The sequence below is a fragment of the Oppia nitens genome, unplaced genomic scaffold, assembly GCF_028296485.1.
Source record: "Oppia nitens isolate AA-2021 unplaced genomic scaffold, nextdenovo-longstitch-racon4-pilon3 scaffold31_pilon_pilon_pilon, whole genome shotgun sequence".
Classification (NCBI taxonomy): domain Eukaryota; kingdom Metazoa; phylum Arthropoda; class Arachnida; order Sarcoptiformes; family Oppiidae; genus Oppia; species Oppia nitens.
In genome coordinates this window covers 847,565-991,743 of record NW_026533212.1, presented here as the reverse complement: position 1 = coordinate 991,743, position 144,179 = coordinate 847,565, and the positions used below count along the sequence as shown (strand labels likewise).

At 25.7% G+C, this 144,179-nt stretch overlaps 25 protein-coding genes, 1 non-coding gene and 2 pseudogenes across 27 annotated transcripts; 15 read left to right on the top strand and 13 right to left on the bottom strand.

Moving 5' to 3' along the window:
• Positions 1 to 16,140: 16,140 nt before the first annotated feature.
• LOC128956620 (ATP-binding cassette subfamily C member 4-like) lies at positions 16,141 to 20,952 on the bottom strand. The gene is made up of 14 exons (XM_054302338.1): positions 20,773 to 20,952; positions 20,608 to 20,697; positions 20,215 to 20,504; positions 19,851 to 20,100; positions 19,564 to 19,752; positions 19,380 to 19,469; positions 18,916 to 19,289; positions 18,341 to 18,832; positions 18,045 to 18,259; positions 17,882 to 17,961; positions 17,651 to 17,801; positions 17,287 to 17,556; positions 16,433 to 17,217; positions 16,141 to 16,350 (listed from the first exon to the last, which is right to left on the bottom strand). Exons 1-14 carry the CDS (start codon positions 20,824 to 20,826, stop codon positions 16,141 to 16,143), a joined length of 3,540 nt encoding a protein of 1,179 aa, XP_054158313.1. The 5' UTR covers positions 20,827 to 20,952.
• A 4,839-nt stretch (positions 20,953 to 25,791) lies between these two features.
• LOC128956619 (nitric oxide synthase, inducible-like) lies at positions 25,792 to 31,143 on the bottom strand. Its single transcript, XM_054302337.1, has 13 exons — positions 30,788 to 31,143; positions 30,309 to 30,451; positions 29,975 to 30,229; positions 29,494 to 29,576; positions 29,291 to 29,349; positions 28,844 to 29,161; positions 28,483 to 28,779; positions 28,127 to 28,200; positions 27,769 to 28,021; positions 26,836 to 27,672; positions 26,556 to 26,766; positions 26,124 to 26,476; positions 25,792 to 26,031 (listed from the first exon to the last, which is right to left on the bottom strand). The coding sequence occupies exons 1-13, from the start codon at positions 31,076 to 31,078 to the stop codon at positions 25,792 to 25,794; spliced, it is 3,414 nt and encodes a 1,137-aa protein (XP_054158312.1). The 5' UTR covers positions 31,079 to 31,143.
• Positions 31,144 to 40,456: 9,313 nt separating this feature from the next.
• On the bottom strand, positions 40,457 to 42,298 carry LOC128956618 (uncharacterized). Its single transcript, XM_054302336.1, has 4 exons — positions 42,267 to 42,298; positions 41,473 to 41,842; positions 40,909 to 41,002; positions 40,457 to 40,501 (listed from the first exon to the last, which is right to left on the bottom strand). Exons 2-4 carry the CDS (start codon positions 41,712 to 41,714, stop codon positions 40,457 to 40,459), a joined length of 381 nt encoding a protein of 126 aa, XP_054158311.1. The 5' UTR covers positions 41,715 to 41,842; positions 42,267 to 42,298.
• Positions 42,299 to 42,570: 272 nt separating this feature from the next.
• LOC128956653 (uncharacterized) lies at positions 42,571 to 44,347 on the bottom strand. Its single transcript, XM_054302370.1, has 3 exons — positions 43,951 to 44,347; positions 42,949 to 43,045; positions 42,571 to 42,635 (listed from the first exon to the last, which is right to left on the bottom strand). Exons 1-3 carry the CDS (start codon positions 44,304 to 44,306, stop codon positions 42,594 to 42,596), a joined length of 495 nt encoding a protein of 164 aa, XP_054158345.1. The 5' UTR covers positions 44,307 to 44,347; the 3' UTR covers positions 42,571 to 42,593.
• Positions 44,348 to 44,991: 644 nt separating this feature from the next.
• LOC128956651 (uncharacterized) lies at positions 44,992 to 46,902 on the bottom strand. Its single transcript, XM_054302369.1, has 4 exons — positions 46,799 to 46,902; positions 46,302 to 46,713; positions 45,770 to 45,863; positions 44,992 to 45,090 (listed from the first exon to the last, which is right to left on the bottom strand). The coding sequence occupies exons 1-4, from the start codon at positions 46,836 to 46,838 to the stop codon at positions 45,049 to 45,051; spliced, it is 588 nt and encodes a 195-aa protein (XP_054158344.1). The 5' UTR covers positions 46,839 to 46,902; the 3' UTR covers positions 44,992 to 45,048.
• Positions 46,903 to 47,259: 357 nt separating this feature from the next.
• LOC128956617 (uncharacterized) lies at positions 47,260 to 49,620 on the bottom strand. The gene is made up of 4 exons (XM_054302335.1): positions 49,507 to 49,620; positions 48,981 to 49,383; positions 47,770 to 47,866; positions 47,260 to 47,307 (listed from the first exon to the last, which is right to left on the bottom strand). Exons 1-4 carry the CDS (start codon positions 49,544 to 49,546, stop codon positions 47,260 to 47,262), a joined length of 588 nt encoding a protein of 195 aa, XP_054158310.1. The 5' UTR covers positions 49,547 to 49,620.
• Positions 49,621 to 50,651: 1,031 nt separating this feature from the next.
• On the top strand, positions 50,652 to 52,187 carry LOC128956616 (astacin-like metalloprotease toxin 4). Its single transcript, XM_054302334.1, has 4 exons — positions 50,652 to 50,684; positions 50,767 to 50,943; positions 51,192 to 51,306; positions 51,785 to 52,187. The coding sequence occupies exons 2-4, from the start codon at positions 50,832 to 50,834 to the stop codon at positions 52,185 to 52,187; spliced, it is 630 nt and encodes a 209-aa protein (XP_054158309.1). The 5' UTR covers positions 50,652 to 50,684; positions 50,767 to 50,831.
• Positions 52,188 to 52,408: 221 nt separating this feature from the next.
• On the top strand, positions 52,409 to 52,480 carry Trnaq-uug (transfer RNA glutamine (anticodon UUG)). The gene has a single exon. It is a non-coding gene; the product is annotated as a tRNA-Gln (tRNA).
• A 1,157-nt stretch (positions 52,481 to 53,637) lies between these two features.
• Positions 53,638 to 54,410, top strand: LOC128956639 (zinc finger matrin-type protein 5-like). The gene has a single exon (XM_054302358.1). The coding sequence runs from the start codon at positions 53,762 to 53,764 to the stop codon at positions 54,206 to 54,208; it is 447 nt and encodes a 148-aa protein (XP_054158333.1). The 5' UTR covers positions 53,638 to 53,761; the 3' UTR covers positions 54,209 to 54,410.
• On the top strand, positions 54,208 to 58,294 carry LOC128956615 (RCC1 and BTB domain-containing protein 2-like; annotated as a pseudogene).
• Positions 58,295 to 63,540: 5,246 nt separating this feature from the next.
• Positions 63,541 to 65,063, top strand: LOC128956614 (uncharacterized). The gene is made up of 2 exons (XM_054302333.1): positions 63,541 to 63,926; positions 64,057 to 65,063. Exons 1-2 carry the CDS (start codon positions 63,542 to 63,544, stop codon positions 65,061 to 65,063), a joined length of 1,392 nt encoding a protein of 463 aa, XP_054158308.1. The 5' UTR covers position 63,541.
• A 382-nt stretch (positions 65,064 to 65,445) lies between these two features.
• Positions 65,446 to 66,291, bottom strand: LOC128956613 (elongation of very long chain fatty acids protein AAEL008004-like). Its single transcript, XM_054302331.1, has one exon. It carries the CDS (start codon positions 66,289 to 66,291, stop codon positions 65,446 to 65,448), a length of 846 nt encoding a protein of 281 aa, XP_054158306.1.
• A 2,855-nt stretch (positions 66,292 to 69,146) lies between these two features.
• Positions 69,147 to 71,178, top strand: LOC128956612 (stearoyl-CoA desaturase 5-like). The gene is made up of 4 exons (XM_054302330.1): positions 69,147 to 69,686; positions 69,757 to 69,911; positions 70,151 to 70,237; positions 70,905 to 71,178. The coding sequence occupies exons 1-4, from the start codon at positions 69,147 to 69,149 to the stop codon at positions 71,176 to 71,178; spliced, it is 1,056 nt and encodes a 351-aa protein (XP_054158305.1).
• An 826-nt stretch (positions 71,179 to 72,004) lies between these two features.
• Positions 72,005 to 76,028, top strand: LOC128956643 (ras-related protein Rac2-like). The gene is made up of 8 exons (XM_054302361.1): positions 72,005 to 72,058; positions 72,149 to 72,220; positions 72,386 to 72,503; positions 72,653 to 72,715; positions 72,865 to 73,136; positions 74,511 to 74,517; positions 75,339 to 75,401; positions 75,738 to 76,028. Exons 1-8 carry the CDS (start codon positions 72,024 to 72,026, stop codon positions 76,026 to 76,028), a joined length of 921 nt encoding a protein of 306 aa, XP_054158336.1. The 5' UTR covers positions 72,005 to 72,023.
• A 1,972-nt stretch (positions 76,029 to 78,000) lies between these two features.
• On the top strand, positions 78,001 to 80,873 carry LOC128956642 (sulfide:quinone oxidoreductase, mitochondrial-like). The gene is made up of 4 exons (XM_054302360.1): positions 78,001 to 78,678; positions 78,771 to 79,199; positions 79,637 to 80,277; positions 80,791 to 80,873. The coding sequence occupies exons 1-4, from the start codon at positions 78,430 to 78,432 to the stop codon at positions 80,849 to 80,851; spliced, it is 1,380 nt and encodes a 459-aa protein (XP_054158335.1). The 5' UTR covers positions 78,001 to 78,429; the 3' UTR covers positions 80,852 to 80,873.
• Positions 80,874 to 81,712: 839 nt separating this feature from the next.
• On the top strand, positions 81,713 to 82,443 carry LOC128956611 (uncharacterized). The gene is made up of 2 exons (XM_054302329.1): positions 81,713 to 82,058; positions 82,165 to 82,443. Exons 1-2 carry the CDS (start codon positions 81,840 to 81,842, stop codon positions 82,441 to 82,443), a joined length of 498 nt encoding a protein of 165 aa, XP_054158304.1. The 5' UTR covers positions 81,713 to 81,839.
• A 2,107-nt stretch (positions 82,444 to 84,550) lies between these two features.
• LOC128956644 (uncharacterized) lies at positions 84,551 to 85,257 on the top strand. Its single transcript, XM_054302362.1, has one exon. The coding sequence runs from the start codon at positions 84,624 to 84,626 to the stop codon at positions 85,209 to 85,211; it is 588 nt and encodes a 195-aa protein (XP_054158337.1). The 5' UTR covers positions 84,551 to 84,623; the 3' UTR covers positions 85,212 to 85,257.
• A 3,043-nt stretch (positions 85,258 to 88,300) lies between these two features.
• LOC128956638 (uncharacterized) lies at positions 88,301 to 89,156 on the bottom strand. Its single transcript, XM_054302357.1, has 2 exons — positions 88,991 to 89,156; positions 88,301 to 88,866 (listed from the first exon to the last, which is right to left on the bottom strand). Exon 2 carries the CDS (start codon positions 88,860 to 88,862, stop codon positions 88,422 to 88,424), a length of 441 nt encoding a protein of 146 aa, XP_054158332.1. The 5' UTR covers positions 88,863 to 88,866; positions 88,991 to 89,156; the 3' UTR covers positions 88,301 to 88,421.
• Positions 89,157 to 95,357: 6,201 nt separating this feature from the next.
• LOC128956556 (glycerol-3-phosphate phosphatase-like) lies at positions 95,358 to 96,859 on the top strand. Its single transcript, XM_054302278.1, has one exon. The coding sequence runs from the start codon at positions 95,761 to 95,763 to the stop codon at positions 96,802 to 96,804; it is 1,044 nt and encodes a 347-aa protein (XP_054158253.1). The 5' UTR covers positions 95,358 to 95,760; the 3' UTR covers positions 96,805 to 96,859.
• Positions 96,860 to 97,935: 1,076 nt separating this feature from the next.
• On the top strand, positions 97,936 to 100,284 carry LOC128956632 (uncharacterized). Of its 2 annotated transcripts, none has more exons than XM_054302349.1 (3): positions 97,936 to 98,265; positions 98,417 to 99,317; positions 99,397 to 100,284. In XM_054302349.1, coding segments are annotated over exons 1-3 (1,590 nt in total). In that variant the 5' UTR covers positions 97,936 to 98,263; the 3' UTR covers positions 100,084 to 100,284. The 2 variants fall into 2 exon arrangements, with proteins under 2 accessions (XP_054158324.1, XP_054158325.1); XM_054302350.1 differs by having other exon boundaries at positions 98,339 to 99,317.
• A 517-nt stretch (positions 100,285 to 100,801) lies between these two features.
• LOC128956633 (prolyl 3-hydroxylase OGFOD1-like) lies at positions 100,802 to 102,903 on the top strand. Its single transcript, XM_054302351.1, has 4 exons — positions 100,802 to 101,508; positions 101,590 to 101,718; positions 101,804 to 102,460; positions 102,564 to 102,903. The coding sequence occupies exons 1-4, from the start codon at positions 100,881 to 100,883 to the stop codon at positions 102,899 to 102,901; spliced, it is 1,752 nt and encodes a 583-aa protein (XP_054158326.1). The 5' UTR covers positions 100,802 to 100,880; the 3' UTR covers positions 102,902 to 102,903.
• Positions 102,904 to 103,382: 479 nt separating this feature from the next.
• On the bottom strand, positions 103,383 to 109,179 carry LOC128956609 (pancreatic triacylglycerol lipase-like). The gene is made up of 5 exons (XM_054302328.1): positions 109,142 to 109,179; positions 107,512 to 107,897; positions 106,242 to 106,347; positions 105,556 to 106,131; positions 103,383 to 103,807 (listed from the first exon to the last, which is right to left on the bottom strand). The coding sequence occupies exons 1-5, from the start codon at positions 109,173 to 109,175 to the stop codon at positions 103,383 to 103,385; spliced, it is 1,527 nt and encodes a 508-aa protein (XP_054158303.1). The 5' UTR covers positions 109,176 to 109,179.
• Positions 109,180 to 111,177: 1,998 nt separating this feature from the next.
• Positions 111,178 to 112,285, bottom strand: LOC128956640 (uncharacterized). Its single transcript, XM_054302359.1, has 3 exons — positions 111,767 to 112,285; positions 111,588 to 111,698; positions 111,178 to 111,522 (listed from the first exon to the last, which is right to left on the bottom strand). Exons 1-3 carry the CDS (start codon positions 112,264 to 112,266, stop codon positions 111,219 to 111,221), a joined length of 915 nt encoding a protein of 304 aa, XP_054158334.1. The 5' UTR covers positions 112,267 to 112,285; the 3' UTR covers positions 111,178 to 111,218.
• Positions 112,286 to 112,803: 518 nt separating this feature from the next.
• Positions 112,804 to 113,502, top strand: LOC128956608 (basic salivary proline-rich protein 2-like). Its single transcript, XM_054302327.1, has one exon. The coding sequence runs from the start codon at positions 112,804 to 112,806 to the stop codon at positions 113,500 to 113,502; it is 699 nt and encodes a 232-aa protein (XP_054158302.1).
• Positions 113,503 to 116,769: 3,267 nt separating this feature from the next.
• On the bottom strand, positions 116,770 to 119,564 carry LOC128956630 (probable serine/threonine-protein kinase MARK-A; the record flags this gene model as incomplete). The annotated part of the gene is made up of 2 exons (XM_054302348.1): positions 119,519 to 119,564; positions 116,770 to 118,969 (listed from the first exon to the last, which is right to left on the bottom strand). A coding segment is annotated over exon 2 (2,061 nt), but the record flags the coding sequence as incomplete, so codon positions are not given.
• Positions 119,565 to 129,806: 10,242 nt separating this feature from the next.
• LOC128956607 (low-density lipoprotein receptor-related protein 1-like) lies at positions 129,807 to 133,436 on the bottom strand. The gene is made up of 5 exons (XM_054302326.1): positions 133,139 to 133,436; positions 132,698 to 132,749; positions 132,480 to 132,574; positions 131,077 to 132,389; positions 129,807 to 129,860 (listed from the first exon to the last, which is right to left on the bottom strand). The coding sequence occupies exons 4-5, from the start codon at positions 132,274 to 132,276 to the stop codon at positions 129,807 to 129,809; spliced, it is 1,254 nt and encodes a 417-aa protein (XP_054158301.1). The 5' UTR covers positions 132,277 to 132,389; positions 132,480 to 132,574; positions 132,698 to 132,749; positions 133,139 to 133,436.
• Positions 133,437 to 137,142: 3,706 nt separating this feature from the next.
• On the top strand, positions 137,143 to 143,120 carry LOC128956606 (acid-sensing ion channel 4-A-like). The gene is made up of 10 exons (XM_054302325.1): positions 137,143 to 137,499; positions 138,119 to 138,195; positions 138,349 to 138,643; positions 138,800 to 138,886; positions 139,346 to 139,748; positions 140,475 to 140,885; positions 141,414 to 141,585; positions 141,921 to 141,996; positions 142,129 to 142,284; positions 143,100 to 143,120. The coding sequence occupies exons 1-10, from the start codon at positions 137,143 to 137,145 to the stop codon at positions 143,118 to 143,120; spliced, it is 2,055 nt and encodes a 684-aa protein (XP_054158300.1).
• Positions 143,107 to 144,179, bottom strand: part of LOC128956605 (ATP-binding cassette sub-family C member 4-like) — a 9,478-nt pseudogene continuing 8,405 nt past the window's right edge.

The window sequence follows — 144,179 nt, the reverse complement described above, 5'->3', positions numbered from 1 at the left end:
TAACCTAACCTAACCTAACCTAACCTAACCTAACCTAACCTAACCTAACCTAACCTAACCTAACCTAACCTAACCTAACCTAACCTAACCTAACCTAACCTAACCTAACCTAACCTAACCTAACCTAACCTAACCTAACCTAACCTAACCTAACCTAACCTAACCTAACCTAACCTAACCTAACCTAACCTAACCTAACCTAACCTAACCTAACCTAACCTAACCTAACCTAACCTAACCTAACCTAACCTAACCTAACCTAACCTAACCTAACCTAACCTAACCTAACCTAACCTAACCTAACCTAACCTAACCTAACCTAACCTAACCTAACCTAACCTAACCTAACCTAACCTAACCTAACCTAACCTAACCTAACCTAACCTAACCTAACCTAACCTAACCTAACCTAACCTAACCTAACCTAACCTAACCTAACCTAACCTAACCTAACCTAACCTAACCTAACCTAACCTAACCTAACCTAACCTAACCTAACCTAACCTAACCTAACCTAACCTAACCTAACCTAACCTAACCTAACCTAACCTAACCTAACCTAACCTAACCTAACCTAACCTAACCTAACCTAACCTAACCTAACCTAACCTAACCTAACCTAACCTAACCTAACCTAACCTAACCTAACCTAACCTAACCTAACCTAACCTAACCTAACCTAACCTAACCTAACCTAACCTAACCTAACCTAACCTAACCTAACCTAACCTAACCTAACCTAACCTAACCTAACCTAACCTAACCTAACCTAACCTAACCTAACCTAACCTAACCTAACCTAACCTAACCTAACCTAACCTAACCTAACCTAACCTAACCTAACCTAACCTAACCTAACCTAACCTAACCTAACCTAACCTAACCTAACCTAACCTAACCTAACCTAACCTAACCTAACCTAACCTAACCTAACCTAACCTAACCTAACCTAACCTAACCTAACCTAACCTAACCTAACCTAACCTAACCTAACCTAACCTAACCTAACCTAACCTAACCTAACCTAACCTAACCTAACCTAACCTAACCTAACCTAACCTAACCTAACCTAACCTAACCTAACCTAACCTAACCTAACCTAACCTAACCTAACCTAACCTAACCTAACCTAACCTAACCTAACCTAACCTAACCTAACCTAACCTAACCTAACCTAACCTAACCTAACCTAACCTAACCTAACCTAACCTAACCTAACCTAACCTAACCTAACCTAACCTAACCTAACCTAACCTAACCTAACCTAACCTAACCTAACCTAACCTAACCTAACCTAACCTAACCTAACCTAACCTAACCTAACCTAACCTAACCTAACCTAACCTAACCTAACCTAACCTAACCTAACCTAACCTAACCTAACCTAACCTAACCTAACCTAACCTAACCTAACCTAACCTAACCTAACCTAACCTAACCTAACCTAACCTAACCTAACCTAACCTAACCTAACCTAACCTAACCTAACCTAACCTAACCTAACCTAACCTAACCTAACCTAACCTAACCTAACCTAACCTAACCTAACCTAACCTAACCTAACCTAACCTAACCTAACCTAACCTAACCTAACCTAACCTAACCTAACCTAACCTAACCTAACCTAACCTAACCTAACCTAACCTAACCTAACCTAACCTAACCTAACCTAACCTAACCTAACCTAACCTAACCTAACCTAACCTAACCTAACCTAACCTAACCTAACCTAACCTAACCTAACCTAACCTAACCTAACCTAACCTAACCTAACCTAACCTAACCTAACCTAACCTAACCTAACCTAACCTAACCTAACCTAACCTAACCTAACCTAACCTAACCTAACCTAACCTAACCTAACCTAACCTAACCTAACCTAACCTAACCTAACCTAACCTAACCTAACCTAACCTAACCTAACCTAACCTAACCTAACCTAACCTAACCTAACCTAACCTAACCTAACCTAACCTAACCTAACCTAACCTAACCTAACCTAACCTAACCTAACCTAACCTAACCTAACCTAACCTAACCTAACCTAACCTAACCTAACCTAACCTAACCTAACCTAACCTAACCTAACCTAACCTAACCTAACCTAACCTAACCTAACCTAACCTAACCTAACCTAACCTAACCTAACCTAACCTAACCTAACCTAACCTAACCTAACCTAACCTAACCTAACCTAACCTAACCTAACCTAACCTAACCTAACCTAACCTAACCTAACCTAACCTAACCTAACCTAACCTAACCTAACCTAACCTAACCTAACCTAACCTAACCTAACCTAACCTAACCTAACCTAACCTAACCTAACCTAACCTAACCTAACCTAACCTAACCTAACCTAACCTAACCTAACCTAACCTAACCTAACCTAACCTAACCTAACCTAACCTAACCTAACCTAACCTAACCTAACCTAACCTAACCTAACCTAACCTAACCTAACCTAACCTAACCTAACCTAACCTAACCTAACCTAACCTAACCTAACCTAACCTAACCTAACCTAACCTAACCTAACCTAACCTAACCTAACCTAACCTAACCTAACCTAACCTAACCTAACCTAACCTAACCTAACCTAACCTAACCTAACCTAACCTAACCTAACCTAACCTAACCTAACCTAACCTAACCTAACCTAACCTAACCTAACCTAACCTAACCTAACCTAACCTAACCTAACCTAACCTAACCTAACCTAACCTAACCTAACCTAACCTAACCTAACCTAACCTAACCTAACCTAACCTAACCTAACCTAACCCACTCGCAGTTCAACTGCCATGACAGTGAGTCGCAAATTTTGTGCTCCGTTTAGTATTGTTCTTTTAAACCAGTTATCTTCACCCGTTCATCACCATATTTGTCATCAACATTCATCATCATATATTCTAAGTTTTTAATAGAAAAAGCAAATACCTTTTGGCCACTGTTACCGGAAAAACGGGTCTTTAAGACCACGTGTCCAAAATGGATAAATATTTGATTTCCACAAAAAACAGCGCTACTAAAAGTAATACTAATAAGCCGATTGAGACTCACAAACTGAAAGTACCAACTGATAATGTCAACAAATCTATTGTTGAGGCATTCAACACCACAGCCACATCTAAGGATAAGACTGAACCACAACCAGCCACTTCGGAGCAAATTATTGAAAACCTAAAAACTCCTAAAAAGACCTCAACTAAAACAACTACAGTAACAGCGATAGCGGAAAACAATGAAGCGGAAGTCATCAACACTCTACAGGACCGCATAATTAAATCACTGGACTCCATAAGAAACATTGTTAACATAGTACGGAAAACAACGGAAGCAAAAGAAAATGAAAAAATAACTATTAGTGATCAAACAAATTACCCGAAAGTTTTGATCAAAGAACTACTTATACCTAAATTAATTGAGAAAATAGCCGTGATTGAAACAACCACTAAAGACTTCAACCTAATCTCAAACCTACTAACAAGTAGGACTAGAAGAGATGAGGATATGCAAAAGGACCTAAGACGGCTAGTACAAAGCCATATTGACATCAATAGTAAAGTAGAAGAGGTCCAATTGGCCACCAAAACTTATGCTGGAGTCACGGCAGGACGACCACAATATGACCCGAGAATACATACTAAAGAGAACATTATTGGAAACAAAGCCAAACCCAACACAACAACATTCCCAGTAATTGTAAAGTCAACACTTAAAGAAGACAAACATAAGGAGATCATAGGAAAAATTAGGCAAAATATAAAAAACTCCAAACTTACTGCAGGAATGTCACACATCTCAAGACTCGGAAACAACACAATTCGTATGGACTTCGAACATGAAAAGGACCGCGATGAGGTCATGAACAACATCAAAAAAAGCAAAGAGCTCACAACCGAACTCCCACGGAGAAAATTCCCGCGAATCATACTTAAAAATATTATGCAAGATATCACAAAAGAAGACATATCGCGTGAAATCTACAGCAATCACCCGGAAATACATAATGAGTTCACTGCAGATGAATACGCAAAACTTCATAGGATTCTATATTCATTGGACTCAAAGGACCAATTAACTAAAGACGTTATCATCGAAGTGAATCCAAATTTATTTTCAAAAATAAAATTCCTAAGGAGTTTTAAGGTGACAGTACAATCAATACCTTTCGAGTTATACTCCTCATTCGTGCAGTGCTACAAGTGTCTAGGCTTCGGTCATACGGCCAAAGTATGTACAAGCAGTGAAATATGCAAATATTGCTCTGGTGAACACGTCAGCAAAGCATGCAAAAACAAATATGACACTAATATATGTTTTAACTGCGAAGAGGCCAACCATAAATACAACTTATCTCACAACTCTGCACACATAGGAACGTCAATGGAGTGTCCACAAATCAAACGGGTAATGCTCAGACTTCAAGAATCCATCGATTATGGGGACTAACAACCCACGTAAAATAAGGGTAATCCAAATCAATTTAGCAAGATGCGAAAGTGCAATGAAACAATTGGTATCCAACGGCCAAAATAAATTTGACATAGCCCTCATATCTGAACCTTATATTAAAGCAAATGGAAAAGTGAATTGTCCTCGACACCTAAGAGTAATACAGCATAAGAGTGGTGGCAATATTAAAGCTGCAATCATTATCTTTAATAAAAACATTAAGTGTATACTCCTGACTCAATATAGCAACTCAAACATAGTGACAATCGAGATAACAAATACAAAGAAATCAATTAGAATGTGCTCCGTATACAATGAACCGAGGAAAGACATAACACCCTTAATACACCTAATTTCTACTATAGCGCATAACAATGAGATAATTATAGGAGGAGATCTAAATGCTAAACACTTCTTGTGGTCTGGTGACCACACTTACAATATAAACGGCGATAAGATATGCAACATGTGTATTGCTAATAATCTAGAAATAATTAATAATGATAGCGACACACCTACTTTTCAAACCATCCGAGGCGGTAAATTATTGTGCTCCAACATCGATGTCACCATTGGGAGTGTTGGGATTAGCGACAAAATAAAAGAGTGGAAAATAAATCTTAAAGAGACCATTCAAGATAGCGACCACAACGAAATAACATTTAATATAGAAATGGATGTCGAGGATAAACAACATTCTGACTCGACATTCAAATACAAAACAAAACTTGCCAATTGGGAAAAATTTTTAGACATCTGTGGCCGGAAATTAATCTCATCTAACATTGATGAGTATATGATTAATAATATTAACAATAAGGATGATCTCGAATTAGCCGTTAATACAATTACTAAAATCATTCAAAAGGCGAGCGACAAATCAATTCCTATTAGATCCCTTGGTAAACCTCACTGCCCGTGGAGGTGTCCAAATACTGAAAAAACAAGACATAAACTGATGAGTGTATATAGAAGAATAAATCGGCTGAGAAAGGCAAACAAATGGCGAGAAATAAGGGGTATACCTACAGTAGATATCAATCCCGATATTATCAATGAACTACAAAACTGTAAAAAAGCCAATAATGAGGCTATTAAAGAAGCTAGCCTCTTAAGTTGGAAAGACTATCTCACCCGTCAAGGGAAAGAAGATTTTTGGGGGAACATATACCGAGTAATACAAGAAGCTCAACAGCTCAATATAAAGAAAACAATAAAAATAGACGAACTTTTTACGGGTAACAACAAACAAACAGCGGAAAAAATATTAAACCATTTTTATCCTGATAATGACATTATTGATAAAGAAAATCTAAAATCGAAAAAAGAAAACACTCACAGTCATAACTCCTTAAAAGACCTAAATTACTCAAACCAAAATGTTAACAATCACAACAATTTTGACCCGAATTATACAATAAATGAGCTATACGAAATATTGGATAACATGTCAGGGAAAAAAGCACCGGGAATGGACGGTCTTACAGCAGACATTATAACCACATTTTCTAGAGCTTTTCCGGAAATTATTATTAACATATATAACAAATGCTTGGAAATGGGCCACTTCCCGTCTAGATGGAAGGTCGCTACAGTAAAAATACTACCCAAACCGGGTAAAACAAAAGATGACTTAAGCTCTTATCGACCAATAGGGCTACTTGAGGTTATGGGTAAATGCTTAGAAGCACTTTTTACAAAAAGGATGGTATGGGATCTGCGCAAACGTGGTCAGCTATCAGAAAAACAATTTGGATTCACACCTCAAATGTCAACAGTGGACGCTGTTCTTAACATAACTGAACGTATCAAACGAGAAAAAGAAAGACATAAGAAAATAATAATTGTTTCACTCGATATCAAAGCCGCCTTTGATAACGCCCAATGGCATATAATATTAAGGGAAATAAAAAAGAAAGGGATAGGGAATAACACCTATAATCTCCTTAGGTCGTTTCTCAGCGATAGAGAAGTGATATTGAATTTTGAAGGCATAACTGTTACGAAAAAGATAACCCAAGGATGTATCCAAGGCTCAGTATCGGGCCCTACACTGTGGAACATCCTTATAAACAGCTTATTGGAAACAAAGATGCCATCAGGCTGCCACATTCAAGCCTTCGCGGACGACATCATTTTAATGGTAAGCGATAAACTGGAGGGGAATATAAGACTTAAGGCGGAAGAAGCTCTATTCCGAATCTCTGAGTGGGGTAGAACAAATCATTTATCATTCGGGGTGGAAAAAACACAGACTATGTCCATCAGCAGATATTTTCCTAAATATAAAATTAAAATGAATGACACCTGTTTGGAATGGACAAAGGAAATTAAATACTTAGGTATTATCATAGACAATGACCTCAGGTTTACACCCCACGCCAGATATGCCGTAGAAAAAGCGGTGAAAATGTATAAATTAATCTGCCGAGTAGCGAAACCATCGTTCGGCCTATCATCAGAAATTATAGAAATAATATACAAAAGAGCGATAGAGCCTATAATCACCTATGGATGTGTTATATGGGAAAAAGCACTCAAAAGACAATACGTAGTTAAAAGCCTACTGAGTATACAACGAGCATTTGCCATCAAAGCTATTAGAGGTTTTCATACAATATCTACAACGGCCGCATTAGCACTGGCCAATTTCATCCCGTTAGACATAAGAATAAATGAATTGGCAACAATTGAAAGAACCAAACGCACGGGCATTTATGAACACAATACAGAACTAATTGAAATTCAAAGAAGGACACGATTCACTGACCTCCCACATCCTAGCGTAAGGGCGGAAACAATTATCCAAAATGAAAATAATAATGACCACAATAATAGGGATGAGCTATATACCAAGCTATTCACCGATGCAAGTAAAACACCTATAGGAGTCGGAGCTGCCTTCACTCACCTAAAAACGCCTAATATTATAAAAAAATTCAAAATAAATAACTCTGCAACGGCCTTTCAGGCGGAACTAATCGCAATAAATAAAGCAATAGAGTATGCATTCAACATTAATACACCAGTAACAATAATATATACCGACTCTGAGACCTCAATAAGTGCGATAAAGCAGAGATCATCCACAAATAAATTGGTAAATGATATTAAACACAACATTAAAATAATGGAGGATAGGAATAGAGAAGTGCGATTTCAATGGGTTAAAGCTCACGAAGGAAACATAGGCAACGAGATGGCGGACAGAGCCGCAAGGGATATGGCCAACGATATTAACGCGGAAGTAACTGAATATACCCCTACAACTCTAAACAATATAAAACATATAATAAGAGAAGAAAATATAAACAAATGGAACGAAAGATACATAAAATGTAATAACGGATCGACAACTAAAATATTTTTTCCAAATATATATAGTATTAGAAAAACTAAAAAATACTTTAACCATACTTTCGAAACAACACAAGCCTTCACTGGTCATAGTTTTTCACGACAATATATGGATAGATTTAAATTAAGGGTGGGCCCAACATGTGATTGCGGAGAAAATACTCAACAAACCACAATACACGCCATAACTGAATGTAATAAATATCGAGGAAAAAGAGAGGAGTTTAAAGGAGAATTAAGGGTCGGCAACATAGATCTGACAAATGTTGAATCAATAGTTACAAGTACAACGAGATCCAAGTGTTATATCGAATTTATAACACATATAATAAAAACAATGAAAACCTCAAACGACGTACCAACATAAATTATATGAATGTAATTAACACTAGAAGAGTGGAAGGAAGATAGTATTAGACAGTATTAAAACAAAACAACCTAAAAACTCCTTACAATGTATAAACTAGGAAAAACCTTAAAGAACCTAATACTTCCTAGAATACACGAAACTCTCTATACTACAACAGGTGTAACAACGAATAAAATATCATATACACCACGTCTTGGGTGCGTTGACCACCCAGACAAGACATTATTATATAATACTCATCAGACATAAATTCAGACACTAAATGGATTGGATTTCATACAACAGATAAACGTTATAAATAACTTTGCTATAAAACTGCAAAGTTTCCTACCCCCAACCTTACCCCGTATTTTACTCATTTCAATATATAAGATAAATACCTATAATCACAAATACACACATTAATGATAAATAAGTGGATCTACTAGGTCATAACAGTGGAAATGTACAAAAAACAAACGAATAACCATAAGCAACACAAACTAAACTGCATGAAAAAACGATGCATAATAGCGGAAGCATTGTGCGGTGAAGTTAATCGCTACTGTGTAATTAAAGATCACCCGAAGACATGTATTGATTGCGCCCAAGAATGGAAGGAAATCATTGATAAGATTAAGATCAATAATTGTGCAAATAATAAAACTTAAGGTTATATAATACTTAGGCGCCCTTAATAATCATATACTCCTATAACAACCTAATAATACCTTCTCATACTAATAATAGTAATAACTAATTAGTTAAACAACTGTAACACAACCACAAAAGTGGGGCGCTATATAACCAATATATACTGCATTATTACGTTATGCTTTAATACTTAAGTTACATACATAACATGTGTTTCAAAAGTTTATTATAATAAGTGTTAACAATCAATTGTCAACTCATATACTTGTGGATATATATTACATTACTAACGCGACACCTAATAAACCACTGTATTGACAATTAATATGACAGATAGTGGTAATAAGGGAAGGACATCAACACCTAAATACCCCCTGAAAACCCCTAATATATGTGAAACAAGAGAGGGCTTCTCATTAATTGCCATAGATATGACATCAACTCCTAAAAAATCATCACAAGAGGAAACGTCATCATCAGAGTCACCGAAAAACTTCTCACCAGAAATTTCAGAGGACAATACCGAAAGTGCGGCATTCGGAGGACAATTGGAAAAACTACTAAAGGAGGCTAAAGCCAAATCAAACACTACACCGATGAAAGAGGCCGTGACCAACACAACTACAACAAATACGGACACAACGGGACGTCCCGATATGATCAATCAAGTAACCGAACCCCAAAATGACAGCCCGCCACCGAATCAAACAACGTCGGGAAACAACATACAGAAAGCCAGTCCAGACATCTCAACGCCTACAAACAGCTCAAAAAGCCTAAACTCTCCTCTTACCGATCGCGTTTTGGGAAGAGGAAGGAGGGGCGCCCGTAAACACTGGCCAACAAACTATCACAACTATAACAGAGGAAGAGGTCACAGCTTGTACTCCTGGATGAGAGGAGGTTTCAGTCCAATAACCCCACCTAATATCCGCAATATACGTACCCGTAAACATTTAACTAACAAAGGAACCGTTACTGACAACAAAGGGGAACATCAGCAACAATATAAAGAGTTGGCAGAAAAATTAGCTAAAGAGTTAGATACAGCTCATGGGTTAATCACCCAATACGACTCATTGGTAACTATTTATTCGGCGGCTTTGGCCTCAAACATGAAATACGGAGAACTAGCCAACAAAAGAATCAATATTATCGATAAACTTAAAACAAATCTTTCAAAACAAGTCGAAGATCGAGCACTAGCATCGGCCAACGCAGGTATTGGCTATGTATCGGATACCACTAACCACATGAGAGTTGACACCGACAAGCTGAAGGTATCGCTTAAAAACCTATATGAAAAACAGACGCACGGCATTATGGACATCATCAACGGCACCGGTATAAACATCGAAACTCATATAAGACAGGAGATGATAGCAAATATGTCAAACATTTTTACACCGCCGGCAATGGACTCCAGTCAAATAAACATAAACACAGACCGGGAATTGGAGAGAACATTCTATAAGTCTTCAACATCGGCCAGCGAAGGAACGGACAGTAAAAGATCGGGTAAAACCCCTCAGGAATATACCAGAGAGGTTAATGGCAACATATTTAAAAAGTGCGGCCAATGTACAGGCCAAATACTATATAAAGGATCAATCATACCGTGTCCGTATGTCCGTTTTGATAAGGGCCACAACATAGGCGCCCATTGGAGAGACATACACGCAGATAATGAGGCCAGCGTGAAGGCCGGAAAACACTGGAAATACGTGTGGCTGACCGACGACGAACTTTTCAACAAAAACATCGACCACGAGACTATGAAGTTCGAGGCTAAAGAAAATAAATTTAAACTACTAAAACAACTGGCCATTCAATCAACAGCCTCAAAGCCCAAAGCGCCTAAAAACGCCTCCGAGAAGACATCATCAACTATGAGAGTCAGCACCCGTATAGCCGAAAATTTGAACTTAAATTCAAAAGACAAACAAGACAAAAGCACGAAGAAAAGGAGACACAACCCGTCGGATGATGAGGACACCCATAACAACGCAACAAATTTCCCGAAAGAGAAGAAGAAAAGGAAGAAATAGGGATCTGTAGGCGGCCTTAGGAATTTTTAGGAGGCCTCAGTATATAACAGTAGGCCTTAGGAGAAAAGTATAAGATATACAACTATTTTTAATATGTAATCATTTTCGTATATTCTCATAAAAGCACCTAAGGCCACTTTTGAAACTATTAAAACCTTATTATAATCCTATTAATTGAATACAATTATATAAACAGTAACATTATTATAAGTATTATAATCAGTATTATTAGAATTACCTTAATCTTTTAAAATAAATATTAAAAATCAACTTATTATTAATTAATTATCATGTAATTTTATACTTTTATAACTGATAATCATATGTTTTAACTATATCACAATTTTAAATATCGCTTTTAAACTGCTTTTAAATATCGCTTTTAAATATTGTTTTTATATACATGAATATTATCACTATTATAATTAATACTACTTTATATAACGCCTCAATAACAAATAGGCATCACTTTTATTATTAAATAATTAATTACTAATAATTATACTTTGCTATAATTATATATAAATGTAATAATCTCTCCTAAAGAATGAATAAAATACACTTTAAATTCAAAAAATTCAATTCAACCTAACCTAACCTAACCTAACCTAACCTAACCTAACCTAACCTAACCTAACCTAACCTAACCTAACCTAACCTAACCTAACCTAACCTAACCTAACCTAACCTAACCTAACCTAACCTAACCTAACCTAACCTAACCTAACCTAACCTAACCTAACCTAACCTACCTAACCTAACCTAACCTAACCTAACCTAACCTAACCTAACCTAACCTAACCTAACCTAACCTAACCTAACCTAACCTAACCTAACCTAACCTAACCTAACCTAACCTAACCTGTGTCAGATGTGACTCCGGTGTCAGATGTGACTAAGGTGTCAGATGTGACTCCGGTGTCAGATGTGACTCCGGTGTCAGATGTGACTCCGGTGTCAGATGTGACTAAGGTGTCAGATGTGACTAAGGTGTCAGATGTGACTCCGGTGTCAGATGTGACTGTAGTGTCAGATATGACTGCAATGTCAGATGTGACTCCGGTGTCAGATGCGACTCCGGTGTCAGATGTGACTCCGGTGTCAGATGTGACTCCGGTGTCAGATGTGACTAAGGTGTCAGATGTGACTCCGGTGTCAGATGTGACTCCAGTGTCAGATGTGACTAAGGTGTCAGATGTGACTCCGGTGTTAGATGTGACTCCGGTGTCAGATGTGACTCCGGTGTCAGATGTGACTCCGGTGTCAGATGTGACTAAGGTGTCAGATGTGACTTCGGTGTCAGATGTGACTCCGGTGTCAGATGTGACATCGGTGTCAGATGTGACTGTAGTGTCAGATGTGACTAAGGTGTCAGATGTGACTCCGGTGTCAGATGTGACTCCGGTGTCAGATGTGACTAAGGTGTCAGATGTGACTCCGGTGTCAGATGTGACTCCGGTGTCAAATGTGACTCCGGTGTCAGATGTGACTCCGGTGTCATGTGACTCCGGTGTCAGATGTGACTCCGGTGTCAGATGTGACTCCGGTGTCAGATGTGACTAAGGTGTCAGATGTGACTCCGGTGTCAGATATGACTGCAATGTCAGATGTGACTCCGGTGTCAGATGCGACTCCGGTGTCAGATGTGACTAAGGTGTCAGATGTGACTCCGGTGTCAGATGTGACTCCGGTGTCAGATGTGACTCCGGTGTCAGATGTGACTCCGGTGTCAGATGTGACTCCGGTGTCAGATGTGACTCCGGTGTCAGATGTGACTCCGGTGTCAGATGTGACTAAGGTGTCAGATGTGACTCCGGTGTCAGATGTGACTCCGGTGTCAGATGTGACTCCGGTGTCAGATGTGATTAAGGTGCCAGATGTGACTAAGGTGTCAGATATGACTCCGGTGTCAGATGTGACTAAGGTGTCAGATGTGACTCCGGTGTCAGATGTGACTCCGGTGTCAGATGTGACTTCGGTGTCAGATGTGACTAAGGTGTCAGATGTGACTCCGGTGTCAGATCTGAATGCGAGTCATATATAAATGCGATATCAGATATGTATGTCAGCAGATCTGAATGCGGTATCAGATCTGAATCCGATGTCAAAGATTTTATTTTATTATTTTTTTAAATAAGATTTTTAATATATTAAATAATATTTTAAAAATTTATTTATATTAATGACAAAAATAATAGTTTTATAGGATTATTCAAATATTAATCTTGTTCAATTATAATTTAATTATTTTATAAACAAATTGTAATATTCTATATTTATAAAAAAAATCGCTATTTTAAAATTTGTTTATTTCCTAAATAAATATTTTTACAAATTTGCAAATGTGTTATTTTTATATTTAGACTAAAATACAAATTATATGCTATTTATAATATATTTTTGAAAACATACGTATTTATATTAATTTGATATTTTAAATTTAAGATTTATGTTTTTAAAATTATTAAATAGACAAAGTAGTAGTTGTGTAAATTTAAATTATCAAACAAAAAACAAATTAATATTTGTTTATTTCATTCTTTAATATCATGATGATAAAAATATTTTCAACTTTCTTAATAATGATACTTTTGATTAATATTTTCTTAATAGAAATAGAAAAAGTGTTTACTAATGAAAATGAAACTCCAGATCAACAAGGTAATAATGTAAATAATGTTATTAATAAATATAATTTGTTTTTATCTCTCCGAAATACTACTAGTTGCCAATAATAATGATAATTCTGCTAATGAACAAGGTAACTTTATTATTTTTTATTAAATTAGTATTGAGATTGAATTTGTAAATAAAGTATTGTATTAAATAATAATTATAATTAATTTATAAAAGTAATATAATAATTAATGATTTATTTATAGAGACAGCTAGTGTAGCAGATAATGATAATACTAAACCTGAAAAATCATATCTATATGGTATGAAGTTTAGAAAATTATTTATTTATATTTTATTTCTATCAAAATTCATTTATCTCTCTCTCTCTCTCTCTCTCTCTCTCTTTCGCTATTTCACTCGGTAACACGTTTTCTCACTTTTCTGTATTTTTAATTATATAATACTATTAAGAAAATATTGAACTAATAATTAATTAATTTTTAATTTATAATTGTTGATTGTAGGACAAACTATAAAGCCTTTTTATACAGATCCCCGTGGTAAATTCATAATTTTTTCAAAAATATAGTTCTTAATAATAAAAATATTAAATTTAACAATATTTTTTTTAATATATAATGATTTTCCTACTAGATTATACTCATGAAGAATTTGTTGCTACCTATAATAAAAATCGTGAGTAAATTTTATGTTATTTGATAATTGTCTCTGGTTACTAATAATTATAATTATCTTAATTGTAATGATTTTTAAATATAATAATGTTAATGAATATATATCTAGATCCCGATCATCCTTATGTAGATCCTGATACGATAAATGGTAATTTTTACTTTTTAATTAATATAATTTAAGGAGTTTATAGATATATTGTTGTATTTTCTGCTAAATTTAAATTTATTTATTTTACAATTTATTTAGGTCAAACAAAGGATTACAAAATTCGTATACACATTGATGAACATGGAAATAAACATGTTGATATAAGTATGTTAAATAAATAGTGATAGATAGATAGATAGATAGATAGAAAGATAGAGACAGAGACAGACAGACAGAGAGAAAGAGAGAGAGAGAGAGTTAGAGAATAATACAATGAGATAAAACTTACAAATATAATACTTATAGCAATAAAGTCTATTTATTTGTAATTTCTTTTTCTCATTCTGTCTCTCTGTATGTCTCTCTCTCTCTCTCTCTCTCTCTCTCTCTCTCTCTCTATCTTTCTTTGTTTCTTTAATTCTATTCATCTTTCTCTCTCTCTCTTTCTGTCTGTCTTTTTAATTCTCTTTTTGTTTTTCTGTCATTTTTTATATTTTATATTTTTTAATAATATAGACTGCATTAAACATATGGGTGAATGTGGACATTCTGAATATGTATGTTGTGAAGGATATTTGTGTAATGAAGCTTTCCATCAATGTTTCTAAAATTAATGTTTAAACAAAACAATAAAATTTAATTTAAAGAAGTAATTTTATATTTTATATATATATATTATATATATTAAAATTATTATAAATATGTTATTTTTATATATATATTTGAATATTCAATTAGAGTTATGTTTGATACTATAAGTTTTCAATAATTAGACATATTTTTATTATTTATATAATATAATATATATATATTTTAATAATTTTTTTTTTAATAATCTTACAAAAACCAATGATGACAATCATTGTAAACAAGACAATAAACGTTTTCATTATTTTTGTTTCATTATTTTATAACTTTAAAGTATATTTTATTAATACAATTCAATTAATAATGTCTTATATATAAGACAGTAATATAATTGTATAGAAAAATGTTTGTGCCATATGCATATTTTAATATAAATATTTAGATATAATATTTATAAAATTTAATTTATTGTAATATATAATTTATAAATGTTACTAAAAATAATTTTCTATAATCTGATACTTTCGTTATATATTTAAAATAAATCAATTTTTTCTGTAACTATTGATTACTAAAAATATATTTTTTGCATAATTATTAATTTTTTGCCGGAAATAAAAATGTAATTTGATTAATGTTATAATAATTTTTAATATTTTTTAAAAACATTTGGTTCAATAGTAAACACAGAAAACCGATTAAAACTAACGCCACTATTTCTATAGCTTTTAATTAAATTTAATAATATTTTTATAACAATTTATTTTTACACTTAGAAATATAAAAATATTTAGTAATTTTTAAATAATCTATATTAATTATTGTATATAAATCTTAGTTTTACATTTATATTTGATGTAACTTTTTATTTGTTTTTTTTAGTTTTCGTTAAATATTATAAGAATTTTTATAATAACAAACAGATACTACTTCTAATAAATAAAATAAATCTATAGTTGAGATATTAAAAATTTTAATAAATTTTAAATATTATTTTTTATACAAAAATTAGTTTTAAGTTATTAAATATTTTTGTTTTTAAGTCCACAAGTTATGATAAATTATTTATTTATAATTATTTTTTAGAATTTATTATTTTAAACATTATTTACATTATTTATATATGATTTTGTAATAAAATATAAATTATATCAAAATTAAATAAATATAATAAATATTAATAATATTTGTATTTTTAAACATAATTTTTATACTAAATTACATTCAATCAGTTTCGGTATCTTTTTCTTGTAAACTATCGTTATCTTTGATTTGATTATTAAATTTATGATTATAGTGTTGTTTTGCTAATTGTTTTAATCGGATAGTCATATGTTTTCCCGTTTGTTTGACTAGTTTGCTGAACAAACCATCATTTGATTCCAATAGTTTATGAGGTATACCAAACTCACTGACCTCTCCCGCATCCAATACCTGTGCATCCAATATATAATATACAATATAAATAAGTAATTAATAAAATTATACAAAAATATATGATTTCTGAAATTCATACCAATATCTTATCGGAATCAATGATTGTGTTGAGTCTGTGAGCAATCGTAATGACAGTACAGTAACGAAACTTTTGGCGAATTGTTCGTTGAATTAATGCATCGGTTCTGTGATCGACATTAGCTGTCGCCTCATCTAAGACTAGGATACGATTGTCCCGTAGTATAGCTCTGGCCAGACATACCAATTGTCTTTGACCAACACTGAAATTACTGCCCCCTTCGGTAACTGCACCGTCCAACTGTCCGGGCAATTGCATTACCTGTTCTTTCAGTTGTATTTCATCCAATGCTGCCCACAGTTCATCGTCGTTGTGATCGTCAAATGGATCCAAATTCTTACGAACCGAACCAGTGAACAGTACTGGTTCTTGAGGTATAATTGATATCTTTCTCCTCAAGTCATGCAAACCAATAGTTAATATATCGATGTCGTCGATGAGTATCTGACCGGTCGGTTCATTCATACGAAACAGTGCCGATATGACCGATGACTTTCCGGCTCCAGTTCGGCCAACGACTCCTATTTTTTCGCCGCCTTTAAAACTAACGTTAATATTCTTGAGAACCGGTTTCGGCGATTCGTTATATTGAAGACTCATATCTTTGAAAACAATTTCTCCACTCTGTGGCCAATCAATGGATGGTTTCTTATCGGCTGACGATTTAAGTTCGGCTTCGGGTTTGATATGCGAATACTCTAACATACGTTCAACGGCTGTCATATATGATTCGAGATCTGCCGAACATTTGACACCGTATTGAGTCATTCCGGTCAGTGTTAGGGCTGTGTTAGGACAACAAAACAAAATTAATTAATTAAATAAATGTCAGTTTTTGTTGTTGAATGAAATACCTGACGAAAGTGCGAGACCAGCGTTACCTCCGGGCATACCATCCGGATAGGCCATTATGAAGGCCACGACTGCACTGATATAGAAGACACAAATCATATCCATTAGTATACCGAATGCCCGGGAAGTGCAGATAAACAGGAAGAATGTGGCCGTATTGTCGTTCTGGTGACGACAGAACTGGGACTCAAACATCGATTCAGCACCGAATGCCCGAACCGTTGTCAGACCAGACAGTGTAGTGTTTACGTGTGAATAGACTGGACTACGGGCTTATTATATATAACACCAATTCAAATAATATGCAAATAAATATAAAAAGTTAATATTTTTTTTGGTTTAGTTTAGTCTTTATCTATCACTTACACAATCCCTCCAAACGTTTGATATCTCTGGCGGATCTGATATAGAAATAGCGACACATAAACACTACAATACATAGAAATATGGCCGGAAATACCAGAAACCAACTGACTATTGCATTGACTATCAAATTGCCGATAACTAGTGACAGTGTCTATACATTATTGATATAATGTTATTATCAAATCAATTATTGTAAATGCATTTTAATATAATTAAAACTTTAATACAAACCATTTGCAAATCAAAAGCAGTTGACGGCAACAATTCATCCACAATACCGGTGTCTTTGGTAAACCTGTTTAAGATGCGACCTATAATAAACAATTAAAAAATAATACAATTTATTGATTAATTACACTTAAAATATCAGTCATGTAGTGTTATCGATACATACCAATTGGTGAACTATCAAATATATGTATGGGTGCTCTCAATAATGAATAAAATATACGATTATGTAAAGTGATTGACGACTTCATACACATGACAAAGAAGGAAGTCGTCCGGATTAGTGCCGACACAAACAGACCGGCTATCAGTGCCGAGTATATGATTATATTGAAGTTGCGATTGGATTCGTYAATATCATCGTTATCTTCTTCATTAGTCCTATTAGTTTATAAGAAAAAATATAAATAAAAATTAATGACAAATATTGACAAAAATATATATCAATTGTATATACAGTACCATAAAGTTAGCCAGAAATCGCTTCCTTGATATAATGCTTGCGATATGATTATCGATAGGAATGTTATTATAATAAGTACCGGTCCGGCACCGGCTTTCATATAATCCATATAAATACTTGAATCAATTGATCCAATCATTTTGGTTTCAGTTTTCAGTTTTGGTTCATCATCTTCGGCAACAATATTACCGATCTCTTCGTGATCTACTTCCGAACCGGCAATACTGCTGGCAATTGACGGCGAAAACGATACACCTCTCGGTCTAAATGAGAAGTTGTTTTGGTCCAACATTTTATTGGTCTCAGTGCGCGGTTTATTATCGCTCAGATATGATAGAAAATTAATACCCGATTCAATTAGCTCCGAATAGGAGCCCAATGCCACACATTTGCCATCGTTTAGTACCATTATCTTATGGGCGTCTCTGAGAAACTGTATTTGATGGGTAACTAATATGCGGGCCTTATCTTTCAGATATTCAACAGCACATCTAAACAAGTTTTTTAGGGATCAAAGGGTGGGAAGAAAAGGCAAAATTGTGGTCAACAATCACTTATCAATTATTAGTATTACTTTTGAAATAAATGTTTGGCCACATGTGCGTCAACTGCCGATAATGGGTCGTCCAATAGATAGATGTCTGCCTCCCGATACAGTGATCGGGCTAATGTTATTCTAGCTTTTTGGCCGCCACTCAATGAGACACCTCTTTCGCCGACAAGTGTTTTGTCGCCAAACGGAAATAGTTTGAAATCCCTGTCCAATGCACAGACGTGAACCACTTTATTATATTTTGTTTCATTATATTCCGATCCAAACAATATGTTATCCCTAACACTGGATATGAAAGCCCACGACTCCTGGGGTGCGTACGACACGATGCCATTGACTTTGAGTGATCCGTTAATTATTGATAATTCGTTGAGTATTGCCATCAATAATGAACTCTATTTTTTATTTATAAATTTAAGATTTATTAGTTTAAACTATAATTTTTAGTTATCATAATTAAAAATTTATTTATTTTTTTAAAATACCTTTCCACTGCCAACCGGTCCTATGACAGCTAATAGTTCCCCTCGTTTAACACAACCAGTTATATCACTTAATGTTGGTTCAGGTATTTGCTAATAATAATTAACATATAATATGTTATTAATTTTTTTTTGTTAAATTAAATTGTATTAATATTAATGACAAACAAAAGCATTCAATTCATACATCATTCCAACGGACACTCATATTATCAATGAATACACCCTTTTCTATCGACAATTCTGTCTCATATTTATCATCTTTAACTTCATTACTATTATTCTTATTGTATTCAATCATATCTTTAGATGATATCATCTCTTTATCTTTGATTTGTTTATCTTTGATATCAATCTCTTCAAGTAATAAGAATTCCTATTTAGAAATAAAAATTATTTTTAAAAAAATTGTTAATAACTTCAAAATAATAATATTTAAATTAAATTGTTTAAATCAATGGTAGGATAGTATACCTGAATCCGATGACAGGCGACAATTAGTTCAGCGGTGGCAGCGATTCCCTGCGGAAAGTGTTTTGTCAAAGTGTTGCGCAATGTATTAAAGAAAGCCATTGTAACGAATACTGCTTCGGCCGATAACTTTCTGCCCATTAATACATAAGTTAGGAAACAAGCAAATAGTATAATACGTGAGGCGACAAAATAAAAGGACAAATTAATGGCTTTTAATAGACTTGATTGACGTATTTTTGATACTTCTTGACTGATGATGATGGCCAGTGGATCAATGGTTAGCAAACAAACAAACAAATAATAATAATAATTAGTTATTTAGTTGTTTAATAATTTTTTTTTTTAAAATATATATATTACTAACAGTCTAGAGTTGGCAACTAAATCCTGAAACGGTTTTTCCCAGGTATACATCTTAATGACTCTCATTCCCGATATTATTTCATTCATAATACGTATGCGTGTGTCAGTCAATATGGCTGTCTTTCGTCGGACACTTTGAAATAGTCGGCCCATAAGTCCCTGAAACGGTATGAATAAGATAATAACGGCCAGACCAGCGAAACACGCCCACTCCAAGTGCTCCCACAATAGAAACATAATGACTACCGATTGAAGGGGTGCCACAAATATCGAGTGTATAGAAAATGCAAACTATATTTTACGATTACCATAAAACATGTATTAATTTTATTGTATTTATTTTTTTGAAAAAAATAATTAAACAAAACTAATAAAAGTTATTTTTGATAAAAACCTCATCAAATCTATTGACATCGTTGGACATCATATTCAATATTTGGCCGACTGTTGTCTTACCCAATGCTGACCGATTCAATTTCATAGACTATAAGTAATAGTAAAAAAAAWTTTTGTTATTAATTGATAGCTAAACTACTAGTAAAACAAAGTTGTATAATACCTTTTTATACATGAGCGCACAGGCAGCCACTCTCATTCGCATACCTGTTTTCATTAGATGTGTAAAATTCAAATGATTTAATGAAACACAACCGGCCGAACATAGGACTACACCCGCAGCAGACCAGGCGGCGGCTTCAAAGGTTATGTGTTGTTTCTTTTGGAAATATCGGACGACATAACCGAGTAATACGGGTTGTGCTACACGTATACCCACTTCCTGTATTGTATACATAATTTTTTTTTGTTAAATTAATTATATTTTAAGTAATTAAAAATAAAAATAAAACAATAAAAATTATACCTGAATTATAAACAGTGTTATCCATGGTATGAATTCAAACGAAAAACCCCAAAACAATGCCCATAAAAGACTAGGTTTTGATTTCTTATTTTTCAATTGTTTTAGCCATTGTCTGAATTATAATATATTTATTTTTTWTAAAAAAAACAATAAATAAAATTAACAAAAAATCAATAATAATTTTTTATTAAAAAACAAATTTTATACTAACTTTTCAAGTTTATGACARACTCTATCAGTGGTGTCTGTCTTTGAACACTTGTATAGGTCATCAAAGTCGAGATCTTTTTTGTGTCCCTTAACAAAGATACTCCAAACCCAACTAATAATAATAATAATAATAATTTTATAAAAATAAATAAATTAATATATTTCATTAATAATTATAGTTTATTTTATATATTATATTTAATTATCTTTTCAAACAGTCTTTAATTATAAAATAATAAATTTATTTACTGTACTTGTAGTAAATATAAAAATAGGTTTATAGACTTTTTTATTATCAATAAAAATTAATTAGCAAATGTGTACTTTTAACTAAGTGTATAGTAATACAGTTGTAATGTAAAAATTAATAATTATTTTAAATTAAAATCATAAAATTTAAAAAATCATTATTCAAAATAATAATAATAATATTTACCTGAATGTAACCTTTGAAAATATACTGATACTATCCCAGGGCGAGGGTTTAGTTATGAGTTCCGCACTTTCCATTAAGTTTCACCAAAAAAAATAAAATAAAAATTATAAAAAAGCAAACAAAAATTGTCTGTCAATTAGTTAATTTTATTGTTGAAAACAATTACTTTAATGATGTATTGAAGGACTAGACGTCTAGTTTATAAAGTAATTTTTTAGCTAAAAATTTTGTTACACATTTTTTAATCAACTGATAAGATTGTAATTCAATAAAAAAAGATCGGAATTATTTGATGGACAAACAATATAGTCATATAAAAAAAATTGGGATTATTTTTCATTGTTTATTGATTATATATGTCATAAAATTTATTAAGTGTCCATAAATATTAAGATAAGATTCATTTAATATAATCTAAATTAATAAATTAGATAACTTACTATTGAATGAGATTAGATTAATATCATAAAAAATCATTTAATTGGTTTAACTGTTAATTAATTAAATATATGTTGTAAACTAAATTATGGGTTAATAAATTGTCATTTGATAACAATCACCTGTTTATCACATGTTTAATGCAACAAAAATTAAATATAAAGTGCCCAAAATTTTAAAAAATAATTTTACATATATCTATCATAATAACAATTTAATCAATAAATAAATAATTAGAATAACAATAATACAAATTAATTAATGTTTTAATTAACTAATTAAAATAAAAAACTTTTTTATTTCTTAGTTTAATGACTTTTTTAATTTGTTTAAAACTTTTTAAAATACCTTATTAAATATTTTAGTTATAAAAATTAATAATATACTCAATTATTTTTAATAAAATATTAAATTTAAAATACCATTGAATTAAGTTTATTAATTATTGATAGTTATACAAATTATTATTATTTAAAAAATAGTTAACAAACAGTTAAATTAAATTATTTTACATAATATCTAGTATTAGGTACAGTACTACACAACAGTTAGTAATAAAAATAGTCGGTATAATTATATTGATTACAGTATATTATGATAAATGATAATTGCTTAACTTTTATTTAGTTATCACAGATAAGCTATTTTTATTAATTAATTAATTAATGTAATAATAAAATTAGTTAACTGGAAAAACAATATCATAAAACTAATACAGTAAAACTACAATTAGTTTTAGATTTAATATAAACGCTAAAAATAGCTTAATTTAAATTATAAAAAATTGTCATTAATTTAAAAAATATATTTTATTTAAATAATTTAATAAACATTTGCAATACAAAACTATTTAATTTTATCATCTAAAATGTCATAAAAAATAATTATTAAATTTATTTAAAAAATTATTATATTAATTCAATTATAGTAAATTTATGAAATAGTCATTATAACAGTTATTATTATCACATTTAGTCAATTATATATTCATTAACAAATAATATATTTATTTATTTAAAATAATTATTAATAAAATCAATTAATTTTCGAAAAAATGACTACTTTTTGTTAAATTAAGGCCAAAGACAATGATAATCAAATTGTATATTAAATACCTTACTTTTTCTTAGTTTATATACCGATACCTATATATATATTTACTCATATGTTATAATATCAATTGTCTAATAATTATACAGTAAAATCATGTACATGTAATTAATTGTTTTTTTTATATTTTGGACACAATTGTTGTCAATCAATAGATTTCTATTGTAAAAGTTTAACAAAACTAATCGGATTTATTATATTATATTTGTTGAATAAAAGTTATAGTTATTCATATTAAACGTATATTTATTACTACATATTGATTACCGGTAGTAATAATCTATATAACGGTAAAAAACTATATACAGTATGACTTTTTTTTAAACAAATAATGAGGTAATTAATTGATTAAATCATATCAAATCAAAATTACTGTAATGACTGAAAAAAATATGATAAGTTATAAAGAAATTAAAGTACAAGTAATAATAATAATAATTTTTTTTTCTGATAATAATAATAATAGTAGTGATATTAACAACAAAAATATTGTATATTTATATCAAGTTTTTAGAAAAAAATTTAATTAATAATATATGAAACTAAAAAAATATATATAATTTAATTAATTTTGTTGAATAAACTGTTTGTTGGGTTAGTATTACTTGTATTTAATGATCCAAAAGAGTAATATATAGACATCAATGGTATTCAATGGATCACTGGTTGTCCATAGATATCGGACATTGATTTTAATGGCATAAAGTGTCATCAAATTTAGGACAAATGTGACCGTAAGTGCCGTATAATTGATTATTTGAATACTATAYTGTCGGTAGTGGTCATCCATATCAACCACAATAAAAACGGCCGTAAATCTGTCCAATAGGTCATCGATGACAAGTGACAGTAGCGGCGAAAAGTAATAGTAATTGATATATGAGGCAAACCAGAGGACAATTACCGCMGACAATAAACCAGWGGACAGTTGTATGGCTGACAGATATGTGTCGATCGTAAGCATTGCCAACACTTGGATCAGATAGTTGTTGACCAACGATCTCAACACCCGGTCTTCGCTTTCTAGTAAATGATTCACTTCTTGGCCGATAATTGCCAACACATTGTCGGCCAATAGTCTTAACTGTGGATCCATTTGTTTTGTAATTGTTTTTTGTATTGTTTGATGTCGTCGTCATCATCGCAATAATGGCCACCAATTGATCACCGATTCATTAGAAGTCATCACTTGTTTTGGTTATAATAAATAACAACTAATTAAATACAATAACAATAACAACAACAACTACTACTGTATTGTTAGGGTTGGAACACATTCTATCCCTCGTATGTTATAATCTCATAATTTTATTATATATTCCCTGAGCTATCTGTAAGGATATTCCCAGGGAATCTATTTAATACCATTTAATAMCATTTAATAATTAAATTATTCAATGGTATTAAATAGATRGAAATAGATGTATTAAATTTTAATTAAWCTCTACATTTTAGTATAATGTTTTTTTTAAAAAAAACAAATATTTAATTAATTTTTTTAAAAGATATATTGATAGATAGTGTATCAAGAAATATATATTTTTTAAATATTTCTATATTATATTTTATTTAATATACAGTATTTAAATTTGTTTTAGTACTTTTACTTTTTTACTTAGAAGCAATATAATATAATTAATTACTATAAAATATATTATCCTGGTTCTAACAAGTGAGGGATAATAAAATATATATTACCGTATTTTCCGGAAAAATAATAGGGATTTTTTWGTATGGAACTTCCCTTATTGAAAATTTTGTTCGAACTCTAACTGTATTGCATAAGTGATTTTTAAACGTAATTTAACTTTTCAATCAATAGATGGCAAAAGCAGTTATGTTATCAAAACAATTAACAAAATAAAAGTTAATATAATTAACAATTTAATTGACTTAAATTACAGGTAAATAAAGTAAAAAAAAACATATTTATTTAGTAACCAAATCAAAAACTAATTGTTAAAATTATAACAAAATATTTTTTATTTTAATTAATTCAAGTAATTATTTCTGATAATAAAAATTATTACTTAAAATATTAATTTATTTTATGAGGAATATTCTGTAAAATAGTTTAATAGATATTTACCGCTAAGTTATTTTTTTATTTTTTTCTTAATTATTGTATAAAATACAGTATATATTTTGTATTATAAACATTATATAATTAAAAAAATATTTTCAATAAATATTTTATATTTATTATATAAAATACAGTATTTATTTTGTTTAAGTAACTATTTAGTACTATAAATACTACTTATTTTTTATTTTTTTTATTGTAATAATATTATTAAATAAATCAKTAAARATAATTTACAATTATTGATTGTAATAAAAAAAAGTAATAAAATAAATTAAAAATTACAATAATTGTATTATAAGGAGAGTAACTAAAAAGTTACATAATATAATAAAATATAACAAACAATAAATTTGTAAATTTATTTATCAAAAAATAATTTTTGAAGACTTAATTATTTTTAAATAAATGATAAACAAATTAAAAAATTTACATAAACTTATGTATGAGTTAAGCCAAAGACATCTTCATGATATCGGCCCTCATTGATGAGCATCGATAGCTGTTGTTGGGCATCAGTTTCGCCGATATTGGCCTCACTTTCAAACACTTTAACAAAACACTTTTTGACGCCGTCGGCCATCGGTGAGTGRCCGCACACATAGATGTGTGCATTTTCATTGGTTATCAACCAATAGATCATTGCTCTCTGTTTGAACACCAGATCCTGGATGTAGTGCTGAATGGGTTTCATTTTTGTTTAAAAAACACATTAATAATTTATTTTCAATTGTATGGGTGAGTGGGTGTATGTATAGATAGTGGACATACCTTTTTCTGTGTTTTTTCCCGAGAGTAGGCAACAAACAGATCGTGGAGAACGCCTTTTCTCAACAAAATCTTTAGGTCCGAGTCGTAAATATTGTCAAACTGAGAACTACGACAACCGAAAAACAGTAGCATTTTGCCACACGATTCACCATTTTGTAGGTCTGCCTGTCGATCGATCCAGAAGCTCCTGTACGGTGCTATTCCGCTACCGGCGCCTATCATTATCACTGGTAGGCTCTTGTTTTCGGGTAATCTAAACGACGGCGCGCTTCGCAAAAAGCAGGCAATGTCTGTCTCCGGGAATTTGTCGATATAATTGCTGCAAACGCCCAACCGTTTTGGTCCCATTCCATCTAATAGTTATAATAATTATCATTTAATATTTATTATAATTTCTTTAAAACTTTTTTTTAAAAAAAAAGAAAGTCTAACCATAGATATGATACGATACGACATCCATTGTCAGATGAACTTCATCGGGAGTCGACTTTTGTGAACTACTAATCGAGTAGTAYCGGGGCTGGAGAAGAGGCAGTTCGGTCAATAGAAACTCGGGATCGACGTGTATCGATGGAAACTCGTTGAGTACGTCGGCCAGTGTCGGACAGTTATGTGTATACCATTTTTGGTAGTCATCAATGTCCTATTTTTAAAAAAWAATAATAATCAGTTAAATATGCAATTATATAAGTCATCATATTTTTTGACATACATTTGCCAATTTGTTTAGTCTAAATGAATCCCAATTATCGTTAGCCATATCGACCAAATAGCTCAAGAACTTTTGATTGGGCGGCGAACTAATGTCCAAATACTGTGTTAGTGCCGATCGCAGTGTCAGACACTGAGGCAATCGGGTATCGGCCAGCCATTTGCCATCGACCAGACGCTGCAGTTGGATGCCGGCATCGGGATCAGTGTAGCCGCTGCGACTCAGATGACCCAACAGTGCRTTTACCGGCTCTTTTGGATTGCACGGAAATATTGCCAAATGATCCCCTGGTTTGTAGTTGAGTTGACTTTTGGCCATCGGGTTAGATGGTGTGAGYCTAACCAATAGTGTCTGCCGTTCAGATTGTTTTGCTTGTAGTCGGACTCTTGTAATTATTTTACACGAAATGATACGTTTGCGATGCAGTCGTGCCAACTCATTGTGCACGTTGTGATTCTCGGTAGTGGTGTCATTGGTGGCCAACATTTCGGCAATTCTCACCTTTTGGTGATCGTAGACATTGTCGTTAGTGTCAAATGAGCTCAAAGTAAGGTCAGTGTCAGCAATATTGATGTCAAATGMTTGACAGGCCTGACTATAGCAATCGTGGCACCAATTTTTGAATGTCTTGTCCTGACCCCGCATGTCRTCTCCCAAACCGATTGGTAGTACAGATGTGGCGCCCAAACACTTGAGTGTTTTATCCAAGTTTTTGCCAAATGYACAAAAACTRGGATATTGTGTCGATCCCAATGCAAACACACTATAGCTTAGGTGTTTGAGCATATCTGAGGCACCAGTAGTTTGCGATAATTTACTTAACTGTTTCCAAAAGTCCTGTTTTTTTATTGTAGAAAATAATTTTTAATATAAATTAATTATAATATTATATWTATATATATATATATATATTTATGATAAAAATCATCATACCTTTCCATTATCGGGTGCGTCTCCATTACCAAAAGTTGAGGTCACTATTAGGACAAGTGTTTCGGCAAACAGATCATCAAATAAGTACTCATCCATACAGACAACCCGTTTGACACAAAACGATGTTTGCATTAGTTTTGCCAATTTATGTGCAAATGTTTCCGATTTTCCCGTTTCTGTTGCATAAAGTATTGTCACTTTGATTCGTGTCGAYAGTATTTTGCTCATCAATCTAACTGTCCATAGAGTGCCCCTATTTTTATATTRKTTGTTGTTGTTGTTGTTGTTAATGATTAAAATTATCAATTAATTAACTATTATTTAGTTTTWAAAAATAAAAATTAATTTTAATAAATACTTGGCAATTGATGCAAATTTATATTTCAATTTTATTACTGAAGTCATCCATTTATGTGTTTTCCACGCTTTKTCCTAATAAAACATTATTGTTTATAACAATAGTATTAATAAGTTATGTATTTATTAGCAAATAATTATTGTAATTATAAATATTATATAACTTTATCTATTTTTATATACTTTATTATTATTATTATTATTTAAGTCTATTTAAGTTATATCTAACATAATCTYAATAARTAWAATACATTATTAAATTATCAATATTTCCTAATTTAATTATTTTTTAATTTTAATAAATAGTTTTATAATTATAATGATAAAAAAACATTTATAAATATTAATATACTGTACTTGATATTCAAAACTGGGTCTCAGTGTATAGTTAATCATTTCCTGATGAAACACTGGGGTAACACTGGCACTGATTGGCGGTACAATCCATACCCAATCAGCCGGACAGCCGCCTCTTTGCTTATATTCGGAGTTCATGTGTTTGATAAACTGATCGCTGGCCGAGTGATGGTCGACAATAGTGACACCCATTTTCTGATAACTGTGCAAAACTGCTACATTCATTTCGACCAGTGCCCTATCTTTCCATAGTGTCGACACGTTTGATGTGTCCAAACCCATCAGTGTTGCAATTTTCTGTATAAAAAATATTATAATAATAATAATAACTAWTTTTTTTGTTTGTCTTCAAAAAACAAACCTCTGATAGATTATAACGTTGAACGTCACAGAAATCTCGGGCACCGATTTCCGTTCCCATATACCATCCGTTGAACGGACAGCCCGTATACTGAAGTCCGCCGCAATCAAACATCATCTCCGAAACGGCCGGCAAAGCATACCATTCAAGTTTGAGCTTATCTTCAAACCATTCATACATTGGATGTTTGATTTTGACTCTCAAAACTATATCGTCCGGTATTTCGTAAAATCGGACACCTTCTCCCGGCGCTGACAACACTATAGGTAATACATCGAATCGGCCATTATTTCCTTTCCAACCTAATCGCTGGCATATCTTTATATAAAAAAAAATATTTTATTTTAATTATTTTTTATTTGTTTATATAATTATAAATATAGATATATAAAGTAGTATAAAATGTGTGAAAAAAATTATATATAATTATAATAAATTTTTATGTACTCGTGTGAACTCTGCCCTCCCCGGGTCACCAATGATAGTGCCATCAGGTTGTATGTAACCTTTAGATTTAGTTATATTCAAGTTATTCAGTTTTAAATAAAGTTAAGTAAATATATTGGAAAAAAAACAAATAATTTAAAAGCACAGTCATATTTTGTGGACAGTCATATAACAGTCTGTTTAGATAAATAGTCTATAAATACCTGCATAACTGATTAGTTGAGAGTTCCAGACCCTGTAGTCATCTCTACCGGGAATTCGTTGCGGAAATACAGTTATGAATGATCTAAATAAACAATTTATTTATTTATTATTATTAGTTTTTATTACTGATATAAAATGTATAATTTAGTTTAGTTTAGTTTATTTACAGTATATATATATTTTTTTGTTTTGATTAAATGTTAGAAATATACAGTACAGTTAACATGTGTTCAATAGTATGCTGATAATGATTATTGTGTGCAATTTAGCAATAATAACAATTTTTTTTATAAAAGTAATATTATTAAATTCAAAAAATTAGGGTTAATTAGATTTGTYTATTAATGTAATTAATAATTAGCCAACACTAGAGCTCATATAACTAATATTTTTCTCAGTTTTTTTTTTGAATACAAATATTATATATAAATTATTATTTATTTTTTAATTTTTAAAATATGATTATTTTCAATACATTACCTTAGATTGCCATCATTGGTGGCCAACTGGATGTGCTTACAAAGGGCGTCAAACATTTCCTGAGTGGTCCGTACGTGTCGGGCATCGTTGAGTTGAAGTTTATGCCATTGGATACGTCCGATGCACCTGGATGCATTGCGCCAGGCCGTTTTGGCACCAAAATGTAGTTCATCGGTGGTCATTGTATAGGTACCGGTGCGCTCCACTTCGGTAGCTATTTCGGCCAATCGTTGAGCCAGATCAGATGAACTTAGCCTAATAGATATTAACAACAATAAAATTGTTTTATTATAAATTATTTTTTATATATATATATAATATAATAATACATTACTTTTTTAAATATATAAAATATTGTTCAAGAAACTCGACGGCCTGATCCAGTATCTCCTCATTGTTTCTATTGTTGACTATATGTGCCGGTACGGGCTGTGACATAATTGAGCCGAGACAGGCATGATTGGTGCATGAAATCGACTAATTATTTTGTTTTTTAATTAAACATCAGGATAAAAAATATTTTAATAAATATTTAATTTTTATTAATTATTAAATATTAATTAAATAATAAATTAATTAATGTAATTTTAAATATTTTGATTAATCACACATAAATCGTGTAATAATAAATGTAATAATTATTTTAATAAAAATTATTKATTATGAGTTATATATTATAATTATTATCATTATTAATAATTTATTACTCATCTGAAACAATCYTTATWTATGATAAATATATTTATTTATTTAATTTAGTTTAAATAATTATTATTATTATTGTTTGGACATAAAAMTTATTTATAGACAAACCTTTGATTTATTATACAATGTATCGACCAATTGGTGTTGTGTGGCTATATTAGTCACTTTGATGGGCAACTTGACGGGTCCGTGATGTAGATATTGGGCGGACGACGATGAACTACCGGCACTACTTGACGAAGCAGCAGCGGCCGCSGCATCCAATCGGAACTTGACATTATTGGGCAGTGCTGTCAACTCGGCTGCCGGTGCTGCCGGTAGACCACCATTGCTGCCGGCAATTGATTTGAGCTCTTCATCGGCCGGCAAAAGTGCATTTAGTTCGGCGTCGAGTCTCATAATAATAATAATTAATAATTATAAGTTAAAAGTTTTTTAATAAGTAATTAACACTTTATATCAATTAAAAGTATAACTAAAATATATAACTAAAAACTTTTTTTGTACACTATTTTTATACAATAGATTAATCTATGATTAAAAGGGATCCCGCCTTTTAAGGGATGTGTTTGAAATAAACGGAAAAAACAATTTTTAAGACAAATATTGTGCAATAAAAACATATATATAAACCAATACATTGTAAATGTTTTCTTCTAAAAGTCCACTTTAGTTTTGATTTGTTTAATTTGATTATAATTTATGTTTTTTATTTGCTTTAGTACTGTACTATAGATTGGGATCTGGCAACGTTTAAAAAGGGAGGGAAGTTTCCCAATAATATTTCTCCAATTTTACCGGAAAATAAGAAAGATATTTTATTTTCCCTGCCTTYATCATTAAAAAAAAWAATATTTTTTATATTTTTAAAATTAATACTACCAAAAAAAGAGTGAAAAATTTTGCATAAAATTTCATTGAAATATTTAAAAATCAATTTGAATTCACAATAAATTTTTAGTAACATTATTTGACAGTTTAATACAACATTTGTTATTTAAATCAAAATATTAAAATTTGTTGTTTAGAGTTCAATAGGTTGTGTATCACAAGGAAATAGATTTCCAAGGAATTCCCAGACAACAGGGAAAATAGGGAACTTTTGGAAAATAAAACAATGGACAGAACTTACCCGAACCCTAACTATAGTAAAATTGTTTTTTTTAAAGAAATATCTGATAAGAAGTTTATATCTGATTTAATTATAAAAAAAATAAATATATTTTGTGAATGAAATTAATAATAGGATATATATAATACAAATACAGTACAAACATATTGACTGACACTTCATCTATCAATAAAAATTAAAATCATTTCAAGGTTTTTTGTTTACTCTCTGTTATTAAAATTTTTATGATCATAATTAAAAAAAACATAAAAATTGTATGATGATAAAGTATCAATAGGTTTTATCAATAATTTTCTTTTAATCAATAAGTTTGATATCAATATTTTTTTTATTGGTTTTTATTTTAAATAAATTATTTGATAACAATTTTAAATTGTAAGTGCATTGCAGTTAAGTAAGAATGAGGGCTGAAATCAATGTACAGTTAAAATGGAAAAAAATGTTTTAAACAAATAGTTTTTAATAGATTAAAGTGAGTAAAGAGAGACTACTAATAAATAACTATAAATTATTAATAGTATATAATAATCAAAATGGAGATTTACAGATTACATACACTCTAATGATAACAATATAAACATAAATATTATCTATATATATGTCACAAAAATTAAAGGAATAGAGACAAGAGGAGCATATATCAACAACAACCTAATAGGTAATGGCAGAAAATTCAAATTTAAGGAGGGGATTAGTATATTCCAATCTGAACTTCTAATAATATATGAGGCAATTAATGACATCAAAGCTGAAATGAATAGAAGAGTACAAATCAATACAACGAATAAAGCGATTAAGAATGCTATATACCAAAGAAACTCGACTAATCCATTGGTTTTCAATATACATGAGGTCTCGCTGAATAAAAAATTAAAAATTCAAATAAAACTACTCGATAACACATATCATCAAAGAGAACTAACATCAATCAAAGAATTCACACTAGAGGAAGCGGAGACTGAAAATATTCAAAGATTAGACACAAAGTTACCGCTAAACTACGCAAAAAATCTATTGAGGAGAACCACAATAAAGGAATGGAACCAAAGATATATCTCATCTATTACAGGAAAACTTACGAGAATGTTTATTCCAAATATAATGATGTTAATCAAGCATAAAAAAGTAATGACTAAATATAAAACCTTCCAGATTACTCAAATGTTAACTGGACACGCCAGGACATTCCAATATTTTAATAGATTCAGAATTACCAGAGGAAGATCCTGTCCTTGTAATATACTAGAAGAACAAAGCATTGAACATATACTAAGCTATTGCGATAAATTCTCGGATATAAGAGAGGAAATGCTCACTCTATTGTTACCAATGGGACTAGAAATAATGGAATTCAACAAAATAATCGAAAAAAATGAAATTATAGGAAAATATTTCGAAAATATCACGAAATTCATAGACAGACTCACTGAAGTCAATGATCTGTAAAATGATATTGATATTGAAAATGAAATTATTTAAAAACGAAAACTGATTGTTTACTTAACGGACAGCAACGTAGTATCTGCTTACCACTGCAGATAATAGTAATATTCAAAAATTAAGAGTTATGTCATACCCCCCAGCAACTACCCCTCTTACCTAAGAAATAGACAATTTTTAGGAAAAATCATGAGATTTAAACTCATCAGTCACGTAATACTGCCAGTATGGACAACAACAAAATTAATGATAATAATAAGTGTATTAATTGTAATAAAACAAACTGTAATGTTGTTGAGGCAAAGTGTGGATTTGTGAGTAAAAGGTGCATAATTGTAAAACACCTCAATAAGTGCTATGAATGTAATAATAATTTGTGCAACAATTGTCAAAAGTGTCAAAAAATTAAATACCAATAAACATAAAGTACGCAACTATTAGATCAAATAATTAGTAAACATTTATGTAAGCCATTACACTCTACTATAATTAACTACACTAATATTTAGGCGCCAACTCATGTAATGATTACATTACGATAACACTTAAGCAACAATAACTAAACTCAATACTGTCATTGTTGTGTCGCCATAATTGTCTTAAATAGTATTCAACTAATCACTAAAGTGTCCAAATTGTGATCACAATGGGTCCAAAAAGAGCAAAAAGCTCTAGTAGTGCAATACCGCCACCAATGAAGAGGACTACAAGAAGCATCGGAGCGATCAGCACCACAGAGATAACAAGTAATCAAAATGAGGTAATGGCCGCAATGGAGATCAATCGGAGACCAGTTCCCATATGGACAGCAGGGATGAGGAAATGCACAACAAACAGTCCATCATTTAGTGAGTACTTGGAATCATTCGATCGCACGGCTCGTGAGGCGAAAGCATTCAACGACTATAATGTCAACACAAGGGAGATATGGTTGGGAATCAATGAACAAACTCCGACTAAAATGTACCAACAATTGGAAGACAATAATCAAAACACGAAGACATATGGAATCTACTCACAGCCCAACACCGCGAGACAAATGGTTAGCAAAGACAACCCAAAATTATTTGAGGAAAATAACTCACCTGACATAAGAGGACCGGTACCCTACAATGTTCTGGTAAATAACAAGGCAAACCCGGCTTACATCTACCAACTCCTGAAGAAATATGATGACATAATCACACACTTCACAAAGACGTATGATTTAATGAAAGAACACATTGAGGAAATGGATAAGGACTTGAAGAACGTCACAGACCTTAAGAAAATACTATATGATAATAGAGTCATTGAGGAAAGGGATATTTAAATGAGGGACCAGAACCATAGAGATATCAAAGATAACGCGGAGGACATCTTGCCTGAGGTTAAAGAAAAAGGAAATACAGAGAAAATGGAGGATATACTAATGAAAGGGGAATCTGCACGCTGCAGAGGAAAAATATTGGACGAGGATATGACTCCCCGCAAGTGTACGTTTTTCGACAAAAACACCAAAAACTTTGGCAGACACTGGAACCAATTCCACAGAGGAGAGGACTGGAACGGAGGACCATACAACAAGTCCTCAAGCTGGAAGAAACAGACCCTTTCAGAGGAGAAGAAAGAGGAATACAAAATACGCTTTGAGGAACTAAAAGAAATCTTCAATGAAAGAGAGAAGAGGAAACGTCTGGGAGTCGTCAATAAATACTGATCTCATCGAAAACATATCCAAATTGCAATAAATACCGGATGACGATCCCATAAATACTGCCTTATAGTCGATAAATATGTTATTTCAATATTAGATTATTTTATTTTGTTGTTTACCTCATCTTAAATTACCAAAGATTTTTCTTTTATTATTTTAATTCACAGTTTTTATCATTTCTTTTATTCTTCCTTTTACAAAATTATTTTATTATATCTAAAATTTTTACCATATTGTTTTTATAAAACTCTAATATTCTACTCAAAGAGGAAACTGAGGAAAAATCTTTTCCTCTTTTCCTAAAAAATTATTATTTAAATGAATGGAGAAGAGTCATTCCTCCATATAACGGTGTATATCTAAAAATTTTAATCATCATTTGTTACCCCATGTATTAAATATAAAATTTCTATTTTGAATAAAATATTACTATTTTTAAAAAAAAAAAAAAAGTATATAATAATTACAATCTCTATGCCGTATCGTATGATACTATTTGTTCAATGAGTCGACCAATAATTTTAATCATAATATATATATATATATATATATATTTTGCAATTTTTCATCAATTTGTTTGAAACAGAGGTTTTTACTACAAATATATCATATATAAACAAAACCGGATTTTTCCAAACTTATTGATCAAATGATCAAATGATTCAATAAAATTATTATAGATTTTGCTTTAATTAATAATAGTCTCCATATGATAACTATATGTAAAAAAACAAATTTTTGATAATTATTTATTTAAAATTACTACAATATATTAAATTAAAAAATACAGTTAAATTTATTTATTGATATTATTGATAATATTAAGGGATATATTATGTAATTTTAATAAACATAAATAAGTTTAAAATAACTAAATTTTAAATTATTTTACAAATAAAATATTTCTATTCTTTATATTTTTTACTAAAAACTATTAAAAAATAACTGTAACTAACAAAAAAAAACAGTAAATTATTGTTAAGCTAATAAAATAAAAAAAAAATTATAATGTATAAAATAAGTTATGTTAGTTATATATATATATAATGCAATATATTTTTGTTTAAATATTATACATTGGTAATATTTATTTAATTACTTTAATGGGATGAAATGTTGGCATAAACTTTTATATTTAAAAATTATCAAATACTATACTTGCTTTATATTATAAAACTTACAAAAATTTAAAGTTATAGTACAATAGTTTAAATTTTTTATGACATTTTATATTTAAAATGTTAAATTCATGTAAGTGACWATCATTTTACTTTTAATAATTTGTTTGTTATTTATAAGTAAAACATTATTAAATATTYATAAATATTGAATATTAAATTATAAAGAAGATAGTTGGTTAATTATTAATTTAATTTTTAAAAATTGTTTATAATAATTAAAATATAGTACTGTTTAATAACTATATATAGACTATAAATTTTACCCAAATTATTATTTTTAGATAAATTAATTATATATAAACTATAAAAATATATATTTTCCAACCTAATTTACTGTAAATTATATAATATGAAATTTAACGGTAACTATAGATAGTTATTATAATTTTAGTTAGCGACTGTTTTTATCATTAAAATAAATGTTATTAAAAGAAATGATTATTTATGCTTTAATAAGATAAGATAATTTCAAAGTTTATATTATATGTATATTTTGTACTTTAGTAAAGTTTATATTTAATATCATCAATAAAATCAATATATAATTAAATTTTTGCTACTTTGGGACTGATGTTATAGCATTAAAAAAATACTATTAATATATTAAATAATTAGTAAAATTTATTAATCTATATATTTGTTAATTAAATTAAAATTAGGATTTTTTAAAATTAAAATATATTTATTTTACAGGCAAATAATACCTAATATATTTTTATAAGTTTTAGTTACACCCATAAATATTATAATTAATTTTTTAGTTTACGTTAAAAATAATTAATTTTTGTTTTTTGAATTATTGAAAATAAAATACTTAATATTAATATGTAATGTATAATTTATATACAATATTTTTACAATAATAATAATAATAATAAACAAATTTATATAAATAATTAGTTTATACATAATTTATTAATAGGTAAAAATATATTTATATAGCACACCTATCATATTATATTAAATTAATTTTTATTGATTAATATTTATCTTTAACATAATATTTTATTATCAATATAATATTTTATTTAATTATATTTACATAGTTGCACAATATAATATTTTATATAAAGTTATTATTTAATATACTAAATTTAATTCATAAATATATAATTTAGAAAAATGTTGTTTATTAGATTTATATTTAAACATGTATTATTTTCATTGATAATAACTTATTAGTTAATAATTTGTTATGAATTTGTTATGAATTTTTGATTAATTTAATTAATTAATTTTTAATTTGTTAAAAATGTATGAAAAAGTAGCACCTGGTACATTTTGTGATTTCAATATATTTAACGAACAACATCCATATCAATTTGATTATCAATTTGAACAATTAGGCAATTTTACATTTACCATGGAAACTTTTGTAATTTTTATATAAATTTATTTATTATCCCATGAAAATTAATATAACACATACAGTATTATTATTTTTTTAAATTTTATTTAAATAGTTTATTGACAGTGATGTAAAATTTCTATGCGGACACCTTTTTCAAGTAGTCTATGAATTAGTTAGACGTAGCAAATATGGGTAGCTATTTATATTTTAAATTATTATTTATTAAATTAAGATTATATATATATATAATAATATATATTATTTAATAATTATTGTTATTGTATTAATAAAATAATCGTTATTATTATTATTATTATTTATATTAAACTAGTATAACACCAATTACATTGGATAATAATGTTTGTGAAGATTATAAAGGATTAAATGCATTAGATTTATCAATTAAATATGCCGAACATAAGGCATGTTAAATATATTTTTATAAATAATTTTTTTTATTTTTAGAATAAAACTAAAAATTTACTTTAAAAAATATTATTTCAAAATTAATATATATATATATTATATTTAGAGAGTAGATATGCTGCTTAATGAGCATCATTTAGATGAAAATAAATTAAAACAATTTCATTTTATTCGGCCATATAATAAATTAAGTACAGAAATTATTGGCACATTTTATCCCACTGTAACATCCAATAGATTTTATGGCATTGTTAACATACTTGATAAATACGTATGTATTGATATCATTAAATATATATATATATATATTTATTTAATTATCTATTATAATTTATATGTAATTTATTAAACAGTATTGGTTGGGTCTCATAATTAGCATGCTAATATCAACAATGTTATACTCTAGTTATTATAAAATTAAATTAATTGGCAATTACAAAACAAAAATGTAGAGTAAAATTAATAAATTTTAGTATTTTTAAAAAAAATTTATATCAGAATTAATAAAATATTTGTTTTATTTGTATGTATTTATATATTCAAAAACATAACAATATTTAGTCAACATTATAACTCAAAATTTTCAAATCAATTATGGCAAATAAGTAATGCTACTTTAATGAACTGTAAGTTTATATTACAAAATTTAATTATTTGTATAAAAAATTTATTTTAACTATCATATATTTAACTTTTTTTACATATATATATTAGATACTATTACAGTCAATCGAAACTGTTTCTATTGGATACTATTTTCGACATTATTTTTTTTGAAATTTTTTACATTGAATTTAATTTCAATGGAAATATTATCTATTTATATAAACAGTCCGATGGAAACAATTGATTCATATGAGGATCTAATCAATCGCCCGGAGCTGACAATTGTATTCGGAATGTTGCATCATGAATTCAAAGAATTTAATGTACCAGGGTGTTAATTTTTTTGAGGGGGAGGGGTAGGGAGGGAGGGAGGGAGGGAGAGTCTAGTTTAAAATATCTAAAATTTTAGTATCCAAATTTAAAATATCCAAAATAAAAAATAGCCAAATAAAAAAATAACCAAAAAAATTTTTTTTATTAAGTAACAATTAAAAATTATCATTGTAAATTGTAATTTATAATAATAAAAATTATTCAAAATTTTTTATTATTATAAATTACTAACATTCAATTGGATCAAATGTATTATATTTTGATACTATAAATTTTGGATATTATTATTATTTTAGAGATTTAAAATTTTGGATATTTAAAATTTAGTTAATTATGAGTTTGAATATTTTGATTTTTTTGGATATTTTCCATACAACCGATATTATTTAAATTTAAATTATAATTTAATTATCTAAAAAAATTTTTGTTTTGTTTTTTTAAAGTATAAATCTACACCAATTGAGAAACAAATAATTAGACGAGCGTTTGGCTCATCAAAGGCCGAGGATGTAATACTAGTGAACGGCGGAGACTATGCAGAGATTACCGCTTATACTAACAAAATATATGGTGATCTTCAGCGGCCATCGCTGGTACTGATATTGCCAACAGATTATTCGTTTATCATTAAAATTGATCCACAAAACTATCAGCACCTGCATGTATCTACCGAAGCCTATCAACAAATAAGTTACGCACAAATAGTACACAGAAGTCTAACCGATCATATATTATACAAACATTTTAATGATATGTATGTAATTATTATTAATTTTTTTTTATAATAATAATTTATAAAATCATAGTAGAATTAATCATCAATATTTTTATTTTATCTTTGTTTGACATACAAAAAATAATTAGTTTACAAAAAAAAATTAAACATTAGAATTTTTGATTAATTAATTAATTAATTACAAATATATACTACAGATACCTAAAATATTTTTATATATTTTTTGTTGGTTAAATTTATCTAATGCAGTTGGTAATAATTTTAATTTATAAAAAAAGTTAATTTATTTCTAATTAAATTTGCTGATTATAGTTTATTTATTTTTAAAAAAAACTAATTATAAAATCTAATTTTTTGTGGATATTTTTATATATAGTTTAATACAATCACGTGAGACAGGTAATTTTGATACGTGGTATAAAAATATATTTATGTTTGGACGCAAAATGATGGGCAGTGGTAGTGATGATAAAATTATTAGAAATGACACTGATCAATTTGATAAACAAATGGGTATCGATTCAATGCGTGTAGCATTGGGACCATATATTACATTATTGCCAATTAGTTTTTGTATATTTCTAAGTGAATTATTTTCGTAGATTATTTTGTTTGTAATAAAAAAAAATTTTCTAATATATATTTAATTAAATTAGTTTTATTATTATTATTAGATCAGTAAATAATATATTCATCTTAAATTTCACTTATTATTATAAAACACAAAATTAAAAAAATTTGACAAATTATATTAATACATAAATATTTCATTTATTGTTCAAATATTGTTATTTATCAAACTAATACTAATTTATTATAATAACTGTACAATTTTTTATATAATCAGTTAACCAATAAAAAAAAGTAGACTAATAATTATGATTGACAATATTCTGTAGTCCTGAATACTTTTGGCACAATCTATATATAAAATAATTATCAAAAAAAATTTTTAAAAAAATGTTAAAAAGTTTTTTATTATTATTATAAATTTTCATTAATTTGTTAATTTTATAAATATAAATTTTTTGGTTCAGCGAATATGTCATTATCTAATTTACTAATATTATTATTAATTAATTTTTTTTAAATATAAAAAGATTTTAGCCTAATTAATTTGTTAAATTATATTTTCTAAATTAACTAATAAATGTTTTTGTAAAATATTATATTTTGTAAACAAAAATTATTTTAAATTAAAAATATTATTACATTGTAGACAAATTATATATATTATATAATTATATTATATTAAATATATAATTATATATAATATTATATTATATACAAAAATATATATATATATATATGAAACACATATAATTTACCTGAAATGGATTACACGACTTTCCGAGACAATGTATGAAATAATCGGGATTTTCTTTCATTATCGGTAAACAATAGTTATCGGATATACATTTTCTATAATAATAATAAAGCATTTAATTATAAAAATAAAAATAAGTTATTGAATAATTAGACATCAAGTAATTGATAAAAAACATTGTTATTTTTGAATTACTTATTAGACTTGTTGTAAGTTGTTTTTAAAAACTATTAAACGTATAGCTAATAACTGATATAATGATAATGAAATAAGTTTTTAACAATAAAAAAAATATTAATTTCCTATTTATAATAATAATAATTTTGTGTATAACTATTTATCTCATCATAAATCTATTGGTTTGTCTAAAACTTGTTAATAACTAACATTTGAATTTACAATTAAGTAGTTTTTTTTTTGATTGAATGATATTTAATATTTAAAAAAAATTAATGATGGTGGTAATTTTATTATAATTGACATCAAACATGATATATATAGTAACCTAATAGTAACCCCACCCCACCCCACCCTCCCAATAAACTATGTATATGATGATACATACAGATCAGATTTGCAACCGATTGAACATATCCTTAGATACATGTATTGAATCAACAGATTCTGTGATAGACGCGACTCTTTCAGATAACGACACGAATCCAGACACTGTAGACACTGTTTGTTTTGACAGCTACTAACACGTGATTTAGTACCTCCCGGTTCTACCGGTACAGCCCTATCGGCCTCACTGATCGATTTGTTTGGATCGAGTAAGTCATCAAATAGTTTATCATTTAAAGTCATTGGATCCTCTTTTGACGCATAATTAATTAGAGATGAGTAGTAGTAGTCATATTCAATGGGCAGCACATCATCATAATAGTCATAAAACTGGGCTTTAATTATATCCACATTTAATGTGATTTGAATAACTTTAAAAATATATAAGTTTTAATAATTTTAAATTATTATTATTTTTTAAATATAATTGATATTAACGTTTTTTTTGTTCATAATTTTAATCTTTTACATACTATTTAATGAACCATTTTTTAAAAAAAACAAATAAAGTAATTATTTTATTAATAATAATAAAATACAGTATTATTTTTAATATTATAAATATTATTAGTAATATTATAAATATTATTATTAATATTATTACTAATATTATAAATATTATTACTAATATTATAAATATTATTATTATTATTATAAATATTATTATTAATATTATAAAAATCTTATTATTTAGTATTATTATCTAATATTATATAATATCAATAACATAGTATTAGTAATATTTTAGTAAATCAAATACTATATCATAAATAAAACAAATGTAATAATACTTACAATAAAAACAAATTTGAATAGCTTTTATAACTAAACACATAATTTATTAATCAATCATTGATATAATAATTAATTATACAAACAAAATTGAAAATATACTTATAATTTGATAATTATTATTGTTTATAAAATATAGTATAATGTTTACAGACATTTTGTTTTCGTCATCCAATTAATTAATTAAATTATACTTCTATATAATTATATTCAAACAGTCAAACATAATATTTATAATTATTAAATTATTAAATATAATTTTTAAAAATATAATTTAATATAAGAAACATTTATTTTATTAGAAAAATTGAGCATGGTAATACAATATGATTATCCACAATAATCTGTAGTCCTAAATACTTTTGGCACAATCTATAGATATATAAATATAATTAAAATATTAACATTAAATAATATAACATGACAATAAAGAAAATTATTTATTATAATTAGAGTTCAAAAATTTTATTTAAACTTTTGAATTAGATTCTCATAGAAATTGCATCAAAAAAAAAAATAAAAAATATTATTTTTTTCGCAAAAAATATTAATAAATACAATATATAAATATTATTCTTATATATCATTATTATATACAAATATAATTAATAAATAATTATCGTAATTGAACTCTAATTAATTTTTTTTTATAAAAATTAATTCAAAATTAATAATATTTTTTTACCTGAAATGGATTGCACGAAAATTTGCTACACTGTATGAAATAATCGGGATTTTCTTTCATTACCGGTAAACAATAATTAGGTGCATCCAAACATGGGCTTATAAATAACAAAAAACAAACAAACAATATAATAATTATCATAAAAAAAATAATTATATAAATTTTTAAACTACTTTCAATTATAGCTTAATGATTATCTCTAATGAATCTATAGTAAATTTTTGCATAATAATAATAATAATTAATATAATATTTATTAAAAGTATACTAAATAAAAGTTATCAAAATACGAAATAATAAAAACTTGTTATTATAATAATAGTAATTATGAATATTATATAATATAAACTTTTTTTGTTGTTTGTCGCACTATTTTACTGAATAGTATAAACAATAAGTGTTTAAAAAATAATTATCAATAATTAAAAATGAGATACAGAATTAGTAGAGAATTTTTTTTTTAAAATAATAATAAAAACTAATATTTATTTTCTACGAAACATTTTTTGATCAGATTATACATATTGTGATTATAAACTGATTAAACACAACTATTTGCACTTACAGTGCCTATAAAAACAATATTTATAATTTATAATTATTTTGTATATTAATATTCAAAAAATTTTATACAAAATATAAAAAGTTATGTATTTTTTTGTTAAATTCAATTATTAATCTCGAATTTCTAATACTGTTAGTTATATTATCTATTTTTTCGTATAATTATTAATAAAATAATATTTTTTTATAAATATCAATAAAAGTATTTAAAAAATGAGTAAAACTTTTTATAACAATTATATGATAGTAATTATTAATAACAAATACATAAACATTATTATTAGATTATTTTAGTAATAGTATATTATTTAAACAATTAGTGTTTAATAAAAAAAATTTTAAAAATACTATTTGATTTTTTTAACTAATATTTTGTATCATTTTATACACACATTGATATAAACTATTAATATTTATACAAAAACTATTTGCACTTACAGTTGTGCTTTACAACCGACGGCACATATCCTTAGATACATGTATTGAATAATCAGATTATTTGATAGACTCGACTCTTTGAGATAACGACACGAATCCAGACACTGGAAACACCTCCTATCCTGACAACTGTTTACTCGTGAATTAGTTCCCGGTTCTACCGGTACAGCCCTATCGGCATCCAGAAGCGATTTATGTGGATCAAGTAGATCATCAAATAGTTTGTTAATCATATCCATTTGGTTTCGGACATTCCCTGATCGAGGCATTATTGAATCCCTATGTCTGATATGATTGACTTGAGGCCAGCTGTTGTAGTTGTATTGGTACTGATCCTCATTGTCCTCCCCATCCATATATGAATCATATTTGCCATAATATTGCGGTCCAATTATGCCAACATTTAATGTTATTATAATAACTTTTATAGAGTATAAAATAATATATTTAAAAAAAACTTAAAATTTACTTTTTTTATTTAACTTTTTTGTTAATAATTATAATAATTAAAATATTTTTTTTATTTATAAATCAATATTTGTATTTATTAATATATAATATTTAGTATTTTAAGTTATCAATAGTTATATGTTATAATAATTAAAAGTTATTAAATTTATTAATTTATACACTATTATTTATTTGTTATTTTTATTATTAATAAAAATTTTACTAATTCAAATGCTGTACAATAAATATAACTATTTATTTTTTTTAAATACAATACTTACATAAAAACAATATTTGAAAATATTCTACAATTAAAGGCATAATTTATTAAAACATTAGTTAATAATAATTAATTAAACAAACAAAATTTAAAAATAAATTTATTTATTTGATAAATTATTGTTTATAAATTATAATGTTTACAGACGACATCTTATTTTTTTATTAATTAATTAATTAAGTTATACTTTCTATATAAATATATTTAGGACTTTAACATAATATTTATAAATATGTATATATATTTTTATAAGTAATTAAAATATTATAATATATTAAATTATTCAATAGAATTTTATTTATTAATTTGCTGTATATACATATGCAGTAGTTTTATTTAAAAATTAAGCATGGTGATTCAAAAAATAATTATTCACAATATGCTGTAGTCCTAAATACTTTTGGCACAATCTATTGGTATAAAAATTTACATATAATTTATATACAATATAATTAAAATAATTATCATTATTACTATTAAAATTAGTATGTAATATAAACACAACATAAAACTAATTAATATAATTCACAACAATAAAAGTCAAATGTTTATTGAAATAAATGTTTATGATAAATTCAATTTAAAAAATATATAATATTTTATTATTAAATATATTAGACAATTTCATAAGTGAACTCATATAGTTTATTTATTTATTTTTAAATAATAGGTTAGGCATTTTAAAATATTTTATCAAGATCAAATAAACTAACACTACTACTAATTAATTATATAAGAGAAAAAAAGATTATTTAATTTGTAAAACATATACTGTATATGAATAAAATAATAATTATAATGTATTATTATTTTTAATTTTAAAATTATGACATGTTAATTTCAATCATAAAATCAAATAAAAAATTTTTTTTATATTTGTATTATTATAAAATAAAATTATAACAATTATTGTTTTAAAATATAATCTACTTAATATTTATTTTTTAAAATACCTTAAGATCTAAAATTATAGCTTATATTTATAAATAAATATTTCTTATTTGAATTTTAATTGTAACAAAAATAAATAGTTAACAATAAGCACAATATATATATATATATATCATATATATAGATATTGTATTTTACCTGAAATGGATTGCACGACGAGTTACTACAATATATAAAATAATTGGGATTTTCTTTCATTATCGGCAAACAATAGTTTTTATCCAAACATTGCCTATAAAAACAATATTTATAATTTATTATAATTATTTTATATATTAATATTCAAAAAATTTTATACAAAATATAAAAAGTTATGTATTTTTTTTTTGTTAAATTCAATTATTAGTCTCGAATTTCTAATACTGTTAGTTATATTATCTATTTTTTCGTATAATTATTAATAAAATAATTTTTTTTTAAATATCAATAAAAGTATTTAAAAAATGAGTAAAACTTTTTATAACAATTATATGATAGTAATTATTAATAAACAAATAAATAAACATTATTATTAGATTATTTTAGTAATAGTATATTATTTTAACAATGAGTGTTTAATTATTATTATTTTTTTAAAAATACTATTTGTTTTTTTAACTAATATTTTGATCATTTTATACACACATTGATATAAACTATTAATATTTATACAAAAACTATTTGCACTTACAGTTGTGATTTACAACCGATGGCACAAATCCTTAGATACATGTATTGAATAATCAGATTCTCTGATAGAGTCGACTCTTTGAGATAACGACACGAATCCAGACACTGTAGACAACTCTTATCGTTACAACTGTTTACCCGTGAATTAGTTCCCGGTTCTACCGGTATATCCTTATCGGCATCACTGAGCGATTTGTGTGGATTGAGTAGATCATCAAATAGTTTATTGATATCCATTTGATTTCCGACTTTCACAGATCGAGACATTATTAAGTCCTGATTTCTGATGAGATTACTGTCTTGAGGCCAGTTATGGTAGTATTGATACTCATCCTCATCTATGGGTATATCATAATATTTGCCATAATATTGCGGTCCAATTATGTCCAAATTTAATGTAATCATTACAATAACTTTTTTAATAAAATATACAAAATTAATAGATTATTTAATTAATAATAAAATAATATAATAAAAGTATAATAAAACATAACTTACATAAAAACAATAAATGCTTAAATATTACAATTAAATACATAGTTTTTTTTTAAAAATTGTTATTTTTTAAATCAGTATTCAAAATAAACTTAATTAAAAAGCCATATTTTATTTATCGATATAAAAAAAATTTTTAAATGTGATTTTTACAAACATTTTGTTTTGTTGTTTAAATAACATATTAGATATTAATTTAATTAATTAATTAATTAAATAACTTTAATGTCTGTACAGTGTACAGACACTTACTTAAATATATTACAGTATTTTTTTTATATATATTTATTTATTTATTTGATACATAAATATTTTATAACAATACAAATGTCATTTTTTAATCTTTAATTTATACAAACAATTATATTAATAAAAAAAAAGTTATAATTTTAGTTTTGTTTAATATTATAAATAATAAAAATTTTATCAAAAAAAAATAAATAAAATATTTATTATTATTATTATTATTCTTTTGTACAATAGTCAGCAGTTCTAAATACTTTTGGTACAACCTGTAGAAAAAAATAATTAAAAATAATTATCATGGTTATTATCGATATATAGAAAATATTAAATTTTTAATAATCATATTTTTAATAATTATTATTAAAGTTGATGAGTTTTTTAAATTTGAAAATTAAGTTTTTTTTTATATAAAACAATATTTTTTGACAATTAAATAAATTTTATATATTAATTTTTTTAAACATAAATATTATAAACATAACTTTATAAGAATCTAAGATATTATTGTTTTATAATAGTCTAATAAACTAATTAAATAATTATTGTTTGTTAATTAGTATTTAACTTAATCATAATTATAATCAATGTTAGAAAAATAACAGAATAAATAATTTTTTTAACAAGTTTATACAATATAAATAATTAATTGCTATAAAATATTAATATTTAAATAATAATATTAAATAAACATAAAATTAATTATTATTTAATAAACTACTGATTGTTACCTGAAATGGATTGCATGCACTTTCCACACAACTTATAAAATAATCGGGATTTTCCTTCATTATAGGCAAACAATAGTTTGGGGCATCCAAACATGGGCTTATATATAAAAATTAAATTTAAAATCATTATAATAATAATCATATATAAATTATTAATTTTATAAAAAAAAATAAATAAAAAATTTTCTATAATAATTAAATCCATTTTAATGTGATTACACCCAATCTCTATATGTAGTAGCAGTAGTAATAGTAATAGTAATAGTAATAGTAATAGTAATAGTAATAGTAATAGTAATAGTAATAGTAATAGTAATAGTAATAGTAATAGTAATAGTAATAGTAATAGTAATAGTAATAGTAATAGTAATAGTAATAGTAATAGTAATAGTAATAGTAATAGTAATAGTAATAGTAATAGTAATAGTAATAGTAATAGTAATAGTAATAGTAATAGTAATAGTAATAGTAATAGTAATAGTAATAGTAATAGTAATAGTAATAGTAATAGTAATAGTAATAGTAATAGTAATAGTAATAGTAATAGTAATAGTAATAGTAATAGTAATAGTAATAGTAATAGTAATAGTAATAGTAATAGTAATAGTAATAGTAATAGTAATAGTAATAGTAATAGTAATAGTAATAGTAATAGTAATAGTAATAGTAATAGTAATAGTAATAGTAATAGTAATAGTAATAGTAATAGTAATAGTAATAGTAATAGTAATAGTAATAGTAATAGTAATAGTAATAGTAATAGTAATAGTAATAGTAATAGTAATAGTAATAGTAATAGTAATAGTAATAGTAATAGTAATAGTAATAGTAATAGTAATAGTAATAGTAATAGTAATAGTAATAGTAATAGTAATAGTAATAGTAATAGTAATAGTAATAGTAATAGTAATAGTAATAGTAATAGTAATAGTAATAGTAATAGTAATAGTAATAGTAATAGTAATAGTAATAGTAATAGTAATAGTAATAGTAATAGTAATAGTAATAGTAATAGTAATAGTAATAGTAATAGTAATAGTAATAGTAATAGTAATAGTAATAGTAATAGTAGTAGTAGTAGTAGTAGTAGTAGTAGTAGTGTTTATTAGTCAATAGATTATTATACAGTAATATTTATAAAAAAAATTATGATAATACACCAGTTTATAATAATAATTAATATTATTATTTATTATACATATTATACATACAGATCAGATTTACAACCAATTGAACATAACCTGAGATACATGTATTGGATCATCTTATTGCTGGATAGTTTGGCCTGTTTTAGGTAACGACACGAATCCAGACACTGGAAACACCGTTTATCTGTACATCCATTTACACGTGATTGCAAACTGGGATTCACATGTATGGCCTCATCGGCCTGTTTTAGTGTTTTATGTGGATCCAGTAGGTCATCCAAAAGTTGATCAGTATTGTCGGTGGCCCGAAATTCAGCTATCATTGAATCATCATTATTATCATCATTAAAGCCATTATAATAATGTGAATCGTGTGGATAATAATCATCATCATTGTTATTAGGATTATAATATTCATCACAATATTGTCCACCAATTGTAGCCACAGATAATGTAATTATAATAACTATATGATGTGATATGTAATATAAAAAATCAATTTTTAATTACTATAATAACACAATAGTTTGTAAACTTTTTTTTAAAATTTACTTTTAAATTTAATTAATAAAATATAGTTTATACTTACATAGCAATAAAATATATTTAATGTTTATAATTGAAAACATAATGACATTTAAGACAATTATTTTTTTTTGTATAATAGGTTAAATTCACTTAATTAGCAATCATTTTTTATTGTGTATTTGTTTGTAATGATTTATGTAATGTTATGTTTACAGACATTTTAATTTGTCACCCAATAGCAGATAAATTAAATTAATTAATGATTTACAACATATACTGTATATATATATATAGTACTATTTAATTAATATATTAATTAAATAAATATTTTTTTAAAAAATTATTTATAAGTTGGCTAATATACTAAAATTATACTTTTAAAAAAGATTAATTTAAATTAATGTCTAATAATTGTTTTAGATTTTTCATTTAGATAAGACACATAATTAATTGAAATAATTTAGATATTCACATATTATTACATTTTATTTATTTTTTAATTATTAATACATTTTATAAATAAATAGTATTAATAAATAAACAGTGTCAAACTGTAATCAAACAACAGTTAGTATTAAAAGTTTTTATTTTAAATAATATTATAATGCATAATAAACTTAAAATATAATATCATAATTACAAATTATAATATATTAATATTGTAAAATACCAAATATTAATAATACTATACATAAAAACAATTTATATTTGAAAACATTTTGAAAATTTTTTTATTTACTATTATTTATAAACTTTAATATTTATTTTTTTATTATAATCTATGTATTTCTAAAATGTATAATTTTTCTATTTAATTAATAAATTAATATTTCAGATATATAAAATACAATAAATATATATTTGACAGATAGACTAAAATACAAATTATTATTTATTTACATTTGTTATAAATGAGTTAAACAATAATATTAAAATAAAAATCTTATCTATTATTAGTTATTTAACAGAATATTATTATATATTTATTATTTTTTATCTATTGTTTCCAAAGCAATAGTTATTATAACTTTCATATGAAATACTAATACATTGACTAAAAAAACAAAATGACACTGATAATATTTGAAATATTAGAAAAAAATACTATTACTTTACTGACAATAAATGTTTACATCAAAAAAATGAAATTATTATTAAATATTAGTTACAATAAAATAATATATAAAATATTATATTTACTAATATTTTTGAATTCATTAACAGTAGAATGCTTTCCAAGTAATTATTAAAAAAAATTCATTTAATAATTATAAATTTATAATTAAATTAAAATTAATATTTATTTATTTTTTTTAAAAAGTAAACAATACAGATATACCATTGGAAATACGTGTACTCCAGCACCGGGATCTATTTGGTGGCGATATGGCCGGCATTAAACAATTATTGAATAAAAATTCAATATTTAATGCCATAACAAATGTAGATCATTTATGGTCAATGGGTATCATACCGTTTGTTATCGATAAAGATCTAGGTAATTTATATTTTTTAAAAAAAAAGTTATTTATTATAAAATATTTAATATATTCATAATCTAATATTGGAATAGATTTATGTATAATAGATTAATACAATTAAATTTTTAAACTTTATATATTATTGTTTTATATATATATAAATAAATAGAGTTTTTTTAATTTAATTAAAATAATTGAATAATAATTATAGCATATTTAGTTAATTATTTTTTATATTAAAAATTTTACTTTTACTACATAATAGAGGATAAACGTAATCTAATTGTCGATGCTATGGATCAATACCATCAATACACTTGTATTAGGTTTGTCGAGCGTACCAATCAATATGACTATATATATTTGGCAAAAATGAGCGGGTATATAATTATTTTTTTTTGAAATAAACTTATTATTTATTAATTGTTATTAAATTAGTATTTTTTTAATTTATCAAAAAATTTATTATTTAATTAATATGTTTTGATATGAATTAACATGGTATTATTTTKTTATTAATAGTTAAGGTTTCAAATGTRATATAATATAATTTTTTAATATATTATATAACGGTTTAGTTAGAGGAAGAATATTAATTATATAAAAATTTTTTTTASTAATCATTACATTTTACTCTAACAACAAACAAATAGAGGAAATTGTAATCATTATTAAAAATTTTTATAATTTTCAAAAGTTTTTTATGATTTTTGTAAATACACTAAATTCTATTAATTTAACAAAAATTATTTTATACTATTAATTTATATAATATTAATACAAACTACAAAAATCAAACAAACATTAAACTATAAAATTGTTTTAATATTTCTCATATATATATATATATATTGATAGTTGCTATTCATATGTGGGTCGGGTTGGGGGCAAACAACTGGTCTCATTGAGCAACGGCTGCCATAATATTGCCACAATTGTCCACGAGTTGGGTCACGCCATCGGKTTTTATCACGAACATCAGCGCACTGACCGCAATMAATTYATAGACATTTACCCGGATAACGTAATGGACGGTTATATGGATCAGTTCAATATGTTGGACAATAGTAGACTACTGGTACCGTTTGATTTCTATTCGGTTATGCTGTACGGACCGTTAACATTCAGTAAGGATGGCCGATCCGAGACTATGTTACCCAATGCCMGGCACCGGGATCATTATAAAATGATTGAAGTTTTCCAAAAATACGGGTTAAGTGAGACAGATATCCAGGCCATCAAACATTTATATCAGTGTTAATAATAAATACAGTAATTATTATTAATAATTAATAGAATAATTAGATATTTATAAAAATAAATTACACTTTAAATATTTATATTTAATAATTTCCATATATTATTTGATAAGTAATTATTTGAATGTTTTTTTTTTTGAAGATAATTATAATTATTCATAGTAATCAAAAATAAAATTTAAAAAATTGCAATTTATGTTTTTAATTGATATAATTATCCATCGGTTCCATGGTGTAATGGTTAGCACTCTGGACTTTGAATCCAGCGATCCGAGTTCAAATCTCGGTGGGACCTAACAATTTCTTTTGCAAATTCWAAAATTAAAATTAGATTTTAAATGTRWRCATCCTAAAATGTTATTTTACTAAATTAAAACTAATATAAATTATTTAATATATATATATATATATAGAAATTAAAATATATTATATTTATTTTGATTGAAAAACAAAAACTATTTTTAAAWAAATCTCGAGGTTCTCTACCGAGAGTCGAACTCGGATTACTTGGATTYAAAGTCCAGAGTCYTATRAAATTACACAATGAAATCAATATTTTATTTTACTTATATTTTTATTTGTTTTTTAAWTGATTTTGTGAAAGATTACAATACAGTATATATATATATATATATATATATATATAATGTCATTAAAAATAGTTTACTAAATCATATTTCACTAAAAAAAAATTTCCTGATTTCTATACAAAATAAAATTGTTTRGAAAATTATGGGAAACTTTTCATCAAAAAKTTTTCAAATTATTCATACAATCATTTGTCAAGTATATAACAAATATTTTTGTATAATGTCATCAATTATTTTATCCAATGTTTAAATCTTTAACACATTTTTTTATGATAACAATGTCATATACTTTATATATATATMTACASATACACTACCGTAAGTTTTTATTTTTGTGCAAAATTGCATTAATTTAAAATATCACATGTTTTATCTTTTATGTTTTATCACGGGTAATTTATTTTTAAAATTTAATTTTTTAAAAAAAGTCAACTTTCATAAATCTAATAAAATWAAAAAAAATTATTATAGTTAATCATTATATATATTTTTTTCAAATAAATAATTATAATAATAAAAGTTAAATATTATTTTTTTTTATTGGAATAATATTCAACTATAAAACAAAACAAAAATAAAAGTTTCAACTAATATATTAAAAGTTAAAAAAATATTAAATACACAAAATATAGTAATTAATTAATTAATTGAGATATTGAATGATTATTACCCAAAAAAAATCATTATTACATTAGTATTAGTATTTCAATAATAATTATTATAATATAGTTTAAAACTAATTGTGTAAATAAAAAGTTTTGAAATAAAAAATATATATTATATTTATTTGGACGTAATGTTTGTATTRCTRTTTAATAATAATAACAATAATACTAAATATACTGTAATATTAACCATATGTTTGGATCAATAAAAACAATAGAAAATACAAAAAACAATTATCACAACACTTATAATCACATCATTGTKTGGACACTTGCGTTAGGTTATAGGTGTCTACCGATARCCACAAACMCCGATATAAAATGGTTGGCCAATACAAGTGTGACTATTGTTTGCGATCGTTCAAAGATTTACCGCAAAACCGACGCAAACACAGGCAAAGTGCCGAACACGAGTTGGCCCGAAGCGAATGGTGGCGACTTCGGAGGCCAGCCATCGATCGGCTWAGGGATGAAYTAATGAATAAACAGCCATTTTGTCAACACTATCACCGRCAYCAGTGTTGCCGATTTGGCGACCGCTGTCGATATAGTCATCTRACATACGAAACACTTCAACAATTGAAACAACAGGCCATAGATGACCAAATGCAGGCCATTATCATCAACAACAACAACACAATTGGTGGTCAATCGGTAGACAAACAGCAGATGACGACAGCACAACAGCTGCGGCGGATGATTGGGTACTACGGATTGGTCACAACAATACGGTTATTTCATGCCGTGTCATCACTGGACAGACATTGATGGACACAAAACGTAGGCTATTATCGGTACGACAGACTCCCGAAGCGCTTCTACCCGTATCCCTATTGCCGGCCACTGTCGACGAGTTTCGGCAATTGTCTTATTGTGATTGGGGTTAGAGGTTAGACATTACCGTTGATCTGCTATTTGTTTGTCTAACACACACACCGATACTAACCGGTAGATCCGATATCATATGATATGATTTGATAATTAATGCCGAAATCAGTGGTCAATTATCTCAATTAATACTAACTTTTTATATCATATATACTGTATATATATATATAGACTTTGATGTTAATTATTATCACATAAAAGACATTATCATCACTAATACTGTAGATAATWGTAATCAATAATTAAAATAAYAAAAAAAATAATAAATATCTGGCATATGATTGATGTCTATATTTTTAGATATCTGCCAACCCTTTACTGTATACTTAAAAACAATTTTTAAGTTTAAACAAAATTTAAAGTATTTATAAACAAGTTTTCTTTGTAAATACATWWTWTTAAAATTAATATAAATAATTAATAAATAAATWTAAAGATAATAAAACTATAGGTTATATACTGTACATATATACTGTATATATAATTACCGATACTTTAAAACAAAAATAATAAATTATTGTTATTGTAATATAAAATTATTTGCATAAAATATTTTTTGAATAAATGCTCCATAAATTATTTTTTATCRTTTAKTTTAAAGTTTATAACTATTTGTAAATAATTTATTATTAATAAATGCTAGAATAAATAACTGAAATTAAAAAAAAATTGATTATTCAGCAAGATAATATACATAAAATAATTATTATTATGAAAATAAATTGTTTAAATATTTAACTGTCAAAAAAATCAAACTACTATACAATGAATTCAGTTTCAGAGTACAGAATAAACAATATATGACAATAAAAATACAAAAAATAAATAAATAATTTTTAGTAACACTTTATTTTAGCAATAGATTATTAAACATTGCACTTGAATATAATAGTACTATTAAATACAATACAACATTTTTATAGTATATATATATATTATAGGATTATATATAAATATTTTGATTTAATGCCAAACATTTTCATACACTGTGTCTCCTTTAATGTGTTTGCAAGAGAGAGAGAGAGAGAGAGAGAGAGAGAGAGAGAGAGAGAGAGAGAGAGAGAGAGAGAGAGAGAGAGAGAGAGAGATTTAATATTGAAAACTATGTGTTTGTAAAAAGATTTTGTCTTTGAAATTGACTTTAAAATAAAAACTATGTTAATGTTATTAGTAGTGACTAAATAAAACAGTGGATTATATATRTATACTGTATAGTACTGTACTATAATAGTATTAACGTATAATTATTTATAAATAATTTTTTGTTATTTATTTATAATTGAAATCTGTATTTAAAATATCTAAAAATTTTTTGGCTTCAAGTTTTATGTGATAAAGTTTTTTATTATTTGACGTTAGAGTATAGTTAGAGTAGAGATGAGAAAATGTTTATTAATAAAATGTTTTTTACATTTTATATTATATTATAATTAGTTAGTTAGTAGTCATACAATATGATATTATTTACTATCAATAGTATTAATAGTATTAATAGTGAAACTAATTTTGGTGATCAACTTTTTTTGTTTGATTGTTGTATAAAAATAAATGATTTGGTTTACACTGATATACTATTTGAAACATTGATTGTAGTTTTTGGTAAATTAATAGTATATAAAAAATAATTATCTTTAATATAAATTATTATATATAATATATTATAATATATAAATAAAATATTAATTAAAAAAAAGTTATCTAATACTTTAAATAATAATAAKAMTAGTTTTTATTATAAAAATTTTTGTGTGGTTTATATAATTATCAAGTATTAACAAAAATTATTATTATATATGTATATATTAAGTTATTAATAAAATTAATTTCTATATAAATAGAGTTAGTTTTTAAAAATTAAAAATTGACAATTTTTGAACATAAAAAATTGTTTATTAATAAAAAWATTATTWTTTTAAAATTAATCAAATTTTTATATTAATYAAATTGTCAAAAATAAAATTTTTAAAAACTACTATATATGATATAAATAATAATATWATTATTAAATGATAACTTTTATCTAATATTTCACTAATAATAATATTATTAATTTTTTCAATTAATTTTTCTCAAGTGTTTCTCTCAATTTTATATTTGGTTTTCAATAATTAYAACAACAATAGTAACAATAGTAAAGTCTATACAAAGATGAAGTGTCTGTTTTGTTTGTCRCCGACAACTACGACAACAACCTGTGGACCTAAACGTAAAAAATCTTCGGCAACAACAAAAAACACCGACAGTKATAGCAGCGGAGGACAGTATTGTCGGAAACTATAAGTGCTTAAGAAAACTGAGGCCAGAGTTTATCAAATCAATCAAATCRTTCAGTGTATTCAACAGATACGGTACCGATGTATTCATTGTGACCATCGATGACCGAGTATTAGCTTTGGGCGAGAATTCAAACGGTTGTCTCGGTTTGGGTACCAAYAGACCCATTGGCCGAACCGACACCCGTACCGGAATTGTGCGGCAAAAGAGTAGTCAGATTTGCGTTCGGCTATCGACAYGTTATTGTATTGACCAAAAGTGGTCAACTATTTAGTTTCGGTTACAACGAATTCGGACAACTGGCCAATCGGACGACAATTGATTGTTATGTACCCAAACTTATACTGATTARCGAACTGACGAGACATACGATTGTCGATATCAGTTGCGGAGCATTTCATTCAATGGCCTTAACTAAGACTGGACTCGTCTATGTCTGGGGTATGTCATGTCATGTATGATAATAATAATATTATTATTATTATTAATTAATTAATTAACTAATATTAATAATTATAACTTTAACTATACATAAATGTATTTATTATAGATAGTTATATAAAAAAAGGATTATTAGTGTTATTAATTATTATTACCGATAGTAACTATTAATTATTATAAGTTTACTTAAAAACATTTAAATTTTAAAAATATTAATTTTTTTATAAAAAATTATTTTTATCAARATAATTCTATTAGAATTTTTTTTGTCTCATAAAAATTTAATTTTTTTTTATTTTACTAAAATATATCTAAAATAATTTTATGATTATTATGTTAGATATTTTTTGAAAGTTTWRACTTTTTTTTAGTATATAGTATGTAAWAAAATACTTTTTTTWTKTKATTTAATTTTATATATATTTATAGAAATTTTATATTTTATAATCAAATTTATTATAAGTTTTATTATAAGTTTTATTATTATATGTTTTATTATATGTTTTATTATATGTTTTATTATATGTTTTATTATAAGTTTTATTATAATATTATTATTTACTATTATATGTATAAAAGGTTTTAATTTTTGGGGCCAATTGGGTAACGGAAATAACTGCAATCAATTGATTCCGATTCTATTGCGGGCATTGAGTCGGGAAGTAATTGTGGCCATCGATTGCGGCCATCATCAATCGGTAGCAYTGGCCAAATCTGGCCAAGCCTATAGCTGGGGTCAYAACGCTTTTGGACAGTTAGGTATCGGCAGTTCAGATAACTTTCGAAACATTCCGACCAGAATTCGGTTGACTGGTGAGGACGTAATGATTAGGAAAATAGTTTGCGGACAAAATCACGTACTGGTGCTGACAATTGATGGCCAGTTGTATGCGTTCGGGTGTAACTATTTCGGTCAAATTGGTAACGATAGCAAACAGGATCAGTTATCGCCTGTACCTATCGGTAACCAGTCGCTCAAATTTGTAGACATTGGGACCGATCTCTACAGTAATACGTCGACCGCACTGACCGCTAGGGGCCGAACTTATGTATGGGGCAAATGTGCCGACGACCAGATTCTGGCACCGATTGTAACACCAATTAAGACATTGGCCGAACTGTTTAGCCGATATAATTATGTTACGTACGAACCGATTGTTTTGAACCGCAAACGATCGGTAGCCGACAAAGTGGTCAGTTTTGTTAACGGTGTTAGAAAACGATTGGATTTTAATTGATAATTATATTAATACTGATATTATTATTATTACTTGGATTTAATTAAAATTTAATGATTTTTATTTAAATAAAAACAATAGTAATAATAATAGAGAGGGACACAAATAAAAAAAAAACAAATAGACTGTAATTATTTTATTAACTTATCTAGTCTAGAATTTTTGCCATGTTAAAAAATAAAGTAAAATTAACTAGGTGATATACAAATATCAATATATATAGTAGATTACATTTATTTATTTTTTTGTTTTAATATTTTTAAAATCTAAACCAATATAACCGAACCGTAAAAATAAAAGATTTTTTTCTGTAGGCTTTCTTTAAATATATAATTTAATTATTTATTAAGATTTTTAAGTTTTAGTTATTTATTATATTAATAGTAGTTGTTATTATTAGATATTTAAATATTTTTAGATATTAATATTCAGATTAATTTTAATTTCATTTTTTTTCATTTTATTTAATCATTTATCGCAAAAATACAATACAAACATTAAAATTATAATAATATCAATAATACGATAAACATAATAATTTTATTAAAATAGTTTGTTTGTTTGATGATTTAAATAATTTATTTTATTTAAAAAAAAATTATAGCAATAATTATTGTATTACATGATTGAAATATCAAATATTTAAATGTAACACAAAATTATAAATAATATATATATATATATTCATAACTATATTATTAATCACAAAACTATATATATATTGTCAAATATAGAGTAGAATAGAGTTTAATAATAATTATAATATATATTAGAAAATTATCAAACATTATCATTACGCGGTGTACAGTATATTATTAAATAAAAATAAAATTATTTATTTAATTGTTTGTGTGCTAAAAAACAAACTTAAAATTTATTTAGTTTTATAGATTTAATTTTTATTTTTTTTTAAAAAAAAAGTTAATCATCTTTTAATACAAAAATACTGTCTTTATTACGATTATCGGCAAATACCTCGATGTTTGACGAGCCGTCGCCATCATCAGTATCTTTGGCCTCAATCATACCTCGCCGTTGACCACCGATACTACCGGTGGCCACCATCGGACCAACAACAGCACTGTTAGCTGTTGTTGGCGGCAATACTTTTGGCTTCACCTCAACTACTGATGCTTCTTCTCCTTGAATATTGCGAAACAATTGTTTAATTTCGTCTAATCTTTTAGTTGATAGAAATTTTAGATTTTTATAATCATTTTTATCATCTGAAATAAAATTTAAAAAATAAAACAAACAAATAATTTCAATAATCTCTGATTGATAACTAACATATAAATTTCGGAAAATAATTAATTATATAAATAATATTTTAATTTTTATTTATGAAATTTTAAAAAAATAAAATAAAAACATTTTTCATACTTTCCAACCATGAGCTCTCATTTTCTGTTAAATTAGTTATGTTCTCACAATTAATTTTAGTAAATATTACAATTGATAATAAAAAATTAAGCAAAATTATAATTTTTATATTGTAATACATAATTTTTAATTTTTTTTTTTAATAATAGACAGTTTAAACTATTTATTGGATTTAATTTTTTTTATTTAAGAAAATATACTATATATACTGTATATATATATATTTCTTTATAATTAAATCTAATCAGACATATTTGTAATTTAATATCAATTAATAATAATAATTAATAAATACTTAGTAAACAAACTACATAAATTACATTTTAAAATAAAAAAAATATCAATAACATAATCATCAATAAATTAGTAATTACAATAAAAATTTAAAATGATAACACAAAAAAATGCTAATTAATTTACAATATATGATTTAATAGTAGTATTTAATAGTTTTATTATTTATATCAGATATGATAATTTGTAAATTTTTTTTAAAAAAACAATTTAAAATATTTTAATTTTGATTGAGACTTATAGTAGTAGTAGTAGTAGTAGTAGTAGTAGTTATAGTGATAGTCTATGAATAGGTATATCCTTATGGCTATGTCTATGATGACTATTAGCCCGTTTGTGCCAATTAGTCCAGAATTGTTTATTGTCTTTAGTTTTTCGGAACCAATTCTTCATACTTTCCATCTTTCTATTAGACAACTCTTGGATTTCATTATTCTCCTTATCAGACATTTCTTCATCGGTCAGTGTCGTTGTCATCATTGTCGTCGTCGTCGATATCGGAGCCGATGTTGTTGTTGTTGTTATTGTGGCCGTCACTCTAGTGGTCACATCAGTGGTTGTTGTTGTTGTTGATGATGTAGTTGTAGTTGTTGTCAAACTATTAACTAAATTAACTAATTGTTGTCTATTATGTATCATTTGTTTAATTAGTTTCRTATTCATCTTAGTTTTATTAAACAAYTSTCTAATACTAACGAGTCGACTATTGGCCAAYGATTTAATAGTATTATCTTCAATATAATTAATTAATTGATTCAWAYTGTTATCTTGAGTACTATTTGTTGRTGTATTTKCATCAGCGACTTGTTGTTGTTGWTGTTGTTGTGGTTCAATAATTTTATTATATATACTTGATTTTGATAATAAACTATTTATYATTTTATCAATACTACTATTACTACTACTACTACTACTATCGAAATAATTATCATTTAGTTGTTTAGTATCGACATTAAGTGTATTGGGCAGTGACTGTGCCCTATCGACTACACCTTGGATCAGCTTATTTAGATCGACCAGTCTATCGGTGCCCGTAAAGTTGGTATCGATTGACGGATTAACTAATTGATTGATATTAACTTCAATGGCTTCATTGGTATTGAATATATTATTATTAGTATTATTATTATCGACATTTAACTTTTGATTTTTATCTAACATTTAAATAACAAACAAATAAATAATCTTATTAATACTTAATAATATGTTTGAATATTATTTATTTATATATATCAATATATTCAATTTAATTTTTAAAAATTCAATAATTTGTTATTTTTAAAAAAATTTAATCATAAAACATTCAATTAACTTAATTATTACTACCATGGACAATTTTTGTTAGTAATTATAATAATAAATAAATAATTGTACAACAATAACTAAAAAAAACAATAATATAMATCAACTATAATTAAAATTATYTATTAGTAGTWGATAATACYTGTACTGTATATTATTATTATTATTATTATTATTATTAGAAAAAAATCTCAAATACATGTCCCCATAGACTACCGGTGCACACAMAAAAAATATTGTGCGATATTATCAGGTAGTCATATGAGAGAGAGWGAGAGAGAGAGAGAGAGAGAGAGAGAGAGAGAGAGAGAGAGAGAGAGAGAGATTGATTTATATCCCCCGTTTTTACAATGATTGCACTTATGATATAAATACTCGGTTGACAATATTATCTGGTTTCCCAACAAACTTAGGGGCCCAAACGTGAATATCGTACTCGAAAGCCGACAACTTAGCCTTTCGGCCACCGAGGCCCCATAGAGAGAGAGAGAGAGAGAGAGAGAGAGAGAGACTTATGATTTAAATACCCGGTTGACAATGCAAATCTATACATACCATTATCATYACAATCKGCTAAGACATTGTCCAATATGTTTGTTGAAATAAYTGGTAAGYTGTCGATCAYTGAATAGACTGATGACCGATCATCCGWTGRTGACATTAGCTTCTGRTGGCCATTAGTTTTATGTTGTTGTCCGKCAGTTCCGGTAKTAGTAGTTKTTGTTKWYGTCTTATATATATTTCCATCCCGTTGTTGTTGTTGATGTTGATGTTGATGTTGGTGTTGGTGTTGGTGTTGTTGTTGGTAGTGGTGTTGTTGTTGTTGGTATTGGTATTGTTGTTGGTATTGATGTTGGTTTTGGTATTGATGTTGGTGTTGGTATTGGTATAGTTGTTGTTGTTGTTGTTGGTGTTGGTGTTGGTGTTGGTGTTGGTGTTGTCTATCTTGTCGTCCAAKTAATGGTAGATTAAAGTCCAATAGATTTAAAACATTGTCTTCTATTAGYGATTCAAKTAATTGRCAATTGATTTCATTGACTGATGATTGAGTTATARTAAAAGTTATTATAATTATTATAATATTACTAATATAATCAAATGACATTATATTTATTCAATTAATAATAGTTTTTTATAAAAATAATTTTTATTGTAAAATATATATCATTKATAAACCATTTWWTTATATATATAAAAATTTTATTWAMAAATGTAATATATTTTTAATAAAATAATAWTATTWWTTATTATTATTAAGTAATATTTKATTTAATTAATTTTTAAAAATACTAAYWGATCTGTAAATAACGTTAATAAAGAAAATTATTTTTTTATTACATAATGATTATTATTAATAAGTTTATAATATWTATATATATATATATAATTATTTTTAAAAATTGTTTATTCAATATACTTATGMTTAAATGTATTAATTATTAAATAAATAATAATGGATTTTATATAAGATAATAAATTTAAATTAACAATTTTTATATACACTTATATATACCATATATAKATATATAACTATTACAATAGTAACAGTATTAATCATATTAATTAATCTTAAAAATAAATATTGTTTATTAAAAGTTTATTATTTTTATATACATATTTATGTTARGSATTTAAATTAATTAAATTGAGTTTTATATATATATATGTAAATGGGTAACCTTGATCAAACATATAAAAATARTWTAGTTTAAATAAAATTAAGTTAAATATAATCAAACAAAATWATTTTTGTCACACTATTATTAATAATACAGTACACTATCAGTGAAATAATCTACAAAAATATCCATAAGCTTTAAACTTGATATATATATATATATATMTATCACTATAGGTGAAAAAAATAGTCAAAAATAACATTTTTGGTCACATAAGTCAATTAGTAATTAAGTTATTAATTATATATATATATTATTATTATAGTTGAGTCCCTAAAAAAATACTGAATAATATGTTAAAAATTTATTATATTTTATAATATTATARTTATTSTCAATTTTGATACTAAAATTATTGTCATATTTYGGGGAAAAACAAAAAAAAATGATTTCAAACTCATATCATATAATAGTAATCAGTTTTTTTTTTGATAATCAGTTTTAAAAAATAAAATAAATATTGAGTTGATATAAATAAATTTTTTTTTTTAAATTATAATAAGATTAAACATAATTATTATTAATATTTTCTATTATTATTATTATTATTATCTTAATTTGGATAATAATAKATATTTTTGTGTCAAAAAATAAAACACAATATGAGTGGTAGTAATAGATACAAGAGATTYAAGAAAAACGATACCACAGTGTCATCGATGACRACAACAACAACAACACCGGCTATAGTAGTAGACAATAGCTRTAGTAGTCATCATTACAATGAYTWCTGGTCTAACAAAAAGGAGTAYAATATGATTGTCAAGAAATTGTATTTAGGAAGCGATTTACCSGTCAAAGACAAGAGGCTAATGGATGTCCTCGATATCGGTCTGATAATAACCATTGGCGAAGAACCGRTTGCCGATAAYAAACGTTTCAATGGTATTAACTATGTCTATGTAGAGGCCGGCGATTTTCCCGATCAGGAYCTGCTGTCGATGTTTGACTATTGYTTCARACATATTACGAAAGCCCATAAAAATGGTTAGTATTTGGATATTAATGGCTAAACATTTAATATGATTATTAAGTGGTTAACCATTATATATATGATTATTGAAACAACAATTAAGACTTTTTTATATTTAATTTGTTCTCAAAAAAMAAAAATCAGACGCTTCAGTGTATGTCCACTGTCGAGGAGGTGTCTCCCGAAGTGCGACAATAGTCATAGCATTTCTTATGCAAAAACATCGACTGACTTATTCGGAGGCCAGAAGACGGGTGGAGAAGAAGCGTAAAATCTTTCCCAACGATGGCTTTGTTCAGCAGCTGTTGCTATTCGAGCGAATGAAGTTTACCATCGATGGCTATTGTCGAGAATATCGTGAATTTTTGCTGAAGACATTGACGTATAAGCTGAGATGTATGGGTGCGCCATCGCCACCATCATCATCGGCGTCGTCGGGCGTCAATATACTGGAAACAACCAATGAGTTGATTAAGTGGAAACAGGAGACTGTCCTTCACGAAGCCAATTGTGTTCACAATTATTTCGATAAGATATCATCGGCCGAACGGCTKACCGAAGAGTTGYTATCGCCGCCACCGCCGCCAACACCGCAGCCGCTGACGCTGTTAAACAACAAATCATTGCTGAAGACCGACAACACGGACACAAACACCGACAACAACAACAACAATAAGAATAGCAGCAGAAGTAGAGGATTAAAATTTCATTGTATACTCTGTGGCTTTGAATTGTTTAGTGARCTTAACATTATTGGCGGYCGAGGAGGAGGAGGAGGGGGTAGTGGTGATGTTGATGGCAGTGGACTTAGTGATGGTCATCATAGTTATGATAGTGATCTACTCGATAGTGATAATCATAGTCATCATCAGCAGCAGCATTGTCGCACTAGTGGTAATGGTGGCGATGGTAGTGATAATACCAGTGTTTGTTGTGGTAAACTATTTATTGAACCACTGGAAACCTATTGGACACAAACAACCAGTCGCGATATGCGTGCCGGACATCTAATGTGTCCCAATTGTGATACCAGTTTCGGTGATTATAATTGGCTACTGTTTAGCTGCGATGTCAACGATTGTCTACAYAATCAATACAAAGAGTGTTTGGCTTTGAAAGTCAGATCCGATAGAGTTTATTGTCAATTATAGAAATTTATATATATATATATATATATGTAAAAAATTTTTTTGTTGTTTTTATGTAATTGAATTTAGTTATCTAATTATACATAACATATAAAAAAATATTTCAGTTAACATTTTCAAATATTTGATATAAAAAAACTATACATTAAAATTATATACTTTATAAAACTTATACATACATACATACATGACATGTAAATTATTTTGTAATACATTATTGTAAAATATCCATGAATTTTTCTATTAMTTTATTAGMGATACTCAACGACAACGAAAAATAATTAATTGTATAGTTTTATAAAAAWACAGTAATTTGTTTTAAATCAATATTATTAACTAACAAATAAAAAAAACACAAACAAATTAAAACAAACAAACAAAAAAATCAATCATTTTTGTTATTACTMTCAGTTAATAATTTTTGTTTTCTAGAAATATTGTATGAATTTTGATAGAAATCATAGAATAGATAGAAGAAAAATACGGGTTGTGTTAGGCCAAACCAGAACCAAAATACAGGATAACCAGATTGAAGGAACACCATTACAGTGCCGTATAGCATACCGAAAGCAAACTGTGCCAATTGTAGCTGAGTTATATAACGTTTCCACCATAAATAGGGTCGCCAGTGGGGACCCAGTGTCGAYAGGGCATAGTACGAGTACATTATGATATGTATGAATGAATTGATTAGGACGAATAGGCCGGTAGCKGGCATCAGGGCATTGTGTTTGAGGAATAGCCAACCAAATACTGGTACTATRGTATGATGGTATAGATGAAGRAASGATATGTGMGMAGATTTTTTACGCAAAACAAATAGTATAGTATCGAATAGATCCAAAAATTTCGACATCCAATACCACCAGCCCATCGACAGTTCCCACATTGTCTCGTCCGTTGTGTCCGATCGATCCGGGTATCGGGTATCGAGAAAACGGCGCCCGTAGTCACAGTTTCGGACRACCAGTTGAAAAAAGTAGCCATTTATTATGACCATTACTATGTTGTATAAGCGCATAATTGTTGTCAATTGAAAAGGCGGTCGATTTTTCATTAGGTTAGGTCCCACWGATCGGACAAACCATACATAAGCGGACATAATCAGGGCTATGGTTATCGGATGAACATCGACTAGAAAATAGTCTTTAGTTCGSSGATCCTGACAGTCGATCCAGTATTGATAGCCCACATACTTGATGGCCGAGTAGGTTGAGCTCAGGTAAGACATTTYGTWGYTRTTGTTGTTGTTGTTGTTGAAGATTTTCTCTTAATAMAAAAAATTAAATAAAAAATTTACTTYAATTATTACACTATTWTTTTTAAATATACAAAATGATATTATATATATATAAGTTATTATATTAAAAAATTATTGACAAAAAAACAATATAAWACTATATAAAAAATTATTATAATTTTCTACTAAAAACTTATATATAAATATATTAGTRATAATACATTTTTTTATAAAAAATATTTACAATTTAGTGGTTAAAACTTTTTTTCAATATAAAAAACAAATATTTAAATACTGTATTTTATATTTTAACTTATTTATAACTAATATGAAATAAATTTTTTAAAATTAATATTTAGAGTATAGATATTGATTAAYATATACATAAAAAAATAATTTAACTAACAAATTGATTTTTATTTACCAAATTTCAATATCAATAACAACAAAAATTTTATTAATTTTKAAATTTAATAAATATATAGTTAATAATTTTCTATTTAATTTAATTTATTTTTTTGACACAATGTTAACACACAAAAAACACATATAAAACTTAATAWCAAAAGCTTATGTAATATTATTTTATAATAAATGTTTAAACAATAAAAAATATATTATATATATATATAAATATATGAAAAATAAATTTATGTGTCTGTCAAATGTCAAGTTTATAAGTATTATTATTAYTATTACTATTAATTTTATTATTATTATTATTATTACCGTAGATCACGATATTGACTTTTACTGTATTATAATATACAATATAATATCTATTTTATTGTTAGTGTTAAATACATGTATACTTTATATAAATAATAATAATAATAATATTCTGGTTTATTAGCAAAAAACCAGTTAAGAAATTTGTATTAAATCTATATCTATAGCAATAAATTAAAATATAAGTTAAAATATACTGACAGAAACTATTAGTTAGTTATTTTCCGAGAAATAATTCAATCAAAAAMGTTATACTAAAACAAATAATTAAAAAATGTATTTATAAAAAGTAATAAAAAAAAAATTGGTTAATATTATTAATTAATTATTTTTTTTTTATAAATTACAATAATAAAGCACGCACCCAAACAATTAAATAGACAATAATTATAATTAGTTAATTATTAAACATGCTAATTATTATTCAATTAATTAGATTTATTTTTGAAAAAAATAATTTATTTCAATCTAATTTTGACAATAAAACTTATTGTAATAATTTAGATGAATAGATCACTTAATTATTATTTTTTTATTTATTTTCTAATTACTGAATACTAATTTTTTTTGTAGTAATATAACTAATACTGTAACTAATATTTAATTGTATTTCTAATATATATATATATTGAATATATATTGAATATATAAAYTAATGGTTGAACCGACGGTACTGTTGGTTACGGCTGAAAGTCGTTACGATGAAAGCAATAATACGATAACTATTTTGGTATTTATCGGACTAATTGTACTAATAATCGGTGTCTTTATTATTGTCTTTTGGATCAATTTCTGTTGGTTTGGTCGACAAAAACGTACGAAAACAGGAAGTCTATCCGTCGATCACCAGAAGCTGTTCAATAAACAGGTGCCGCAAAAGACTACTACACTGACAGATATAAAATCAATCAAAGTAGAGGACAGTTAGTTAGTTAATAGTTAGTCAGACATAACAAACCTATATAACAAACAATGAAATTAATTAAATATCTAATTATATATAAATATAATTATTATTTCAACTAAATTATACAAACAAATAGTTTAATTATTATTATTGTTTTTTGAATTTATTAGTAATATTATTAATAGTATTATTATTAGTCATATATTATTAATAAATAAATAAAWATGTCACTAAAAAATAAATTTGTGTAAAAACTATTAATAATAAATATTAAATTAATAAATTATTACACTAAATGTGTGTTGATATAATAAAAACAACAACAAAATTATATTTAAAAGTGTTTATAAACTAATCAATTAATTATAAATTACAAATAAAATTAATTATCTAATTATAAATTATATAATAGTTGTAAATATATATATATATACAGTAAATATATAAATTTTATTAAAATATTAATATTATTAATGCAATATAAAATTACATAATATTTTGTTTAAAAAATTATTTTATTTAATAATAAAAATATTTTTTTTGTAAACACAATTATTTTTACTTAATATGATATTTTATGGTAATCTGTTAATTTAATATAAAAGMAAAATTTATTATTTAAAAAAATAATTAATTTTCAAGATCTAATCAAATATGATATTTGAAATATCTGTTACAATTAATAAATAAAARTGTTTTTAAAAAGTAAAAGTAACTAACAATAAGGTCAAGTGCTAYGATATATATATATATATATATATATATATATTGATTGGCATATAAATTATATTATAATTTTGTTTGCATACACTTTTTAAAAAATTGATTTTRTTTCAAAAAAAAATTGTCTAATAATAAAATATATATACAATATTTGCAAAGATATTGTGTATGCTTTTCATATAAATATTAAATTATTATACATTTATAATAAAAAAAATAATATTTTTAATAACATTGTAAATAATATGATACTATACTGTTGTAAATATCACAAAAAAATAACTAAATAAATGAATAAGTATTTAATAAAGCTTTCAATTTATTTATTAGACACTACATTGAAATCAATGATTGTGGCAATAGTTAAGAAATTATGTAAAAAATATCAAATAATTTATTTAGTAATTTTCATATTTCATAAGTTGCTAAACTAATAACAGTTTAAATTTTTTTGTTATTGAAAATTATATATATATTTTTTGCAATAATGTTAGAAACTGAGAAATCCATAGATAATAATAATAATGAATTAAATGATAATAATATATCGAAAAAGTCATACAAACTGCAGATTGTTTGGCGCAATGTTATTRTTATGACTGTATTGCATGTGTTTGGCTTTTACGGCTGGTTTTTGGGCATCAAATACGGCAAATGGCAATCATTTCTATGGGCTTATGGTATCGCCTACTGGGCTTCGTTCGGTGTACTGGCCGGTGCCCATCGACTATGGACACATCGATCCTATCGGGCCCACTGGTCGCTACGCTGGTGGCTAATGATGATGCAGACATTGTCGCTGCAAAACGAYATCTATGAATGGGTTCGGGATCATCGGGTTCATCATCGATACTCGGAAACCGATGCCGACCCTCACAATGCCCGTCGGGGATTTTTCTTTGCCCATATGGGCTGGCTATTGGTCAGGAAACACCCGGAAGTTCGGGACAAAGGTAGCCGTATTGATATGWCCGATGTATGGGCCGATCCTATTGTCCGGTTTCAGCGACGATTTTATATACCACTGGTATTTTTATTTATATAATAAATATATATATATATTAAATCCTAATTAATAGGTAATATTTTTTTTGTAGGTAATAATTATATGGGGTATATTTCCGATAGCGGTGCCGGTATATTTTTGGGGCGAACCTATTATACGGGCAATGTTTGGCAACTTTTTTCGCTACATAATGAGCCTGCATATGGCATGGCTGGTCAACTCGGCCGCACACTTATCCGGGACCAGGTGTGTGTGTTTTTGTGTGTGTGTGTGTGTGTGTGTGTGTGTGTGTGTGTGTGTGTGTGTGTGTGTGTGTGTGTATCTATGTGTGTGTATTTGTGTGTGTGTGTATGTGTGTGTATGTATATATACTAACTATTCAAATAAGCAAACTATATAATATTATGAAAATAATTATATTAAAATTACCTAGTATCTATCTATGCAAACAATAATTATAGCTATTATATTATGATTTTTTGTAGGCCATACGATAAACGTATAGAGCCCCGTGAAAACATATGGGTTCAATATTTGACAATAGGAGAGGGCTATCATAACTATCATCATACGTAAGTTTATATTGATATCAATTAATTAATTAATTTTTTTTATAATTTAAAAATAAATAATAAATTTATGACCAAAAATAATACTGTAATATCTATTGCAAAATAAATGTCTATATAAAAAATTAATATTTAATTTAATTTAAACTTTACAGTTTCTCGTAGTTTCAAATAACATTTTTTTTGTATAATAGATTGTTTAATAAATTAATATGATATCAAATAAAATTATGTTTTATTTTATTTTGTATAAATTGATAACTTTTTTCAGAAATATAATTAGGATATTATTATTATTATTTTTAGAAATTAAAATATGTTTTTTAAATAATTGTTTGTTCAAATTGCTAACAGGATGCTATGATTAAAAAAATAAGTTATATAATATATAAAATTTAATATTAATTATTTGTAATTTTTAGTCATAATTATTATATAACATATTACATAATAAAATATATAAAATTAATACTTTCAATTGAAAAAAAAACTTTTACATACATTACTGTATTATTAATATACAGTTTATAACAACATTATTAGCAACTAATAAAATTCCTAACAATTAAAACAAATATAACATAAAAATTTTATCTAATKATTATCTATGAGATTAAGAGATAATCTCTTTATATATATATATATATATACTGTCAACAACAAAAAACAGATATCCCTGGGACTACTCGGCCTCTGAATATGGTTGGACAGATAATTTCAATATGACTACCGGTTTYATYGATTTGTTTGCCCGACTGGGACTGGTATGGGATAGGAAAATGGTTGCCAAACATGTTATCAAACAACGAGCCCTGAGTACTGGTGACGGTACGGCTGGTGGTGATGGACCACCAAAACATAGACTACTATACTTTTTATTAGGTCTAATAGTTATTACTTGGCCACTATGGTTGTCCTATATTTTTGTTTGCCTTATTAGATAGGGTTTATTATTGTAAATGTAATACATTTTTAAAAAATTGAAAATATTTTAGTTATAGAGAAATCATAGTAAATATAATAATAAAGTCTATATCGTATGTATGTATATGACTGATAAAAATAATTTTTCAATACAGTAGTAGTTTTACAGTATATCCTTTAATAGTTTTTTTTAAAAATTATAAATAAACTATAAATTTGATATTTTTTGTTATATAATCTACAGTATATATATATATATATATATATATATATATATATATATATATATAATTTAATTTTTATTTTTTTAAAAATAGTTATAACAAATTATAAGCCAAACTAAACAATTATCATATAAGTTATATAATTATAAATTTTTAAAAAACAATTGATATTTTTAAATATTTAATGTAATTATTTTATAGGAAATATATATATAACATAATTAATGTTTCTAAAAATAAAATCATTTTCTCAAAACAATATTTTTATTTGTATTATGATTGTATACTGTATATTGAATTTTATAAATTTATTTATAGTTTATATAATATATGTTTTTTTTAATTAAATTGATTTACAGATTATTATTATTATTACATTACATCCTCAATGCAAATAAACATTTTAGAAAAAAACATTAGAAATACATTCGAGACTTTTATATACAATTTTTATRATAACTTATGGTATTATTATTATTAGTAATATTATTATTAGTTGATTTTTAATGTAGTTTTTTTAGATGATAGTAAATATTAAAAATTAAAAATTATTAATTAGATTAATATTTTATTTTTAATTTACTATTTTTTTATTTTGTAATCTGGGATTTAAATAAAATAATAATAATAACATACATACTATGCAAGACATCAAATGTGTTGTAGTCGGTGACGGGTAAGTGTAGTATTAAACTAATAATAATAAGTGTTAAATAAATTATTAATAATTTTTCAAACAATACAAAATAATAATAATAATAATCAGAGCCGTGGGTAAAACATGTCTATTGATGGCCTATACTTCAAATGCATTTCCCGGTGAATATCTGCCAACAGTGTAAGTAATTACAAAAATTAAAAGTAAAAAATTAAAAAAATAAATTATTTTGATAATTATTATACTAATATAAATTTATATATATATATATATATATCGGTTAAAATATTAATGTTATTGTTTTAAACATTTTGTTTCATATTTAAAACTATATAYAAAAAAAAGTTTCGACAACTACTCGGCCAATGTTATGGTCGACGGAAAGCCTATTAGTCTGGGCTTATGGGATACGGCCGGTCAAGAGGACTACGACCGACTGAGACCGCTATCCTATCCGTATACAGTATGTATTGTATCCTTTWAAAAAWTTATRTATTAATTAATTAATTWTATTAATTAATTACAACCAACAAAAAAAACAAACATTTATTTTTCAACTAAATTTGTTCCCCAAAAACTTTATGTCATATTTTATGTCAACAACAAAAATAGGATGTATTTCTCATATGCTTTTCAATCGTCAATCCGACTTCATTTGAAAACGTCTTGTCTAAGGTATATATGCCTTATATATATATCCCATCTAAACCCCACCCCACCTCAAAAGTCATTACCTGATTTTTTAATGATATTAACATTTAAAYCTAACTGTCCCCACACACAAACCAACCAACATTCCCRTACCGCTGCTGTCGATGATATAGTGGTATCCGGAGTTAAACCACTACTGTCCTGGCCGACCGATTATACTGGTCGGTACCAAACAGGATCTACGGGACGATCAGAAAACAGTCGATAAACTCCTGGATCGACGCCAGACACCTATTAGCTACGCTCAGGGACTATCGATGGCCAGACAGATCGGWTCGACTAAATATCAGGAATGTTCGGCACTGTCCCAAAAGGGACTGAAAAATGTCTTCGACGAAGCCATCCGAGCGGTTCTCTGTCCGAAAACAACTAAACATACAAAAACACAATACAAGTGTTTATATCTTTAAAATAAAGACAACAACAAAAAAATCAGAATAATATTGTAAAATATGAAAATAAATAATTATGTATTTTTAAAAAATATAATAATAATTAAACTTTTAATTACGGTAATTAATTTTTTATTAGACATAATAAAATAGCTAACAAATTAGCTATTTTTACTAATAGTACTAATTTTGATTTAAGTAATAATAATATACTGAAATAAATAAACAAACAAAAAATATCAGAATAATATTGTAAAAATATATAATAAATAAAATAAATAATTATGTATTTAAAAATATAATTAAAACATTTAATTAATTTATTTTTTAGATTAGATACTCAAAATTTAAAATCAATATAATAGCTAACATATTAGTTATAACCAAATTATGTTTTAAAAAACAATATAAAACTTTGTTATAATGCATAATAAGTTTCAAATTAAAATCACTATTAATTATGACTATAGATTTATTAATATACATAATTTTTTGTTTTAATTAATTATGAGATAATGTTTGAATAATCCGATATATCTTTAGATAGTAATAATAATAGTAGTAATCTTGATTTAAGTAATAATAATAATAATAATATACTGAAATTAATAAACAAACAAAAAAATCAAAATAATACTGTAAAATATGAAAATAAATAATTATATATTTAAAAATATAATTAAAACTTTTAATTAATTTATTTTTTAGATTAGACACTCTAAATTTGAAATCAATCAAATAGCTAACATATTAGTTATAACCAAATTATATTTAAAAAACAATATAAAACATTTTTTTATAATGCATAATAAGTTTCTAATTATATCATTATTAATTATAACTATAAATTTAAACATAATTTTTTGTTTTAATCAATTAATGAGATAATGTTTGAATAATCCGATATATATTTAGATAGTAATAATAATAGTACTAATTTTGATTTAAGTTATATAATAATATACTGAAACAAATATACCAAAAAAATAGTGGATAAAAGGTTTCAATTGTTTGGCATAATGTCTTAGTTATTATACAATAATATATATGTTTGACATTTAAGGCTTATATTTTTAAGGACATCAAATATTGTAAACAGTAAAATATTATGATTGCAAATTACAATTAAAAATTTTTCTAATATACAATACAATAATTTTTTAAATATATATAGTTTATATTTGTATATTAAAATAAAAATTGATTTACAGATTATTGCAACACATCCTCAATACTAATGAAAACATTTATATATATATTTATATATATATTCATAAAAAAAAACTATGAATACATCCGTCATTCACTGACTTTTATATATATATATTTAACTATTTATGTTATATAATATAAATTATATACACTATTGGATGTGTAAACTACTGAACAAACAGTTTTTATATATATATATTTTTAATGACAACTTATGATGTTAGTATTGTATATACAAAAAATAATATTTTGAGATTATTAAAATAAAAATTTTTGTTTAATGTAGTTTATCATTTTTTAATTTTAATAAATAAATATAATTATCTATCAACAACAAAATATTTTATTAAATTAACTAAACATTACATAACAATTATTACTGATATTAATACATACACACAATGCAAGCCATCAAATGTGTTGTAGTAGGAGACGGGTAAGTATTAAACTAATAATAATATTATTAATAGTAATTGTTAGTAGTATTTAATATATAATTTATTAAATCAATTAATAATTATTTATAAATAAAAAACAATTAATTAATTATCAGAGCCGTGGGTAAAACATGTCTATTGATAAGCTATACAACAAATGCATTTCCCGGTGAATATATACCAACAGTGTAAGTATATTGTAAGCAATTGATGACCAAAAAAATACAGTACTTATGATATACTGTATGTATTTTGATGATAGTTTATTATATCATATTATTATAATTAACTTTATATGAAAATATTAAGTATTTATATCTATATAATTGTTTATTAAAAAATATATAAAAAAAAGGTTTGATAACTACTCGGCCAATGTTATGGTCGACGGAAAGCCCATAAACTTGGGCTTATGGGATACGGCCGGTCAAGAGGACTACGACCGACTGAGACCACTATCCTATCCGCAAACAGTATGTATTAATAAAATAAAAATATATTACTTTTTAAAAAAAAATTAAAATATTTTATCTCCAAATAAAATAGGATGTGTTTCTCATATGCTTCTCACTCGTCAATCCGGCCTCATTTGAAAACGTCAGATCCAAGGTATGTATGTGTAATTGTTTGTATATATATATATATATATATATATATATATATATATATGTATTTATGTGTGTGTGTGTGTATGTATGCATACATATGTGTGTGTGTATGTATTTATGTGTGTGTATGTATGTATGCATACATATGTGTGTATGTATGTATCTATGTATTTATGTGTGTGTATGTATGTATTTATGTGTGTGTGTGTATGCATGTATGTATGCATGTGCGTGAAGTTATATAAAACCTGAACACCCCACCATTCACCCACCCACCTAAAAATTTGTAAACATATCATTTTTGTTTCTATAACCCTACCATCCCACTGAAACGTAGTGGTATCCCGAAGTTAGCCATCACTGTCCGCATACACCGATCATACTGGTCGGTACCAAACAGGACCTCAGGGACGATCAGAAAACAGTAGACAAACTCAAAGATCGTCGTCTATTACCGATTAGCTACGCTCAGGGACTATCGATGGCCAAAGATATCGGTTCAACCAAATATCAGGAATGTTCGGCACTGTCACAGAAAGGACTGAAGAATGTCTTCGACGAAGCCATCCGAGCGGTTCTCTGTCCGAAACCCAAACACAAGAAACAACATCGATGTTCACTACTTTGAAAATTTAAAAAAAAACAAAACAAAAAACAAAATAACAAAAAAAAATTTAAATCAATTAAATAATATTCAATTTAATGGATTTTAAAAAATAATAATTAATAGATAAAGTAATCCTAATATAATAAAATATATGATAAGTAAAAAAATACTTTTTTTAAAAAAATAACAAATAATTGTTATTTATGTATTTAAGAAAATTTCCATTTAAATATAAAAACAATTTATAACTAATTGTTTTTTTTAAATAGTTTATAAATGGAAAAAATAATTAATTTAATTATTTTCTACTATATTTTTTTCATTTTAAAATAATAATAATAATTTCAATATTAATTTATATCCTATTTATATATATGATATATAATATAAATATATATATATTAAAAGTAAATTAAATTAATTATATCATAGTTGATTTTTTAATTATAATTTTCAAATTAAATTTATTTTATAGTTTATTTATTTATTTAATTAATTAATTTTTTTTGATAAACTATAATATACAGTACTATTCAATATGAACTTTTAGATAAACTAATTAAATTAATTAATTAATGTGTTATTTTTAAAAATAAATAAATATTATGATTATGTATTTAGATTATGCAAACATATTAAATAATAAATATAAAAATTATGATTTTATTATTTATATTACAATTTGTAATTTACAAGTATACTGTATCAATATATATTAATAAATAGAAATATTTATTCAATAAAATAAAACTTAATAAAAAAATATTATAAGTCATTATATATCAATTATCATACTGTATATCACATATCATCAAAATTATATATCAATCAAACAATTTTAATTAAAAAATAAATATAATAATAATTGCAATTATATTTTTACTAACATCCAGGTAAATGTATTGTAAAGTTTACAATATTTATAAAATTGTTGTAATTTAGATACTGTACATGTTTTATATAATAAAAAAATCAATTAAATATATTTAGTATTTAAAAAATAAAAAATAATTTGGACAATATTCTGCATGCTAATTTTTTTTAAAAAATTATTATTTTATTAAAATATTAACAATTTATAGCGATTTTATTATATATTTTTTTATATCATTAATAATTTATCAAATGTCCTAAAAATATAACTAATTTGAAGTTCAAATTTGTTTTTTATGTTGTATTATACTAAAAGTAATCAAACTTTTTATATATATTGTAATATTTAATAATAATATTAATAATAATATATTTTTTTAGTAAGCATTTTCAGTAAGTAATCCTTTTAGCACTTAAGTTGAGTACAATTGGTTGTCAAGCAATACATTTCAATTATAAATAAAATATTAGTTGTTATAAAAACTATATCTCAAAAATGTTTTATTAATAAATATCTGTATATTGAATGACAATCTTCAAGGATATGACAGGGAGTTTATCTACCAAATAATATTGTATTTTCCTAATCGAAAATTTCCTATCAATCAATGATAATAATAATACTGTATTTATTATGAAAACTAAACTAAAATTTAAATTATTATTAAAAACTAGTAAAATATATAATTGATTACATATTATAGCCTATCGAAAAACTTAAAACTACATAATTATAAAAAACAAATAATTATTTATTTTAACAACAAAAAACAACAACAAATTAAAAATAATAATTTAAATTTCTTAATTAAAATATAAAAACAATTTATAACTAATTATTTATTTAATAGTTATAAATAAATGAAAAAAATAATTAATTTAATTACTTTTTACTATATTTTTAAAAAATAATAATAATAATTTCAATATTAATTTATATCCTATTTATATTAAAATTTTAAATAAAGTTATTTCAAATGGAAATTACTTTAAGGAATATATATATGTTTTATCTGAACGCTCTCTAAACTAACACATAAACACACACTTACTATACTGTGAAATGCTATGCAATGATAACAACATACAGTAATAACAAACAATAATAATATAAAACACTTTAACAGTATATTTCAATACAAACAGTAATTAATTGACAAAAACATTGAAGTATTGAAAAATGTTTTGAAAAATCATTAAATAAAATGTGAAAACAATTGAAGACTTAAAAACAACTGAAGACTTAAAAACAACTGAAGACTTAAAAACAGCTGAAGACTGGAAACAACTGAAGACTGGAAACAACTGAAGACTTAAAAACAACTGAAGACTTAAAAACAACTGAAGACTTAAAAACAACTGAAGACTTAAAAACAACTGAAGACTTAAAAACAGCTGAAGACTGGAAACAACTGAAGACTGGAAACAACTGAAGACTGGAAACAACTGAAGACTTAAAAACAACTGAAGACTTAAAAACAACTGAAGACTGGAAACAACTGAAGACTGAAAACAACTGATACCTCAATCAATCAGCAAAAAAAAAGTTATGTCCTCTTCGTTAGTCTGGCCGCAGACAAGACATCTAGTATTGTCAGCGACTAATTGTCGGCAATTACTGGCCTCAAGATATGCCTCATCTACTGCAACATCGACGGCGGCGGCGCCTAAAAACAAGGATCACTATCATCTGGTAGTTGTCGGCGCCGGTGCCGGCGGTCTATCGGTTGCATCCAAATTTACCGAAGTATTGGCCTCAATGAACAAGGGTCAGGTGGCCGTCATCGAGCCGGCAGAGGTATAACCTATCCTATCTATTGATTGATTGATTGATTGATAACCCGCTAACCACTCTATCTATCTTCGCGGTCATCGTTAACTCCATAACAGATGCACTACTATCAGCCAATGTGGACATTGGTCGGAGCCGGCATCAAAACTATCGATCAATCGGGTCGGCAGATGGCCAGTGTAATGCCCAAAAAGGTTAAATGGATACGCGATCGTGTCGTAGCCATCGAACCGGACGACAATCGGGTTCGGCTATCGGGTGCTAACGGCCTGATTAGCTACGATTACTTGCTGGTGGCTGCGGGTATACAACTTGATTGGCATAAAGTCAAGGGACTGGAGGATGCATTGGATCAATCGGCCAGTGTTTGTTCCAATTATTCGCCGAAAACGGTATTGAAAACATGGCCAGCTATTCAGTCGGTACCGGCAGGCGGGACAGCCATCTTTACGTTTCCCAATACGAGTATCAAGTGTGCCGGCGCACCCCAAAAGATCATGTATTTGGCGGACGCCCACTGGCGACAGGTATTTTGACAGTTGATTTACCGATACATACCGCATACTACTGTAGTATACGGTATTAGTCAGTAGTAGTAATAGTGATAACCATAGAACCGGTACTTAACTGTTGTTAATCTGTTGATGGCTTACCTGTAGAGTAGACATTCCCCTTGACCTTCAAAACGGTAACAATTGATATACCGGTACTAATATTCAATATATCGTATAAAACTTTTTTTTTATCAATTAATATAACGATATATCAGTTCAATTTGGATGATAATTGCTATAACATTGAACTTTCAATACATTTACCAGTAATTAATAATATTATGAAATAGCATTTGAAATCATGAATTTTTAGCTTTAAAAAAAATATTATCACTTTTTTTTGCAAAAATAATTAAATCAATAATGAAATACTTTATCTCTTTTATGACAACAACAACGACAACAAAAAGAGTGGACTTCGGGACAAAATTAACATAACATATAATACATCGCTRGGCGTTATATTTGGTGTACCGAAATATGCCGAAGCATTGAATAAGATATGCATAGAGCGGGACATTCAGGTCAACCATTGGCACAATCTGGTCGAAGTGGTGGCCGACAAACGGGAGGCTGTGTTCGAACATTTGCAGACCAAAGAGCTCAGGCGTTTCCGTTACGATATGCTTCACGTAACACCGCCGATGAGTGCACCGCCAATAGTGGCCAACTCATTGGCTACGGAACAATCGGGCGGCTATATGGCCGTCGATCGGGAAACACTACAACATRTGAAATACCCGAACGTTTACGGTATCGGCGACTGTACCAGTGCGCCAACATCGAAAACTGCGGCTGCCGTAGCCGGTCAGACAGGGGTTGTATCACGTAATTTGTTGGCCACTATGCGTGGCCAGAAACCCTATGCCCGATACGATGGCTATACATCGTGTCCATTGGTTACCGGTTTTGATAAATGTATTTTAGCCGAATTCGACTACAATCTGGAACCGTTGGAAACGTTTCCCGTGGATCAGTCAAAGGAACGCCGTTCGATGTATTTTATGAAAAAAGAACTGATGCCACAAATGTATTGGAACGGCCTATTGAAGTAATACATGAGCCCAACAATAAATTAGTTACCAATTATCGGGATCTCCCGATACCGTACTTACCGTACATTGTGTGTGTGTTTGTGTGTATGTATGTATGTGTATGTATGTACGTATGTGTATGTGTATGTATGTATGTGTGTGTATGTGTATATATGTATGTGTGTGTGTGTGTGTGTGTGTGTGTGTGTGTGTGTGTGTTTAGTATCTGTAGTTAGGGTTATAATAACCAATGGATGCAATGTTTTAGATTACAATAGTATGTGTGTGTGAAATAATAATGCAATTATTATTGTAGATAATTACCGGTATATTTAAAAAAAAAATTACCCTAATATCCAGTACTTTATATGATATTGATAGATAATTATTATTATATTATTATATAGATATACCGTAATATTAATATATATATGAGACCCGATAATTTTAAAAACACTGACATATAATTTATTATTAGTATTTATTAATAACATTTTTTGTTTGTTTATTTTTTAAAATTTTTGCACCAGGGGTATCTGGAATGGTCCAACATTTTTTAGACGGATAATGCACCTGGGCATGGGCAAATAAATTGATGATGATCAAGTTTTAATTAATTAATTTATTTTTAAATATTATTAACATAATTATTAGTAATAATGTTTACCCACTAATTATATATTTTACAATAATCATAATTACGATTATCAATAATTATGTTATGAGTGAGTATTTATCAAAGTTGTTAAAATAATTTTATTACTAATAATGTTGTTGAAATTTTTTTTATATTATATATATTTTTTTGTTAATCAAATATTTATTTGTAGTAGATAGATTTTTATATTTTACTATTAATAGTTATTTTTAAAAAAAAAATAATGTTTTAATAAAATTTGCTTATATTTATATACAGTAGTAATACTACAGTATTATTAGTATAGAATATTTATATAACTTTATTTATATATATACTAAATATAATACTAATAATAGCGAAAAAAAATTATATTAATTATTGCAAAAATAAATAAATTTTTATCTATTATTATTATAACTAAATTGTTATTAATTATTAACTATTATTATTATATTGAAAATATATTTATTCTAAAATAATTTTTTAAAACTTTAATTCAAAACTATCAATAATTGTATACATTATACAAATTTTTTGGAATTAAAAATAAAAATATCAAATTTTTTTATCGGTAATTGTTTAATATCTAAATTAAAATATAATTTATATAAAATAAATTAATTAATTAATTTCTGGTAATTAAATTATTTTTTTAGTTAAACTATTTGACATTTACGGTAATTGTTTTTTTTATTTATTTATTTTTTCATATTAATTAATGAAATACTGTAACTATAATCGCATAATACTATAATATATAGATATATATAATCGCGAGACACAAATACAGTTTGATTTTTTTTGTTGTATAATAAAACTATTGATAATTTGGTAATTCAATAATTGGCAATTGATTTGTTTGTTTTTGGATTATAATAAAATTAAACTTAAAAATAAAAAATTAATTGTAATCTGGATTTTATCGCTGACTGACTGATAATGTGGTCAATATTGTCGTTGCGTTCAAACCTAAGAGGAAGAGTAGGAGGAGGAGGAGTAGGTCGACGACAACTACCGGTACTATTGAATACATTCAATACGGTTATGAAAGACATTGCCGACATCCAGAAGCTGATGATGATGTCTAGAGGCTGGAAGAGCAGTGCCAACAACAACAACGACAACAACGATATCAATGAATTGGGTATCAGTGGTCGGGTAGGTGTTGGGGGGGGGGGCGGAAGCGATAGAGTTAGCCAATCAATCAAACCTTAAAAAAAACCTAATAATCTGGTTATCTATTCAATCATTTTATATTATTTAGTCATACGAGTCGTTAAACTATATGAAATCGCGACTAATTGGACTCCGGATGACATTGTTCTTTGCCATACCGTTTATGTTGCCGTTTCTGATAATCCGTTATCATTTGATGATTGTGACCACTAATCGGGAACCCAATCTTATTATTACCGAACATATCGCCGAAATGGACACCACCGAAGACCTGGACAGTAGTCATGTCAGCGGCGACGGCGGCGCCGATGATAAAGAAATTGACAGAAAATATTTCGACAACATTTACGGTCCGATTGTTGTCTAATTCATTAAATCATTTAAATTAAATCAATAATTTTTTTTGTTTGAATGTTTGATTGTTTAGTATTGTTTTTCTTCATTGATTTTTTTTAAAAACCTGAATTTAATTTTAACATTAATTGACATTTAATTAATTTATTGTATTTAAAATAATATTGTAATTATTATTATTTTTTTTTAAATGTGGAGATATTTAATTTTTTTTTTTAAAAAGCACATCATATAATATATGTGTATAAAACTTTAATTAATTTAATAAAATAGTTTTTAAAAATTTTACTTTAAATGTATTATCATTTTAATATTAGATAAGATATTGTAAATATTTTTTTTTTGTGATAATTAAAAAATAAAATAAAAATGTAATAAAGTTTAATTAATTTTCAAAATTTGTTTGTTATTTATTTGTTTGTTTGGTAATTAAATTTCATTAATTAATTAATTAACAGATTTTCAAATCCAATTTTTTTGTTTTAATTAAACTATTTTTTATCAATAGTTATATTCAAACAATTAATTTAATTAAATAAAATCATTGTTTTCTATGCATTTCAATTAAATTATTTAATATTGTCTAATAAATATTGAATCAATTTTTTTAATTTTTATTTTAAAAAATAGTGATTAGATTTGTTATACACACACAAAATATTATTTAATTAAATAAATTATAAGTTAAACAACAAAACACAAGTAAATCAATTTATAAATGTTTTTATAAATATAATAAATTAAAATTATTTTTTCAAGATTAATAATTTAAATAATTAAGTTTTATATGTAAAATATTGGTATATAATAATAATTAATTAATTAATTAAATATTATATAATAAATCAAACAATATTTTAAACAAATATTATACTGTATATACAGATAAACATTATTATTTGTACTGTATTTTCAAAGATTAACATTTTTTGGCAAACATTTCATCAAAGTATAAGTTATTAATAACAGTATTATATAATGCAATACACATATAGTGATGACTAAAAAAAATTACACTAAAAATTATATTAAACATAATATGAAATTTATATTATGAATATATATATAGTATATATATATATATGTTGTTTCCTATTTTAGTCCAATGAAAAAATTAATGTTAATCTATGATAAACAACAAAAAATAACTTATTTAGAGTAAAGAGAGAGAGAGAAAAAAAATATTATATATTTAGATATATATATATATATATATAATATACTATATATCGTAAATAAACATAAAAACTATTCCCCTCTACACTGTGTATTAAACAGAAAATTAATCATTATTTTTAGTTAACAACATTTTTTTGATGATCTCTCTCTCTCTCTCTCTCTCTCTCTCTCTCTCTCTCTCTCTCTCTCTCTCTCTCTCTCTCTCTCTCTCTCTCTCTCTCATCTACAGTATAACTAACAACAAGAAAAAAATAATAGATAATAATTGACATTATCAGTGATAATTTGACACTAAAAGAAACTGCTGGAAAAACTTATATTTTTTGTGTGTGATATAATTTATATGATTTTTATTTTATTTTTAATATTTTTTGGTTCACAATTGATGTCCTTGTATATCATTTTATTAAATATATATTCAATATAATAATAATATGTATAACTATTACTCATATATAAATAGATATATATATATATTGAATATATCTCGATAACGATACTATTACGTGTACTGTTATATATATATATTAGTTTTTATTAGTTTTAATTAAACTAATTAACAAAATAACACTTAGATTTTATTTATTTATTTTTTTAGTTAACACCATTTTAGTCATTAATTTTAATAATTGTAATAATACTGTTGTAATAATAATAATAATAATAATATAATTTTTTTGTTATGTTTATTTTATTAGTGTAAATTTTTTCAAAAAAAATAATAATTTTCTAATATGTGGTAATAAATGTTGACTTAACAATATCTTATATATTACAGCATTTTTTAAACAAAAGTGTTATTGCAATTGTGTTTTATTATCCAACAAAAAATACAAATATAAATATAAATAAATAATTAATACTTTATATATATATATCAATAAATAAATGAGAGAAAAACACTGTTAATTGAAGTGATTAAAAAAAAAAAATTCAATTCAATTCAATAATAACTAAATTTATTAAAAATTAAATTTATGTGAAACCTTATTAATTATTTAATTAATTATTTTAATGACAAACAATAATAATTGGCTAATAGTTATAGGATTTCAATGTCTATTAGTACTGTGCGCTAATCAATCGGGACAATGGCCCACTAGAGGAGGTGCCCAGTGTGGACAGTTTCCCGAAATAGACCTGGGTACTGTCGACCTGAGCCATAATCCCCAATGTCAACTGAGTATGGAACCGTACATAACCCGTTGTACCAATTTGTACAGGTACGGGGTACAACAGGCCATGGAAAGGTACGATTTTAATGTGTCGGCCGAACCGGTCAAACGGGCCACTTGTTGTGGGGTATTGCGGGCCCAACATTGTTTTGCCAGGGCTGCCCGATCGCGTCAACCCGAGTGTGGCATCAGGGAGGCCCGGGCATTTGAAAAGTTGCCCATCGATGCCGATGCTGTTGCCATAATGAACAGACAGTGCGATGGTTACTATCTGTCCTCAAAAGTTTGTTCATCCAGTGCTGATAGCTATGGTAGTAGTGGTAGTAGTGGTAGTATAGCTCATACGACATCACGACATCAGCCAATAAACATAAAGTCTTTACTATTAATATTATTTTCATTATTATTATTATTACTAATATTATGATAAAACTAACTGTATTTATATATACCGTATATATATCCAATCCAACCACTAGTTTGTCAAACTTTAACTATAATTATTAGTGATATTATTATTATTTAAATAAATAATTATAACTATAAAAAAAAGTCTAGTATAAAAAATTTGATATAAAATTATTATTATTATATAATTTGTATATCTTTGATAATTTACTAATTATTTTTTGGTATAATTATTAACGTTATGTTATGTTATATTTTAATTTTATTTTTTTGTGTGGAAAACTTCCTTGTTGTTAAATTAAATTAAATATTATATATATATATAAAACATCTAATTTTATATAAGTTATAACATATTATCAAATGTTACTTGTTTATTTATAAAAAAATAAAATAAAATTGTTTTAACTTATTATTAATACTGTAATATTCTTCAAAAATAAATAGCAAATAAAATATTTTATTGTAATAATGAAATTTTAATGTCTTATGAGTTTTACTGTAATTATTTATAAATTATATTTATTTTTAATATAACATTACAGTAGTTACAGTATATGAATAATTAAAAATAAAATTATTTTCAAAAAAAACTTGAAAAGTTTTGTTTTCTGAAATCTATACGAGCCTTTTTTGTGTGTGTGTGTGTGTGTAGCATTTTTTTTGCGAATTTTGAAATTCTGACTTCAGATTCGGTTAGAGGACTACTAATAATGTATTGAAAAGTTGCATTAAAATTTTGATATCTCTTCGGGAACATATAGAAAATGGCGGCCAAAGTAAAGAAAATTTTAAGAAAAAATATTTTAAGTATAAATTTGAATAGAGCATCAAAAGCAAGCATAAAAATATGCATTAAAATTTTGATATCTCTTCGGGAACATAGAGAAAATGGCGGCCAAAATAAAAAAAAATTTAGGTAAAATTTTTAACGTTTAGAATTGTATAGAGCATCAAAAATAAGATATAATAAATTAAAATTATTTTTTTTATTTTTTTAAAAATGGCGGCCAAAATAAAAAAAATTAGGTAAAAATTTTAACGTATAGAGCATCAAAAATAAGATATAATAAATTAAAATTATTTTTTTAAAAAAATGGTGACAAATGTATAAAAAATTAAGGTAAATTTTAGCGCTTAGAATTGTATATAGTATTAAAAATAAGATATAATAGATTAAAATTATATTAATTTTTAAAAAAATGGCAGCAAAAGTATGATTTTAACTGTTTATTTTGTTATACTAAATCATTTAATACCAAACATGATTATATTTGTTTATTTCATTATATTAATCATCTGATACCCTACATGACTATAGTTGTTTTGTTTGTCATTCCGAGTCATTAGATACCCTACATGACTATGGTTGTTTATTTTGTCATACCGAATCATTTGATACCATACATGACTATAGTTGTTTATTTTGTCATACCGAATCATTTGATACCATACATGACTATGGTTGTTTATTTTGTCATACCGAATCATTTGATACCATACATGACTATAGTTGAGTTTATTTTGTCATTCCGAGTCATTTGATGCCCTACATGACTATAGTTGAGTTTTGTTTGTCATTCCGAGTCATTTGATACCCTACATGACTATGGTTGAGTTTATTTTGTCATACCGAGTCATTTGATACCCTGCATGACTATAGTTGAGTTTTGTTTGTCATTCCGAGTCATTTGATATCCTACATGACTATGGTTGTTTATTTTGTCATACCGAATCATTTGATACCATACATGACTATAGTTGAGTTTATTTTGTCATTCCGAGTCATTTGATGCCCTACATGACTATAGTTGAGTTTTGTTTGTCATTCCGAGTCATTTGATACCCTACATGACTATGGTTGAGTTTATTTTGTCATACCGAATCATTTGATACCATACATGACTATAGTTGAGTTTATTTTGTCATTCCGAGTCATTTGATGCCCTACATGACTATAGTTGAGTTTTGTTTGTCATTCCGAGTCATTTGATACCCTACATGACTATGGTTGAGTTTATTTTGTCATACCGAGTCATTTGATACCCTGCATGACTATAGTTGAGTTTATTTTGTCATTCCGAGTCATTTGATGCCCTACATGACTATAGTTGAGTTTTGTTTGTCATACCGAATCATTTGATACCATACATGACTATGGTTGTTTATTTTGTCATACCGAATCATTTGATACCATACATGACTATAGTTGAGTTTATTTTGTCATACCGAATCATTTGATACCATACATGATTATAGTTGAGTTTATTTTGTCATTCCGAGTCATTTGATACCCTACATGACTATGGTTGAGTTTATTTTGTCATACCGAGTCATTAGATAACCTACATAACATTATTTAAATTATGTATATTTTACCAGTTTTTTATTTTTGTTACTATATAAATTAATACTATATAATTATACCAACTATTTGGTTTCAACATATTTATGATATTCAAGTTTTTTTTTCTAATAATGCTTTCTAGCATTCTTAACTGGTTTTTTATAAGTTATTATCAATTAATTATTGAACGCATCAATGTTTGCATCAATAATAATAATAAGTTAATACTGAATATAACATTAGGTTATAAATAAAAATTTTAAATTTATTATTGATAATAATTATCACATTTTAAATATATTGTATTGTATTAGTTTGTATTACTGTATAAAATATTATTATTTGTTTTATAGACAATTTTTTTTGATTTAATGTTAATTTAACATTAATATATTGAATTAAAATAATAAAAATTAAAAATACAATATAATATTTTCTGTAAAATCATTTAATCTGAACATATATTTTGTTTTTCATATATATATAAATATATAAAGTATTTACAATAAATGACTTTACATTTTCAATAAAAGTCTAACTAAAAAATTAAAACATTGGCATTGAATAATAATAATAATCATATTTTAATATATATATATAAATAAATATATATTTAATATAAATCAGATATATTGATAATAATAATAATAATTAAATATTAACAAAATAAAAATAATAATTATTTACAATTTTATGAAATCACACTCACTATTATTAATAAGTTATAATAGTATTAATAATAATATAATATTAATATCAATAGGTCATCACAAAAAAAATATATTTATGGCAATAAAATTATTAATAATATATGAGTGAAATATATGATAGGATATATCCACAAAAAAATCAGTTAATTAATTATTATTTAATTAATTTTAATTAAAACCTATCGTCACTGGACTGGACAGTCGGTTTGGATGGTTTGTTTGTATTGCACTTCCAGCCAATGATGAACCCGGCCTGACATGTCTTATACTCTTTGATATTTTTTTTGGCCAAATTTTGATAGACTTTTTCAATCAGATTATCCAATTTGCTGACCGATGCAGCCGTCGATGGGGGCGACTGTTTGTTGTTGATACCGGTGCTGCTGATGGTATTGTTTTTATATTGTCTGATAATATCGGTTTTGATTTCGTTGTGTCGGAGCCTGAGTTCAAACAGTGTAGGCGGTATATGGGGTACGGATGTCATATATTCAGTCATACGGCGCTCGTACGACTGGCACAGTCCGACCTCTTTGGTTACCATCGATGATGATAATGTCTTGTTGTTCATTGTCGACAGGATTTCGTTTTCGCCAATTATTTGTTCACACATTTTGCTATAAAAAACATTTTAGGAGAGAGAGAGAGAGAGAGAGAGAGAGAGGGAGGAAATAAAAATTTAGTATATGTTTGACTATTTAAAAAAAATTAAAATAACTTTTATATTCAAAAAAAACTTACAGTTAATTATTTTTGTTGATGTTATTGCTATTGAACTTCAAATCAGATCACTGTTTAGTGGTTTTCAAGTAATAATTTTTTTAAAAAGTTATTTTCTTTTCAATGAAATTTGTTTAAAAAAAAACTTTTAAATTATTTCAAGAGTCAAATGTTTTTTCAAAACTAATGACTTGAAATGCAATTTCAGAGTCCCTTAAGTACCGGATTTTTTGACTCTGTTTAGAGAGAGAGAGAGAGAGAGAGAGAGAGAGAGAGAGAGAGAGAGAGAGATAAGGGGGAATAACTGCTTGCTGTCGAGGGTGTATACCTAATATTACTCACGTAATGGGATGGGGATGTCGTTTCAAAATAAAAAGGGGGGATAGACTATCAGTTTTAGACCACGTGCACCCGTATAATAAACTTTGCCAATAACTTGTATACAGTATACTGTAATATAATAAAGTTAGTTAAAAGTAGTTATATTACACATACACTGTGTGTGTGTGTGTGTGTGTATGTATGTGTATGTGTATGTGTATGTGTATGTGTGTGCTATTATTATTATTATAAATAAACACACAAATAAATTACTGTATATTTATTTATTTATTTATACAAATTGATAATATAATATATACACATACAATTTTATTTATATCTATAAAATTTATATATAATATATAATATAAAACCCTTGTTTACAACATATAAAACTATTTGTTTCAAAATTTGTTTCGTTTAAAATATAAAAAAGAAAAAAAAAAGTTGTCAATTGATTTTTTTTAAGATAATAATAATTTTTATTAAATATTTGATTTTTTTTGTTGTTGGATAATATGGAAAAGTTTTTGCACCTAAAATCATGAATTTATCAAAAAAATAAAATAAAATAAATATGAATAATAATATATTATAGTATTTTACAGTAAAAGTTATATACATAATTAAAATCATTATTATTAATATGCACTTTAGCCTCAATTAAAAATCTTTTGAAAACTTTTTGAATTAAAAGATTTTTGTTGGAAATTTTCCATTAATATTCCTTATTAGTAGAAATTTGTTATTTTTGCATAAAATAAATACTGTATATAATCTTTTATCTAAACTAATATTACTACTACTACTACTATCAGATATATATAGTTTTATATATTCTTATATATATATATATAAAATTAATAAAAAACAATTTTTTATTGAAAAAAATATACTACACGTGTATAATATCAATATAATGATCGAATTATTAGTTTTTTTTATTTAAATAAAAAAAATAAGATTATAATTACAATATTATATTCAACATATATACAATAATATACTGTATTATTATTATATATACAATTACATATTTTATATAAAAATAGGGTGACAACAGCATAGACAGCCAAATACATATAAAATAAAAACTACCAGATCTTGAGGAATGTCGTCCATATATATATGATATTATATGATATAAAAATGTCATCAAAAAATAACTGGTGATCACATACTTATCACGTGTTTTTCAGCCAAATAGTTGTCTAACAGTCTATTTGTATGTATATTTAAAATCCCTTAACACTTAAAAAATACTAGTTATATAATAATAATAATAATAATAACTGAAAATATATTATAAGCTGAATGCGTGATCACTGGCTGAACGGAAACCCCTTTTTATTTTATTTTTTGTTTATTTGTAATTTAATACACAATTTTGTTATTTTATTTTATTATTGACACGTATTTCAATAGTAGTTTTTATTTAAGAAAAATAATATATATTATATATTTTATTACAATAATAACTTAATTATACAGTAAATAGGTTTAAATGTTTACTATAAAATAATTTCCAAAAAAAAACTTTCAAATATTATTGTTATGTTTTTTTTTGACGGAAATGTTTACCAGAATTTCAATATACAGTATATATATATATATTATTTTATATATATATATATATATATTTACAATTATATACTGTATTATTATTATTTGGCAAACATCTAAATAATATATATATAAATATAATTATAAATATCTTATTTCTATTTTTATATTTATCAAATAATTTTAACAAAAAACAAAAAAAAATAATAATATTTTGTTGTTGTCTGGCTTTTATTTATGGATTAAATCCAAAAAAAATCAATCATTAATAAGTTATATTTAGTCTAAATTATTTTTAAATAAAAATTTCATAATGTTATTTAAACTGATAAATATTTGTTTGTTTGGGTGATTTTTACAGTTTATTTATTTATTACTTTTTATTTTAATACAATTTAGTTTTTTACAATATATTTTAATAATAACAAAATAATAATATAATAAAAGTGCATTTAAATTTTTAAAAAAAAATTTCATATATGTTAATAATAATAATAATAATAAATTTGTAATAAAATATTTATTTATTTATTCTATAATTATAATAATAATAAACACTTGATATTTTATTTACATTTGTTAACAGTCTAGAAATAACTATGCAATAATAAATAGCACATTAAATAATAGTCTATTATTATTAATTGTAATTATAATTTTTTTTTTGATAATATTTAGTATTGTATTTGTTTTATACTTAATATTATACTGTATATCAAATATATTAAAATTTATATATATTTATATAATTTACTGTATTTTATTAATAACATCACGTATTACAGTATATTTATTTATTTTTTTTTTATATATATAAAGGTATATAAACTATATACTGTACTACAGTACATAACTATACTGTATTATTGATAGTTTCAATTTAAAAAAAAAATTGTGTTACTATAGGCTGACTGAGTCATCCCATTCCGGACTCCCTCCTCCCCTCCTCCCATCACCAAACAGGGGGGGCGATAGGGGGTAGCTGTGGGGATAGTTACTACACGTGTATCCTTGAGACTAGTGGTAGTAAAAACTCTTTTATATATATATATATATTATTTTGTAGGACCAACTCAATAGAGTACAACTACTACTACTACTACTATAACCTAGAAATGTTGTCTAACACATCATTGGTTTATATATTCATATTTTTAAATTAAAAATATTATTTACTGTCAAAAAAAATTGATTATAAAATAATTAATTAATTAGTTGCTATGATCTAACAGTAAACAAAATATATTTTTTTTAAAAAAACATAAAAATAAATAAACTGAAACAATCTATTATTCCTTAAAATTTTATATGTATTTCAATATATTATAATATTCAAGATTATTACAGAATCTGTTTTAATGGAAAATTTTTTATATTAATAATAATTATGATTAATAGACAAGAATTTCATTGATAATATATTCTATAATATTATATCATATGTTATATATATATCTATCAATAATATATATATATACCGTATATACTGTATTATAATTAATCAGTTGATATATGTTTATTAATCATATTCATTGTATATATATATTTTTTCATGAACTATATAATCTTATAATTTATTTAGCACAGTACATGTATAAAAATATAGTTTTAAAAAAATTGTAAGTTTATTTTTTTAATTAAAATTATTTCTAATAAAATATTACATGAGTACGGTAATATTATATTATAATTTTGTTTAATAATAAAAAATATTTACATTACTAGTATACTACCGTACAATGATATGCATTAAAATTATTACATTATAAACACAAACATATATAATATATAATTATATATTATATATGCACACACTTATATAAACACATTATTATAAATATTTTTATTGTTTATAATAAAATTTTTGCTGAAGTAATTTGAATTTTTAAAAAAAACAAAAATATTATTTAAAAATTAAACACATATTTCAATAATATTTATAATTTTTAAAATAAAGAAATCAAACAAATGTATTGAATAGATTTGATATTATTATTATAATTAAATAATATTTTTTGTCCATAAATATTGTAATTTTCCTAATGTTTTATATGAATATTCAATAATAATAATAATTAAGTAATATTAAACTGATTTTTTATTTTTTTAAATGAATATATTTAATAAATATTATTTATATAATAAAAAACATATCAACTAAGTTCAGTACAATAGTTTAAATAATAATTTTTTTAATCAAAATAAAAAAATCTAAATAAATAACATTAAGTTATATTTAAATAATTATTATATAAATATTATACAAATATATTAAAACTAATGTAAATTATACTATAAATAACATAAGTAATAATAATAATCAGAATTCATAAACATATTTACAAAAATTTAAAAAATAAAAACATTTTTAATTTTTATTACTATTGAATAATAAAAACATACAAATATTTTAATTCAATATTTTATTCATAGTTTGTTTGTTTGTTATAATATTATTAACATTATATGATTTTAATAGTTTTGTATGAATTCATAAGTTTTATTCAAATATAAATTTGTTTTTGAAAATGAATATTCAATAATAATATTATAATAATAAAGTAATATTAAACTAAAAATTTATATTTTTTACTTTTTTAGAAAACATATTTTATATACTAATAATTCCCAATAATATTTGCATAATTTTTTTTGTTGGTTTCCAATAGTTGTTTGAATAACAAGTAATTTTGAATAAAATTAAAAATTATTAATAAAATAAAATATTTAAATATTTGATATGCATGCTAACAAAAAAGTTTATTATTGTTTTTTATTTTAGTATTTTTTAAAAAACTATATATTATATATAAATTTCAATCCTCTAAATAATAATATTAAATAATATCCAGTTTTCAGCAAAAAATATATATATAATATATCTAAATATAAAACTACCAGTCCTTCACACTTCAACTACTCCTTATGTTTTGTATCCTTGAACTCAAGTCTACTGTGCAAATGTCTATATAATAATTCAATATAATTAATAAATAAAAATCAAAAATGATTTTTTTTTTTGATAATAATATATAAATTTGACGGGAATTTTCCTATTAGTATAAAATATAATATAATATATTTTGTGTGTGTGTGTGTGTGTGTTTGTATTTATTTATTTATTTATATTTCTATGTCATTGATTTCTATAGTTTGTGGGTTAAAAATCTTTTATTTTCAATTTATTTATTTTTATATACATCAAGATATACACCATTAATAATATAAGGGGATACCTAATAAACTTTTTTGTTGTTGTATAATATATATAAAATATTTAATAGCAATGAACCCACGTGTATGAGATACATGTGTATTATGAAAAAAATAAATAAATATTAATATATAACAACAACAAAAAAAAACTTAATCAAACAATAAATAAAATAAAAAGTTCAATAAAATTGTTTTTTCAAAAACTAAAATATTTTTTTTTTCTAAAGACACTTAAACTTTAAGAGACACTTTAGATAATAATAATAATTATTATAAAAAATTACTATATTTTTATGAAATCTATAATAGATATTACAGTTTAGTTGTCATTAAATTATATATATTTTATATATATTTTTTAATTAATTAATTAATTATTTTACTATATATCTAATTTTTATAAAATAAAAAAATATTATATAGATACAATTATCTAAAATTTAATATTATTATCACTTACACACATACACATACACACACACACACACACACACACACACTCATCCCCCTTTCCTCCCCCAATTAATTTAGTTATTATCAAAAATAATAAATGTTTTCTTATTATTATTAAATTTTATGATTAGTAGTTTTAATCAGTTTTTAAAATAAATAAATAAATATTGCACCAAAAAAAAAATGTTATAAATTTTATAATGAATGTAAATGTACTGTAAAATACCCATAATATTAATATTATTAATAATTAATAATGGAAAGTTTCTAAATTTTTATATATATTTATTTTATAATTTTTTTTGATAGTAAAATAATCTGGATGATACTATCTACTGTGTATATATAATAGAGTATTAAATAAAATTAATATTTAATTAAAATTACAACTACAGTATCCAAATAAAGTAAAGTTAATACTATTAAAAGTTTGCTATTATAAATTATAATACAGTAGTAGTAGTAGTAGTAGTAGTAGTAGTAGTAGTAGTAATTATAAACTTTTTATTTTTGTTGTATATATCAATATAAAACTAATATAAAAATTAGTATTCATTAAATATATAAACATTTAATCCTCGACTTAGACATCCTAAATAACTATAGGAGGGGGCAATGTTATACACGTGTAGGGAATGGGGGCAAACTATTCTACCCTCCCTTTCCTATCGCCAATCTCCTCGTGATTGTATGTGTGTRTATGAAAGTACATACTCTCTCTCTCTCTCTCTCTCTCTCTCTCTCTCTCTCTCTCTCTCTCTCTCTCTCTCTCTCTCTTTATTATCTCTAACTCATACATAACTTTTGTAATACCTGTCCTATCTATTAGTGTTAAATAAATGATGGAAAAGTTTTTTCCGACCCATTAATATATCTATACTATCCATACATTGTACTGTACTTTGATGCACACATGTATGTACAGTGTATACCCCTGTAGTGTCTAACAAATCTGTATAATATGACTTCCGATCTATAGGTTAGGATTTTTTTTTGTTTAGTATATAAGACCATCGTTTATGGCCATAAAAATCATCATTTGTTAACTGACTGACTAACTAATCATTTAGTTGTTATTTAAAAAAAACTTTTCAAAAATACTTTCAATTGATTTACTAAAAAAGTTTATTATAATTATAAACTAAAACTATATATATATTTTTAGTATCAATTTATTTTGTTTGCTATTAATTATAAATATTTTTTGTTGAAAACTATTGAAAAACTACCAAAAAATCATGTCTACCTATGAATTGGAAAACGATTTCAACAATCAGATGAATCTGAAGAATAATCGTCTGATGAGTGCCGCCATCGCCGGTCAACGACAACAACAGCAGCGGAAAAAACAGTCGACACCAGCTCCGGTAACGCCAATCAATTTGGACAGTAAGGAACGGGTCCAGGAATTTCTGGACAAGTTTGACTTTATATTATCCGATTGCGATGGTGTCCTATGGGTAAACAATGGTGCCGTCAAGGGTGCAGCCAAGGCCATCAATAACCTGCGGTCGAGAGGCAAACGGGTATGTTTTGCTACGAACAACAGTACGAAAACCCGTTACGAATTTCACGACAAACTACTGAAACTCGGTTTTGAAGCCGATTTGGACGAACTGTTTCCCACTTCCTATTCGACGGCCGTCTATCTGAAGTCAATCGGTTTCGAGCGCAAAGTTTTCATTGTCGGCCAATCGGGTATTGCCGGCGAACTGGCCGAAATGGGTATCGAATCGATGGGTGTTGGACCTGATTTTACACCCAGACACTGGACACCCGGAATGGCCGAAGTAGACATTGATCCCGATGTTGGGGCAGTGGTCGTCGGTTTTGACAATCAGATATCGTTTCCGAAGTTGACCAAAGCCTGTACGTATGTCAAAGATCCTGGTTGTCTGTTCATTGCCAGCAATGCCGATGAATCGTTTCCGCATCCCGATCCTCGGGTAGCCGTTCCCGGACCTGGCGCTTATGTAGCCGCCATTCAGGCAGTGACCGGTCGCGAACCGATACCGTTGGGCAAACCCTACCAGTATTTCTTCAACATTATCCGTTTGCAACATCCCGAGATCGATCCCAAGCGGACAATTATGATCGGCGATCGGCTGACCACTGATATGGTTTTTGGTCGTAACAATGGCCTGAAAACATTGTTTGTCCAGTCGGGTATCGGTACCTACGATGATATGGTCAACTTTCGTAACTCACCCGATCCCGAGGATCATAAATGTGTTCCCGATTACTATCTAAACTCGTTGGACGACTTAAACAAATATTTATAAATTACTTTTACTTTTAAGTAACTTTTTATTTTACTTATATATTTAATTATGTTTTATTTGTAATTGACTTTTAATTTTTCTTAATTAATTAATTAATTGTACATAAATTTTATATCCAATTTACTTTAATAATTAATTTTTTTTTAATGATTTATTAATGTGATATATATATTAATTTGATTTTGAATACTATTTTATTATTATTATTATTATTAAAAAAATAATCAAAAAAATATATTATACTAAATAGTTATTTTTGTATGTATATTATTATTTGAAACTAATAAAAAAAAATTTTAAGTAACTTTTTATTTTACTTATATATTTACTTATGTTTTAATTATCTTTTATTTGTAATTGACTTTTAATTTTTCTAATTAATTAATGAATTGTACATAAATTTTATATCCAATTTACTTTAATAATTAATTTTTTTTTTAATGATTTATTAATGTGATATATATATTAATTTGATTTTGAATACTATTATTATTATTATTAAAAAATAATCAAAAAAAAATATATTTTACTAAATAATTATTTTTGTATGTATATTATTATTTGAAACTAATAAAAAAAAWTTTAAGTAACTTTATTTTATTATATATTTAATTATATTATTTGTAATTGACTTTTAATTTTTCTTAATTAATTAATTGTACATAAATTTTATATCCAATTTACTTTAATAATTTACTTTTTTTTAATGATTTATTAATGTGATATATATATATATATTAATTTGATTTTGAATACTATTATTATTATTATTATTAAAAAAAATAATCAAAAAAAATATATTTTACTAAATAATTATTTTTGTATGAAAAAAAAATTAAATTTTTTAAAATTTCAAATTAAGCGCTAGTTTTATATACACACAGTATATTAATAATAATAAATTTATCATTCAATACATAAAATACGTCAACTAACTATTAGACCCCTATTAGACCAAAAAAAAATATGTATACATGTATTAATAAATATATAATTAAATTTATAACTAATAGTTGTGACGTTATTTATTGTATAAAATATAATAATAAACAGTAATGCAATGCCAATGTGTTTATTAATATTGATTACAGTATTATTAATACAGTGTTTAACAGTTTGTATTCAATATTTAGCGGTTTATTATTATTATTACAGTATAACACATATTATTAATATACAGTTATAGCCAATCATTCAATTGCTAACCAATCAGTCTATTAGTCAATCAATCAATCAATCAATCAATCAATCAATCAATCAATCAATCAATCAATCAATCAATCAATCAATCAATCAATCAGTCAATGAGTTAATGATTTTTATTTTATTGAAAGACAAACAAAACAAAACAAAAGCATTGATTGACTGATTGTTGTCATTGTCTTTGTCTTTGTCTATAAACTGATCCAACAATTACTGAAACCATTATTATTATTATCACATATCTCTGGTGACTGAAATGTAAGTAATCATATAAACGATTTGATCCAACATTTTTTTGATGTCCACCACCACATCATCATCATTGGTGAAGTGATTTCGGTGATCAACTCACAAAACATACATTCAATTACCGACCGGAACCGTCTCGTAACGGCCACTCGTTATTTAGGTATTCAGCAGCAGATATTATGGATCTATTGGACACATCGTCGACGACATCGGTTGGTGGCGGCGGCGGCGGCAATGATCTTCTGGAGCTAACACGCGAAGAAGAAAATACATTACTTGAGGTCGACTACGAAGACGATATCGGCGGCAACGGTGACGCTATGGACACTACGACGACGGCCACCACCACCAGCGTTGATACCAACAATGTTATTACGAGTCGATTGTCGACTGCTTCAGGAGGTGGTGGTTGTGGTGGTGGTGGTCACCGGCAGCTTATTGTCTACGATATCGATAACGACGACACCAACAATGATAATAATGATTCACAAGAAGATAATGACGACAACGACGGCGACGATGACGACGAGCCGAGAGATAAGTTTCGATCGGAACGACGACAGCAGACAATCAGTTTGATGACAAAGACATTGAGCGGCCATTTGACGAGTAGTAGTAGTAGTGGTGGCGGTAGTGGTAGTGGTCGCGAAATACCCGATTCACTGGACGAATTGGGTCGACAATTGGTTAGAGAAATGCGTGGCAAACGTGGAAGTAGTAGTAGTAGTAGAAGAAGACGACGACGTGATAGGGATGCCGGCGATTATGGACGATATGGTATTAAACGATTGAACGATTATCATCATCATAACCATCAGCAGCACAACCAGCAGAACCGGTTTGCCAATAAATTTGGCTCTAATCGTAGACTACCGTTGCCCAATATGGGCGGCCGATTAGGCATAATTGGTAGTCGTTATAATGGCAGGGGCGGAGGTGGTGGTGGCAGAGACTTGAGACAGTTTATACCCAAAGCAAACACCGATAGCCGAATCAGATCAGCCCTGAAAAACGATTGCCAATTGAGTCAACTATTGAATTTGACGCCCGAAATGAAATATGTATGCATTTATTATCACCAATATATCCACCATTTTTTTGTATAATGACTGGGATCTAATGTTTTTTGATCTTCAATAGCAATTAGATTTAGGTATACTTAATCCGAATCAGCTATTAGTAAATGCACTGATAGTCCAACAGAAGACCAATGAAGCGCTTGCCTTACAGTTGACTGGTTTGCAGACACCATTGTCATCATACTCATCGACACTGGGCTCACGGCTTAGCAATGCGATGACTCTACCAACAAGTTTGCCGTCGATAGGAAGTCTCAAAACGATTGCCAAACCACGAGACGATATATTGATAACTATTAACAACAACAATAGGACGTCAAATACATCAGCGAATATCACATCAACCAAACCGCAGATCAAGTGTCGATTTACTAACACTAGTGGTGGTGGTGATCATAGCAGCGGAGGAGGAGGAGGAGGACAGGTAGCTGCTGTTGCTGCTACTATGGCTGACAAACTAGTGATTCAACAACAAACAGCAGCACCGGAATCCTTACCTGTTGTCAACATGAAATCTGTGGCCAATATTGGCGGCTCTGGCGATCCGTTTGGCATTGCACTGGCCGAAGTCGAGTGCGGTATTGACAACGACTACTTGAAACGTATGAAACAATTGGAAGACAAACGACGAGAGATACAGGAGATGAAAGAGAGACGTCGGCTGGAGATGGCTGACGAACGGCTACAGTCGGCACAGGAGCTCAAAGACAAGATCTTAGGCCGAAAGCCGTTTGCATTCAATCGTTGACTATATATATGTGTTTTGTTTTGATAATTATGTTTTCAAAACAATTACCGTAATTATAGATTAGTGAAACCACAGATCAAAAAAAAAATTGTTGATTTATTACATTACATTTGTTTACCGGTATATTACCGACAAAAAAATCATTGAATACAACGACAACATAAATGCAATCATTATTTTTGATACAATTTTTTTAATTACCCGTAAATCATAATCACATTTATAAAGTATATATATATATATATAACTGTTTTTTTCTCATTACATATTTTATCATCAATTTAATAGTCAATTGTTTTTTTTGTTTGATTTAATTTTTTTTTTAATTATTTCTCTTTAATACTCTTTAAATTTAGTTATTATTATATGATTATTATTACAAAACATTTTTTTCATACCTAAATAGTTAATAATTATTATAACCATTGACTTGACTTATAGTTAACCAATAATTTTGTTTGATTTTTTAAATGACAAATTGATAATTAATTAATTTTTTTATGTAATTAATTAAGTAATACATTATATTATTTATAAATAATATAATGTATTTGATTATTAGTATTTGAAAATTCAAATTTTTTTTTTTTAAATAGATATAAGATTACAATACAATCCCTTACTATTAATACATTATATTTTTCAATATACAGTATTATAAACACGTGTTTTATTACAGTAATAGTAATAAACAAAACAAAAAAAAATATATATTAATAAATATTTGTTTACATTTGAAAAAACATTGAATTTTTTTTGTTGTGATTTAATGATTGATTTATGAATCCAATGAAGTTATGAGCAAAGAAACTGATCCCAAGACAACTACTACTACGGCTCGACTGGTGGCCAATGGCGGCGACGATGAGGACCTCACCGGTGATCGCCAAAAGAAACGACAGAAGATAACAAGCAGTTCCGTCGCCGCCGCCGCCGCCAATGGCCAGGACATCATCGATGACATCGATGTCGTCAATATCAACGACAACTATCTCCGCCCGAAACGTTTGGATCAGTTGACCGAATGGTACAGAACGGGTGTTAAGCCGACGCCGACCACTGCCGCCGCCGCCGATGATGAGGTGATCGCCGCCACCACTGTCGCCGCTGTCGTCGACAAAGACATCCAATTGATTACAAAGCCGTTCAAAGTGATGGCATTTAACGACTTTATCGACGACGACGACAACAACCAAGACTTTTTGGCTGAACTCAAGCGTGAGATCAATCAGTTGGACTTGACGTCGAAGAACAACGACTTGTATCGGTTGAGACAGTCGCAGGATTTGAACAATATTACCGACGGACTGATTGGCCGATTGTGTCGGCTGTTTGCCAAACAAGTTAAGCCGTTTGTCCAACGATTAACTGGTCTCGAGCTGAACGACAACATTGCGCTAACTGTCAGCCGATACGAGCAAAATGGTCGGTATTTGTATGTCGATAGGGGTATTGATTTTGMTGACAATACAAGACATTAACTCTCTCTCTCTCTCTCTTTCATAGACTATCTTTTATGTCACGACGAYGCCATCGAAGAGGATACCGACGGCCGAAGAGTGGCTTTTATACTATATTTAGTTCCCGATTGGACGGCCAGTGACGGCGGACTACTCGATTTGTTTGACTCAAACGGTTAGTACCGATTAAAAAATGGATGTTTTATTTACCGTATTTATTGAATGTATGTCTAATGTCCTATTGTTATACAAATACACAGATAGAGGCGAACCGACCGACATTGTGGCATCAGTGGCGCCCAAATGGAACCGATTTGCYTTTTTCGAGGTCAGTCCCGTTACTTGGCATCAAGTATCGGAAGTAGTTAGCGATTCAAAGATACGACTCAGTGTTAACGGCTGGTTTCACGGACCGCGTATTGTACGACCGCAACCCAATTTGGAACCACARTTAACGACCGAACCGGCCACCGATGTACCGCTCGATGTGGTCCAGTCGTGGATCAATCCGCTCTATTTGGACGATTCGACTCAATGGGAGATCAGATCGCGTTTCGGCGATCTATCCGAAATTGTTTTGCAAGATTTTTTCGCCTACGACAAGTACCACGAGTTGGCCCGAGCGCTAAAAGATAGCGAAGCTATTGTCTGGCGTCGTACGGGACCGCCGAATATGCGCCGCTACGACAGCGCATCAGTCAACAGTTGTCCGGCTATTGTACTCGAAGCCTACGAACTGTTCCGATCGGAAGCCATGTACTTAATACTATCGAATCTGACGGGTCTTAAACTACACGAGTTGGCCATTGCTGCTGATGATGACGATGACGACGACTCKGAAGATAACAACTCATCTGAAAATAATGAATCAGATGAAGATAGCGACCATAAACATAACGATGGTATAGCTATTACTGGTAAGTGTTSAATCAAAAGTGTCSTATAGTTTATCTAATATTATCTATTTGTTTGTTTGTTTGTTGATGACTACCATTACCACTACCATCACCACTACCACAGCCGAAAACAGTAACCCTCGTAGTAGAGGTGAAATCAGACGATGGTCTCCATCGTACTATACCTTAGTTCACGACAATTCGGCTGAATTGCTTGAAAAGTCGGCCGCWCTGGACGTTATCATACATTTTAATTGTGATAATCGCGAGTTTGACAGAGAAACCGGTGGTTTTGTATCATATATTGGCAAAGGCGTAGATGAAGAACTGTTGACAATTGATCCSTACAGTAATAATCTGAATATTGTCTACAGAGATGGCAAAACAACTAGATTTGTCAAATATATTAACAGTAAATGTGTGGACAGTATCTATGATATGAGTTTTGTGTACTTCCAATAATTGTGATGTAAATTATAGTATAAAAGTATAATTATAATCAATATATATATATATAAATTAATTTAATAATTAAAAAAAACTTAATAAGTTGTATAACTTATTATTATTATTATTATTATTAGTATTTAATGACTTGATTTTATATTGCAAAACAATTATTATTAATTTTTTAAACTAAACAATTTTATATGATATATGCAATTATTATTAATAATATTAATAATTAGTTACCGGTAATGAAAATTTTGTTTTATAGTTACCGTAAAATAATAGATTTATTAGTGTATATATATATATATAAATTTAATAATAATCTTATAAACAAATTATATATGGGTATTACCGTAATAATATAATTTTTTTTACTATAATTAATTATTTTATATATAAATTAATTGTTTTTTTGTGAATGTTATATAATAACATATGAATAAATTATAATTACCAATAGTTAGTTTTTAGTTAATATTTTTTTTAATAATTAACAATCTATTAATGTTATTGTTTGTGACGGTTTGATAATCATCTGTGATGGACAACAAAACAGTCGTGTTATCGGCTCCGGTGTCATCACTATTGGCGATACTTTGACAAACTCTAAGCTAATCCAACTACTACTTAGCGGTGCTGGTGATGGAAGTGCTTGTCTATCTGTCATCAACATAGTCGTCGTCATCATCGGCATCGGTGACCAACTAATCGATAGATGTTTGATGTGTCCAATCTGACGCATACGGACGGCCAGCTTACCGAACCGTAGGCCAGGATATAGACGAAAATCTTCCGTATGGATCAGCTCTTCGCTAATATCACCACTGTCTTCGCCGTGAATGGTTAGTACAACCGTCCCATTGATAATCGGAAACAATTGTACCGACAATTGTATGACTATCTGGTATTGAAACACTATATACAACAGTATTGATAGGAAATATAGATAATATAAAAAAATATATATATTTATAAAGATATAAAATAAGTTAAATTTAACACAAAATTATAGATAACTATATAACTAATAGATATAATTAGTGTCAATCAAAAGTTATCAAACAATACATGTATTTTATTTTCAAAACAATTTATGGGGAAAAACAAAATCAAAAGTAGTTTTTCAAGTATATTACTAAATAGTTTTTAAAATATAGTTTTAATTTTAGTTTTTAAAAATAACACCCAACAAAATTGGTTAGCAATTGATAAAAATACAGTAACAAAAAAAAGAGGTTAATTAAACTAAAATTTTTTTTATTATAAATCATCTAAATTTATCAACAAAAAAATTATTGAAACTATTGTTGTGATAATCGATTAAATAATTTTYATTTGAAATAAAAATAATAATTATTATTATTATTATTATTATATGATTTTTTTTGTGATTCAATTGGTGTCTCAAAAAATAAATAAATAAAATAATGATGATGGTTAAATAATAATAATAATAATAATTTAAATAAATCGATACAATTTATATATATCGTAGCTCAGGTAGGCAATCATATTATTGTATAAATAGTGACCCAAATATTAATATTTGTATATATTATATATTGTATAAATATTTATATATATATATATATATATTGAATATAAATTTATATTATTTAAAAAAAATAATTATCAAAAACACCTTTCAAAAAATATTAAGTATTTTACAAATATAATAGTTATCTTTTTAAATATATTATTATATTATAATTTATTAGAAAAATTGGGAAATGATTGCTATTTTTAGGTATTTTTATATTATTATTATTATTTCGCAATACTATATTAACTAAAATTATTTGCTATAAAATTATTTTTAATTTTATTTTTTTATTGTTAAATCATCATTTCACATTATTATTATTATATAGTTTATAATAATAATAATAATAATAATAATAATAATAATAATAATAATAATAGTTATTATTATTATCAATATTTTATTAGCAAAAATATACACACTGTATAATAAAGTAAAAAATATAACTAATAAAATAAAAACACAACTCATTTAAAAAAATTTTAAAAACTAGTATTTTTTGTGATTGACATTTAAATTAGTGAAATAAAATAAACTATTTTTTTAGTTTGAAATAAATAATCTAAATTAAGGCTTCAATTATATTAGACTATAATAATACTAACTTTATTTATAATAATTTTTATTTAAAAAAAAAATATATATTAAATCATAACTCCTGATATATATATACTATTAATATATAATTTCAATAAAAAAACAGAGATATTAAATATTTATGAATATAAACTTAATTCATATATTTAAAAATATATATAAATAAATAAAAATAATTTATATTAGTATTTATATTAAAAAATTTATTTCAAACTTTTTGTTGTTGTTATTCATTTGACATATAAATTACAATTTTGTTTATTAGTATTATTAWTATTATTATTATTATTATTAAAAAAATCAGATTAARTTTTTTTTAGATGAAAGACAARTCCTTCACAAAAAAAACAAAATAATTAAAATTTTCAAAAAAAAAATTATAAACTATTTATTTATTAATTATTTTTTGAATAGACATAACCTAATAGTTATAACTAATATAACAGCAAACAAAAAAAAGTTTTACCCAACAAATAGTTAGACCATTAAAATAAATAATAAGTTTTTTTTAATCAATACTTACGGCAATGACTTCCGGTCTCTTTGATAAAATCGGATGTCTTGATAAACCATTTGCCGGCTGACCTATGTTTGACATCACTGGCAGCAGCACCGGTACCGACCATCCTATCGGCATCGATACCCATAACGGCACACAAGGATGACTGTCYACTACCACTATAACCATCATTATCATTATGGCAGCCACACTGGCCGGTCATAAACATACTATAGGATGGACATCGGACACCAATGAACGTACACTTATGGTGATTGGCTACCACYGACTCGAACCACCATTCATGGGAACGATAGTGCGAACAAAACAGTGTATACCTGAGCCACTGATAGACACCGACTACCAGGCCTTCATCCCGGAGTTCGCGTACGGCCTGTACAATCATATCGCGGGCRCATCCCGGCTGAGTTGCTGCCGAGTTGGGGTAAAAGTCGACATCGCCGACCGGTAAGGTCAGACCCCACGACAGTTTAGGGTTGTAGTCGCTGTGTATGACGTCGACAAACCCGGCCTGCCATCGGTTAATACGTTGCCATTCGGGTAACGGTTCAAACCAAGCACGCGGTCCAGCGTCCAGTACTTTTTTTGGGGGGTTGGGTGGTGTGGGTGGGGTGTAATTGAAAATACAATTATCAATATATTGGGGATAATTATTGTAATTTATAAATTAAGATTATTATTATTATTACCGCTAACTCGGCCCATGTATGTGATAGCACCGGCAAAACCGCATAATAACGATCCCAATGAATGGCCGATACAGTGAATAGTTTCACCATCGATGCCATAAGTATTCTGTTATTATTATTATTATATTAATTAATTAATTAATTAATTAATATTTTTAATTTCTATAATACTATATAATTAATAATTAAATAATAGGATATATATACAGTATATACAGTATTATTGTAGTCAACAAACATACCCAACCAAACCCCAGAGCCCGACAAATGCTAACGGTTTTTGTAATTTTGATGTATACTTAACATACACACAAACACACCGGTAGTCATCGGTCGAGCTGAGAGGTTCAGGGGGTTAATACGGGACGACATACGGTATATACAGTATATATATATATACCTATATATAGGTATCAATCAATCACTTATTTTGTATATTTAATTWATAAATACATTTTATTTCTAAATACATTATTGAATAAAATTATTATTTATAAGACACACACACACACACACCTAATAAATATATAATTTAAGTTTTATTTAGTTTTATTTTATTTTTTTGTTGTTGAAACCAATCAGGAAATGAGAAAATATGTAATAATAATAATTATTATTTTTATTTTATTTATTTCAATCATACTATTTATGATAATATTTATAAAAAAAAATTTAAAAATGTTAATTTAATGTAAGAATTTTATATAATATTTTCCAATATAAAAAAATAAGATAAATATTTAAAAATAAAATTAAAAATATATATCAATAAATTATTTGTTGAATATACTGTATAATGAAATTAAATCTATTTATTTATTAATAGATAAGGACTTATCATAATTTAAATTAACTAATAATAATATTTTAATAATTTTTAAAAAAAAACTATTATAATATAATTTTCTGTACAATAATATTATATTGATATATCTGTTAAATTGCAATTGCAATTACAGGTATTATTTTACACAAAAATTATTACAAAACTAATAAAATATAAGTAATTACTAATAAATTAATATACATATAATTTAATTAAAGATACTATCAAACAAAAAATAATTTTATAAAAAGAAATTAAATACAATCTATAATAATAATACTAATATTAAATYGATAATAAAAAAAAGTTTCCAATAATTCAATCAAATAATTCAAATTAACAATTATATACTAAACTAATTTAAATATTTTTAACTAAATCTAACTAAATTAATAAATATTATTTTTAAAAATAATTGTAATTATAATGAATTTTTTAGCAAACCTTTAAAAATATGATAAACTGAGCCAAATCTTGACTAAACAATTTGATGGTAATTGCGGCCACAAACAGCTCATTGATTGATTTCCAGCCAACATATATGACATTRTAGTCGCCGTGGGCTAACAGTGCACTGATACCCGATCGGACCCATTTGGCAAAATATCGGTTATCCAGCCAACCGTTGATAACAAATTTGATTGGCCTACGGTGATCAAACCACGATCGGGCCAAYCGRCCCGGGTTACCAATGGTAAGCTCCTGTGATTGATCGGCATTACGGCGGGTATACAAATAGAAACGGGTGCGGAGTCGGGAATCAGGTTCGGGTGACAGATAGCTGGCTATGGCCTCTAGTTTGTCGGGCCGTTTGAATATACCGATAGTTCCTTGAAGATAGATATTGTTAGTTAGTGAGAGGGTTGGGTGGGGGTGGGGGTGAACCACACAAATTAAAAAAATAAATTAGTTGTTTAAATTGTAAAATAAATTATAATATATATATATATATATATATATTTTAAGTAAAAATGTTTATCAAAAAAAGTGTAGTAAACACTAGTAGCAGTTGTTATCAAATAATATATATTATAAAAATATTATATTTAACATGTATTTCATTATTTATATTATATATGAAATACTTGTGTAGTAGTAGTAGTAGTAGTAGTAGTGTATTGACTGCGAAATATATATATAAAAAACAACTCAAACACTACTAACTCTTGACTAAACAAGTAGTTTCTCTCAAAAAAAAAAAAATAATATAATGTTATAATAAGTTTTTTAAAAATATATATATATATATAATAACATATTTATATATAMAATATTACTACTACAGTATACTGTATATATATACTAACTTTTAAATAGATATACATTTATATTATTATTATTATGCACATGTCATACATCTACAATTTTAATTTATATATAAGYTATATATCTATATATATATATATATACATATATATACATATTGAATATATAAATGGCATTCAAAAGTAATTTAAAACTACTCATATTTTTTTGAGTTAAAAATATTTATATATATATATAATTTTTGACAATCAATTAGACCTTTAAAAAAAACTTAACGCATGATTTACATTATATATATATATATACATAACTTTGAATACACATATATAATGCATAAAATTATATATAATATATTATGTATGTATGTATGTATTGAATATATAAATACTTTTTTGTTGTTGTTGTTGTCTGACTGACAAAAATTTTCAATCAAATAAAATATATTATGATTTTACTACTAATTGTTTGCAAAATTTTTAAAAAATTTTTGTTTGCGAAATATAAACAAAAAAAAATAAACTATAATATAATATTATATATTTGAAAATAACGATTAAAATTATCTTATTTTTTAAAACATAAAAAAAATAAAAACTACATACATGATAATTACAATTAAATAATAATAATAATAATATGCAGATAAAACTAATTATTATACAGTAATAGTATTGATAATTATTATTGAGTGTATATTATATACTGTATATAAGTTTCAACTTTTATTATATATATTTTATTTATTTAATAGTATTTTTCATTTTTTTTAAATTTTATTTTTTCAATAATTTTTTATTTTAATACTTACTTTTAGTTCTGTTGAATGCATAGCTGTTATGCATAAATAATATCACAATTAAATATATTGTTAAATAGTTTTTGTTTAATAGTAATAATAATAAATAATTTGTTTGCAAATCATTGAATATTGTTTGCAATTGTTTCATATTTTTATGATTATTATTATTATTACGATTATTATTATTATTAGTGTCTGTCTATTGTTGCACAACATTGTCATTAACATCAATATTATTATGAAATAATATTTATTTTTAATTTATTTATTATTATTTATTAAAGTATTTATTTTTTATAAACAAATAATTTAAAATTTTTATAAATATTTATATTTTTGTAAATATATTATTTTGATGAACTTTAAAATTAAAAACTTTATGAAATGATTTCAAAATAATTAACAAAAAAATAATTATTTAATCAAAAAAAAATTTAGTATACATTTAATATGATTTATAAAAAAAACATTAATAAATAATAAAATATTATTTATTAATTAATTATAAAAATATATTAAATTAAATATAATATAAACACATTGTTTTACATTATGATTATAACATTTAAAAAAAATAATAAATATTGTATACTTTTTTGTTGTTTTTTGAAACTAATGTAAATAAATATTTTTACCAAAAAAAAAGTAAATCACAATTATTTGATTTAGTAATCTATAGATTTTAATTATTTTTAATTTAGTTGATAACTATTTTTAGTAAACTTACACAAACAGTGTTAATATATATACTGTATATAATATTTAGTATTTTTTTAGTTTATAAATAACTTTATAACTACTACTACTACTCAATGAAAAATAATTTGTTTTATAAAATATAAATCATAACTACATTTTTAAAAAAATAAAAATAAAAGAAATTAAATTATATGTGTGGCTAATAATGTTATTAATGTTTAAACAATAAGAGAGAGAGAGAGAGAGAGAGAGAGAGAGAGAGAGAGAGAGAGAGAGAGAGAGAGATGACTTTATTAGTGACCTAATTGTAATGATAATAAAAGTTTAGCCCAAACTATAATATATCAATTACTAACAAATTATATAACAGTTAATAAAAAAAACTAATATATATATATATATATATATATATATATATATATAAATCTATATATATCTATAAAAATTTTTATATATCATTAAAAATTAAATTCCAATCATTGATACTATTTTTATAAAAAATCCACTTAAATTGTCACCAATTTATATATATATATATATATAAATATTATTTAATCAGTTTGCTATCTATCAATATTGTACTGTAAAATACTGTATAAAAATGCATATATATTTATTATAGGCATTATGAAATATTAACATACTTTATAATAGGTTATAATAAACTATTTATTTGTTGACTAAATTTGATGATCAAAAAAAATATATAAAATAAAATTATACTGAACTTGAAAATTGTTGAAAATCATTTAGATATGTGTGATATAATATATATATTATATTAATATTAAAATTGTTATTGTTTTTCCAATAAACCATTAATACAACAATAATATACATATATATACCTATATATATATAACTAACTGGTCTATTACTAAATTATATTAACACACTGTGTGTGTGTGTGTCCCATATTTTATTTTATGAGTATATTATTATTATTATTATATTTTTAAAGTTATTTTAAGAAAACTAAAAATGAGTTTACAATTTTTATCTATTTTTTTGTTATTTGTTAAAATATTAATATACAATAATAATGATTATTTAGTTTTTTAATAGACTAAATATACTGTATAATTATTTATATTAAATAATAATATAATTATAATATAATAGTTATAGAAAAAATTGAAATATAGATAATAATAATTACTAAATACTAATAAAATCATTAATAAACAAAAAAAAACATTAAAAAAGTTTTCAAAAAAAGTTTTGAATTAATTAATTAAATTAACATTTAATTATCATTTATTTTATTGATTATCTTTTATTGATTGATTGATTCAAAAATTTTTTTTAATAGACATATATATATATCATTGACTGACCAATTCATCAGATAATGTCTTAAATAATTGTTTTTTGTTGTTTGTATGAATCAAACTTGACTTTTATCGGCCACTAACTGGTGATAATCATATTGTTTATCAGTATTATGGATCCAATCTTCAATTTTTTTCTTGTTTGACTCGTTGATGGCCCGCAAAACCTGGACACAAAAGCTCAGGTGTCGGCTGGCCTTCAGATGTCTCTTATATTTAGCCACCAATTCATCCACCAATTTGACMGATTCGTCCAATTGATAGTCCACTTGACTATCATCAGTCTTACCATTAATGATAGTCATCTTGAGTTTGATATCATTTTTGACGACACTGTTTATTGTCTCAAATTTTACTACACTATTGATTGATTAAAAAATTAGTTTAATATTAATTTTTAYCGAAATTAAAAAAAAATAACTAACGGTTCGCTATGTGTTGTCAGTGACGGTGGCGGTGGCGGTGACGGATGAGGAGGAGGCGAGACATCAGTAGTCTTAATGTCCAACTTTGATGTGGTAGTGTTGGCCACAGATCTGATAAACAAAACAAACAAAAAAATCAACTTTTTTTTGTTGGTATAACTATTTCATACGATATTTACGTGTCTTTATGTCCGACACCACCGACACCATCGGCAGTGACAGCACCGGTATGTTCGGCTACTGTTGCTGTTGTTGTCGGTGTCGGTGTCGTTGTCGCCAACAGTACATCCATTTGCATGGCTTTGGCCATAAATTTCTGATAATCCAGTTCTTGATTCCATAAAAAGTGTACAAAATTACTGGTTTTTTCCACTTCTCTGACCGCTTGTTCCGATTGGCAGCCAATCGACTGACACTCGCGAGACCAGAGATTGACAATCAGTGACAGTTCGTGATTAGCTCGGAGTGCAGTTTCCCGATCGTTGTTCAAACGGGTCATATGGTCGTTGATGTCCGCTATCGGACGCAAACGGTTCAACAATGATGACTGAGATTTCTGGTCAGTGGCTGTTTTCTTGTAGATTACCGACAATATGCTGATCACCCGATCGTAACATTTGTCCAGTTCTTCGTCTTTGATATCGTAATCAAAATTTATAGATTTTTCTTTGACTTTCATAGCTATTAATAATTTAGTAATAATTGTATAATTAATTGATAGTAAATATCTAAATATATTTAAAAAAAAATTAATTAATTGATAGTAAATGTCATCAAACAAACAAAACAAAACGTGAAATCAATAATTAAATTGTTTTTTTTTGTTGTTTGTTTCAATAGTTTTAAAAATTAATTCAAATATAATCACTGATTAATTGGTATCAAAAAATTATTTTAAAAAAATTATCTAATAATTACTGATATAATTGTTTTGCGCGATATTTTTTTAATAGGTGTTAAATACAAAAACTATTAAAAAAAACATAAAAAAAATAATTCAAAAAATAATTAACAGTTAGTTAACACTTTCAACAAACAAAATCAGTTAAAAAACAGTTCAAAACAAATCACTACTTATCAGATCCAATAGACCTATCAAATTGGTGTCCCATATAAACATATAGATCATCCCATAGACTATCTCATCCATTAGATATCAATCATAAAAACTGTTTGAAGATAACAACAACAACACCACAACCACAACAACAACAGCATGAGTGACAATACAGAAAAGCCGTCCAAAATGGGCGGATCGTCGACAGCCTCCGCAAAGAAAGCTATGCCGAAGGCAAAGGGCGGCGGCGGCGGTGCTCGCGGTCTGTGTTGGGTTGTGTTGGGCGGTGCGGCCGCCAGTTTAGGTTATTATCTATTGATGCGTAAGCCGGACGTCGGCAATGGTGGCGGTGGCGGCGGAGGCCATCCACCGAAAGAAGGCGACACCAAAAACAAGAAGAAAGAGTTGCCGCCAGCGAAGGTCGCCGCCGACAAAAAAGGTGGTGACAGTCACTCAAAAGGCAGTGGTAGTGGTGGTGGTGGTGGAGGAGGGGCTGGAAGTGGTGGTAGTGCTGGTCCAAAGACAGCTCCAAAGCCTCCTCAATCACCGGATGAAGTGACCAAAAAGCAGGCGAAAGTGCCGACAAAACCCGATGGACAACAGCCGGCCGAACCGAAAAAACCGTCGCAACCGCTACCACCGCCACCGGCGCCGCCGACACCCGACTCCGCGGCTAAGAAACCGTCAGCGAAACCGATGGGCGGCGGACCGGATGTCGGAAGTGGCGGACCAGCTAAAGGAGCTAAAGGAAAGCCTGGAGGAGGAGGCGGAGGAAATGAGAAACCAATGATGAAACCATCGGTGGACACCAAAAAACCCGTCAAAAAACCCGATGACAACAAACATAAGGGACACTAAGTATTTTTTTTGTTATTTTATTCAAAAAAAAACAATCAAAAAACAAAACACACAAAAAAACAATTTGAAATTATTTTGGGATCTCATGGTGTCATCCATTCATCCATTGATCAGTCCATCTCTGAAATGATTTGATTGATATTTTATTTTTTTGTATTTTTTGTTTGTTTGTTTGTATTTTATTAAATCTTAAAAAAAATAAATTCAAAAAAAACAATTAATTTTTATGATATTTCAGTTTTTTGTTTGTTTGTTGGTCTGATTGGACTTAAATTTTTTTTGTCGTTTATTATATGATTATTATTATAATAATTAAAATAAATAAATACTATTTTTATAAAAATATAATTAATAAAAGTTTTCTGTATTTCAATTGAATAACAATTTTTTTTGTGTTCAATACAGTAAACTGTAATAACTTTTTTTTTATTATTAATATATATGATATATACATACAAACCCATAGATATATATACAGTATATAGAGGTATAGGAGATAGGGTTGACCATCAAAGTTGACCAATTAATTTAGTGGACAACTTACTGATAAATCAATTGTTTTTGTTGTTAATTGATATTTACATTAAAAAAATATATACAATAAATACAAGTTATGAGATCCGCGATCAACAAATGGCTTAACAAAATAGGCCGCACTAGAGGTTTACCGCAATACCTGTCCGCAAACTATAGGTTAAACAACTACTACTATAGCCATGAGTTGAACCAATTGATTACAAGTGGACACACATTTCCGTTTGAATACTGTCACCGACTCGATCGGCAATTGACCGGTCATTTTGAGGACAATCATCGTTTCAACGGCGGCGGCCGAAAAACCAGACAATGCTATTTCAATTACCTACTAATGGATCCAAATATTACTGAAAACATGACTCAAGATGTCTATATGTCGGATGTCGGCATCCGTTTCACAGATAGTCGTCTACTGTTGTCGTCTTCATCGATGATCACTAAATCTGGAGATATGTTCGCCCGGTTTGTCCAATCAATCTTCTATGTGGGCAAAGGTCAAGGAAATCGGGCCTACGATCACATCTATGAAACCATGAGAGCAGGTCACAGGTCATCATCATCGGCTAAATGTAAACGCATTGCCCAGATTTGGTCCACCGGTGGTAAGGGCGTGGTTTCGGTGACCTGTTTCGGTAGCGTTGATTCCGAGGAAGCCCTCGATCGCGAATCGATGCTAATCGCAGCCATCGGTTTGGACAGACTGACCAACCAGTCAAAAGGTGGTGGCCATAGATATAACCGGATACCACTCGACTGGACTGACCACCAGAAACGGCTGTTCGGATCCTATCTATTGTTTAAGGCTTTTCATATATATCTGGTTAACGGTGAACGACAGATCCGACCCAAATCAATAACCGACAGTTTTTTTTAAATAATATTTATTTATTTTTATTATACATGTATATAATGTATTATTATGTTATTATATACTATGTATGTAATTATATATATATTATAGTTTTATTTTTTTTTAATTTTATATATATATTATAGTTATTTTTAAATCTCTTTTAATCTTTAATTTATAATTAATTAATAATAATAATAATTTTTATATCTTTAAAATTTTATTATTTTTTAGTTTACCGATAATTTTCGTTTATTATTAGATAATATATTTATATAGATATTTATTTAAGATTATTAGATTTATGAATTTTATGAGAATTTAAAAAAAATATATTTTATTTACTATATATTTATTAATTGTTTTTAAAATAATATATTATTATTATATGTTTGTGTTTTTAAAAAAACTTAACTTAAAGTTTATTTAATTGAATAATAAATATTTTTTTATTTTTAAAAAATAATTTATTATTATATATATTTATGAATTTTTCAAAACTTAACTTAAAAGTTTATTTAATTTAATAATAAATGTTTATTTGTGTGTATAATTTTTTACTGTTAATATTCAATAGATAATTTAATTAAATAAAATATAATTATTTTTTTGAAAAAAATTATAATGATATTAAAATAATAATAGTAAACTTTTTTTTAAATGAATTATTGTACATAATTATTATTATTACTATTAAATAGCACTAATAAAATAATGACTAAAAATTTCAATCAATTTTGAAAAAAAAGTTTATCAAGATAAATTTTCCATAAAATTTACTTATCATTTATTATTTTTTAAAAACATTTATTAAATTATTTTATTATTTAAGGAATATTAGTGATGATGACTAATTATTATTTTTAAAAAATAGCTAAAAATAATTATAATATACTAAATAATTATTTAAATAAATATCAATTTATAATATTAAATATAGTTTAATAATTATTATTCAATCTAATTATAAATATAAATATATAGATTTTTAAATAAATGGTTATTTTATTATTATTTAATAACAATTTTAATAAATTATTGAATTATTCAAATTTTTTCTGTTAATAAAAATAAATTATTATTATTTTATTTTATCCCTGAAATTGTTTCATTACACTAGATATTAGTAATAATTTTATATTAATTTTTTTGAATATTATTTAATATTATTTTTAAATAATTATTTAGATTATGTGATTCAAAAAATTAATTTATTATTTTTAACACTCAAAAAAAATATTATTAATATACTTAATCATAATCAAGCATATCATCACAATTAGTTCAATAAAATTTATTTAATATTTAACTTATTAAAACTTATAATAAATATATATTATCTGATTTTTTCTAAAAAATCGTAAATCTATATTTTTAAGCAAAAATATCAATATATTATTATATATAAATATATATATACACATAATTTTTTTTTAAAAAATTTATAACAAAAACAATTAGTTAAAAAATAATAAATTAAAAAAAACAATTTATAACTTTTTTTATATATATATATCTTATTATATAAAAAAAACAATTATAACAGCAAATGAATGAATTAGGAATAAAAATACAATAAATGAATGAATAAAAAATAATAATATTATTATTACTATAATAATCACTAAAATAAAAACTATTATTAATATAATAATAATATAATTAACAATAATAATTAATTATATACCACTAATGGGGTATCTAATTAATTAATAATAAAATTATTATATAATAACAATTTAATTATAAATTTATATATATTTAAGATAATAACAATATATATATATATATAAATAATATTTTTCAATATATATATATACATTAATAATAATAATAACAATTTATATTTTCTGGCCAAACAATGTATTGTTATTATAATTGCTTATAATATTATTATTATTATTATTATTATTATTATTATTATTATTATTATTATTATTATTATTATTTTGTTGATGAGAAGTGGTCACCGATGCGGCTGTTGTGGTGGTATTGTTGATGAAATGTTTTTTCCTCTGATGTTGCAGTAGTGATGTCTTCCAGACTGAAACAAAATCGCAACCATTATAATCGCATTTATGTTTCTTATCGCCGGTATGTTTGAACATATGTCGGCGCAGGTCGCGGAGGAAATGCGGTGTATAGCCACAGTCGGGCCACGGACACCGATATCGGCCAACACCCGAATAACGGGTACGCTTGTATTCGTCCGGCGGTCGGTTAGTACAGGTAGTTGTAGGACAAGTAGTAGTAGTTGTGTGATTCGGGATCATTGTTGTGGTTGTTGTTGAGGGCGATGTCATCATTGGTTGAGCCGTCGATGTCGTGGTGCTGATGATAGTCTTATCGACAATAAATGTCGGCATCAATGATGATGACGATGTCGGCAGCGATACTGAAGACTTTTGATGATGAGTAGTAGTAGTAGTAGTAGTAGTAGGAGTGGCGGCTTCGGTAGCCGTCAGTCGGTCAAAGAGAGCCGACTTGAATGTCAGCTCTGGTTTAGTAGTGTTGTTGTTGTTGTTGTTGTGATTATTAGTAGTGATATAATCATTACATTTACGCCGACGTTTGACACCATCATCTTCAACAACAACAACAGCATAATCATCAGCCAAGTGACAGCTATTGTCAACAACAACTACCGGTGCACTACTAGTACTACCGGTTCTTCTCTTATTAGTTAAATTGACCGCTTCTTCTTCTTCTTCTTCAGGCAATGACGTATTGTTGTCAATCATCTGCTGAATCGTTGAACTGCTGTCATCGTCGTTGTCGGCAATAATATGGCGGTCACACGGTTTCTGATGACTCTTCATATGATTGTCCAGTTCTTGGCGGCTCAACATCCGGATGTCGCACCGGTCGCAGTGATAGATCGACTTTCGGATGTGATTCCTGCGGTGATGTATTAGCGACTCTTCGTTGTCAAAACGGCGGTCACAGTCGGGCCAATCGCAGGCCTGTAGGCCACTGTGTTGTTGGCCACCATTGCGTCTGCTCTGATCGCTGCTGTAGACTCGGGTTGAGGACAACAACGACGATGACGACGACGACGACTCGCTGGTGGCCGACGGACTCAGCGCTACGTATTGTAAAACAGTTTCGTCGTCGGTTACCATCGCCGCCATCGGCGACATGTCTTCGTGTTTATGGTTATGTTGTTTCAACAGCTCTTTGGTCGTACCGTTGAATGTTAGATACGGTTTGTTRTTGTTTTGTTTAGTCGATTCCCGATTATTATGGCTATTATGGTTGGCCATCATTACAGAGTTTGTTGGCGATCGGCGGCGAAACACTGCCGCCGACTGGTTGTTGTGATGGGGCGTAAAAGTTGTCGTATAACTGGTATCGGCGCCCATGAATACTGACGATTCGGACATTTCCTGCGGCGGTGTCAACAGTCCAGTGGAAAACCTAGTGTTGGTCGTCGTCGTCGTCGTCGGCGGCGACAGACTGGCCGTCGATCGGTTAGTATCTTCTTCTTCCACCTCTTCTTCGGTATCGCAAAAACTTGCCGGCGGTGTCGGCCTATCCGTTATATAGCACTTGTCATTGTTATTGTTGGTGATGTTGGTGGCGGTGGGGGTACTGGTGCTGGTGGTTACAGTTGTCGACTTATACACTAGTTTATCGTACTGTTCCTGCCAGACTTTGATCTCAATACCCGCTTCCTGTGCCATACGCCTCAGTGGGCCATTCAGGTGCTCATTGCACCGGCATTGTTTATTTTGGTCGACCAATTGCATGGCCTGAAAACCTTTGGTACTTGATTTTCGGACATTTTCTAGTATACAATTAAACTGCGATAGAGTGGTCAGTTCGGTCTTCAGCCGCTGATTGTCCATTTCCAACGATAACATATACTGCTGGAGCTCTTTGATGGGCAAACATATCAGTTTTGATGGTATTGTTGACGACATGGTATGGGTGTTCATCATTATAATTATAATTAGTATTAAGCTTATGTATCCCCCAATTGAATGGCCAGTCAGTCAGTCAGTCAATTAGTTTAGTCAATGATTGAAAAAAAAACTTTTTTTTTCTTTATTATTATTATTAGTTTTTTTTCTCGCAATTCTATAATTATATTTGAAATAAAAACAAATTATTGAAATAATATATCAATATTTAAAAAATAAATAAATATAAAACAAATTATATTATAATTGTAATATAAAAAATATATTTAGAAATTTTAATAAAATAAATCTAATTAATATTTAAATATTATTTTTTTTATATAATTAATTATATCAATTGTTAATAAGTTATTATTAAATTGAAATAAAAAAATAAATAAATATTTTTTACTAATATTTCACATAAAATATTTCACATTACAGTATAATATTTCTTAATAATAATTAAATAGATAAATGTTATCAAAATAAAAATAACAAAAAAAAATATTTCAGGTATTTATGTGAAACTAATATACAATATAATATAAAAATAAAATAAACAAACAAATAAATTGATTAATAAAACAAATAAATAAAATAAAATTGAAATATCTTTTTTTTGATAAACAATAAATAAATTTCATAGTATTATTGATAGTAAATAAAAACTATTAATAAACAAAAATATAATAAAAATTAATTAAAAAATAAATAAAATTCTTACCTTATAATATCAATAAAATCAGCAATGCAAATTTTGTTAAAATCATCATCATGATAATTTATTAATAAAATTTTTTAAAAAAAAATTTCATCAAATATTTATATACTGTTATATATATATATAGATATTATAATTAGTTGTGAAATCAATCAATTGTCAGTGTCATCAAGTTTTCATCACAAAAATAAAAAATAATTATTATATATAATTAAAAAAAAATCAAATAAAACAATCAATCAGTTTAAGATATATTGATGTTTAAAAAAAATTAAAATTATTATATAAAACAATATTAATAATATTTAAAATTTAAAGTTTGTCATCAAAAAAATTATTAAAAAATAATTTCATTAACAGTCAACAAACATCATAATAATAATAACACAACAAAAATAAATAACTTTTTATTATTAATATTTATTAATAAAAAAAAAATAGTCTCATATACACACTCTCACTATATAATATCTATTGAGAGCTTAGTTAGATTATAATGTGGACAGGGAGATATATATATTATGATTTTTACAAATAAATAAATAAAATACACAAATTTTTAGTATGTATGTATGTGCTAAAAAAGTTATTAATTTTATTATTATACTAGAAACTAGGAAATACCAAGGTAACAAAAAAACATAATATACATACAGTACATACATACAGTTTATTGCTACCTTGTCTCTGCACACACACACACACACCATCATCATCTGTATGTCTACCACCCCCAGTGGCGTACCCGACCCTATCTAACCGGTTAGCTTAGCCACACATTGAACTATGGTCTAGCTCGGGTATGTTTAGACAGCATAGGTATTGATACTAGCTGACCATTGTCACCGAAATAGCCACCGACGGGCACCGATAGTTATTTGTGGCTAAGCCACTGCCACGTGCTTACATCACTGTTACGCAACGTCACAGACAAGGCCAGCCATAATGGGCACCGCCTACCACACGTTTCGGCATTTTGCGCACACATTTAGCTGATTTAGATTTTTATTTATACATATATATATATATATATATATATACAGTATATATTGTATCACTACAAGTATATATAGTACAGTATAATATATATATACTGTATATATATATACACACTCTCGACCTTATATCTCGACATAACATACCTCTCCCGCTCTCTTTCCTCATCTCTCTCTCTCTCTCTCTCTCTCTCTCAGTCTCTCTGTCTGTCTCTCTGTCTATCTCTCTCTTTCTGAGCTGTTTTTGAGATTTTGCTCAAAATATATTTACTTCTTTCTCATGCTCTCTCTCTCTCTCTCTCTCACACACACACACACACACACACACACACACACACACACACACATACATACATACATACATACATACATACATACATACATACATACATACATACATACATACATACATACATACATACATACATACATACATACATACATACATACACACACATACACACACACACACACACACATACATACATACACACATATACATACATACATACATACTGTCTATCAGTCTATCTATCATATATTTCTCACTCGTGTCTCAGTTTACGTAACAATTTTTTATTATTATTTTTGTTGAAAAGGCTTTACCAATAGCTTGGGGTGTATTTGCGAGAGAGAGAGAGAGAGAGAGAGAGAGAGAGAGAGAGAGAGAGAGAGAGAGAGAGAGAGAGAGAGAGAGAGAGAGAGAGAGAGAGAGAGAGAGAGCTTAAAGTAGTTTACATGATATTGCAATACTGTACACGTTATGTACAGACAAATACAATAATAACTTACTGTTTTTTATTATATACAGTATTTATTTTTTAAAAAAACTATATTTTTATTATTATTATTATTTTACAGTACATTAAAATACAGTACAATGAAAATACCAAAAATAAAAACATTAAATAATTTTCTTGTTTTTATTTTGTTTGATCCGATTTTTTTGAATGAATTTTTTTTTGTTGATGTTTTAATAACTAATAAAAATTGATTTTTAAATTATTCAATAAAAAATTTGTATTTTTATGAATCAATATATTTGATTATTAAAAAAAATAAAACAATGTTATCATTTAAGTAATTAATATATAAATAATAAGAAACAAATTTTTTGATAAAAAATATTTTTTGTAACCTAAAAAAAAAAGTTTACAAATTATTTATTTATATATAAATATAAAGATATTTATAACAACAATAGTCTATTAAAACAAAAAAAACTCTAATAAAATATTATAATAATATATATTAAATAAAGATAATGTATATAATTATTCAAACAATTTTTTTGGTTGAAAAAAAATATTAAAATATATCAAATTATTTTATTTTTTAAGTTTTATTAATCTATCTTTAATGTTTGACAACATAAAATGTTTAACACATTTACTAAAAAAAGTAACAAAAATATATATAATTATTAAACAAAAGTAAATATTGTTATATATGGTTTGTTAGGTTAGTTAACAAATATAATTATAATAGTAAAACAAAAATTATTGATAAGTAAAAGTATTGATACAACAAACAAAAAAAATAATTTTTAAAAAATATTTATTAACATTAAAAATTAATGTCTGAATTATAAATAATTTTTTTAAAAAAATAAATTATTAAAAAATACATATAAAATATTTAATTATATAAAATTAAAATTATTAGCAAATAATGTTTCTTAAATATTTTTAATATATTTATATTATCGATATTATTATATTTACTATTAATAATAATAATTACAATGTATTTATTGATTATTTAAGATAAATAAAACTAAAATTAATTATTATAAAGTATAGTTCAATATTGATTGCAATTATTGTTTTATGTGTGTGTATGTATAATATATATATATGTGTGTATGTGTGCAAGTTTACTGATTAATTAATAATAAATTATATATATATATATATATCAATAGCATATATTATTGTACACATTATTGTATATATAACTATTTGAATATAAAAATTTTCAACAAAAAAATACAGTAATAAATAATATGACTTCCCATTTAATTAATGTGTATTTAAGAAACTAGAAAAACACTAAATTAGTTTAATAATAATTAAATCAATTAATCTGATAATCAATCCTAATTAGTTTAATATATACAATAATATATATTACAATATACAATAATACAATAAGTAACATATATTTATATAATATATGGTACAGTATAACACAAATATACTGTATATATATATATATATATATACCAATTTATAGATAAATGTTAACGAGAGAAAAAAAATAAATTAATAAAAAAAATAATTTCATTTCCCATTTCAATGTCAAAACCATAATATATTTATTTATCACACTTTCCTTTTACACAATTTTTTTTGTTTGTTAAGAGAGAGACAGAGAGAGAGAGAGAGAGAGAGAGAGAGAGAGAGAGAGAGAGAGATAAATAAAAACTTTCCATTTGTTTTGCTAATTAAAGTACAATATATGATAAATACTGAATATATACATATATTAATATTTATATATATATATATACTGTATAATATAGATATAATTTAATGATATTCAAAATATATATATATATATAATAATAATAATGACAATAATAATAATAAAGTCATCTAAAAAAATAATACATTAAAAAAATATAATAGTTATGAAATATCCCTAAACACACTTAATATACAGTATATATTAATATAATATAGATTTATATACAGTAGAAGTAAACTACACGTGAAGTTTACTATTATTATTATTATTATTACTATTAATAATAATAATACTATTATTATTATTATTACTACTACTACTATCGTATATTATTATCGCATAAATCATATGAATTGCAAAGAAAAATATATATATATATATATAAACAATTATAAGACAATTATTAAATAAACTATAATATAATTTTTTTTTTAATATACCGGTATATTAAACTATATATACATACATATTATAATATAATATTATTATAATATTTTTTTAAAATGTATAGCAAACAGGTGTGTGTATGTATGTGTGAAAAAATGGGTTGTTTTTATCATATCATATATAATATACAGTGTATACTAGTTTAATGATATTTTTATATATATACAGTATATACTGTATATATATATATAATTTCCTATTGAAAACAACTTACTAATAAAATTATTTAATAAATAAATAAATATTGAGACTAAATGTATTTTATTATTTGCAAACATGTTATACAGGCTAAGCCGTTTATTTTATTTTTAAAAAATAAAATAATAATTTGCTATTTATCTATAATAATAATAATAATAATAAAATAAATTAGTTTTATGTGTAAAATTAAAAATTTTAATTTTTTTGTTGTTGCTAAAATATACATGTAGTAAACTGATAGTAAAATAAATATTAATTATAAATTCATAAATTTAATGTTTAGTAGTTAAATGTTTTTTAAAAAAAAACTAAAATATTTAAAATAAAATTAATTTATAGTAAACTAAAAGTTGAAAACAAGTTTTTTATTTTTTTTTGCTTAATTGATAAAATGATTGCGAAATAATATATATATATATATATACTGTATATTCATAATTGAAATACAGTCTAACTTTTTCATACAGTAATAATAATAATAATATTAATAATGATATCAAATATTATTATTATTATTAATAGTAGTAGTAGTTGTGAAACTAATAATTGCATTTCAATGACAACCAGTGTTTGCCAATAAGTTTTTTTTGTGAATAAAATATTAAAAATTAGAAAAAAAATAAAAATAATATTTTTCAAAATTTGTTATCAATTTTATCAAATCAGTTGTATTTGTGTTATTGAGAGTATTGAGAGTAAAATAATTTTTATTAACTGAAAAAAATAAATAAAACTAAGATATTTTATAACTTTTAATTTAAAAATAAATTAATTTAAACAGAAAAAATAATATTTGATTAATAATTAATATTTAATATATTTAAAATAAAGTATAAATGTATTAAACAAAAAATAATAATTATTTAATAGTTAAATTATACTTAATTTATATTATATTTATATTATATTTATATTATATTTATATTATATTTAATTAATATTAATATTATATTTAATTTAATTTATATTTAATAAATAAATAAATAATTAATTATCTATAAGTTGTGCAATATATATATATATATATATATATATATATATATATTGTATATAAAACTTGGTATATAATTATTATATATATGTATATATATATATATATATATATATATTATATACCAAGTTATAGAAATATAAAATTATTTTATATCTATTAATATTTATAAAGTATATTTCAATCAGGGTTAAGCAAGGTTTTGGATTTTAGGGGGGGGGGGGGTAGACCGGGGTAAAATTTGCAAAATTCTCGAAAAATCTTGGGGGGGGGGGGTATTGGGTGGGGTAAGATTTTTATTGCATTTTTAAACGGTAATTTTTTCAAAAATCCAAAATCAAGGGGGGGGGGGGGTCCAGAGAAAATTCCCTAATATTCCCTTAAATTCCCGAATATTCCCATGTAAATTAAGGAAAATTCCCATAAGTTCCCGTATAAGTTCCCAGGAAAATAGGTAAAATTTCCAAAAATATTAAAAAAATTAAAAATTAATAAAAAACTTAAATTTTAACAAAAAATAAATATTTTTTGAAAAAAAAATTAAAAAATTAATAAAAACTAAAATTTTTACAAAAAAGTAAAATAATGTATTTTTGATTTAAAAATAGTTGATAAAAGCATTTATGATACACAATGAGTTATTTTTTGTATTTTAATAATTTTTAACTTTAACAATTAATTTTTTAAATAATACTTAATGTTTATAGTTTATTATATATTTTTAAAATGTTTTTTATACAAATACTGACTGAATACTACTTATTTAACTCAATTTTCGTTAAAGTTTTAGTTATATTAAGTATAAAATTGAAAATATTTTTAAATTTAAATTTAAAAATTATTAATAAAAAACTTATAATATAAGTATTTATTGTTTTATTAACTTCCTAAACTATCTTAAACTTATATTTAAATTGTAATATGATTTCTCTTTTCAACAAATAGGTAATTTTTAATTTTTTAGATTATTTTAATTAAAATAATGTTATTTTTGGATGAGTTTTAACGTTATTTTAACTATTTTTAATCAATAATTAGATTCTTATAAATATTAAAAACATAAAAACACTAAATAAAATAGTATCAACTAAAATTAAAATTTTTATAAATCTCAAAAAAATTTTCGGCGCCTTCGGCGCCGAAATTTTAGGGGGGGGTCATTTCTCGTCGTTTTTAAGCGACAATTTTTCCAATTTGGTCAAAAAGTCTGGGGGGGTAAAATCCCAATTTCTCGAGCTTAGGGGGGTATTTTGGCCTTACCCCCCCCCCCTACCCCCCCTTACTTAACCCTGATTTCAATATACTGTTTATATACATATATAATATATATTTTTATATAACTGGGAAATTTCCTAAATTATTTAATTAATTATTTTTTTTTTGTTGATATCATTATCTTTTACTAATATTTTGAATGAATATAAATAAAAGTAAATAATATTATTAAAAGTAATAAAAAAATACAATTTTTTTTATCTATCATAATATACAGGTATTATATTATTATATATTAATATATTTATATACAGTACTATACAATATATCAATATAGTAGAGTATATGTATAAATAATAGATAAAGTCAAAGTAAAACTGATTATTTTAGTTTTATATAAATTGATTAATTAATTAATTAAATATTAATTAATTTTTTTGGACTCAATAAAATTAAACTTATTGTTAATTAACAAAAAAAAATACAAATAGTTTAAAACGATAAATGTTTCATAAAAATATAATACATAAATTCAATTTTAATACTATTACAATTTTAAAATTATTTTTTATAAAAAAAATTATCTATTAATTTGTATAAAAATAAAATATTTATTTTTATTTAATTTAAAACATTTAAAACAAATTTTGATTTCGCAGTCAAATATTTGTTTAGATATTATATATATATATATATATATATATATATATATATTATTTAAAAAAACTTTTTGTTATTATTTTTGTTATTTATTTTTTGTTTATTTAGTTTTTATTATTTTCATCGATTCACTGATTTTTAGCAATCATTCATTCATTCATTAATTTGTTTTTTATAAATAAATATATATTTTTTTGCCGATGAGTTCATAGCCTTGTAGTTAAAAAAAATAATTTCAAAAATAAAATAATATATATTTTTGCAAAAAAAATAATAATATAACAAACAAAACAAAAATAATGTTAGTTTTGTATTTTATTTATTTTTAAATTTATTTTCAGCATAGCTTATATACATATAATATTTGCTATTTTTTAAAAAATAAATAAAAAAACTTATGTGTAAATCATATTTACTATACAAACTACTATATAATGTAATACTATATATATATGAATATTTTACGCATTAATAATATTTAAAAAAAAATTATTTTTGTGTGTTTAAAGAAAAAAGTAAAAGTAATAAATAAATCAAAATTTATAATTATTTAATTTTTTTTAATGTCATTGCCAATTATAATTTTGTTATCATTTCAAAAAAATATATAACTTTACATATATATATATATATATTAAAACTAATTAATTGCTTTAAAAAAACATCAATCAATTTGTCGCAATTTATTTTATTTATATATATATATATATTAAGTTTGTATGTTTATTTTTATCATAACAAAAATATAATAATAATAATAATTAACAAAAAATATATTTACTAAATATAAAAATTAAAAAAATAAAATATATGTTGACATATGTCTAACAACATATTGGAAAATCCAAAAACATTGTTATTAATATAAATATATATATATATTATATATAAAATAATAAATTAAATGTAATCATCACATAAAAAAGTGTTTTATAATTACAATATAATAATAGAAAAAAAAATAAAAAAAATAAAATATAAAAAATAGTGGGTTTATTGTGAATCAAAAAAAAATAAAATAAAAAAATAATAAATTATTATAATATACTGTATAACTCTATTAAATTTGATGAATAATTTATTAGACAAAAATTGTATTATTTAAAAATCAAAAAATATATAAAAAATAGTTCTTTATATATTTTATTTAACTATCATATCTAACTAATAATAACAAAAATCATTAAAATAAACCAATAAATTAAATATAATTACGTAATTCAATGTTTTCAAGTAAAATAAATTATTATAAATTAACAGAAAATTACAACAACATTATATAATAAATATTAATAAAATACTAAATTATTAAATAAAAAAGTAAAATTTTATTTTCATATATGATATAAAAATAGTAGTTTTTAAATGTATAATTTAATGTTGAAAAATTATACATAAATTATTTATATTATTATATTTTCTCTCTCTCTCTCTCTCTCTCTCTCTCTCTCTCTCTCTCTATTATATACTATATATATATATATATATATATATATATATAACTTGAAATATATATATATATATTTATATTTCTCTATATATATGCCTTTTACTAAGCTATTGTATAAACTCTTGAAAAAACTATATAATAATAATAAACTTTATTTTTAACTTAATTTTTTTAATTAAATAAATAATTTATATTTAAAAAAGGGTTGTATATACAGTATATATTTTATTTATTGGTTGATTTAATTAAATATGATTTAAATATTATGATAAACATTGTGTACAGTAGTATTCAACAACAAAAAAACTATTAATGTTTTTAAAATATGTATATATTTATAATATAGTAGACGACAAACATGTGGTTAATTAAATTAAAAAATAAATTGTTAACAATTATGTCATTATTATTATTATTAAAATTATAAGTAGTTTTGTCGAGAGATTATAAAAAGTTATATATTTTGTTGTTTTTTTTAAAAAAAAGTTTACAAAATAATTTTAATGGCGTTATTATATAGCGTGCAAACAAACAAAAAAATATTTTTAATAATAATAATATATAATATTGTAAATATATTAAAAAAAATAATTTTTGTTTTTATTTAATACAATTAAATATATTAAACTAAAAAAATACTATACAATAAAAATAAACCCATAGTTTATAAATAATTTTTTATTTTTGTGTAACCCTTTTGTTATAATTTTTATTTTATTTTCTATATTTATTTTTTGTTTGTTTTTTTTGGTGAACATTAATCTAAAATAAATAAATAAATAAATAATTATATTTGACTATAATTTTCATTGATGATTAACTTTTATAAATATATACTACTACTACTACTACTAAATAATATTTATAATTTAAATAATTTAGTATTTTTTTAACAAAAATTAATAGTTTAAACTACTGTATATTTACAACAAAAAAAACTAATTTAGATAAACTAACTATAATTACAAAAATAAAGTATATTATATATATATCGATATATATATTTAGATAATAATGTTAATGATAATATATACTATATTTACGATAACTTAATTATTAATAATTATTAAGATTTTAATCAATTAATAATTGTTAAAAAAAAGTGTTAAAAATATAATAAAACAAAACCAAAAATAAAATTTTAAAAAAAATTACTAAACTAATGATCTATAACTAAACTATTTTAAAATGTTTGTTATTTTTTAAATTTTAAATTATACAGTTTGTTAATTAGATTTTAATCACTATTAGGATTAATTATAATCATTGATGATACTTGTAATAATAATAATTTTTTTAAAAGTTAAAACTAAAACAAACTATAACTTTATTTATATTATTTGTTGTTAACATATATTGTTAACAATTGAAAAAAATTGTGAAAACATATTTATTTTAAAAATAATTACATTAATAATATATTTGTAAATTATTTTTATTATATATAGAATTTAAAATAATATTTTTAAAAAACTATTTAAAACAAAATATTAAACATTTATTGTTAAAAAAATATATTAGATTTTTTATTATTTATAGTTTATTATTTATTTTAATTATAAAAACTTTAACTACAATATTAATAATTAATTTTTAAAAACCCCATACTATTATTTAATTAAAAACATTTATAAAACTTATATAACTTTAATAACAATTTATTATAGTATAGTATTAATCAATGCAATTGAGAGGTGCACTCTATAGTTAGGAAAATAATTTAATAAAATAATTATTTAAACAAAAAAAGTCATAAAAAATTTTACTTAAAAATTATATTTAAAATCAAAAAAAATAATTAAAAATATGTAAAATAATAGTAAATTTTTGTTATTATTATTATTATTAAAAACTACTGTTAAACTACTTGACGGGCTGTATATCGGCGTTGACTACTCCATGAAGGCCTGGCTTTACCTGCAATTACATTGAAATTATTTTTCATATCATATTTTCCATTAGTATTATAATAATAATTATTTTTCTTAATATTATTGTTGTTGAGTGATGATAGCCAACCATATATTTTATAACTAAATTAATTAATAATTTAAAAAAATAAATAAATAGCTATTAATAAAACAATTATATATATATTAAATAAATAAGTTTTTTTTAATTTACCAATAAAACAAAAACATTAGACCAATCAATAGGATTGCCATTAATGTAAATATTTGTAAAACAATAGCTAAAACATCAAAATTGTTTTTTAAATAATTGGTTTCATTATCATCTGATTTATTGTTCAACAATTGTTGTAACCATAAGTCAAAAATTTGTGTCAAATTATTATTAGTAGTATTAATATTGGTATTAAAATCCAAGTTATGTTTTAGTGAATAAAATGTTTTATTATTATTAAACAATAATTGTCTCCAAAATTTTGTATCATTTATAGACTTAAGTAAAATAGTATTGAACTCCAGTTTCTTCAATATATTAATTTTCATGAAATTTTTCAAATCAAATGAGTCGCTGAATAAAACCTATTAATGGAAAATTTTTTTTTTAAAAGTTTAGTTTTAAAATACATTGATATAATAATTTCAAACTTTATATTTAATTTAAATAGTTTATTATAAATCAAACATTACTTGATTTCATAATAAAAATTAAAAAAAATTAGTTTTTAAACTTTAGTTTAAACTTTTAGTGTTAAAAATTTATCTAAATTCATAGTTTATTATTAAAATAAACTAATTATGCTATAATCTAGCAAAACATATATATATGACTAAACTATTAAAAAATAACTATTTAAATCTATACATCAATAACCCAATGCAGTATAACTTTATATCCTAATCTAAGCTACCGTACCCTAACATACATAGACACATACATACACACATACATACACACATACATACACACAYACATACACACACACACACACACACACACACACACATACACACACATACATACACACATACACACACAAAACACACATACACACACAAAACACACATACACACACAAAACACACATACACACACACACACACATACACACACACACACACATACACACACACACATACACACACACACATACACACACATAAAAAATCAAAATATAAATATCATATAATACTCTAAAAAAATTATATCCACAAAAAAATCGATACCTGAAATAAATCTTTAATATCCATGTGATAGTCAAGTGTCGATGCATTCAACAACAATAGTAGACGCAAATCAACTAGTTTTTGTAGATCCCGTTCCCGTCCGAACACGCCCACCGATTCGGCTACCGGTACATCCATGCATTGACTATTGTTGTTGACCAAAATCATATTGGCTGGACATAGACAACGATACAGTTGATGGTCATCATTGCCGACCATCGATGATAACGGCAGACATATATGTGAACAATGGCTACGAAGACATAGATTTCTGGCTAAATGTTTCGGTTGACATCTCTGGTCGACAACTTTAACATTATATAACTGTTTTCGTTGACAACGACTACTGTTACCGAAAATATATGTATTATTATTATTATTATGACTACTGGCCGAAGCAGTTGTTGTGACCAATGCTTGACCTCTATATCTACCGAATCGGTTGTTGTTGTGGTGGTGGTTGTGGTCGCCATTATTGGCAGCAAACTTATTCAGCCGATAGATCCGTGAACTGGTCGACACATAGACATCATCGTCAAGTATTGACAATGAGTTGACACCATTGAACAGATGTTGGGAACGGTATATCTGTTTTTCATCTGATCCATCAAAACTAATGGATGTTAATGTAAAATCAATGTCCAGAAAATAGTATCGTCTGATAAAGACATCGATAGTCAAACTGAATATTTGTCTATCGTTTTCATAGATAACCGACTGATCGGTTCCGTCCTGTAGTGACTGAATAATCTGTGGCCTATAACCCAATTGAGTCCATAGTAGTCGACTGGTTAGGACATTGACTACCAGTTCCTGTGGTTCCTGTTGTTGGTGATGGTGTTGATCGCCACCACTACCATCAAGTGTTACCAGTCTATAGTAATCAAACGGTTTGATAATGTTTAGTACGTTTACGGTACGACTGTCCAAATCTAGCCAATAGAGTAGATTGTTTAGCCAATCAACGGATAGAGATGATGGATGACGGCTGTGTCTGAGGACAGTACGTTCGGGTACCAGTGATGGCCGTCTGATATCCATGGGTGCCATTATTATAACCCGGAGTGCCATATCGGTCCAGACTAGATAGTTACCGGCCAGACTGTAGTCAAGCGATTGCGGTACAAGTGTACCGCTATAGACCATTGTTATGTCGGGTGGTTGTCCCTCATTGTCATCGGTATTATCGTTATTTAGCATACCTGTCCTCAACCAACCATTATTAAGTGGTACAGAGTTAATGGTAAGGGATGCCGAAAATATGAGGTCAGTCCTATTGGACGATTGAATGATTTTACATATATTTGATTTGTCTATTAAAAAAATATAATTAATTATTTTAATTATTATTATTATTATTTAAAAAAATTTTTTTTTTAATATAATAATAATAAATACAATACTTGTTTGCCGATAGCCATCATTGCATTTACAGCTATAGTTACCAAATTGATTGATACAGGTATGGCCCGAACATAGACCGTATGTTTCAATACATCTATTAATTAATTAATTTAATATAATAATAATAATAATATTATTATTATTTAATAATAATAATAATTAAAAATTGCAACAAAAAATAGATAATAATTATATAAAATAAATTAATATTAACTACTCATTAATGTCCACACATGTGCTGTTAGTTTCTCGGGTACCGTCGGGACAGCCTATAATAATAATAATAATAATAATGAAAATTAATGTACAGTAAATGTTATTTAATGGTGAAAAAACAATTTAATATATGTAAAATATAATTTTTTAATTAACAAAAAAAATGTATGAATGTTAATCATAAATGATTTATTATTAGATTATTTTATTTATTAATATTAGTAATAATTAATGTTTTTTACAAGTTTTAAAAAAATCATTAAAATAAATTATTTACTTTTTATTACAAAAAAAATAATAATTAGTATTTTTGTATATAAATGTTAAGAAAAATAATAATATTATTATTTATTAATTTTATAATTATTTATTAGTTTTTTTTATAATTATTTAATAGACTTTAATTTCAATACAAATAAAAATAAAATAAATATACACTTACTTTGGCATAAAATACGATATATGCAACAATACCGGTGCGATTGATGGGGACAGTCATCTGAAACAAACTGTTGATCGCCATCACCACCACCACCGCCACCACTATCTGTATGGTCAACACTGTATGACCAGTCCTTTAGTTGACAGCATTCACGTTTGGGTACACAATGGCCAACCCTATTGTTGACAATTGAACCCAGTTGACTTTTTGATTGACCAATTGTTAAGGGTTTACATGGATATAATAATGTTTTATTGATAGACAACAATTGGGATCCATTATTAGGCACATTGACTACTAAACCATAACTAATAATAGATATTTTACTGATTATTATAATTATTATTAAATTTTTCAACAATTTTTTACATATCATTATTTTTTTCTAAAGTAAGATAAAAATTGTAATAAAAATTAATTTTTTGTATGATTTTTGAAAATAAAAACTATTAAATAATAATTTATAGTATTTTTCCTAAAAAATTACGCTTAAATATAATAATAATTTTTATAAGTTTTAACTATTATTTTGTAAGTTTAAATTATGTATGAAATTTGAGAATTTTTGTTAAGTGAATTAATAGTTTAACAATTTATTTGTTTTTATTTATTATTTTTTGTTTTGTTTGTTTTTTGTGTGGATTTTATTTTAATGTATAGTAATTGACTGTCTATTCAGATATTTAATTTTATTTTGATTTTTATTTAGAAAAATAATATTAATTAAAAATAATTGGTATTATAATTATAAATGATTGGTTTAACATGACTTGAAACTTGAACTTCAATTATTTATTTATTCAAAAAACATTATTATTATTATATTATAATAGCTATTTAAATAAAATTTTTACAACAATTAATAAATAACATATATTAAGTAATAAAATTGTAATTTATTTCCTACTCATAATAAAGTTATATATAAAATATATAATATATATATAGTATATTAATAGTTAATTGATTGTGACCTTGCTGCATTTTTTTTATAACAATACAAGTCTATTGAATAAACCACTTAAATGTTAAATAAATTTTACTATTTAGCAGTATTTTGAATGATAAAAAATATATTTGAATATTAATTATATTTTTTTAAAAAATTATCTCAAATAATAAATAAAATATTTTTCTAAAATACTTAAAAATTTGATTTTCTTCTATAATATTATTTATACTAAAATTTTTATAAATATTATTGTTTTAAACAATATATTTTATTGTTTTAAATAATTTTATAATTTGTTTTTGACATTAAAATTTTAAATACGGGTCTATATAATGCAAATAATACAGTCTATTAATATATATTTTTTGACAAATAAAAATGTTATAAAATTATTATTATTTATTAGTAGCATAAATGTAATGTTATTTTTTAAAAAAATATTTAAATATTAATTAAATGTAAATAGTTCATCAAAAAATTATTTATTTTATTTACAATATAATAATAATTATTATTATAGAGAAAAAAACAATTAATGTGACATCTATTTAATGGCTAATATATATATATATTTTTAATTAAGTCAATGTTAACTAAACCTTGTTTATTGAATTAATTTAATTAAAAATTTTTTTAATATATTTTAATCCAAACAAAACAAATAGCAAAAAAATAACAAAATAAAAAAAAATCTCAATACATATATAAACTAAAAAAAACTATTTTACAAATATATATATAATAGTATTTAATTGCTAATAATTTTCTATAAAAAAAACAATATATATATATAAATATATTGTTTATAACTTTTTTTTTATATTAACAGTAATTTTTTCTATTGTATACAACATAATGATTCAAAATTATCAACAATTAATTATAATTAAATTATTATTATTACTGATAATTGGGTTAACATTACAACAACAACAAACTAAATACCGGAACCAAACTAATAATAATAATAATAATACTAATAATCGGCTAATAAAATGGCGCGACTGTGGCCACAATAATTCAAGTGTCCGATGGCTTGATCTTAGGCTACCGGAGCCGATGCGTATGAAAAACTTGACCATCAGTACCCGATATCAGATCCTTGCGCCCATAGAACCGGGATCGACATCCAAGGTAGAGGTATGGCGTCAATTACGGGTACTATTGTTACCCGTAGTACAGGTGCCCATACCGTGTGTTAATAAGTTTGGTTCGTGCCAGTATAATATATGCAAAGTTGCCGATACGGATAATTTTTGTAATTTGCAACGGGTATCGGCAACCGCGGCCACCACCAATAGCACGGCTACGGCTGCTGCTGAGTGCGGGTGTCCAATGTTACCGAAAACGGTTGAGGCCAGCGATTTTCGGGTCAAAGTTGCCGATAGAAAATTGTCGACATTTCAGAAACTATTTGCTGAGGTATTTATTATTTATTTAATTTTTAATTATTTATTTGTTATAACAATTTATTATATTATTTATTATATTTATTACAATATATTATATGATATATACTGTATATTATTATTAAGTAAATACAAGTAACATAAACTATATATATAAAAAATAATATAAAATTAGTAATACATTAGTAATTATTATTTTTTTTATAATACAATACTATCATTATATTTAATATAACAATATATATATATATTATAATACAAGTACTTATAACTGTATAATACTATTATAATATAGTTTATATTATAATTATATAATAATTTAAAACTATAATATAAAGATTATAATTTTTAAAAAAAAATTTATTATAGTTTTTTTTWAAAATGTAAACTAATATTTTCTATCACACATATTAATAGATAATAATAATAATAATATAGATTTTTTCAACTAATAAGTAATATATTTAGTATTTATTATATTATAAAAAAATATAGAGAATATTTACTTACATTTTTAACAAACAATAATTAAATACTAATATATATTGTATATTTAATTTAAATTATTATTATTTTTAAAAATTATTATCAGGGTCAATATAAGCTACGTTGGACCTGGTTCAATCCTCAGGGCCAAAAAATTGGTTGTCTTGAAGGCGAGGGTATTGTATCGCCATTGACTTAGGACAGGGAGGACATGGAGGACATGGAGGTGTAGGCAAAAAAAATTAATTTTTTAAATATTACAAACAAATAGATAAATAATAATTTTTTTTAAATTACATTATTTTTTATCATAAATTTTATATTGAAAAAAATTGTTATATAAAGTTATAAACTTTTATTTCATACAAAAAAAACAAACAAAATAAAATAAATTAAATCTAAAAATATATTGTTTTCTGAAAAATATGTGAAAATTTTATTTATTTATTTTTTGTATTACAAGTAAAACATTTGCAAAACACAAATGTCTAACACATAAGTAATAATAATAATAGCCATTAAATTAATTAAAAAATAATAATAATATGAGTTACAAATGTAAAAGCGTTTATATTTAAATCAAATTGATTTCTAATTAAATTAATGTATTTTTTTGGTTAACTTATATATACTGTAAATAATATTCACAGAGTATTATACAGAGAAAAAATTATGTTTTAATTTTTAGTAATAATAATAATAATAATATTTTGGTCTAATTTCAAGCTAACCAATTGACTATAACATAGGCTATAATACAGTATACTCTATATATATATATATATATATATAGCAATCATAAATTGTAGCTAAAAAAATACATTACATAATAGCATAATAATAATCATTATTATAAACATAATATACTAATACTGTACATTGATATAAATTAAATCACAGCTAAATATCATACAAAAGTATATTGTAATTTTATTTTAACTGTATATTAAATATATAGCGAAAAAAGTTATTATTATTATTATTACAATATACTGATTAATAATAATAATAATAATTAATAATTAAAAGTATTTTCAATTAAATATAATCAAAAAAAAATTGTTTCTATTTTTTGTTTGTTTTTTAAAAAAATATTTGATTAGTATATAAAAAAATTGATACTAAAGGGTGGGGTCATCATCATCAACATCATCACAATGGGCTCACGTATGGCCAAACTGGCCTCGGAATCGGGTGTTCCCGGTCTGTCCCATATATTCAGCGTCAAAGGTGTCCGTAAGGCTGTCTGGGCTACTGTTTTCATATTGTTTGTCAGTTTAACAATCAGGGATCTGATAGATATGTTGTCAGATTATACACAATATCCGGTAACTGTTAGCGTACGGGTAACCGATTCACGTGTACTACCGTTCCCGGCGGTAACTGTTTGCAATTTGAATGCCGTACATAGGGGCCGATTTTGTACCAATCGCCGAGTGAGTAAACCCGATAATGTGGCCAAAATATTGTGCGCCAATTTAGGCGATCTACTGGACTCGTGCGAAATATCCAAGGTTTGTTATTACCGAAAATAAATTAAATAAAATAATTAATAATTAATTTATTTATAATTATAATGTAATTATTATTTATTTATTTATTTTTGAATTAAAATAATAAATAATGTAATTATTTGTCATATTAATATACATTTTAATTTAAAATATATTTAATGGTTATTATTATTAAGCTTAGATTAGGATATTAACTAAAAATTTTTCAATAATATCGTATATATATAATAACTATATATTTAAGTATTTTTTATTATAACATTGAATTGATTTATATAATTATAAAATCAAGTAATTTTAATATAATATATTTATTATTAGTTTAATTATTTTTTTCAGTTATGATTATTTTAAAAAAAAAAATACTATATTAGCAAAATAACTACTCAAATAAAATAATGTTTAATTGTATTTTATTATTAATTAATTATATATTGTATTTATTAATACTAAAATATTATTGATATAATTAATAATAATTATATCAATAATAATGAATATTTATTCATAAATATATTATAACTATATTTATTTTTTAAAAAAATACTAATTATAAATAAATAATAATTTTTTTTTTAAATTAATATTAATTTATTAATAAATAAAAACAAAAAACTAGATGTTAGATGAACTCCTAACTAAAGGCCAACAATACTGTGGCAGCGGTACTACCAATAAGGGCAGTACCGATGGCAAGTCGTCACCAAAAACAGGAACACCCGTGACTTCTAATAGTCGGGTTAGACCACAATCGGCCGGTCGTAGACCGCCGGCACCGGCATCGGCAGCTGCCAACACATTAGCCCGAAATACGTCCACCAGATTTTTTGGCGGCAGCACCGGTACCAGTAGTGGTGGTGGTGGTGGTGGTGGTGGTCGGCGTATCGGTAAACGACAGATCAGTTTGTCGGATGTTGTCAAAACGGTCAGAGATGTCGGTACGTTTGTTAGGGGTGACGGTACCAAAGGATCGGGTATTGGCGGCATAATTACCGGACTACAGGATACAGTTAAATCGTTTTCGGAAGGCGGCGGCCCGATGGACGGTGTGATTACACAACTGGCCAATATTGTCGGGTTTAATGTGTCGTCCAGTGCCGACATTGTACCCTCTCTTTTCATGCGTGCCTTTACCGAAGTGACGGTAATTATTATTGTATTTATTTTTTTTTTTGAAAAATAAATTTAATTAAAAAAAATTTTTGTGTCAAAAAAGCGATTCTATTAAAAATCAATTAATTTTTTTAAAATTAATTTTTTTAATTAATTTTTTAATTGTTTTTTTTTTGGTTGTTGTTAGGGTTGTCGACTAGGGTCGGGCAATGCCAAAAGTGCAATGCCCGAAAAATTGCGTACCACCCTGTCCAATTTGACGGCAACATTTACAGTTAAGTTTCTTATTATTATTATTTTGTTTTTTTTTTTTAAATAAATAATATTTTTTGTTAAATTATTATTATATTATAATTATTAATATTATTTAATTCTAATATTAATTCTTAATATTAATTCTAATATTAATTATAATATTAATTCTAATATTAATTCTTAATATTAATTATAATATTAATTCTAATATTAATTATAATATCACTTATAATATCACTTATAATATCACTTATAATACTGTATTATAAATAAATAAATTATAAATTTTTTATTGTTGATAATAACAAATAACATATATATATATATATCATAGATATATCATTAATCTGCTATTCAATGCATTTAAACCTTCAATACTTTATACTAAATTAATAACTATTATTATTATACATCACTTACACACACATACCTATACCTACCAATACATCTATCCATACATCTATCCATAACATACCAGAGCGGCGGTTGTCTATTGAAAGCACCGAAACTGATCGGCCTGTTTCAGGAGATGTCCCAGAAAATAGCAAACGTCATATCCAAGTGCACGTCTCCATGGGTCGACTCCCTTAAGGGATCAGTCAATACGGGTGAGACACCCTGGTTTATCCTGTTTGATATGCTCAGTTCATGGTTGGCTGAATTGGGCAAAAATGACCCGCTGGAGGCCAAAGCAATTGGCCACCAAAGCTCACATCTGATACGTGAATGTTATTTCGCTGGCCGTCATTGCTATGCCCGACAAGATTTTACCGATTTTTTCTACAGTTCCTACGGTAACTGTTTTACTTATAATCTGCATTTGAGTAGCGGTAGTGGTAACGACTCGACAAATCAGTCGACATCATCAGGTGCTCTGTCGGGTTAGTTATGATAATTGATATTTATAAATACTATTAAAAATATTACCGACAAAATAAAACATCAACAAAATTAACATTATTTAACATAAATAATATGATAATAATTTTTAATTTCAAAAAAATTGAAGTTATTTTTTGTTTGTTTAGTTAGTTAAGTATTATATATCGATAACGATATATACTGTATATAATAAAAATAGATTATTAAAAAAATAATAATTTTATAAACTTATTATAATATTATAAATTATTATATTAACAATTTTTTTATTAATATAGATATTATTTTTTTTAGTAGATAGTTGTCTAAATATTATCAATAATATATATAATTATCAATATTATATAATTATAGATATACAATATATATAATAGATAATATTTAGACAACTATCTAAAAAATAATATCTATATTAATAATAATCAATATATATATATATATATGTAAATATAAAATAATAGATATATATATATATATAATAGTTATTATTATTATTATTATTATTATTATTATTATTATTATTATTATTATTATTATTATTATTATTATTACCAATATATTTGCATAAACTATACAACACAACAGCAACAAAAAAATCAAAATTTAAATTTAAACTTATTTTKAAAAAAACATAAAACCAAAAAAAAAAAAATAAAAATAAATTAATATTTATATTTATTTATTTGTTTGTTTGTTTGGTTAAACAAAAAATTAAACAAAAAAAGGTTTTACGGGACCAAAGTTTGGCCTCGAGTTGACCTTAAACCTGGAAACCGATCAGTATATGCCAACCTCTCGTGAGGCCGGAGCCAAAGTTATCGTACACGACTCGGCCACCCGTGCCGATCCCGATCAGGATGCCGTACACGTACCGCCCGGACTGGTCACCTATGTTGGCGTCAGGCTGATCAACATTACCCGATTGCCCGAACCCTATCCGGACAAGTGTTCGGATGAATGGCAGGACCCGTATCTGGAACAGTGGGCCCAACACCTCAGCTACGAAACCTATTCATCGCAGATATGTCTGAAACTATGTTTGCAAAGGTTTACAATCAGACACTGTATGTGCTGGTCGTCGGCATCGCCTCCCCCGCACACAGACGTACTTCAATGTAATACAAGAAATAATAAATGTATGTTTAGTTTTGTTGTTGTTTTTATTGTTGTTTTTATATATACATGTGTRTGTGTTGACAGTTAGATGTTTTTTTTTTTTGCTGCTGAGAAAATGTGAGGAAAGGGATGGATAGGGAKGGGATGGGATGGGAGTTGGAAATTAAAAWAAAAATAAAATAATAAAAAATAAATAAATAGTTCAAAATGTATGATAGTTTAGTTATACTGTATATACAGTATATACCAAAAAGTAAGATAATATAAAAAATTATTTACTTAATTAATTAAAATATTGAAATTATACTATAAAATTAATAATTAGTTTTGTAAATAAATATAAACAATTTTTTCTAAAAAAATTTAATAAGTTTTTAGAAATAAGATTAGTCACCACTAAAATATATATATATAGCTTACCTAGATACTTTTTTCAATAATAATTAAAAAAACAAAATTTACAATAATTTTTTTTWAAAAAATCTAATTTTATTTAAATTAAATTTTTAATTTATTTGTTGTTTTTGTTTTGTTTTGTTTTGTTTTAGCTCAGGAAGAGTGTACCGAAATGATACGTCTAATGTATTACAATAAAACCATTGACTGTCAGTGTCCKCCACGTTGTGAGGAACGGACGTTTGAAAAGTTTGTGTCCACCGGTAAAGAGTTACCCCAATGTTCGGCACTATCGTCGGGAAAGGAGACAAACGGAGAGGAAAAGTATATATWTTTTTTCAAAAAAAATAATTTGTTTTGTTTTGTTTTTTCATAATTATTATTATATTATAATTATTGTTATGTTATATAAAAAACAATTATTATTAGTTAAAAAATAATTACTATAGTTTTTTTAAATTAATTTTATAATAGATATTAATATAAATATAATAGTAAAACATTGAATATTTTTCTATAAGAATATATATATATATATATTATACTGATATATATATATATAAAATAATTAACAATTTTTATTTATTTATTTAAGATATTATATAAAAATCTATTAAATTATTAATTAATTAATAGATTTTAATGTTTTTGTTTTTTAGAGAAAATTATGCAAAAGTTGTCGTCTATTTTCAATCGTTAAGCTATCAGGAAATCAATCAATTTCCTAAATATACAGTTAAGTTAATWAATAAAAAACAGTTTTTTTTTKAATATATTAATAAATAAGATATTTAAAAAATAAATTTAAAATAAAATAAAAATTAATGAAAATTTTTTATTTAAATATATTAATGATTTTTTTTTTAGTTGACGGCACTGTTGGGCGGAATCGGCGGTATTTTAGGCGTCTATTTGGGCTTCTCTTTCATTGCAATCTTCGAACTAATCGAAGTYATCAGTCGTTATCTGATTCCCTGTTCTTCTTCTTCATCGTCGRCGACGACAAAGACAAGTGATTTGTCGGCAAAAAAACAAAAATCAAAGACAAAACAGACTAAAAAATCAAAAACTAATACAAATAATACAAATAATAATACAAGTAATAAAACTAATGATATTAATGGCAAACTACATGATGTTTGGTAGACAACAACAACAATATTTCAATGATATTTAAATATGTATTTAATAAAAATAAAATAAATAATAAATACAAACAAAATATTTCATTAAATTAAATTAAAACTAATTATTAAAAAAAACATTTTTATGTTTAAAATAATTATTTACTTTTTTTTAATTAATAATTTTTGACAGTTTAATAATTTTTTGACCAATTTTATTTTAATAAATAGTTGATATAAATGTTAATGATTTTTAAAAATTAATTTAGATTGATTATATTAAATTTTATCAAGATAGATTTGTTTAATGTGATTTTTCTATTTAAAAAATAATTTTCTAAATAATTTTAATAATTTTTYTATATAAATTTTAATTTGAAAAGTTATTGAAATTAGTTGAACAAAATAAATAAATAATTATAAATAACTTATTTAAAAAATTAAAACTTGAAATAATAACTTGAATTTATTTTTTTATTTTATTTTAAATTTATATTTTTGCTGATATACGCCATCATATGATAATCATTAATAATTATTATAAAACTAATAATTAGTTAATAATTTTATATTATTACTAAAATATTTAAATTATTTATGAATTAATGTAATATTAGAATAAAGTTTTTTTTTATATAAAAAAAGATTTTTTTCTTCAAAATTTTCAACAATAAAAAAAAATAAATAAATTTAWTTAAAATCACTGATTAATAGTGTCCTAAATGGTATAATTAGTATCCGATTCAGTCACTCATCCTATCGTAGGCTTGTTTGGCTGAACTTATGAGTTGACCGGCCATTTGAGGACCGGTTTGTTTGACCAGTTTATAGAAAAGTCCGCAATTGTTTTGCAACAAACGATACGGACTGTCAAACTGTTGGACTCTTCCGGAGTCTAAAACCAATACTTTGTTTGAATCGATGATTGTATTGAGTCTGTGGGCTATCGTTATGACCGTACAGTCGGCAAAGTTCTGGCGGATAGTCTGCTGAATGAGTGAATCGGTGTTGTGATCGACATTAGCGGTCGCCTCGTCTAACACTAGGATACGATTGCATCGGAGTATAGCTCTGGCCAGACATATGAGCTGACGTTGACCTACACTCAGATTACCGCCGCTTTCGGACAGTTGATAATCGAGACGTCCGGGCATTTCCATTACGACATCCCTTAGCTGAACCTGTTTCAGGGCATCCCATAGCCTGTCCTCTGAATGTTCATCAAATGGATCCAAATTTTTACGTAAAGTTCCGATAAAAGCTACCGGTTCTTGAGGTATGATTGAGATATGTTTACGCAGATCGTGAAGACCCAGACTTTTTGAATCGATTTCGTCAATTATGATCTGTCCGTCACATTCATGCATACGAAACAATGCCGACAATATGGATGACTTGCCGGCACCGGTACGGCCAACAATACCCACTTTGTCGCCGCCGTTGATCGAAAAATTCAGACCCATTAGCGTTGGTTTCGGTGATTTATCGTAAGTAAGTGAGACATCCTTGAACTCTATGGTTCCCCGTTGTGGCCAATCATCGGGCGGTTTAGTCAGACTATCCAACTCTGCCTCCGACTCGAGTCGACTGTATTCAAGTATACGTTCAACGGATGTCATCTGATTTTCCACTTCAGCCGACTGACGGACACACCATTGGGTTACTCGGGTTAAGCCCAATGCCATTGTCAGCGCCAGACCGGCTGCACCTCCGGCTAAACCTTGAAAATAAATATTATTTTTTAAAAATTATTAAAATTATTTTTTTAAAAATAATTAAAATTATAACTTTGTA

Bases quoted from the DNA above. Each gene is read 5' to 3' on its own strand.
- LOC128956618 (XM_054302336.1), bottom strand. From the start codon at position 41,714: ATGACTTTAAATGATAAACTATTTGATGACTTACTCGATCCAAACAAA. The intron at 41,003-41,472 runs GTATGTATCATC...TTATTATTATAG, and splicing joins ATCGGTTGCAAATCTGATCT to AAAATGTATATCCGATAACT. The intron at 40,502-40,908 runs GTAAATTATATG...TTTTATATATAG, and splicing joins AGTCGTGTAATCCATTTCAG to ATTGTGCCAAAAGTATTCAG.
- LOC128956653 (XM_054302370.1), bottom strand. From the start codon at position 44,306: ATGGATGGGGAGGACAATGAGGATCAGTACCAATACAACTACAACAGC. The intron at 43,046-43,950 runs GTAAGTGCAAAT...GTTATTTATAAG, and splicing joins GTCGGTTGTAAAGCACAACT to CCCATGTTTGGATGCACCTA. The intron at 42,636-42,948 runs GTAAAAAAATAT...ATATATCTATAG, and splicing joins TTTCGTGCAATCCATTTCAG to ATTGTGCCAAAAGTATTTAG.
- LOC128956651 (XM_054302369.1), bottom strand. From the start codon at position 46,838: ATGTATTTAATTGTAATATTTAAGCATTTATTGTTTTTAT. The intron at 46,714-46,798 runs GTAAGTTATGTT...TTATTAAAAAAG, and splicing joins TAAGCATTTATTGTTTTTAT to TTATTGTAATGATTACATTA. The intron at 45,864-46,301 runs GTAAGTGCAAAT...TTGTTTTTATAG, and splicing joins ATCGGTTGTAAATCACAACT to GCAATGTTTGGATAAAAACT.
- LOC128956617 (XM_054302335.1), bottom strand. From the start codon at position 49,546: ATGTTTTCAATTATAAACATTAAATATATTTTATTGCTAT. The intron at 49,384-49,506 runs GTAAGTATAAAC...CACATCATATAG, and splicing joins TAAATATATTTTATTGCTAT to TTATTATAATTACATTATCT. The intron at 47,308-47,769 runs GTAACAATCAGT...TTTTTTCTACAG, and splicing joins GTGCATGCAATCCATTTCAG to GTTGTACCAAAAGTATTTAG.
- LOC128956611 (XM_054302329.1), top strand. From the start codon at position 81,840: ATGTGGTCAATATTGTCGTTGCGTTCAAACCTAAGAGGAAGAGTAGGA. The intron at 82,059-82,164 runs GTAGGTGTTGGG...TATATTATTTAG, and splicing joins AATTGGGTATCAGTGGTCGG to TCATACGAGTCGTTAAACTA.
- LOC128956644 (XM_054302362.1), top strand. From the start codon at position 84,624: ATGACAAACAATAATAATTGGCTAATAGTTATAGGATTTCAATGTCTA.
- LOC128956638 (XM_054302357.1), bottom strand. From the start codon at position 88,862: ATGTGTGAACAAATAATTGGCGAAAACGAAATCCTGTCGACAATGAAC.
- LOC128956556 (XM_054302278.1), top strand. From the start codon at position 95,761: ATGTCTACCTATGAATTGGAAAACGATTTCAACAATCAGATGAATCTG.
- LOC128956632 (XM_054302349.1), top strand. The intron at 99,318-99,396 runs GTATGCATTTAT...GATCTTCAATAG, and splicing joins TGACGCCCGAAATGAAATAT to CAATTAGATTTAGGTATACT.
- LOC128956608 (XM_054302327.1), top strand. From the start codon at position 112,804: ATGAGTGACAATACAGAAAAGCCGTCCAAAATGGGCGGATCGTCGACA.
- LOC128956607 (XM_054302326.1), bottom strand. From the start codon at position 132,276: ATGCTAAATAACGATAATACCGATGACAATGAGGGACAACCACCCGAC. The intron at 129,861-131,076 runs GTATCGATTTTT...ATGTAATTGCAG, and splicing joins ATATTAAAGATTTATTTCAG to GTAAAGCCAGGCCTTCATGG.